This window comes from Abramis brama (genome assembly GCF_963993115.1).
Source record: "Abramis brama genome assembly, chromosome: 1".
Taxonomy (NCBI): domain Eukaryota; kingdom Metazoa; phylum Chordata; class Actinopteri; order Cypriniformes; family Leuciscidae; genus Abramis; species Abramis brama.
In genome coordinates, this window is record NC_139963.1 from 58,306,177 (window position 1) to 58,450,355 (window position 144,179).

General features: G+C 39.3%; 3 protein-coding genes across 9 annotated transcripts; all 3 read right to left on the bottom strand.

Annotated features, from left to right (window-relative positions):
- Nucleotides 1-665: 665 nt before the first annotated feature.
- LOC311077357 (uncharacterized protein) lies at nt 666-78,602 on the bottom strand. Of its 2 annotated transcripts, XM_084105755.1 has the most exons (3): nt 11,228-11,322; nt 5,966-6,236; nt 666-5,591 (listed from the first exon to the last, which is right to left on the bottom strand). In XM_084105755.1, the coding sequence occupies exons 2-3, from the start codon at nt 6,021-6,023 to the stop codon at nt 3,937-3,939; spliced, it is 1,713 nt and encodes a 570-aa protein (XP_083961881.1). In that variant the 5' UTR covers nt 6,024-6,236; nt 11,228-11,322; the 3' UTR covers nt 666-3,936. The 2 variants fall into 2 exon arrangements, with proteins under 2 accessions (XP_083961881.1, XP_083961882.1); XM_084105756.1 differs by lacking the exons at nt 5,966-6,236; nt 11,228-11,322 and adding an exon at nt 78,494-78,602 and having other exon boundaries at nt 667-5,591.
- Nucleotides 78,603-92,261: 13,659 nt separating this feature from the next.
- On the bottom strand, nt 92,262-102,068 carry LOC311077552 (uncharacterized protein). 3 transcript variants are annotated; one of them, XM_084106086.1, is made up of 5 exons: nt 101,970-102,068; nt 97,908-98,173; nt 95,562-97,524; nt 92,910-93,003; nt 92,262-92,633 (listed from the first exon to the last, which is right to left on the bottom strand). In XM_084106086.1, the coding sequence occupies exons 2-4, from the start codon at nt 97,963-97,965 to the stop codon at nt 92,937-92,939; spliced, it is 2,088 nt and encodes a 695-aa protein (XP_083962212.1). In that variant the 5' UTR covers nt 97,966-98,173; nt 101,970-102,068; the 3' UTR covers nt 92,262-92,633; nt 92,910-92,936. The 3 variants fall into 3 exon arrangements, with proteins under 3 accessions (XP_083962212.1, XP_083962210.1, XP_083962211.1); XM_084106084.1 differs by having other exon boundaries at nt 92,910-93,006; XM_084106085.1 differs by having other exon boundaries at nt 92,906-93,006.
- Nucleotides 102,069-115,895: 13,827 nt separating this feature from the next.
- Nucleotides 115,896-131,177, bottom strand: LOC311095836 (uncharacterized protein). 4 transcript variants are annotated; one of them, XM_084134667.1, is made up of 4 exons: nt 131,054-131,177; nt 122,232-123,744; nt 116,564-116,657; nt 115,896-116,278 (listed from the first exon to the last, which is right to left on the bottom strand). In XM_084134667.1, the coding sequence occupies exons 2-3, from the start codon at nt 123,737-123,739 to the stop codon at nt 116,591-116,593; spliced, it is 1,575 nt and encodes a 524-aa protein (XP_083990793.1). In that variant the 5' UTR covers nt 123,740-123,744; nt 131,054-131,177; the 3' UTR covers nt 115,896-116,278; nt 116,564-116,590. The 4 variants fall into 4 exon arrangements, with proteins under 4 accessions (XP_083990793.1, XP_083990794.1, XP_083990791.1 ...); XM_084134668.1 differs by having other exon boundaries at nt 116,560-116,657; XM_084134665.1 differs by having other exon boundaries at nt 116,564-116,660.
- Nucleotides 131,178-144,179: the final 13,002 nt, after the last annotated feature.

Consider the following 144,179-nt stretch of genomic DNA (forward strand, 5'->3'; position numbering starts at 1 on the left):
CATTAGCTGTAACTCGCTCATCATTCGGTCTATGGCGGTGACCATACGTTGCTCCTCGGCAACCGCAGACGGTGGAGGGTATTCAAACGAAGGCCATGGTGGAGGTGGCAGTCCCTCATCATACTCCTCTTCCACTAACGCTAATGAGTCACCTGGTAATGGATGAGGTGGCACTGGCCATTGCTCTGAGGACGGATCTGGCTGCGCTGCTCCTACCACTCTGGCTGAGGCTGTTAATTCACACGTATCCCTTCTATCTTCATGAGGTGAGGCTAAACTGTACTGCCTGCTCTCTCGATGTAGCATGCTCTGCCCTGCTCCCTCTTCACTGTAGGGTGGATGGGTATGTTGCCATCCTAAGCTGGTGTCATGAAAGCTCTCCTCAGAGCTGGAGGTGAAATCATCCTGTACATCAGGTTGCATACTCCACTTCACATGAGGCTGTGAACTCCACTCATCCTCTCTAGGCGTGTGTGGTACAGGGCTGACATGTGGTGGGCCGCGTATCTTCGGTCGCACTGCACTGACATCATAATCCTTCAAATATGATGGCGGTCTTATTTGACGTTTGGGCCGAGTGACCCATGGTGCTTCATCACTCTGCTGCATACTCCCAGCACAGCTGCAATCCGGCTCGAAGGACCACAAATGTAACGAAGGCTACTCTTAAAGATGATAAGGGCTGATATTGATTGCAGTGAACCAGGTGTGTCGGTCAGAACACCTCAGAGAGAAGCATCACTTTGAACTGATTTTATTTTCACTGGTATGAAATATTAACAGGAGAGGGAGTCAGCCTTTACATGAGCATTAACAAGAAGGAGTTTGAGCTAAACAGTGCAGTGGACTGTGGAGGGCTTCCTTGACGGCCTGCAGAGAGAATGGATCCTAGCTTTGCTTGACCCTGAAGATGATGGCCGATAACATGTAAGGATTGAAAGGGACAATGACCCAATGCGTGAGCAGGTTGAGCACATTTAATGGAGACTTAGATTTAGTAGGTGCACAGTCAGTGAGTCCTGCTTTAATTGACGTAGAACTGGCTCATAAGCGGGCTGAATACTCATTAACAGACGCAGACGTGTTTGGCATGCTCGTAGTTGAGATGTAGATGTACAGTATTATGAGTGTGTGGTTTCTCTGCAACACACAAAGAGCAATACTCAAATAACAGCAACATCAGTACAAATAATCATCATTCACATACTGACTATAGGCTGCTCCCTTCAGACAATGACAATGATCCATAAACACCTGATATAACATTTCCATCACATTTACTTTCACTATTTATCTACATTATTTACTAAAACATTATTAACATTATAATTCTGAACTTGGAAGATCCACACATAAGTTATAATAGCTGGCACGGATTAGTTAACATTGCCATGTAACATTATACAGCCGATCACTGCCTCATTACAGATAACGAGCATCAATCAACATTGAAGAAGTAAAGTACTCACTCGTTATAGGACGCACACAAACACAAGAAACATCTAATCAGAGTGACGCACGTCTTCAGCCGTTCCTGAATGCGGCAAACAGATTTCGGACAGCTGCTGAGGTAATCTGCTGTTCGCGCCATACTGAATGAACAGTGTCTCTTCCGGTTGCTCGCGCCACAGACTTTCATAATAAGAGTCTCAATAGAGTAGCGCAATAGTGCTCTGACATTATCATAAGTGGCCTTTTGCACAATATATATATATCACAGCCACGTACCGCACTAGACATTATTATTGTAACAAATACGACTCTGGGTAAATGTGAATTAGCTCAAGGATATAGGGAATTTTGGAAATATTAATAATCATAACTCATGGTCATAATTCATAAGTCGCATGTATATTTATTTTATCAATTATCGAGATTACCTTGTTCTGTAACTGGTCTGGTCATCAGTCATTCGTCCAGCGAATAAATGTAAGATCCACAAAAAAATACAAACTCCAAGAAAGTTTTATCTTCTGGCCACGAACATCAAACTTTCTGAGTTTATGAATTAAGAACTACTCTATGTAGTCTATATATCGAGCTCTGTAGCTTATAGTTGGATCTTTTTAGTTTCATTGACTTATAAGGTGGGTTTTCAAACACAGAGACAGTGAAAAGTATTAATGAATTTTAATAAATGTAAGACTAGAGATTATATGGGCTACAAATATAAACATACGTAAAAATGCAAACAATAAACACAAACAAACATTTAACCAAACAATAACATACGTGATCGGAATAAAATGAAATGAAAGAAAGAAAGAAATAGAGAGAAGGGAAAAGCTAGTAATTATTACATACAGAAACCTCAGTTACGAGACACCTGGAACAGCTTTTATCAGATAATATACTTGCGAGTTTCTGTGCTCTTTCGGGTGAGGCTGAGGCTGAGGCAGGACAGCGCGGACGGTATCCTGTTTCTGCTGCGTCATCCGGTGCCGCGGGAAGTTTAAAAAGGCTCACTGAATGTGACGTTACCGAGAAAGTTCAGATTCATCTCCCGGGATGGGAGAGGCTGCAAATCTTCGTTGCAAAGGAAGCCTTTCTGCCTTTTAACAGACCTCTGTTTACGCCCTCCTGTTGGGACAACAGCCAATCAGATCGTCTTTTCTGAAGCGGGAAAGAGTTTATTTGTGTAAAGAAAACCCGCCTCCGTTGACCGTCTTATGAGGGAAAGAATTCATATTTCCTCTTAAGCTTGTACACACAGAACAATACATTTTACTGTAATCTATGTGTGACTGGTTGAATTAAAACCGGACGGTCAGACAGGTACCAATTATGACAGATAAAGGTCGAGGAAACATAATGTTACATTTATATGCATAATTACACACAACTTACGTTGGATTAAACACACAATAAAATTGTCAGTGTTTCCATTATGGCCAGTGACAACACTTGCGAAACACAGGAATACGTATCAAACATTTGAAGAGTTTTCTCTGAAATGTTCCATGAAAAGTTCCATGTGTGTTAAGGTGTTGGAATGTTGGCTTGCAGAGGAACTGGATGAGCTGCAGCTTTGGGGTCATTAAGTTTATGACCATGTCGAGGTCGGTTTACAAGACACTATTGAGGAACCTTCTTTCAGTGAACATTTAGAATTCAAAACTATACTCTAGCAAATACAAGCACATACATATCGGAAGGTATACATTCAAGAGCCATATTTCTATATGAAGTTGCACTTAAAGGATGTTTTGTGTGTGTGTGTGTGTGTGTGTGTGTGCTCTGGAATGTCTTTGAGGCTTGTCACGCGACTATAAAGTCACTAGGGGTCCATGCTGAGCTGGGGGGTTTTAGAGGGGATTCTCAAAAACAGGGTTTCCTTTGTGACTCAAATGTCCCTCTGGGGAGCAACAAGGTTGCACTTTTGACAGTCCGAGCAGATTTAAAGGCGCCATGGACAGACCCGTTGTCTAAGGAGACAACGAAGGATGTGTTTGGAGACCAGGATTCACTAATTTGAACAGCATGTGACCGTACGTCATAGTCATTGTCGTTACATTATTAATGGAAGGAAACAGGCGTGTTATCCAAGCATTAATGTCAAGGAAAGTTATACTGTGTCTGTGAGCAGCACATATGAGGTGTTTCTGGGTTTTTCTCACTCATTTCTGCTCCGAGGTCTCTATTGTGGCATTTCTTTGAGGTTTAGAATCCAGTATTTCTGGATCAAGAAGTCCATCTCGTATTCTGTCCAAACACACCACGCCTTCCAAGTCAGGTGACCTGTAAATGCGCAAAAACTGTTTCCATTGCAGTTTTGCAAAATATTTCTTTTTCGAATTGCCTGAAAAACCACCTCAAGCGAGCGTAAAAACTTTTTTGCGATAATTGGGAGTTTTTGCGAAATTGACGTGTTTCCATTGGGCGTATTTACAATTCGCAATTTCAATTTGCGCAATTTGAAGGGTAATGGAAACGCGGCTACTGTGAACACTTGTAAGGTTTTTCTCCAGTGTGAATTCTCTGGTGCAGTTTTAAACTGTTCACTGTAGTAAAAGTCTTCTCACACTCAAAGCACACATACTCTCTCACACCAGTGTGAGCTTTCTCATGTCTACGTAAATTACACTGCAGTGAAAAACTCTTCCCACACACAGAACATGAGTGTGGCTTCTCTTTCGTATGAACTCTCAGGTGTGACTTCAGCTCTGATGCACAGATAAATGTTTTGCCGCATTGATCACACGAGAACGGCTTCTGTCCGGTGTGGATCATCATGTGTCGCTTCAGAGCACTTATAAAAGCAAAACTCTGTCCACACTGATCACACCTGTGCGGCTTCTCTCCAGTGTGGATCAAGATTTCATGTGATTTCAGATGTGATGCTCGACTGAATCTCTTATCACAGTGTGAACACTTGTAAGGTTTTTCTCCAGTGTGAATTCTCTGGTGCAGTTTTAAACTGTCCGCTGTAGTAAAAGTCTTCTCACACTCAAAGCACATGTACTCTCTCACACCAGTGTGGATTTTCTCATGTGTATGTAAATTACTCAGCCGTGAAAAACTCTTTCCACACACAGAACATGAATGCGGCTTCTCCTTCGTATGAACTCTCAGGTGTGACTTCAGCTTTGATGCCCAGATAAATGTTTTGCCGCATTGATCACATGTAAACAGCTTCTCTCCGGTGTGGATCATCATGTGTCGCTTCAGGGCACTTATAAAAGCAAAACTCTGTCCACACTGATCACACCTGTGCGGCTTCTCTCCAGTGTGGATCAAGATTTCATGTGATCTCAGAGATGATGATTGATTGAATCTCTTGTCACAGTGTGAACACTTGTAAGGTTTTTCTCCAGTGTGAATTCTCTGGTGCAGTTTTAAATTGTCCACTCTAGTAAAAGTCTTCTCACACTCAAAGCACATGTACTCTCTCACACCAGTGTGGATTTTCTCATGTGCATGTAAAGTTTGCAGCCGTGAAAAACTCTTTCCACACACAGAACATGAATGTGGCTTCTCCTTCGTATGAACTGTCAGGTGTTTCTTCAGGTTTGATGCCCAGAAAAATGTTTTGCCGCATTGATCACATGTAAACGGCTTAACTCCGGTGTGGATCCTCATGTGTTCTTTAAGGTTTGAAGATTGACTGAAATCTTTCCCACATTTATCACACTTAAAAGGCTTCTCTCCGGTGTGGATCCTCATGTGAACATCAAGGATTGATGATTGCGTGAAACTCTTCCCGCATTGATCACATGTGAACGGCTTCTCTCCAGTGTGAATTCTCATGTGAAGCTCAAGACCATCTTTGCGTGTGAAACTCTTTCCACACTGAGTGCAGGTGAAAGATTTCTTGGCTCTTGTTTTCTTTAAAAATGTATTTTTAGTCTTTGAGCAACTCAAAGGTTTTTCTCCAGGTTTGACATGATGTTCCTCCTCCACTTTACTCAGTTCTTCACTCTCCTCCTTCACTTCCATCAGTTCTTCACTCTCCTCCTTCACTTCACTCAGTTCTTCACTCTCCTCCTTCACTTCACTCAGTTCTTCACTCTCCTCCTTCACTTCACTCAGTTCTTCACTCTCCTCCTTCACTTCACTCAGTTCTTCACTCTCCTCCTTCACTTCCATCAGGTCTGACATGAAAGAAAAATTTATTAAATAAAATTTTCAGTACATCAAAATAATTCATTGAAAGAAATATAAATTGAAAGTGAGCCCTAAAGTAATAGTAGAAAGTAGACAACTGTTATAAAATATTATGATAATTTGATGCCTTTTTATAAATTGATTATTTATCAGTAAAAAAATAGTATTAACTTGATCTGATGTTGATAATCAATATAAAAATGTCTCAAACCTCGCTTTACTGACCATTTGTTGAAGAAAAACCCAGAACATTCTGTACCATTTCATAGTTGAACTGTTTATCTAAAAGTGATGAAGTGCTTGAATGTTTCTAACATGAATGTTCTTCAGCATCATGAATGAATGAAGAATAAACACCAACCTCTTTGTTCTTCAGGATCTTCAGTGTGTTTCATTCTGCAGGGTTCTGGATCACTCATGTTCTCACTGTCCTCTTTAATAAACTCAGTCTTTGCAGATTTCAGCTCTTCCTGATGCTCTGATGCTCGTCTTCACTTGTAGCTGATGGGAATTTACAGCATTTAATGGAGAATTGATGTGGGAGGAGCTTCACTGACCATGTGACTGGTGTGGGAGGAGCTTCGTTGATGACGCAATTGGTGTGGGAGGAGCTTCACTGATCTGCCCAAAATCTAAAATATATCAGTTACTGAGTTTGTTTTTATACTAAATAAACACTTCTATGCAACAAATAAATGGCACTTCTAAAATATTATGATCATTTGCAGAATGCATTTTTATAAATTGATTAGGCTATATGTCCTTGAAACTTTCCTTGAATGAGGTAAATTTATCTTCCAATTATTATTTTTAAAACATTATCGAATCTGAATCCAGGGACAAATCCCATTGTTGCCATATTTTGACACCAACTTTGAGATTGATATTTATTTTACTAAAAACGTTTTGAATTATTAATGGCTGTTCACACTAGACTTTTCCTTCCACTGACTTCCATTCATACCTGCTGCAGCCAAAGACTGTCACTTATAATACTCGATCCTCAATTCATCTTCAATTAAGCGTTCCCAAAACCAACTCTGCCTTTGGTCTAGCATCTTTTCAATCTGCTGCCGCTCGCGATTGGAACACGCTCCAAAATATTATCAAACTGGAGACATTCATTTCAATTGCATCATTCAAAACTATTATATCATCCTTGTTCACGGATATATGCAGCTGCTTCTCTACATAGTTATTTTTTTTTTTATCATCCATTATCACTTCTATGTACCTATACACTTAGCTGGTTATAAGTGTCTGTTGTCTACTGTGTTGTGTTTTAAACTGTATCTTGTATGTATTTAATGTATTTATTTTAGCCCTCCTTCCCTTTCCCTAAGTGGTTATTCCACTTGTCAGGCCGCCATTGTAAATAAGAACTTGTTCTTGCCTGTAAAAATAAAGGTTTAATAATAATAATAAAAGCATGTGAAAGTGGGACACCAGAAACACAAGCTCAAGTAAATAACCCTGTGAGAAATAACAACTAATTCATTATTTGTATTGCTTATTCTAACATTATTCTGCTTCTTCATTAAAATACAGGTATCTAGAAATAAAAAAAAGAATATAACTAGGCTAATTTAAATTCTTCCTAATATGAATAATGGTAAGAAAAACAGTTAAAGGTCCTGCTCTTCATTATTCCATGTTTCAAACTTTAGTTAGTGTGTAATGTTGCTGTTAGAGTATAAATAATACCTGTAAAATTATAAAGCTCAAAGTTCAATGCCAAGCGAGATATTTTATTTAACAGAAGTCTCCTTTCAAAGACTACAGCGAACGGTCAGTTTGGACTACATCCCTCTACTTCCTGCTTTAATGATGTCACTAAAACAGTTTTTTTGACTAACCTCTGCCCACAGGAATACACAAAAAAAGGGGGCGTGGTCTTGTTGCGCTCCCACGGAGAATAGGAAGAGTTAAAGCCCTGCATTTCAGCCCGAGCCCGACGGGCCCCGACTTTTTTACGCCTCTAGGGCCGGGCCTCGGGCCAATTTTCACATCATAGTTCACATGCGGGCCGGGCCTTGGGCCTTTTTTGAGTTATCTTTCTTTTTATATTTTTAGACATTAATTTAAAAAAATATGAGAAGTTGACGTCAACGATAGAAAAACAAACATAGAAAGACATTTAATAACCTCATAACTTTCATAATCTTATAATTACACTGACTGACATGACAGTCGCACGCACGCACACACACAGGTGGTTTCCCGTCAGCGGAACCAACGATTCACCTCGTGCAAATAATGGAGAATATTAAGAGAAAAATCGTGAGTGATAGAAGAGAGGACTGGGTTAAAATCTTCCACTGTGGATGCTATTCTTTTTCTCCACGATGCTCTGTAAGAGACTGTTCTAACTTTTTGTTTGATTGGACTTTATTTTCGTTTAACTGTTGGAAACTAGCCTACTGGAAAAAAGAATGGCCATGTTCTGTGGTGCATTTGAGGTAAGATAACCTGCAAGTTTGTTTTTGATTTATTTAATTTAATTTGTATAGATTGACTATTGCTCATTTCCTTTGCAAGCGCTGTTGCGAGCAGCCTGAGCCTGCCTCAGTATTTCAAAAAAAATGTACTCACTGTGGTTTAATAAATAAACATTAAACTGGCTGTGTGATATGCTTGAAGTGTTTTATATCTATGGATTTTATTGTAGCTAAGTAAAGTATTAGCGTTGATCTGAGAGGCTAAATTGATCAAACATGTTTTACTCGCTGTTGGCTCGGCTTGCTTGCTCGTCTTTTTTTTTTTTTTACGCTCCAAACATTTGTCTAACTATACTTTCCACATTTTTTTGTATTATGATCTTTTTATTTTTCTGAGAAATGCTTGGTTTTCACCGAACCCGTAGTCATATCGTATTGTATCGATATCGAGATATCTGGCATGAAAATCGAGATATGAAATTTTGTCCATATCGTTCAGCCCTAGCTTCTGGTCATACCTAGGATATCCAGATCCACCAAAGGAGGGAGGGCGTTTTCATATTTAGCGCCACAACTCTGGAATAGTCTTCCTGATACTGTTCGTTGCACGGACTCGCTCTCCCAGTTTAAAACTAGATTAAAGACGCATCTCTTCAGCCAGGCATTCATTTAGGCCTAATACTTTTAATCTTACAGTTAAATCCGACCTCTAGTTCATAAACGCCATGAGGAGAACTGGCCCCCGACTGAGCCTGGGTTCTCCCAAGGTTTTTTTTTTTTCTCCATTGGGTCACCTGATGGAGTTTTAGGACACCATTAGGTCACTTGATGGAGTTTTAGGACACCATTAGGTCACTTGATGGAGTTTTCGGTTCCTTGCCACTGTTGCCTTTGGCTTGCTCAGTTGGGGATATCTTGGGAATATTAATTTATTTTTAACAATCAATAAACTCCACTAGAAAAAAAACTTTTTGTATTATTTTAATTTAATACTGTGAAGCTGCTTTGATACAATTTGTATTGTGAAAAGCGCTATACAAATATACTTGACTTGACTTAAAAGTGTAAATATGGGAACAACCCTCAAAGTGTTGCCTCTCGCAACACCGACACAGAGTTACAACAAGAGAGTAAAATATGAACACCAATTCTGCATTACCTACTTCAAAGAACTGTAAAATACACTGACAAATCATGTAATCTGAAAAAAAATAATTCACTTTGAAATAAACACATCACTCTCTATTACTCTTTCAAAACAATCCAGAAATTTAAATTGTAACCTTAGTCTGGGATCATAAAAGTGGTTTTCTCAAAGCAGTCATTAAAATAATTATGGATGCAACGATAACATTTTTTTCAGAATCGATCCGATCCGATACCAAAAATTCTCAGATAAAGATCACCACAAAGCACTATTTTTCCAAGAGTAAAACACTTCATATTTATTAGTATTGATCCAACGTCTCACGTGGCTAATTATAGGCTCAATGTAAAGCATTTAGCAGTATATTTTCCTTTAATAAAATGCATTGCTATGCATTTAATATTAGTTTAAAATTCTATATCTATAACATTTTGATTATTTTAAATCATTTTAATCAAACACTGGTGAAACAACCACTTATGTCTGTAATGGTGACTTGATAGCTAGGACTGTAGCTGTAGCTAGTTGAGAATAGGTGACCACTGTGGTGCATCGGTAAGAATGTAATCGAATGCTCTAATGCTCTTCAATGGATTTATTGACAGTCAGCAGATGATTATAGCTGTCTTCCTGAGTGTACAGTATGTGTGGTTCTACTAGGGCTGCTCGATTATGGAAAAAATCATAATCACGATTATTTTGTTCAGTATTGAAATCACGATTATGTAACACGATTATTTCACATGACTTTGGGAATGTGTTGCATTTATTAAAAAGACACGGTAACACTTTACAATAATGTTAATTAGTTAACGTTAGTTAATGTGTTAACTAACATGAACTAACAATGGGCAATACATTTGTTACAGTATTTATTAATCTTTGTTAATGTTAGTTAATAGAAATCCAGCTGTTCATTGTTTGTTCATGTTAGTTCACAGTGCATTAATTAATGTTAACAAATACAACCTTTCATTTTAATAACGTATTAGTAAATGGTGAAATGAATATTAACTAAGATTAATAAATGCTGTAGAAGTATTGTTCATTATTAGTTAATGTTAACTAAGGTAGTTAACTAATGCTAATTAATGAACCTTATTGTAAAGTGCTAAAAAAAAAATCGAAATTTGAACATTTATTGTAGCCTACTTTTTGAACTATTAAAATAAATAATATAACAGATAATACTTAAATGAGTATTTTAATAATTCCCGCAGGTCTACCACTTATAATGCGGGAAATTCCCCCGCAAAGTAACATTGACTCACTTTAGCATGTAGATTGTATGAGTAGCCTAAATTAATCCACACAGATTATAATCAATCATTTTAAAACTTTCTCCAAGACGCAATTTCACAAACCGCGCGAGTGTTCAGCGCTGCTGCGTCTTCTCTCTCTCTCTCTCTCTCTCTGAATGTGTTGGATAAGGCAAGCGTCGAAACTACACTCTCGCGTTCAGGAGTCGGGACATGACGGAATTGTCAGTTGCACAATCGGGCCAGCATTGCATCGTAACTAAAGTTTATCATTTTCACTTCTTTTAAGTCTTATCAGTTTAAACATTCGAGCTGAGAGAGTTTATGGCATCGGGAGGGGCGGATGTGCGCGTGCGCGCGTCATTCAGAACATAAGATAAAATTAGAGCGTTCTTTCAAAACAGAATATGGCAAAATAATCGTTTTACTCGATTGTACTATTTTGGTAATCGTTGGGAGCCAAAATCGAAATCGAAATCGAAATTCAATTAATTGCACAGCCCTAGGTTCTACAATAAGTAACTTTAGCTGCTTTATCAAATAACCAAATAATATACCAGATAACACACATTAGCTCCTTATTAAATTAAAGAACAGCCTTTTACTGCTGGGTCTCAGTTCAGCAACCCAAAAAACTGTTCTCTATTACACAACCATTGTAAAAACTCTGATAATAACTATACAATGTCAGGTGAGTACACACATAAACACAATAGTGTAATACTAGGCATTAGCATAATTCTAGCGAACTTTGTAAACATTTACACCAGGGTACTCACATGTCTCTGAACGCACAGATAACGACACAGACGACAACTATGCACTTCAGAAATATCTACAATGTGCTGCCCGTGGTCTTCTTCTTCTTCTCTTTCCGGCAGTGTAGACGCTACTGGGCGTATTACTGCCCTCCACAGGTCAACTTATAAACTAAATTCTTAAATACAGTCCTGTCTCATGCAAGAACTGGGGCTCGTTCTTCGTACGTCGCTAACTCAGTTAGCTGGATTTGATTGTTGACGATTTGGCATGATCTTGGATTGTTTGGTTCTTCGAAGCTCATCCTGGACTTGCTGTCATAGCAACAGGTGCGCAAACTTAAACCTGCTCGCGAGCAGGCTTATTTCATGTAAACAGGATTAGATCGCGGCTTCACAAGCGGAGCTGATACGGGAAGTCCAGCGCAGTGCGATAGTGCACTTTCTGAGATATATATTTTTTCTCGTGCCTCGTGAGATTGTCGTTTACATTATTAATTTGTTGGAAACGCACATTTATTTTCGACTTGTCAGAGTCGGGCTTTAACCAGGCACGGCGCCAGGATTCCAGTTTTGGATGGGCCAGACCAATTGTGGGTGGGCCTTAAATTAAAAACGTTAAATAAAAAAAAAAAAAAAAAAAAAACGTTATCCAATCAATGCTTAAAGGGACACTTCACCCATTTGCATTAAGCTTTGCATTGTTAGAAACCCAGTCATACTATTGAATGGTCATGCAACATTTTTTCATTTTCCCCCGAGACGAGAGAAATCTGTATTTACCTCTTTACACTTCCTCCTACAATGACGCAAAAATCGTCATTTTGCGTCATTGTAGGAGGAAGTGTAAGAGGGGGGGATTTCTGTTAAGACTACAAGCACTAGATCCACCCTTTCAAACCCGCCCATAGGGGGTTGGACCTAATGCGCTAACAGACCTATCACAGATCAGTGCGAGTGCGTTTGATTTCAACGGCAGAAACCTGCAGAAAACATGGACGAAGAAAGCTGAGTAGTAGGGGTTACTCTATTTCCCGGACATGTCCGGCCGTCGAGATCGACAAAAATGTCCGGGATTCAGCTTTTGCTTTCTGCGGTCGCCATCCATTGTTTACATGCTCACCTTTTGTTTCAATCTAACTGAATTCACCCCGATTGGTGAATCTGAATGTAATGTTTACATGAATGCTAAACAAGTGATCGGTTGATTTGCGTTTTAACATTGCTAAGAAAATACCCGCACCTCCGTGAGAGATAGCCCATGAGACCGGTGCATCTCACAGGCGCGCTCATCAGTAATCACAGTAATACAGGGAGCAGGACGAGGCTAGCGCCGCGGGAGAAAGACGCGAGGCCGGTGGCGTGATCAGTTGAAAGACGCGAGGCCGGTGGCGTGATCGGTTGATGTGTGTTTTACCATTGCTAAGAAAATACCTGCTCCTCCGTGCGAGATACGAGAACAGTGCCTCACAGGTGTCGGTCGTCAGTAATCACGCCACCGGCCTCGCGCCGTTCTCCCGCGCCCCTCAGCCTCGTCCTGCTCGCCACAGTAAACATGATGAATGGCGACTGTAGAACGCAAAAGCCGAATCCCGGACATTTTGGGCAAACTCGTCACGGAGACTCACTCGTAGCCTAGCCTTGCCTTGATGTTTTTGTTTTCAACTGCGCTGTCTTACCGGTAGGCGTGGCTTGGGAGTGGCCTTGTAGGGCAGCGAAGCAAGTGCATTCTGGGAGTTGTTGTCTTTCATCCACATAAGCCAAAAATACATTTTCTGGCTTTTCTCAGTCTAGAAAGCTCCAAATTCAAAAATAATTTCACATTTCTTCTACATAAATGACCCACTTTCAATACACATTCATGTCTCCACGGGTGAAATGACCCTTTAACCTAATAAAAAATATTGACTAATATAGCCTACTGTTAGGCTATATTATCTGTGCGTATACATAATATAGATTTTAATAGCTTGATGCTCTTTAAATATTTTGTTGCATGGTTAAAAGTTTCGGTGCATAGGACAGACCTATCCGCGATCGCTCTCCATGGTTCTGACCAAAGAAGGAATTGGAATCTCCGTTACGCATCATACGCATCATACCTGGGCTGCATTTTCCGATAACATTGTCTCTTAGCGCGCTACGAAGACTCTTAAGGTATAACTTAACTAAAGGTATACTACCATTAAAGGTATATCATTGCTAGGCGTCTTCAGGGCTATCATCCACTCGCGAGGCAGAGCCGCTGAAGGCAGAGGCGCTGGTGCCCTCCTAGCAACGGCGCTGTTTTTGGTAAAACATGATTTTGACGACTTCATTAAGTTTTGTTTTATAGAAAACTCTTTTTCAAAGATTTTCGTTTTGTATAAATTGTATCTTAATTTTGATCAATGTTTTATCAATCAATTGCCCGTATTTAATAAATAAGACAATGTAATAAGGCGCCGACACGATCACTTGCATTGCATGTGAACTGGAAGGCGCCGAAACTCAGCTTGTGCCTCACAGATTTGAGAAATATAGGCTATATATTACAGAAAGCTTGGAATGTCTACTTTTAAACGAAAATATTAAAACCAAAATAAATAGGCTATAGGCTACTCTCTGATTATATAATCCATATGAAATGTGCATTTCTCTCTGGCGTTCATGGCGAGTCCCAAGGCCGCCTTAATGCACGGGCTTACCTTTTTTTTTGTGTTCAAGGCTCTAAAGCTATTATCTGAATGTCTATATAGTTGCTTACAATGTTAGTCAGTCAGACTGACAGCTCCCCCGTGACAGGTGAAGTGACAGCCCACCACCAGGGGTGGTCTGGTCTCCCTTTCCTGCGCTACTGGGTGTGTCCGTGTCATTAATTTAGTCGGAAGTTTGAGAGCGGTGATCAGAAAAGAAAAAATGAGTCGGAAGTTTGAGAGCGGCGCCCAGAAAAGAAAAAAACTTATTAAGAAGGAGTTGCGCGAAAAATGTCTGCTAAAGAGCATCCCAAAGCTCACCGGATTTTTTAAACCAGCTTCTAGTGCTACTGAAGATGCATCCAGATCCAGCACTGGAGAAACATCGCTTCACACACCGGAGGGAGCGGAGGAGGTGCAGGCCGCGCCCGCGACCGCCGCGCAGGTGGACGAGGAACAGCAGGGGACTGCCAGCAGCATCAATAGAGGGGAGGAGGAGCGGGGTGCGGGTGAGTCTCAGAGAGAGGACCAGGCCGCAAACCAGTCAGATGATGACCCATATAACAGTGACCCGGGCCGCTGGGGAAATAATATTGACCCACAAGTGCGGGCTTATTGGGCGAAAATGGGACCGAAGGTCTGTCAAAATAAAAATGCGGACGTGTCAGCATCGGAACGCAAATATAAACAGCAGAGAAGATTTTTCTCAAAAATGCATTTCAAACGCAAACTCAGTAATGGAGAGTTTGTGCCCAGAGAATGGCTCTGTTATTCACCATCAGCAGGTAGTGTGTTTTGTTTTGCATGCAAACTATTTGGCCAGAACATGGAGAAATCAGCATTTGTGAGTGGGGGTTATTTTGACTGGAAACATGCAAATGATCGCATAGCAGAACATGAAAGCTGCGACATTCACAGAAAAGCCATGATCACTTACATCAGTCAAGCAGCTGACAGGGGAACAGTGGATTCAGAACTAAAAAAACAGTTCAATGAGGAGTGTGAGTACTGGACACAGGTTCTACAGAGAGTTGTTGCTGTTGTGAAGTTTTTGTCTGAACGGGGACTTGCTTTCAGGGGTGACAGCCACAGGTTTGGAGACTCAGATAACGGCAATTATTTGGGGTGCATGGAGCTGATTAGCCAGTTTGATCCTTTTTTAAAGGCTCATATTGAAAAATATGGAAACGCTGGCAGAGGAACCCCATCCTACCTCTCCCTGAATGTGTGTGAGGAATTCATACAGCTGATGGGACAGAAAGTGCTCGAGGAAGTAATTAGCAGAGTGAAGCTCGCAAAGTATTTTGCTATCAGTGTGGACTCCACGCCAGATATCACCCACATTGACCAGCTGACTTTCATCTTGCGTTACGTATCACCAGAGGGCTGTATAGAGGAGCGATTTGTAAAATTCCTCCCTATTGAAAACCACACCGGAGAAGCACTGTTCAACTCTGTTATTAGTGTTTTAGAGGAGATGGGCATTGACATTATTAACTGTAGAGGACAATGTTATGACAATGCTAATAATATGTCAGGAGCCTACAAAGGCGTGCAGGCCCGCATCAAGCAGATCAGCTCATTGGCACAGTGGGTACCCTGTGCAGCACATACCCTAAACCTGGTGGGGGTCAACAGTGTGAACTGCTGTGAGGAGACTGAACAGTTTTTCAGTTTTGTACAAACTTTGTTCAACTTTTCATCAAAGACCACTTCACGCTGGCAGATGATCAGGGCAGGGTTGCAGCCCAATGATAATAAAAGAATAGAGACTTTGAAATCGCTTTCTTACACAAGATGGTCAGCGCACGCTGTTGCAACCAAAGCCCTATGTCAGAACTACGCAGGGATCCAGCAGTCATTACTCAACATTGCTGATGATGATGAGCACCAGAATTTGAGCACAAGAGAAGAGGCTAGGGCACTGCACAAAAAGATGAACAAACTGGAAATTGCAATAATGTGCAACATGTGGAATGCAATTCTGCAACGTTTTCATGGTGTAAGTACTGCACTACAAGCAGTGGAATTGGATCTGTGCAATGCTGTGGATCTGGTTTGATCATTGCGTGAATATGTAGCAAGCCTCCGGGATCAGTTTGATAGCTTTGAGACAGCTGCACGGAACATGTCCCCCAATGTGTCTCATGAGTACAAAGCAGACACTCAGCGGAAAAAAAAAAGAAAGAGACAGGCTGATGAGTCATCTGAGCCTGAGTGCGAGCTATCAGGCCGCAAACGCTTCTGTACATCTGTTTATATCTATATCATTGACCGTTTAGTATCAGAACTGGACAAAAGGTACCAGTCATACAAAGATGTGTGTGAAAACTTCGGGTTTTTAAATGGGTTGCACTTGATTTCCCCCCAAGACCTCCGCTCAGCAGCATTGAACCTGCAGAGGAAATACAACAGTGACTTAGAAGAGGACTTTGTGGAGGAGGTGGTACAGTTCAGAGACTTTGTACAGGATGAAAATGTGAGCAGCAGGTCTGCAGTGGAGTTACTGAAATGTTTAAGAAAAAGAAAACTCCATACAGTGTTTCCAAACACAGACATAGCTCTACGGCTATTCCTGACTATGCCAGTGACCAACGCGAGCGGAGAACGGTCCTTCTCCAAACTGGGCTTGGTGAAAAATAGACTGCGATCAAGCATGCAGCAAGACCGACTCAGTCATCTCACACTGATGTCTATTGAGCATGACATCCTTCGTGATTTGGATTTTAAGGACATAATTAGGGCCTTTTCTTCAAAGAAGACCAGACGAAAGCACTTCTAAAAAGGTAAGAAAGTACTGTATTTATAGCTTGTGCTGTTGTGCAGGTTTTAAATGGTTGTGGTTGTGCATTGTTTTAAGAGAAATTAACATTTATACTGCAAACCTTCTATAAATGTTGCTCAGTTTCATCTTTTTGGTACATGGCCAAAAGTGGTTTGGCCGTGTTAGTGTTGCTATCCATGGTGCTGAAATGAGTGTGTTTGTGTCTGTGCAGGTGCATGTCATGTGATTGGTTCAAAAGGCCCGCTGAGGTCAGAGAAGAGGCTCCTACATTTATCTGTTGCTGTTCTTGCTGTTATCAGTTATTAATGTTTGTGCAGACACTTCTAAAAGTACGAAAACACTTCTTTTAGAAGTACGAAAGCACTTCTAAAAAGGTAAGAAAGTACTGTATTTATAGCTTGTGCTGTTGTGCAGGTTTTAAATTGTTGTGGTTGTGCATTGTTTTAAGAGAAATTAACATTTATACTGCAAACCTTCTATAAATGTTGCTCAGTTTTTATCTTTTTGATACCTGGCCAAAAGTGGTTTGGCCGTGTTGGTGTTGCTATCCACGGTGCTGAAATGAGTGTGTTTGTGTCTGTGCAGGTGCATGTCATGTGATTGGTTCAAAAGGCCCGCTGAGGTCAGAGAAGAGGCTCCTACATTTATCTGTTGCTGTTCTTGCTGTTATCAGTTATATCAGTTCAGACAGGTTGAGTATGTTTGTGCAGACAGGTGATGGTTGGTGATGATGTTTTTCATAATAGTGTTTAAAATCACACATTTTGGTTTTCGTCAACGTAAGTTGCTTTGTTGATAAATAAAGTGTCTTGTGTTTATGCTCAAGAGGGCTCAGTGATATTTTAATAACAATATTATGGTGTTTTCTGGCTCAAAGAAGGAAAACTCACTGTTGTTGCCAGGTCTTGAAAGAAACTAATGCATTTTATGATGTAGATTACACCATTTTAAAACGAGACTAAATTGAGTGGATGGCGGGGGGATTTGGGGGGCCTACAAAACCTCTCAGCCCCGGGGCCTCCCATTAGGTTAAGGCGGCTTTGGCGAGTCCGCATCGTCAACTTCATCTTTGCAGCGACACAGAAAACACCAGTTTATTAATAAACAATTAAATGTCTCCTTGCTAATTTAGACACATTCATAATCATTACTTTAACCGGTTCTTTGTGGCAAGCTTTATGCGTGCGGTCATAACGCTTATTATCCTGTAGGCTATAGCCTATTTAAGTAATTAAATTAATATAAAGCGGCGATTAGTCCACGAATGGCTTAAATGAACAACTACTAGTCGACTAGAAAAAAAAATTAGTCGGAGGCAGCCCTTATTCCACATATTTTCGAACCAGCAGGCCATTCTGGGTTGAGCGAGCGACCCTGCGGAATGAGTGAGCGGAGCGGAATATTCAGAAATGCGCTCTCTGCTCACGAGCTCTGATCGGAACAAACCCGAACCACTGTCTGCTGAACTTGCGCAGAAACATCAAAATAGACATAGACAGCTTTTTAAAATTGTTTTTAAAACTAAACATTTAGACTATTTTAGTACAAATTATGAGCTTATTGACGATTTTTTTTTATAATTCTTGACAAAATTAGAATATATTAATTATTATTTTTTCGTTATTTTTTGGGTGGGCCTGTTGAAAAGTGACGCCGTGCCTGGCTTTAACTACAGCACACACTGTGCCCTAAGATTATTTGCGAGTGGCTCTTTCCTTTACACTATTGGAGATGGGAGAACTTGATGGAAAGTGCTGTCTGTCGTTTTTAGGTTTTATGTTTTTTTGTGGCATTTCCAAGCCACTTAAGACCCAATGTTGTAAAGCAGTTTTTTTAAGCAGTTTTTTTTTTTTTTTTTTTTTTTTTTATTAGGCTATCATATTTTTTTATGAAGATCATGCAATCATGACCATGCTGATTACAGTATATGTCACTCAGGTTTATAGACCATAGACTGCCATCAATGCCTCAATGAAGGGGATTATGTGAACAGAAAGGGGGTTCACAATGTAAATGTGCAGCCCAGTTACTATTGTGATTCTTAATCTTAATATTCCAGATTAATAATATTATATCAAATAAAAAAGGCAGTTGACAAATCTTCCATATCACAAATGTGAAAGTAAAATGCCCAGGATCTGTGCATGACTTAAGAATTTTCAGAAATTCACATTTATGCACATTATTTAAAAGTGGTAAGGAAAGTTCCACAATTAAATATCAAGCTCACTGTATTACATACACTTATGCTGATCCTAACAGAACTGCATTTTTTCATAGGTGATTATGACATGTTCCTGCCTGCAGACAGGTGTTTTATGCCCCCATTCCCTGACCCAAACCAGTTACAATGCAGCTCTAGCCAGGACAAGGGCACACAATGAAATGAACTTTGGCTAACTAAAGGGAAGATTTCAGTGTCTGAAAAGTCTGAGGGTTGCACACCTGACAGGGCCTGTGACATTGTTGCATGTGCCATATTACACAACACTGCCAAAAAAAAACACTTTTCATTAAATGTTTAATAAAAGACAAATAGCCTATGCTTAGTTCCTTGAGTTTTATTTCAATTGTTCTTTGTAAAGAAAAGCCAGTGGTCAAGTGCCTGCAACAAGAGATATTAGACACATGCCTCATGCAACAAATAAAAAGGAAAAGTTGTCTATACACTGCCCACCTGTAGGCCTATGTCTCCTCTGTCTGTGCAGACTCTTCTGTAGGCCTTTCTGTAGATGTGGAATCCTGCAACTTATATTGCAGCCATAAAGCATTCAAGTATAAATTAAGTAAAGTTATTTATGCACTTGCATAGGCTAGTTCCTCCATATGACAGTTATCTGAGAGGGTTTATTCACTGTCCAGTGCAATCGAAACAAATGGACATTACAAAGTCTTATACTTTCTTTCCTTTGGAAAGTTAGAAAATGTCCACTTACTGCACATATTTCAGCCACCACTTTCTTGGGAACAGATACAATTGTTGGTGTATTATGTAAAAGTGCACAAAAGAGGAAAACACAATGTCATTACAATGAACTACACTGGGGAAAAATGTGATCAATAACTCATATTTTTACATTAACATAAGTTTATCAGTTTTCACTTTCACAAGTCAAAGCAATTCATACTCAAGATTTAACAGTTGAAATGACTATATGGCCTTAATTTAATGCAGCAAAAATTATTTTACAGTGTAGGCTACTAAGATCTTTTTTCTCAGCCTTTTTCTTGGTTGCTTTTATAAACAGACAACCATTTATTTAACAGTGCCTTTTATAAAAGAGACTATAACTAAAAATTACCATTATGTAGAATATTTTTGTACTTCACTTTTATTTGCTCCCATGTTCTAGTGTGGTGACTCTGACATTACAATGAACAAAGTAATTATGCAATTATGATATTAAGTAGCCTAATAAAAACATCTAACATGGCCACTTCTAACGGATTTAAATTGTCTACTACTTTTTGCCAGCCCTCTTTCCTGGCCTTTGCAGACTTTGAGGTGTTCCCTGGCGTTTTGATTAAACATTAAAATTCCGAATAAACTTTTAGTTCTTGCTCGGCTGAGGAGAAAAACTGTGCGCGCTCTTTGGCCACGCTGATCAGCCAATAGCAGCGTTGCTGATCAATGTTTCTACTATCGATACATATCCCCTTTTAAGCCAGCGCATGAACGCGCAATTATCTCAGATAACTCAATCCAGCGATACTAATCATAAACAACAGGTGAGTTCGAAGAACCCAATTAGCCGGATCATGGTTAGCACGATGAAATCATCTTGGATGTGTCATTTGATCTCGGATGTAATAAGCAACGTACGAAGAACGAGCCCCTGGATGACTGCTTCAGAGATCTGTTTATGCTTGTCACTGTGTCCAAATAAAGAAGTAACAGAAAAGACTTTAAGTCCAAGTTCTGCCAATTTACAAAAAAGAGTTCTCCTTTCTACATTATACTTCCTGCATTCTAAAAAAACATGTCCTATTGTTTCCACATTCCCACATTCACATAGACCAGAAATGTGCTTTCCTATAATATGCAAAAAATAATTTAACCCACAATGCCCCAACCTCAATCTGCACAATTTAACTGAGTCCCGTAGGGGACGGAAAGGTACAAAAACATTTTTTACTAACTTTTGGTTGAATAGAAAAATAGTGTCTACCCTTGATTTCCTTTTCCCATCCATTCTGCCATTCTTTAATTAAGCATTCTTTAACCCTTTCCCTCAGTTCCACCCTCCCCAAGGGTATATAAATATCTATTTATCTTTCTAGGCTCTCTTTTTGCTGCCCGTGGTCACTCTCTCACTACTAACTCAAAACGAAACATATCAGTCAGCGCAAACAAGTGTCCTCTCGGTGCCCTTGTGAAAAAGAAGTGTACTTAATTGTATTGAAAGCATACTTTTTGTGTGCTTAAAATAATAAAAGTATACTTTTTAAAAAGTGCACTTGCAGATAATATAATATAATTAAAATTAAGTGTACTTAAATGGATTACACTTTAATGACAATACTTCTTAACACACTTAAGTGCACTTTTTACAAATGCACTTTGTAATAATATCGAATTAAGCTTAACTTAAAGTAAGTACACTTTCATGACAATATTTATAAACACACTTAAATGTACTTTTTAAAAATGCACTTTGCAATAATGTCTAATTAAGTTTTACTTGAAGAAAGTACACTTTCTTCACAATATTTCTAAACACACTTAAGTGTACTTTTTAAAAATGCACTTTGTAATAATGTCTAATTAAGTTTTACTTGAAGAAAGTACACTTTCCTCACAATATTTCTAAACACACTTAAGTGTACTTTTTAAAAATGCACTTTGTAATAATATCTAATCAAGTTTTACTTAAGGAAAGTACACTTTCTTCACAATATTTCTAAACACACGTAAGTGTACTTTTTAAAAATGCACTTTGTAATAATGTCTAATTAAGTTTTACTTGAAGAAAGTACACTTTCCTCACAAGATTTCTAAACACACTTAAGTGTACTTTTTAAAAATGCACTTTGTAATAATATCTGATTAAGTTTTACTTACGGAAAGTACACTTTCATCACAATATTTCTAAACACACTTAAGTGTACTTTTTAAAAATGCACATTATAATAATGTCTAATTAATTTTATTTAAAGAAAGTATACTTTCATGATAATATTTCTAAACACACTTAAGTGCATGTTTTAAAAAATGCACTTTTTAATAATGTCTACTTAAGTTATACTTAAACAAACATTTTAAATAATTATGATTTCATAGTGTTTTAAAGTTATATAAGTTATTAAAGAGAATTTATTTTGATGTATTGACTAATATACTCCCTTCCTTGAACTGCCACCTTAACGTGGTGGAGGGGTTTGAGTACCCGAATGACCCTAGGAGCTATGTTGTCCGGGGCTATATGCCCCTGGTAGGGTCTCCCAAGGCAAACAGGTCCTAGGTGACGGGTCAGACTAAGAGCGGTTCAAAAACCCTTTATGAGAAAAATTATACCGAGGACCGTGACGTCGCCCGGTATGGCGCAGCCGGGGCCCCACCCTGGAGCCAGGCCTGGGGTTGGGGCTGGTATGCGTGCGCCTGGTGGCCGGGCCCCCCCCCACGGGGTCCGGCCGGGCTCAGCCCGAAGGAGCGACGTGGGGCCGCCTTCCTGTGGGCTCACCACCTGCAGGAGGGACCGTAAGGGGCCGGTGCGGAGAGGATCGGGCGGCAGTCGAAGGCAGGGACCTCGACAACCTGATCCCTGGACACGGAAGCTAGCTCTAGGGACGTGGAACGTCACCTCGCTGGCGGGGAAGGAGCCTGAGATTGTGCGTGAGGTTGAGAGGTTCCGACTAGAGATAGTTGGGATCACCTCTACGCACGGCTTGGGCTCTGGAACCACACTCCTCGAGAGAGGATGGACTCTTCACTACTCTGGAGTTGCCCATGGTGAGAGGCGGCGGGCTGGTGTGGGTTTGCTTATAGCCCCCCAGCTCAGCCGCCATGTGTTGGAGTTCACCCCGGTGAACGAGAGGGTCGTTTCCCTGCGCCTACGGGTCGGGGATAGGTCTCTCACTGTCGTGTGTGCCTACGGGCCAAACGGCAGTGCAGAGTACCCGGCCTTCTTGGGGTCTCTGGAAGGGGTGCTGGAAAGTGCTCCAACTGGGGACTCCGTCGTTCTACTGGGGGACTTCAATGCCCACGTGGGCAACGACAGTGACACCTGGAGGGGCGTGATTGGGAGGAACGTCCCCCCTGATCTGAACCTGAGTGGTGTTCAGTTATTGGACTTCTGTGCTAGTTACAGTCTGTCCATAACGAACACCATGTTCAAGCATAAGGGTGTCCATCAGTGCACATGGCACCAGGACACCCTAGGCCGTAGGTCGATGATCGACTTTGTGGTCGTTTCATCTGACCTGCGGCCGTATGTCTTGGACACTCGGGTGAAGAGAGGGGCGGAGCTGTCAACTGATCACCACCTGGTGGTGAGTTGGATCCGATGGCGGGGGAGGAAGCTGGACAGACTCGGCAGACCCAAGCGTACTGTGAGGGTCTGCTGGGAACGTTTGGCCGAGTCTCAAAGAGATCTTCAACTCCCACCTCCGGCGGAGCTTCGACCAGATCCCGAGGGAGGCTGGAGATATTGAGTCTGAGTGGACCATGTTCTCCACCTCCATTGTCGAAGCGGCCGCTCGGAGCTGTGGCCGTAAGGTCTCTGGTGCCTGTCGAGGCGGCAATCCCCGAACCCGGTGGTGGACACCGGAAGTAAGGGATGCCGTCAAGCTGAAGAAGGAGTCCTATCGGGCCTGGTTGGCTTGTGGGACTCCTGAGGCAGCTGACGGGTACCGGCAGGCCAAGCGAACTGCAGCCCGGGTGGTTGTGGAGGCAAAAACTCGGGCCTGGGAGGAGTTCGGTGAGGCCATGGAGAAGGACTATCGGCTGGCCTCGAAGAGATTCTGGCAAACCGTCCGGCGCCTCAGGAGAGGGAAGCAGTGTCCTACCAATGCTGTTTACAGTAGAGGTGGGGAGCTGTTGACCTCAACTGAGGATGTCGTTGGACGGTGGAAGGAATACTTCGAGGATCTCCTCAATCCCGCCGTCACGTCTTCCATTGAGGAAGCAGAGGCTGAGGGCTCGGAGGTGGATTCGTCCATCACCCAAGCTGAAGTCACCGAGGTAGTCAAGAAACTCCTCGGTGGCAAGGCACCGGGGGTGGATGAGATCCGCCCTGAGTACCTCAAGTCTCTGGATGTTGTGGGGCTGTCTTGGCTGACACGCCTCTGCAGCATCGCGTGGCAGTCGGGGACAGTGCCTCTGGGATGGCAGACCGGGGTGGTGGTCCCTCTTTTTAAGAAGGGGGACCGGAGGGTGTGTTCCAACTACAGGGGGATCACACTTCTCAGCCTCCCCGGGAAAGTCTATGCCAGGGTACTGGAGGGGAGAATACGGCCGATAGTAGAACCTCGGATTCAGGAGGAACAGTGTGGTTTTCGTCCGGGCCGTGGAACACTGGACCAGCTCTATACCCTCTACAGGGTGCTGGAGGGTTCATGGGAGTTTGCCCAACCAGTCCACATGTGCTTTGTGGATTTGGAGAAGGCATTCGACTGTGTCCCTCGCGGCGCCCTGTGGAGGGTGCTTCGGGAGTATGGGGTCCAGGGTCCTTTGCTAAGGGCTGTCCGGTCCCTGTACGACCGAAGCAGGAGCTTGGTTCGCATTGCCGGCAGTAAGTCAGACTTCTTCCTGGTGCATGTTGGACTCCGGCAGGGCTGCCCTTTGTCGCCGGTTCTGTTCATAATTTTTATGGACAGAATTTCTAGGCGCAGCCTGGGGCCGGAGGGTGTCAGGTTTGGTGACAACACGATTTCATCTCTGCTCTTTGCAGATGATGTTGTTGTGTTGGCCTCATCAAATCAGGACCTTCAGCATGCACTGGGACGGTTTGCAGCCGAGTGTGAAGCAGCTGGGATGAGAATCAGCACCTCCAAATCCGAGGCCATGGTCCTCAGTCGGAAAAGGGTGGCTTGCTCACTTCAGGTTGGTGGAGAGTTCCTGCCTCAAGTGGAGGAGTTTAAGTATCTTGGGGTTTTGTTCACGAGTGAGGGAAGGATGGAACGGGAGATTGACAGACGGATCGGTGCAGCTTCTGCAGTAATGCGGTCGATGTACCGGTCTGTCGTGGTGAAGAAAGAGCTGAGCCGCAAGGCAAAGCTCTCGATTTACCGGTCAATCTACGTTCCTACTCTCACCTATGGTCATGAGCTCTGGGTCATGACCGAAAGGACAAGATCCCGGATACAGGCGGCCGAAATGAGCTTCCTCCGCAGGGTGGCTGGGCGATCCCTTAGAGATAGGGTGAGAAGCTCGGTCACTCGGGAGGAGCTCAGAGTAGAGCCGCTGCTCCTCCACATCGAGAGGGGTCAGCTGAGGTGGCTCGGGCATCTGTTTCGGATGCCTCCTGGACGCCTTCCCGGGAAGGTGTTCCGGGCGCGTCCCACTGGGAGGAGACCCCGGGGAAGACCTAGGTCACGCTGGAGAGACTATGTCTCCCGGCTGGCCTGGGAACGCCTCTGTGTCCCCCCGGAAGAGCTGGAAGAAGTGTCTGGGGAGAGGGAAGTCTGGGCATCTCTGCTTAGACTGCTGCCCCCGCGACCCGGCCCCGGATAAGCGGAGGAAGATGGATGGATGGATGGACTAATATACTGAATAAAATAAGAACTTTAATGTAAAACATGGAAAATAATTCATTTTAATTAAAACTCAGGTGTGTTGTCCAAAAATAATTTGTAAATGTATTTTAAATATGTTTAGTCTATATACTTGTGCATTAATGCGCTTGAAATGTATTTTTCCAATACATTTGCTTGTACATTATAATCAAGTACAACATATTGTTTACATTTTTGTCTGTTTTATACATAATATTTGACAATAAAATGTAATTTATGAGAGGAGTCTTAACATAATAGTAATGTGTTGTACTTTACAACTGTGAACAGAATACTTTCAATATCATTATGTTGTTCTTAGTCAATTAAACACACATTTAATTGTAATCAGACTACACTGAACAAAAATATTGATTTTTAGTTAGGTGAAAGAGTCAAGTTTTGTGAATTTAGGCTACAGAGTCTAACAACGAATTAGCGCCATCTATTGTGGGCTTTGGATCAGAGACTCATAATAACATATTTATTATACAACTTTGTGTACAAACAAAATATACAAAATGTATTAACAATGTGTTCAATGTCATCAGAATACAAATGAGAGTTAAAAGTGATTAGCTGAAAACTAAGAAAGAAAAAAAAGATAGAAAGTAGGCCTACACAAGAGTAAAATTCTTACAAATACTTTCATATTTACTGAAGATGTTGGCCTAATTGTAGCCTAGTAGGCTAATATGTATTTTAAATTATTTAAAAAAACACAGAAAAAAATGGTTTGTTAATGGCAAACTTGCATTTATGTATATAACATTTTTCAAGAAGTCACATTAAATTTATAACAAAGCAAGTAAAATTTTTCTGAGCTATAAAGTCACAAGATCATCCAAAACAACAAATATGAAATGTAAATATTAAATCTTTGGTATGTCTGAAATAAAAGGCAAAAGAAAAGATGAGGGAGGGAAGATACTACAGGTTTTCTAATGATACAAAACGTAATGCTAATCGGTGAAGTATCCCTTTAAGTCTACCCTTTTCATAAGAATTTATAACTACAGATTTTCTTATATAGTGTTTCTAATTTTTCCAAAAGAAATTAAATAAACATTGGTGAACTATCATGGAAGTCTGAGCATCAACATAAAGAGATGTAACAGAGTTAGACGTGAAAGACCATCTGCTTTGGAAAGTAAAGTTCTACCGTTGAGAGACAGATCTCTGTGTAACCCGAGATTTTGTGTCTTCCTGTTTTTTTTTCCAGAATCAAGAGAAAAGTAATCAACACATCTGTTCTTCATATCCTTAGAAACGACTCTAACAAATAAGTAGCTTTCACTGGGATGCCTTCAATGTTCGTTAAACAACAATGTTTGATTGATTAGAGTTCACATTTATGTATATTTAAAAGTAAGCCTGATGTCCTGGAAAATAACCTAATGATATGAATAGCTAAATAAACCTGAGGAGAGTTGTGTAAAACAGAGTATATCATCTGCAAGTTGACTCGATATGATCTCTCCATCTGCAATATTAATGCCCTGTATAGCACTTGTCCTACGATGAACAGAAAGTAATTGACCAGCTTAAAAAAATAAATATGGTTAAATTGAACAGCCTTGTCTAATTCCACATAGTAAATTAAATCTGGTAGATTAGCCATTTTCAATTTGATTGTAAAGAAACTGAGGAAAGCAGGCGAAGATGTGGATCTAAACCCCTGGTGATTTAATGTTGTGTGATTTAATAAAAGGGTGTTGATAACATTAACAATTTGAGAACAAAGTTTAACTATAATAATCTTAATTCGATGTGATCTGAACTAACTTTGTGATCGTAAGATTTAATCACCAGTTGATCAGAACAAAAGTGGCTGACATGTTACTTGTTCAGATGACATTTTCCTTCTTATTTTGGAAATAACTCCTGGAGGTCGTAAACTGGGGGAGGGCCACTCCTCAAGATTACACTGTGGCGGAGGAGCTGGCGCTGAGTAACAATAAGGGGCGGCCGATTATGGATGGGATTACAGGTGCTGTACAATCTGACCCTGCTGGCTCCTCTAAGCAAGTAACACTGGGTATGTGTGTGCAATGCACTAATAATGTTTTAAAAAAAATTAAATATGGCTGACTGTGTTCTGCAGTAGAGGGAAATACAGTGTCCCTGTTGAAGCCAGCACACATACACACAGTTTCCCACACAGAGGTCAGTATGCAGGAGACAGAACACAATGAACATAACCTGCTTTACAACAGTTATGCTTTACATTAGCCTTTTATTTATTAGGGTGAACCAAATGATGAAGACACTCTTTCTGTGTGTTCTCATACAGCTGCTGAGATGAATGCACTGGGCTTTTTATTATGGCACACATTTGAATGTCATAATTAAGTGACTGGCCCTTACACGTCTCTTTTATTGAAGGATTTTTCACAACCTGCCCCAGAAACTGAAGCCTCTACCTCAATGGGCTTCAGAAGAAATGTGAACAAGGTAAGGATTTAAAACCCTTGACCAACCTCCAGAATGATTGTTTGTGGTGGAATTGTTTTTAAGGTGAAAACAGACTCATTCAGGGCCCTTTACAAAAGGAGTCTCGAACTAGACTGTTCACTGAAGGAGCTGGACTGTGAGCTGAGGAGGCTCCAAATTAAAAAAATTAAATTGGAGATCAAACAGCTGGAAAAACAGCTCTCAGTATGTGAACTTTTTTTAACCAAGTAACCCTTTAATATGAACACTATGAATGTTTATTAAAGGGGTCATATAATGCCATTTTTGTACAAGCTAATATGATTCTTTAGGGTTCTTAAAAGGTTGTAATATACGTAAGGAATAATTGACAACAGCATTCGCTTCACGTCGTGACCGCATTACCACCTCGGGTGTGCATTATTTTTCTAATAATTCAACGGCCTGAAGTCAATTATTCCGCTTATACTACAGTTACCACACCTCGAAACATTGTTCAGATTATGTATTTCAAGATGTTTGTCAAGTTTTTGTCATTAAAACGCTCTTGTATGTAGGACTAATTTCTTACGCATAATCTAAGCCTCCGTTGCTAATTCCAAAACATCATTTTAGAGTTAGTAACGGAGGTTTGAGCCACTGATAGCAGACTAATGCTGGACACACGTCTAGCTTACACATTCGCTGACTGTTTCCATCGACTGAAGCAGATTTTAAACACCGACTTTGAACACAGACTGAACGCGCTGAACACGCGTTTGGTCACGATCAGTCATAAGAATCAAATTACATTCATAACCGGCCTTAAAGTGTGTCCCTGGCTTTATGCAGTTAATGCAGTTATTAGAGAGAGATGTTGCAAAAATGAGACAGAAAAGCATGTGCGTCAATATTATTATTTATTTATTAATTCAATTCGTTGGAACTACTTTAGCTGTGTGTTTCCATGAAAATAATGCACACCTTAGAACGTTCGTCAACCAATCAGATTCAAGCATTCAACGGCCCTGTAGTATAATTATAAATATAAGTATATATAATATACATATATAAAAATTCTCATTAGTATTGTAAGAAAACACTCATTTTACCTGGTCAAAAACAGCTCTGTTTTCAGTGCGCCGTTTCAGTGCATGGGTCTTTAAATGATAATGAGCTTTGCTCACCCCGTCCCTCTGTTCTGTGCATACACCGTTTCTAACACAATAACCATAACGCGTTGTTCATTATAAACGTGGGATTATGAATTATATCCAGAAAGTAGTAAATAGAAAACATGCCGTAATGTTCCCTGAGTGTAAAAATAGCCGCATTCATTGTGAAGTGTGCAAGCAATTTGCAAAAATGTATATAAAGATTAATATAAAGGTTAATAAAACGTTACTCACTTCAGTTCTTCTGGAGGTGCAGCAGGAACACGAATAGTTGGTACGTATCCTTTTTTCAGGAGCAGCTTCTTAGCAAAAAACAGCTTTATACTGACCCTCCTTTATAAAGCAGTCTGGTGTGTGAAATAATTTGCGCATATAAAAGCATTGACGTTGATCGTGGGGAATATTCCATTTGAAAACAAACTCAGCCACTGCGTCTTCAGCTGATTTGTGGCCCTGTCTGAGGGTCAGGATAGGGGGTTAGCAAAAACCTCTGGCATGCATAACCTCTATCTCCTACCAACAGGCCATCAAAAAGCCCTGTCATAGAACAGAAAAGGGGAAAATTGTGTAGTTTTGCTATTAAAATTAAAACTTTAAAGTGTACTGTACCAAGTTTAACTTGCCTTCTTCAAAGCGCTTACACAAAATAGACTCACGGAAAATCCGTGAGTCATGCACTGAGCCAGGCCATTTGGCATCCAATCTTGTGATCATGCATTCATGAAATGATGAAATGTACAGTAAATAATTGTCCTATCTGTTAGTTACTATTTATTTAAAGATTGATCTCAATGCAAATAAAAATAATTTCACATAGGCTATATAGTAGCCCTACCTGAACATTAAGGCTGTGAAAGGACTTTCTGTTCACATAATCTCCCTCATGTTCTCCGAGAGCAGTGGAGATTGCAACATGTGTGCCGTCTATTGCTCCTATGACTCTAGGGAATCTTATCATAGGAATTAAAAATGTATATGTAAAATCATTATTAACAGGTAGCTACTGCAGACTATTGTATAATAGTTTTCTAAGTGTGAAATATGCTTTTTTGAAGAAGAAGGAAAAAAAAATGAGTGTGAAAGGTTAAATTTGTTCATGTGATGTCACCCTATCAAGATATCTTACCGACAATTTTATAAAAGCCCTCTTTTATGGACATGGTCGATAAATGTCCAGGGAACACGATGAAGCTATTTATGTACCACTGCAGAGCGAGGACCACCTTGCGAAAGGTTCGACAGACCGTGTTTTCCCCTAGATTCTCTGCATCACCGACCGCATACAAGTATGTACCACTTTTGCACAAAAAAACGCAACGCAATATATACCATTTGCGGTACAGTAAGGGCATGGCTTCGACATGGCTTCGAGAAGTTCACAAAGATGATCTGTATCTTTCATACAAGTATCAGGAAAGTCAAATGGATTTTGTCTGTCCCTAAAAACTCTTTCTCTACGAAGTGCTCGTCTAACAATTTGCGTGGAGATGTCCAGAGGATTTGGGAGAAAATGGTGAAGCCATTCATACTTTGCAAGTACTGGCTGGCGGGCAAGAACGTCGTTCTCCAGCAACGAAACCCAGTAAACTAATAAAGGATCTTGCCAGGACGTCGCCAGTTTTACTATACAAAAGTTGGTGTTTTGAGGTGTAAACGACATGCCAGATAGTTACTAACCGCAGATGAGATAAACAACCTTCACAGTAACTTATACGTTACACGTTTGTGCAGTGATAATTCCATCAAAGGTAATTCCAACATTTGTTTGAATACAATGGGTGTATGATCACGTAATTAATCGTGTCTTTAAGTTACCCTGTAGTTTCGTCAATCAACACCACCAGGTGCTTCGGCGAGTCAGCTGTTTGTGTTATGAGTCTAAGCTAGGCTAACTGTACGTTCACACCGCCGGCGAGAGCTCAATTATTACTGCTCGATTATCTTAAAAAAACATGTCTGCTTTACACAATTTAGCTACCTTGGAATTAATCCTAGTCCATAGTTATGCAGCTAGCTCGCTAACAGACTTGATAGCTACTAGAAAGACCTGGAACTACTGGACTCTGCGTTGAAAATACCCGTTTGTTGCCCACCAGGTATCTATGGTAGTCACGTGACTGCAAAGTATGAATTGCAACAGAAAACAGACGCTGGGAATTAGTTACGTCACCTAAATGTTTCTTTGCTCTCAGCTGATTGGCCAAACTTCAGTCTGAGATCTTGAATCCAGAACATAACCTGCCCCGGAGCAGGTTAGCCGTGCAGCGTAAGATACCATGGCGACAAACACCGATTAAAGCCGAGCTACTTTCATAGTACCTAAAACCCAGGGTTGGCGGAAACTAAACTGGAACAACAGAATTTATGATTTCTGTGCTTTTCACATTCACAATATAATGAATTTTGATTTATCTAATAGCTACATTTGATTAAATACTGCATAAACTAGTTTCAGAGCTCTGTACAGGTCATTATATAAAAACATCTGCAGCGTTTTAATTGGAAAGTTAGTTTACATATTTATATAAACAATAACCATTGGGAAATGTTCTATATTTAGTAACTATTTCTATGTTAATACAAAAAAATTCTATGTTGTTAAAAATAACTATCCTGCAATGTTTTGGGAACATTATTTTATTGTTGCAAAAAAATAAAAAGAGCATTCCTAGAACATTATTATTTAGTTCCCAAAACAATAACCAAACATGAACCAAATACCAACGTTAGGGGAACGTTCTGTGTTTGCTGGGAAGCCCCAGAAGCAAACGTAATACTTTCAAAAGTGAAAATGATGGAATTATTCCTGAAGCAAGAAGAATCAGCAGAAAATAAAATTGGACAATAACAACAAGATGTTGATACAATTATAATGAGTTTAATCAATCATAACTTGAAGTACAAAAAATAATAAAAATTAAAACTAATTTATTTATTTATTTTATTTATTTATTTATTTGATAGGGACAATGCACATTAATTAACATCTGCATTGAAACAACAAAAACAGACGTAAACATGCCAGATTATAGCCACAGGGCTAATTTACATCGGTAGTCCCTAGACAAATTACAGAAATAGAAAGATTATAACATACAAGAAAAAAAAAGAAAAGAAGAAAAAAAAATGAATACATACAAGCAAAATAAAAGAAGACTGGTTTGCTTTAAGCCACACTTTGAGTTTGGTTTTAAATGTAGGAAATGTGGGACATTCCCTGACAGTGATGGGGATACTGTTCCATAACTTACAGGCCTTCACAGACAGAGCATTTTGTCCAAAGGCTGTTCTTCTGAAAGGCACCTCACAGTCACCTCTAGCGGAGGCCCGTGTCCTGGTACCACTGTGAGTCTTTGGTTTAAAGAAGTCTGACATGGGAGGTGGGGCTTATCCATTTAACACTTTATAAACAAAACAAGCATATTTAAAATGTTTAAAATTCTCTAGGCTTAATAGATTATGATTTTGTAAAATATTACAAATATGGAAGGACATTGGCTTTTTATCAAAGACTTTTAAGGCATTTTTATAGAGTGATTCTATTGATTTGAGTGTGTTCATACCAGTCAATGTCCAACTTGTACAACAATATTCAATATGTGATAAAATCATAGAATGTAAAAACACTTTAGCAGCCCCAAATGGTATAAATTGACGAATTTGTTTAAAATTTCGTAAATTAAATTTTACTGTACACGATATTCTTTTTACATGTTTTTTAAAACTTAATGTGGAATCAAGGGTCACACTAGGTATTTAAATTCCGAGACGATTTCTAATTATTCTCCTCTTAAAAATACACCAGATTGTTTTATGTCGTGGGACTGTTTAGTGAACATCATACAAACTGTTTTTTTAGTATTGAGTAGCAGACAGGATTATGAGACAGATCTCTGAAAAACAATGAATGAGCTACAATTAATATCAGATTCATGTCTCTGTTGAAAGTATTACGGCCTCTTCTTCAGCTCCTGAACATGAAAGTGTTTTTCCGGTGTAATTTTTCTGGTGCTCTTCTTCTGAATGAGAAGGCAGAAGTGATTTCAGAACGAAGGCCCGAGTGAAACTCTTCCCGCATTGATCACATGTAAAGTTCCTCTCCGCTGTGGATCCTCATGTGAATCTTCAGAATTGATTTAGAATTGATTTAGAATCTTCAGAATTGAAGTTTTGCTAGACAAAATGGATCGCGCCATCTACCAACAAAGGATCAATATTGCACAAGTTTTAATAGTGCAGAGTCCAGCACGGGTCCATTTTTGGAGACCCGCCCCCGCCCATAGCCGCAAAGTTCAGCACCAGATCTGACCCGTGCCCGCGATAAATCGCACACAAGCTAAAATCATTCCATTTAAAGTGCTTTATTTTTTATCTTGCACCTCTCTCAGCATCACAATAGCCTCATGAATGGGCTAATGAGCGCTAAAGTGCGCTTTGTTTTGGGCCATTCAAGTAGCCTAAGCTACCTCCAGTTCACGCGCGGGCGCCTCTCCGTGTCCTGATTATATTGCCTGCTATATTTAGCTCTTATTTATTAAATCCAGGAAAATGGTTGATTAAACATTGATTAAAATTAAGATACAATTAATACAAAACGAAATTCACTTTGAAGAAAGTCTTTCTACAAAAACAAACTTAATAAAGTGGTCAAAATCATGTCTGCCCACTCCATTTGTCTCCCGATATTCGGGATCATCTTATCTTATTCATGCTTTTTTCACTTTTCATATAATCAACATGAAATTAAAATATAAATATATATATTATTTTATTTAAACATGAATATGAAACTAAATTGTTTTTTAATGACTGGGCTACAACACATAGGCTTATTAGCCTGCCCTACAATCATTGAATATTATTTTGCTTGATTGACAGGTTTTTATTTAAAAGGGGGGGTGAAATGCTGTTTCATGCATACTGAGTTTTTTACACTGTTAAAGAGTTGGATTACCATGCTAAACATGGACAAAGTTTCAAAAATTAAATTGTACGTTTGAAGGAGTATTTCTGTGCCAAAAATTGTCCTTCCGGTTTGTCACAAGTTTCGGAAAGTTTTTTTCGAGTATGGGTCTGTCTCACGTAAGATAGGGCGGAATTTCCTTATATGGGTCCTAAGGGCACTTCTCCGCGGGCGCGCGCACTCGTAGACCAGAAAGAGAGAGAAGATAGTGAAAGCAGTAGCTACCTCATCAAAGCGCTCCTCTGCTCGGCCTTGGAAGTCAATGTCACCAAAGAAGTGTGTTTTTGGTTGCCAGGGCAAGAAAACCCTGCACATATTCCCAAACAACCCAGCGTTAAGGGACCAGGCGTTTTTTTTCTGAGCATCATCAACAAAGCTGTGTAAGACTTTGTTCCCTGGATTGTTTTATAAACAAAGCCCAGATCGATGGATTTGCAGATCGTCTAATGCTTAAGGATCGAGCAGTCGCAATAATAAAGGTGAGTAAAACTGATAAAACTGCTTCAAATGTCTCTGTGTTGTTAGTGTAGCGCGTTAGCACATAGCTTTAGCTTCGCCCACACACGGCCATAGACAGTATAGCACACGGCCCGCCTCCAGACGTCCGTTTTTTTCCGGAAAAACTCGGTACAGCCTATCTGTCTTTTATAAATATAATAAAACTAAATACTTTTTGGAGGTATGAAGGATGCAATACTACTCTATCGGTACTCAAGATTAACAGGAGATTGAGTGCAATGAGTATTTAAAATGTAATGGCAATTTAGACATACAAATATTGCACATATTTTTCATCCGATACCCGCCCGCAAGGAGTTCATTATCCGCCCACATCCCCGCCTGTGAATTTTAGGAATGTCACAATCCACCCGTTTTAGCCACTTTTATGCGGGTACCCAACCCATTGCAGGACTCTAGGTGCTTATGTGACAGCTGATAGCGATATTATTTGACTATTATGGCATTTCTTAGATTTTTGCTATAATAGCCGTTTTATTTTTCTGTTAAATTAAATTCAAAAAGTATCTCATCTCCTCGTTTGTCCACTTTGTTGACACCGGCCATGTGTGCAAACCAGACAGTATATAATGGGTGCAAACTGGGCGGAAATTAACTAAAACTTCTTTTGTGGCGGGTTGTACCCATAAAATGACCTAAAACTTAATCGCAATCCATTATTTATTCGGCCACCTACTGTCAGAGAGAGCATCGATCTGAACTGACAAATTACATATTCCCGTTGGTTGAACACGAATTAATAGATATCAATAAATCAACAAAATGTCCTGTGCTCACCACACACCGGCTATAGGTGGAGAGGAGAGATTTGGCTATAGAGTGATGTGTGTCTAACTTACACAGAAGAGACTTTGTTGCTCAGCACATGAAAATAAACTACTTACTGTGATCTCAGACTGTGGTGATGTGGTTTCTCCAATGCATGGATCTTCATGTGTCGCTTCAGTGGAGTTTTAAAAGAGAAACTCTTTCCACACTGATCACACGTGTGCGGCTTCTCTCTGCTGTGGATCTTCTCATGTATTTTCAAAGATGATAACCGACTGAATCTCTTGTCACAGTGTGAACACTTGTATGGTTTCTCTCCAGTGTGGATCATCTCATGTGATTTCAGATATCTTGATTGACTAAATATTTTTTCACAGTGTGAACACTTGTAAGGTTTTTCTCCACTGTGGATCCTCTCATGTCTTTTCAGAGATGATGAATTACTGAATCTCTTGTCACAGTGTGAACACTTGTAAGGTTTTTCTCCAGTGTGAATTGTCTGGTGCAGTTTTAAACTGTCCGCTGTAATAAAAGTCTTCTCACACTCAAAACACATGTACTCTCTCACACCAGTGTGAATTTTCTCATGTGTATGTAAATTACTCAGCTGTGAAAAACTCTTTCCACACACAGAACATGAATATGGCTTCTCCTTTGTATGAACTGTCAGGTGTTTCTTCAGGTTTGATGCCAAAATAAATGTTTTGCCGCACTGATCACACTTAAACTGTTTCAATCCAGTGTGAACTCTCATGTGTTCTTTAAGGTTTGAAGATCGACTGAAACTTTTTCCACATTGATCACATTTAAACGGCTTCTCTCCGGTGTGAACTCTCATGTGAATTTCAAGAGAATATTTGTTTGTGAAATTGTTTCCACATTGACTGCATACATGCGGCTTCTCTCCAGTGTGGATCATCTCATGTTTTTTCAGAGGTGTTGAGTGACTGAATCTCTTGTCACAGTGTGAACACTTGTAAGGTTTTTCTCCAGTGTGAATTCTCTGGTGCAGTTTTCAACTGCTCGCTGTAGTAAAAGTCTTCTCACACTCAAAGCACATGTACTCTCTCACACCAGTGTGTATTTTCTGATGTGCATGTAAATTTCGCCGCAGTGAAAACCTCTTTCCACACACAGAACATGAATGCGGCTTCTCCTTCATATGAACTGTCAGGTGTGTCTTCAGGTGTGATGCCCTAATAAATGTTTGTTTGCCGCATTGATCACATGCGTAAGGCTTTTCTCCAGTGTGAATCCTAATGTGATCATTACGATTTTGTTTGCTTGAGAATCTCTTCCCACACTGTTCACATATGAACGGCTTCTCTCCAGTGTGAACTCTCATGTGTCGCTCAAGATGTTTTTTGCGTGTAAAACTCTTTCCACACTGAGTGCAGGTTGTAGATTTCTTGGCTCTTCTTTTCTTTAAAAATGTATTTTTAGTCTCTGAGCGAATCAAAGGTTTTCCTCCAGGTTTGACATGATGTTCCTCCTCCACTTCACTCAGTTCATCACTCTCCTCCTCCACTTCACTCAGTTCTTCTCTCTCCTCCTCCACTTCACTCAGTTCTTCACTCTCCTCGCTCTCTTCCATCAGGTCTGACATGAAAGAAATAATTATTAAATTAAATTTCCTGTTCATTAAAATTATTCAAAGAGAGAAATATAAAGTGAAAGGACATGAAAGTTAGTGATGAGTCGTTCATGAACGATCCGCTCATTCCGTCTGTCACGTGACAAATGAACGAAATACTAGGAAGTTAAAGTAATTATTTATGTTCCCTTTAAATTATTTTTGACTGCATTATAATGATTTGTTATTCAAAATTCAAAATACGATCAAGATTGATCATACATCCATTGCGTAGGTGGATGTGTTCGGGGAATTTGTCTGTTAAAAGTATAACATTTAAAGCCCCTTAAATGAAAGAAATGACTCAAAAAAAGATTAGTTCATTTTGATGAACGAGATCGAACAAGAGAGTCGGTAAAATGATCCAAACTTCCCATCACTAATGAAAGTGAGCCCTGATATAATAGTAGAAATTAGAAAACTGTTATAAAATATTATGATAATTTGATGTCTTTTTATAAATTGATTATATGTCCTTGAAACTTTCCATGAATGAGGTGAATTTATCTTCTAGTTATTATTTTTAAAACATCCCGAATCCCATGTTTCTTTAGCAAAAACTATTAAATACCTTTGATAAATGACTCAATTATCTAACAAAAATATATTTATATAAAATTTTATAAAAAAATATACAATACTGTATAATACAATAAAAAAATACAATACTGTATAATACAATAATAATATACAGTATACAATACTGCCATATTTCGACACCAACTTTGAGATTGATATTATTTTACTAAAACGTTTTGAATTATGAATGGCCGTTCACACTAGACTTTTCCTAGCACTGACTTCCGTTCATACGCATGTGAAAGTAAGACACCAGAAACACAAGCTCAAGTGAATAACCCTGTGAGAAATGTTATATGTTAAATATATGTTTGTAAAAAACCTGCCGCAGAGTTTGACGTAATTTCACGACCGTTGCAGTGTGTGTAGAAACTTAAAGGTATAGCGGAGGATCTTTCCGATTTTTAGATAAGACCCACCCTCTCCACTTTTTGAATAAGTTTGATTGATTCACCAGAATGATTGACAATTAGGAGGACCAATAGTATACACTATCCACCCGGAAGTAAAAAAATCCTCCGCTATACCTTTAACATGATAAAAGAGTGGCCGCAGCTTTAACTAGTTTTAAATTAACCATTTTTATTAGCATTATCTGTGTCCTACATGTTTCACTCAAAAACAGAGCATTTCTTAAATTTTCTACACAAACTGTACGGTGCTGATTCATCAGCCCTGTTCTCAATGTTACTGTAAGAAGAATCTTTATAACTATGAATAACTTATATGATATTTGACAAATACAACTTTATCAGTAACATGGTATTTACTGATTATTCCTACAAAAAAAATATTTTGTAAACTATGTTGAAAATGACTAAAATTCTGGTAATGTTGTTGCAAAATTGCAAATTGGTAACCAGATTTAAATGTAAAATAAACCCGTTAAAATAGTATTTAGCTTGATCTGATGTTGAAAATCAATATAAAAATGTCTCAAACCTCCCTTTACTGACCATTTGTTGAAGAAAAAACCCAGAACATGCTGTACCGTTTCATAGTTTAACTGTTTATCTAAATGTGATGAAGTGCTTGAATGTTTCTAACATGAATGTTCTTCAGCATCATGAATGAATGAAGAATAAACACCAACCTCTTTGTTCTTCAGGATCTTCAGTGTGTTTCATTCTGCAGGGTTCTGGATCACTCATGTTCTCACTGTCCTCTTTAATAAACTCAGTCTTTGCAGATTTCAGCTCTTCCTGATGCTCGTCTTCACTTGTAGCTGATGGGAATTTACAGCATTTATTGGGGAATTGCTGAGGGAGGAGCTTCACTGATGATGTGACTGATGTGGGAGGAGCTTCACTGATGATGTAATTGGTGTGGGAGGAGCTTCACTGATCTGCCCAAAATCTAAAATATATCAGTTACTGAGATTGTTTTATAGTAAATGACACTTCTATGCAACATATAGGCCTAAATGGCACTTCTAAAATATTATATCATTTGCAGAATGCCTTTTTATAAATTGATTATATGTCCTTGAAACTTTGAGATTGATATTTATTTTACTAAAACTTTTTGAATTATTAAAGGGATAGTTCACTTTGAAATTAAATGTTGGTATGTTTTAGCTTACCTGAAGGGCATCCAAGATGTAGGTGTCTTTTTTTCCGCAGTAGTTTCAATTTTGATATTTTTAGGTCTTGTCTGTCAGTCATATAATGCAGGTCTATGGTCACTGTCTCAAAACACAAGCACAGAGTCCAAATTAAAACAATTTCCCATCGTCCAAATTAAACAATTCCTCATCGTAAGTACACATTGATGGCCTAAGACACGAAACGAGCGGTTTGTGTGAGAGAACGAACAGTATTTACTAACGTTAGCAGGTAGTGGATAGATGCGAGAAAAAATGCGAGAATGCGAGAAAAAAGATGTCAAACTGTCTTTTATTTTCGAATCTTGGATGCCCTTGAGGTAAGCTAAAACATACCAAAATGTAATTTCAAAGTGAACTATCCCTTTAATGGCCGTTCACACTAGACTTTTCCTTGCACTGACTTCCATTCATACGCGTCTGAAAGTGTGACACCAGAAACACAAGCTCAAGTGAATAACCCTGTGAGAAATAATTCATTCATTATTTGTATTGCTAATCCTAACATTATTCTGCTTCTTCATTAAAATACAGGTATCTAGAAATAAAGAAAAGAATATAACTAATTTAAATTCTTCCAAATATGAATAATGGTAAGAAAAACAGTTAAATCATAAACACATTAAATAAATGTACATATAGTAACCAACAAATCCCCTCAGTCTGCTGACACCAATGAAATGAGCTTTAAGTGTCAATTTACAGGAGATCTGAAGACATCAGCATAATAAATGAGGTGAAAACAGGAACTATTGTCATGAAATAAAGAGTGTTTTCAGCAGATCTGTTAATATTGATGAGCCTCAGACTATCAACACTCATTCAACAAGCCATTCAGGATCATCAGCAGATCATCTCACTTTATTCTGAGTGTTTGCTGTTAGAAACACATTATTTGAGTCAGGATAGGTGATAAAAGCCTGTAAAACTGCTCTATTGAAAGACACAATACTGTTATTTCTCACACATGGATAAAACATCAATAACACAAATCATTCACATGATCTTCCTCAACCACTACAGATAAATAATTGCAGCAGCATAATGTCCAAATTAATCAAAATATAGCTAGATCTTATGATAACTACATTAATCACTATAGTTAGATCATTAAAATAATAACGCACAGAATTTATATACATTTATATGCACAGAAATTGAAAATGATCATAAAACTTTCCAAATAGTTATGGGAACTAAGGGAATAGTTATGCTCCAAAGAGTTGCACTATTGTTCCTAGGGTAAAACGCTATTAATATTTATTAGTATCAATTTAATGTCTCACGGCTCATTATAGGCTCAGTGTAAAGCATTTAGCAGTCTCTGTTCCAGTATGACACTTGATTTTTGATTTATTTGATTTTCACTTTATTTATTTGAAATTGATTCCCATATCAATTCCCCTCACTGATCTCAAACTGACTTGACGAAACAATCACACAAACGAACACAGAACCGCTCAGGTCTGAATATAGTGAAAACAAAAATAGTGAACAAAGTTAGGGATATGAAAAAGACTACAAAATATAAAAAAGGAGATAAATTTCAGTTGAAAAGAATAACTAAAAAATTCTAAAGTAGAAGGTAAAGGAACTACATATGAATCCTAGCAGTGAAAAGAGCGCTGATAAGAAACTGGGAAAAGGAGATAGTTCCTGACAGAGACTAGACTTATGGGCAAGTGAAAACAGCCGATCGCCTCCTGCTTTAAAAATAGCTCAAGAAAAGAGGGACGGTTAAAGTCAGGAAAACAAAATAATATGAAACAATCGTATTTTAAGTAAGTTATGAATTTACGAGAAGAACAGAGAGAGAAATAAATAATAAAACTATTAAACATCAGAAATAAAGAGACTAAAGAGAATGCTGGAAACAATAAAAAAAGTCAGCGAGCAATAAAGCTCTTAAACTCAGAGATATCTGAGAACTAGGAGAGTGTAGAAGCAAAGCAGAGGAAGGATGATATAAGGAGACCTTTGACTTCTGTTAGGAGAGGAATCCAGTCAGACAGCTGCAGTTCAGAAACGTAATCGGTTACTAACGTAACCTCGGTTCTCTCTAGAAGAGGGAACGAGTATTGCGTAAGTATAGTTTACGCTACGGGTAAAATCATCTTTTCTTGAGATATGAAGCCAAAAAATTATCCTTAATTTTTATTCATTGTCAACGCAGTGCAGCAGCTAGCAGACCTAGAGCAGGCTATCTAGCGCGCTCATTGGCTGCTCCGCGGCAACTGCATAAGCCTACCAGTGAGCCTGGCGTGACATCACGCCCAATGAAGGCGTGCGTGCCCTCAACCGTCACAGCCCGCCAGGATGGGGGGTGGCTAGCGTATAAAAGGAAGGCTCGGAGGCTGATTCTCTGGTTTTCGTCGACTGAAGCGACATGAGCTCGTGGCGCGAGCACGGCGGGTTACGCAATACTCGTTCCCTCTTCTAGAGAGAACCGAGGTTACGTTAGTAACCGATTACGTTCTCTTACGAAAGGTTCTCTCGTATTGCGTAAGTATAGCTTACGCTACGGGAACCCCTTGTCAACGCCGTGCGCGCCCAGCATCCACAACATGAGTCCCAGGGGAAACCCGGGGAACACTGATAAGTGGGAAACAGGTGGCCAACAGAGTGGGCCAACACATTGTTCATAAGCACACGTTAGGGGGTGTTGAGCGGCTCGGCCGGTCGATACATATACTGACACAAGCCTTTCCGGTGCAGCTCAACCAGGAGAGCTAAATCGAGTAAATAGCCCGCGCACAATAGTCTGGGCAGGGCACACTCACGACTTAGACTGATAGAAGTTTAGCCTGCAGGGCGGGAACTTCCAGGTTATATAACCTAACAAATGTAGAGGGGGAGGACCAGCCTGCCGCTGTACAAATGTCATGAATGGAAATCCCACTGGACCAAGCCCACGATGAGGCCATGCCTCTGGTGGAATGAGCCCGGATGCCCAAAGGGCACTGCAGGTTTCTGGACGCATAAGCTGCCGCAATAGCGTCCACTATCCATCTGGACAGACTGTGTTTCGAGGTGGTCAGACCCCAGGTGGGTCATGGGAGGTGGGTGCGCCCTCCAAACGAAACGAAAAGCTGCTCCGAGCGCCTGAAAGCGGCGGAGCGCGTGACGTAATTCCTCAAAGCCCTGACAGGGCAGAGGAGGTTACTATCAGCCTCGCTGCCGAATGCCGGTAGGGCTGAGAGGGAAATGACCTGCGCTCTGAAGGGAGTGCCCATCACCTTGGGGACGTAACCATGTCTCGGTTTCAGAATGACTATAGAGTCATTAGGTCCGAACTCAAGACACGCCGCGTTAACTGATAACGCGTGCAAGTCACCCACACTATTAACTGAAGACAATCAGAAAAACGGTTTTGAACGTGAGGTATTTCAGATCCACAGTGTCCAAAGGTTCGAAGGGATAAGCTTTCAGGGCCTCCAGGACCAAAGACAAATCCCAAATCGGAACCGAGGGGGGCCGTGGGGGATTCATCCTCCTGGCTCCTCTGAGGAAGCGGATGATGAATTCATTCCTTCCTAATGCACGGCCGCGCGCCGAGTCGGCGAGCGCAGCAATAGCCGCGACATAAAGAGCGTGGAGGGGGACCTGCCCGCGTCCAGCAGCTCCTGAAGGAAGCACAAAACCCACGAAACCCCACATGTATGTGGGTTTAGATTTTTCCCTGTGCACCACTTGTTAAACACAGACCATTTTGACGCATAGAGCCATCTCGTAGAGGTTACCTCAGGTGTCTCGATCACCTGAGGTAACAGCGAGATCGGGGGAAAAGTGTACAGCGGGACGCTGGGCCAGGCTTGGACCAGTGCATCCTCGCTCTTCGAGAAGAATATCGGGCAGTGGGCGTTGTCGTTTGACGCAAAGAGGTCGACTTTCGCTCTGCCGAAAAGGCGCCATAGAAGCTGGACTGTCTGGTGGTGTAGAGACCATTCCCCAGGGGGAACGTTGTCTCTGGACAGTCTGTCTGGGCCGTCGTTCAGGTGACCGGGCACATGCGCGGCTCTCAGCCAGCGCAGTGAGCCCTGAGCCCAGACGAGGAGGCGTTCCGCCAGTGCGCAGAGGATTTTGGATCTGATCCCGCCCTGACGGTTCACGTAGGACACCACTGACATGTTGTCTGTGCGGACTAGTACATGGTGTCCTCGCAGGTATGGGATAAAATGTTTCAGTGCATTCTCGACCGCTAACATCTCCAGACAGTTTATGTGAAAGCATTTCTTCCGGTCTGACCAGAGGCCATAGACCGGTCTGCCCTCGAGAAGCGCCCCCCACCCTAGGTTGGAGGCGTCTGTCGAGATCGTTTTCCAGTGCGAGATAACTCCTATTGTAACTCCCCGTTGGTACCATTCGGCCGCCAGCCAGGGTTGCAGGGCTGAAACGCAGCCCTGATTCACACTGACTCGCGCGCCACCGGCAATCCACGCTCTGCGGTGTGCCCTCGCTCTCAGCCAGCACTGCTGCAGCCGAAGCCATGTGGCCCAACATCATCTGAAATGTTTTCAGGGGGAAACACCTGCCTTTCTGAAAAGACGCGGCGAGATGTCGAATACGGCGCGCACGCTGTGTCGACAGTCTGGCCGTCATGGCAACCGAGTCCAGTTCTATTCCCAAAAAAGAGATTGACTGACTGGGTATTAATGAGCTCTTGGTCCAGTTGACCGAGAGACCCAAGCTTTTCAGATGGCTGAGAAGCGCTAGTCTGTGGGATATGAGTTCTTCCTCTGACTGCGCTAGAATCAACCAGTCGTCCAAATAGTTCAGAATTCGCATGCCCTGTGTTCTCAGGGGAGCGAGGGCCGAGTCCATGCACTTCGTGAATGTACGGGGTGCTAAAGACAGGCCGAACGGCAGGACGGTGTATTGATATACCTGACCGTCGAAGGCGAATCTCAAGAATGGCCTGTGACGGGGTATAATCTGAATCTGAAAGTATGCGTCTTTCAGTTCGAGAGAAATAAACCAGTCCTTCGGGCGGATTTGCGCGAGGATTTGTCTGGTTGTGAGCATTTTGAACGGCCGTCTCATGAGAGCTTTGTTCAAATATCTCAGATCTAATATGGGTCTGAGAGCTCCGTCCTTCTTTGGAACGAGGAAATAACGGCTGTAAAAGCCCGTCTCGGTCAGGGAAGGATGCACTCGTTCTATCGCCCCCTTGCATAGTAGTTTCATTATTTCTGTATGAAGCAGATGGGCTGCTTCTGTGTTCACTCTCGTCTCGGAACTGCGAACTGCAGCGAATAGCCCCTTTTCACAATGTTCAGCACCCATGCTGACACGCCCGGGAGAGCTTCCCACGCTTTTGCATGCATGGCTAGGGGTCGAATGGCCTCTGGGTCCCGGCCGCTGCACTGCGCGGGATAGGGGACTCGTAACAGAGGAATTCGCGCGGTGCGCGCGCTGTTGATGCTGGGGAACGGAAGCTCGCAGATAGCGATAACTGGCCTGACAGCACTCAATGACTCGGTCACTTGGGACGGAGAACATTTTGCAGTGAGAAACCCGTGACGAGAGAGCGGCGTGGGCGTTAATGTGTTTACAAGTAAGTGTGAGCGCTCGCAGGCGGGCACAGGGCTTACATTCATAACACGGCCAGTGGCGGGGGGCCTTATGTGATCTAACCCCCGAGGCGGTTGTGAGACAGAGTGGGCAATGTGTAGGTGTGAGCACTGGATCGTGGGCACATTTCCTACATCTGACACTCGAGCGGCGTGTGCCCGCTTTATGAGAGTGCGCTCTGTGGGGTACACAGGGGAGATCGTGCTTGTGTGTAGGGGTGAACACTGGGGTGTGGGCACATTTACTACACTCATAACACCGTCGGCGTGAGCCGGATAACCAGACTTTATACTCTTTTTGAGATTTCACTGGGTCGCCGTGAGAACGGCGTTTGTGTGCAGACGAGCGAGTTGTGTAACTGACTCGTTGGCTGCGGTTAACACTACTGCAGTAGCCTTTTCTAAGGGGACTGGCAGAGGTAAATATGTGCGTTTTGACGGCGGTCCAGCCGCAGCGGGACCCCACCGTCTTTTCCTCCCTGCGCGTGCTAGGAGGACTTCGCAGGCTCGGGCTTCAGCGAGATCTTAGGCCGGGGGCCCTGCGGGGGAGGCGGCCTGCGCTGGCTGGATGAGCGCGACCTAGGGCGGCCGCCCTGTCGCTGCTGTGAAGACGGAGGTCGAAACGAGCGCTGTGTAGAGCTGTGTAGAGGCTGTGTCTGAGAGCGGCCTGCAGCGGAACTCGAGCGGCGCGGCAGGAAGAGGTTCATGGCTTGCGGCGCTTTCTGTAAAACGATCCACGATGCCGCTTACAGCAGGGCCGAAGAGGCCGGTGGGGGAGAGCGGGGCGTTGAGGAAGACGGACCGCTTAGACTCACCCATGTCTGCGAGCGTTAGCCACAGATGGTGCTCGGTGACTGTAAGTGAGGCCATTTATCTCCCGATGGCTTGGGCCGCGGTCTTGGTAGCGCGGAGAGAGAGGTCCGTTGCACTGCACAAGTCCGTCAAGGCGGTGTGACTCGGGCCTTTCTCGTCCAGTTGGCGGAGGAGATCAGCCTGGAGTATTTGGAGAACCGCCATTTTGTGCAGGGCGGAAGCAGCCTGTCCAGCGGCGGAGAAGGCGCGGCTGACGAGTGCTGACGTCGTCCTGCAGGCTTTTGACGGGAGGGCAGACTTTGAGCGCCATCTCGCGGAAGGGGGGCAAAGGTGTGCTGCAACCGCCTGTTCCACCGGGGGAATCTGAACATACCCCTTTTCCGTGGCTCCGTCCACGTGAGAGAGAGTCGAGGAGACTAGTGAGCGGAGTCTCGTGGAGAAAGGAGCGTTCCAGGATTTGGAAAGCTCAGCGTGGAGCTCAGGCAGGGAGGGTGCTGGCCTAGAGGCAGGCGCTTGGCGGCGGCTAGGCAGAAAGCACCTGTCAAGCCTGTTAGGCGCGGGGGCCTTCGGTGGTGACCATTCGAGGCCTAAGTGCTCGACAGCCTGAGTGAGGAGGTGGAGAAGCTCGTTGTCCACACTGGCGCGTGCCCGGCCCGATTCCTGGGTCGAAGAGGAAGTGGAGCGGTGAGATCCGGACCACCCTTCGCTGTCCAAAGCCAGGATAGAGCAGCTGTCAATGATGGCGTCCTCATCCGCTTCATCTCCTGAGTCGACGGCAGTGCGGGCATGAGCCGGCATCTGCGCGTCGGGAAGCGGGGGCGGAGAGGGAGAGAGCGAGGCTCGCGGGAGAGGCTCCGGCGAAAACCTGGCTGGCCCATCGAACTCCGGTGGTCTCTGTGAGCGGCGTTTCTTCTTACGCAATCCAGAGACAGGCGGAGTGGCAGCATCAGCGTCGAACAAGGCGAGTCGAGCCCGCAGGGTCGACATCGGCAGTTCGCCGCAAAGCTCGCAGCTGCCCGAAGACAAGGCGGTGGCTGCATGGTTGCAGGTGGCTGCGCCCTCATTGGGCGTGACGTCACGCCAGGCTCACTGGTAGGCTTATGCAGTTGCCGCGGAGCAGCCAATGAGTGCGCTAGATAGCCTGCTCTAGGTCTGCTAGCTGCTGCACTGCGTTGACAATGAATAAAAATTAAGGATAATTTTTTGGCTTCATATCTCGAGAAAAGATGACTTTACCCGTAGCGTAAGCTATACTTACGCAATATGAGAGAACCTCTCGTAAGAGAACCATGTGTTGCAGAAACCCAAAGAAAAATGATTGGAGCCGTATTTAACAGATGCGTCCAGAAAACAGAGAGGATCAAAATGGTTAAGGGAAAACCACAGCGCTTATACAGATCGTATAATTAAAACATCTGAAAATGTGAATTTAAGTTGAGAAGCTATAACATTGATTAAGTTGGTATAGCTATAACAAAAGCTGAAAGGTATTGACAATGTGAGAAGTTTAACAGGGACAAAGGAGAAATATTCACAATGAAAGGAGATGTTAGTTAATGCATCTAAAGACCAAATTCCACTATTAAAGGTGCATTGCGCAAGTCTCTGAGTTTTTGCAGACCTATGCCCCCTCTGGCGACAAGCGAAACTGCAACACTACAACTGAACGCGCATGACGTCACGCCCAGTCTCAAATTCCGACCCGAATCCCTCTTATTTATTTTACTGTACAGGATTATATAGGCAATCGCAGTGATCAGAGAAGGGCTCATTCAGCCCATCAGGCAATTGTTTAAGCATGTATGGCTTAGAAAAACGGGTATTTTTAACATGTCGCGCAATGCAGTGTATGGTTATCAGTAGAGGATGAAATACCCATAACAGATAGAGTAAGGTAACTAAGATTTTAAGTTAATTGGCTTGCCGAGGCTGGATTAAAAATGTATATATGTGAGTGAATATACAATATATAAAAGTGAAGTATTTAAATTTAGGATCTTAGGTATCTGTAGGAAAACAAAAGAATAAAGCAATCCATGAAAGAGCTATAACAGATCTAAAACTAAAAAAGTAAAGGGGCTTATGAATGATATGAGAGATATAATTCCTGAATTTAGTCAGAAAGATAGACTAATGCAAGCTACAATAAAAGGCAATAAACATCAAAAGTGTGAAGAAATAAGAGACGGGCTCAGTCCAGGGTACAACTCAATATGTAGAAGTTATAGCTGTATTAAAAGCACTAGAAAGACTAAAAGAAATAAATGCTGCACAAATTATTATTATAACGAATAGCAAAATGGCTGAGACTAGTTAAAATGAAAACTTAGACATTTGGAGATAGAACAGGTTCGTTAAGTTTAACATAAAACCTGTTGAACACCGTGACTTATGGAAGAAGATTAATGATCCAGTGAGGAATTTGGACCTAGCAGTGATTTATCAGCATGAACATTCAACGTGAAACACAGAGATAGCTTTAAGAAACAAAGAAGTAGATAAATTAGCAAGAATAAGAAGAAGAATCATAATTAAAGAAAATGAGACAGTTGTATTAAGAAAATACACAATTATAGGAAATATTCTGTAAACCTAAAAATGATAATATAGATAATTATATTAATAGGGAAAACAAAAAGGATAAGAAGTGCTTATGTTAGAATCACACCAGAAAGAGTCGACCAATGGTGTTGATTGTAAATAGCTGGACCTTAAATCCTAGGTCAAAGTAGGGAAATAAATATATATTAGTAGCAGTAGATAGTCTTTTGGTAAATATAAAGACACTATTGTAAATCCCTTTATAAAAGCAATAGAGGAGTTACTGACAGAATGCTTTAGACTTGGGAATATTAGGATTGATAATATAACCTACTTTGTTAGAGGAAAGTTAGAGGTTATCTGGAAAACAAACTGTTTTGCACAAAGATTTTTGGTATATGCACCAGAAAGTAATGTAACTGGAAAATGTGCAGTAGGAACTTTAAAAAGTTTTTTTAGAGCAAATCATAAGGACATAAGATGGGATGAAAAGATTAAGGAGTCATTATATTATAATAATTTAACTAATGTAAATCAAAAAAGAGAAAGAGAAAAATAAACAATATAAGACAAACATCAGGTTGTGTAAGTAAAATTAAATAATAAGGAGTTAATTACTAAATAGTGTTACTAATAGTATTACTAATATAACTGTAAATAGTGTTGTTTTTGTTTCTGTTATTGTTTTGTAATTGTTTCTGTTTGTATTTTAATTGTAATATAATATGCAACTGCAATCGCTCATTTCTTAGACTGGGCGAATGTATATTGTCCATCTAAGTATGAACTGATTGTTTGTTCTTTACTGTTACTGTGAAGCGTCCTTGAGCTTGGGAGAGGCGCAATGTAAATTAAACATATTATTATCAATTAAACCTTTTAAGGATTTAATTACTAAGAAAGATAAAGTTTTTTATTTTTTATTTTTTTTTTTAAGTTGATAAACATACAGTATGGTTTGAGAAGATGAGCTTTGGAGTCAGAAGAAAAATACATTGTATCTTACCAACAATGTAAAATAACTAATTAAAGACCAAGAAAAAAAGAAAGAAAGAGTATAAATTATTTCTAACATGCTCTTTTATTTAAAAAGAGTGAAACGATATAAAGAAATGGGTTTCTTACCTACATTTGTGATAACTGCGTTAAAGATCCTAGAATGGAGCTGAACAAACTCATTCTAGTGTGTGTGTGTGTGTGTGTGTGTGTGTGTGTGTGTGTGTGTGTGTGTGTGTGACAGCAAGAATGCAGATTTATGGGGTAATAAAACTACTGATAGTGTGTCTCTGGATGGAGCGAGGTTAAAGAGAATAAAATAAGCAAAGTTGAATGTGAGAAAAAGTGTTCAATAACGTGTCATATATGATACAAAGCTAAATATGTAACGAGACTGGACATGGCAGAGCAAGCAAATGAGGCTGTAAACAAATAATGCAAATTTGTTGGCAATGGCTTGGATATCTAACACCGTAAGTATACGAATTAAGAAAACCCTTAACAGAAGGGGAATATGTGTTAGTGGAGTTTTAGAAGGGGAATAAAGCCCAATTTAAAGAGAAAAAACTTCTAACACAAGAAAGAGAAAAATGTCCAGGGTGCTCAAGGAAAAAAACGTTTTTGAAGGTGCTCTTTGGGGTCGGGAATTCAGTGAAATGTAGTTGAAGGAAATCAAGGCACTCTTCTTTAGAAATTTATAAAAAGCCTTTATTTAAATGGCTATTTCATAATAGAACATTTTTTTTTTATTTTTTTTTATTTTTTATTTTATTTTATTAAACAAACACAAAACAAAGTAACAAATCGCCCGACATACAACAAATATAAACACAAAAGTATATATAACATAACAACAAGGCATTCTACAGTGAACAGAAATATGCAACAGGACCAGAAGAGTAATAGATCATCTGAAGGCACTATATCATACCAAACCTCAGAATATCAGAAGTAGAGGCATTTATGCTGTCCAAATAAGGTGTCCAAGTGCGAGTAAAAGTATCAGTCGTAGAGTGAATAAAGGATGTTAGGAGTTCCAGAGGAATAGTCTCTCTAATAACTGAATGCCATCCCTTTATAGAGGGGGGTTTATCGCTGATCCACGACAAAAGTAAATTCTTCCTGGCAGCAAAAGTTAACAGGTCAAAAAGACGTCTTTTATGCTTATTAGAAATAAGCTTACATGGGAAACCCAGGAGAAGAGACAAAAGGTCAGGATCCAAGGCCAAACCTAAGATATTATTCAATTGAGCTATGATTCTGGACCAGTAGGTCTGGATAACATGACAATCCCATACACAGTGAATATAATCTCCTATGTTAGATTTACATTTGGGGCAGAGTGGTGAGTGAGCGGAGTTGAACTTGTGTCTTAGAAGAGGCGTAATGTGTATTCTGTGGAGAATCCTAAGCTGAATGGCTCTTACTCTATTGCAAACTGAAAGCCTATTGGCTAGAGACCAAACCATCTCCCATTCATTCTCCGAGATAACCACCCCAAGATCTTTTTCCCATGTTAATCTGAGGTGCGAGGTATTAACTGTAGAATAGGAGCACAGGGCTTTATAGAAGAAGGAAATCAACTTTTTTGTAGGAGGGTTTAAAAGCATCCTCTCAATTACTGAAAGTGAATATTTGGAAGTGAGTGTAGTATTTTTGAATATGTAATCTCTAATTTGCAAGAATCTAAAAAAATGTTGCCTAGGTAAATTATATTTTGAGGCTAAAATATCAAAAGACAATAGTGATCCCTCCTCAAATAAATCACCAATCCTACGTATACCATTAGCCAGCCAAAGGTTAAAACCAAGGTCCATAGTACTTGGCAGAAACTCTGGATTGTTCAGGACTGGCAACAGAGGAGAGGTTGTGTCGATCCTGTCTTCTAATCTTTGAATAGCACGCCATGCCTTAAGAGTATTACATACTAAAGGGTTATCACACATAGCTCTCCTCAGCTTAGAATCACGGATAAATAATAAGTTTTGCAAAGGGCATTTAGACTGTGAAGATTCAAGATCAAGCCAAACTGATTTAGGATCTTCATTAAGCCACTCAACAATGAATCGAAGCTGGCAAGCCAACTGATACAGTTTAAAATTTGGGAGATCCAAACCACCCTTTGCACCAGGGAGCTGAAGCTTTAATAATTTCAACCTGGGTTTTCTTTTGCTCCAGATAAATGAACTTAACCACCCATTCAGCTCTTTTATAACCTTATTAGACAGTAAAATAGGAATCATCTGCATAGGGTATAGTAACCGAGGTAGGACATTCATCTTTATCATGGCAACCCGTCCCAGCCAAGACAGAGGGAGAGTCATCCACCTGGTCAAATCATCTCTGATTTTTTCGAGCACTGGTGTAAAATTAGCTTTGTATAATTTCCTAAAAGTAGGGGTTATATTAATACCTAAATAAATAAAACCTTCCTCGGAATATTTAAAAGGAAAAGAGGGAGGTTGATTTTGGGACTTCTTATTCCCTATAAATAGGGCAACTGATTTAGAAAAATTTATCTTGTACCCGGAAAATTGTCCAAATTCCTGAATGAGGTCAACAACCGCTGGTACAGAGGTCTTGGGGTCCGAAAGAAAGAGTAACACGTCATCTGCATATAAGGAGATTTTGTGCCGCCTACCCCCCAGAGACACCCCCGATACAGCTGCACTCTCTCTTATCCTCTGAGCAAATGGCTCCATTGCTATCGCAAAGAGCAATGGAGAGAGGGGACAGCCCTGTCTTGTACCCCGAGATAAGGAAAAATTAACAGATCTATGACCATTGGTAATAACCGCGGAAAGGGGATCTTTATAGAGTATTCTCACCCACTTAATGAAATATTCACCAATGCCAAATTTTTCCAGTGTGTAAAACAGATACGGCCACTCCACAGAATCGAAAGCTTTTTCCGCATCTAGGGATAAAATACAAGAGCTAGTACTGAGGTTTTGGGAAAGCTCAATAATGTTTAAAGCCTCCTGACATTATGGGTGGAGCTTCTGCCTTTAATAAACCCTGTCTGGTCTTCATGAATGATATATGGCAGAACCTTTTCCAATCTTAACGCTAAAATTTTAGATAACAATTTTAAATCTGAATTAAGTAAAGCAATTGGCCTATAGGAGCCACAATTTTCTGGGTCCTTGCCTTTTTTTAAAATGAGAGAAATATTTGCTTCGCGGAGCGAGGGGGGTAACCTGTCAGTCAAGAATGAATGATTGAGCATAGCTAAAAGAGGGTCTAGAAGCACATACTCAAATTCTTTATAGAATTTGCATGCAATGCCGTCAGGCCCAGGAGATTTACCAGACTTCAAGCTATGGAGTGCGTCTATAGCTTCCTCCCTTGAAATAGGTGCATTGAGAAGTTCCCTCTGTTCTTCTGAAACGACAGGGAGGGTTAGGCAATCAAAGAAAGATACCATGTAGTCATGTTTTTGGGAAGAATGATGAGACGGATAAAGAACAGAGTAGAACTGTTTAAAAATATTGTTAATAATAATAGGATCAAAATAACGCACTCCCATGGGGTCTACTATAGAAGTAATAAATTGTGAGTCAGAATTGGACTTTGTTAAATATGCTAGATATTTACTAGGTTTATTACCCCATTCATATAATTTTTGCTTTGAATAACATATATTTGAATGAGACTGATAAGTTAGCAATGAATTTAAAGAGGTTCGCACAGCACTTATTTTTTCTAACAAAGCTGGGGAGGGATCGTTCAAGTAGCTACTAGTGGCAGTATTTAATTCTGACTCCAGGTGTTTCTCTTTCTCTAACTGCTTTCTTTTTTTGGTTGCAAAGTATGAAATGGCAAGGCCTCTGATGTATGCTTTAGTCGTCTCCCAGAGAAGTGAGGGATTGTTTGTAGATTCTGAGTTAATAGATAAAAATATCTTAAACTCTGAATTAAAGTATGAGAGAAATGTATCATCTTTGAGTAATAAATTATTAAATCTCCAACTTCTAACAGGTCTAAGAAACCCCCTCACACAAATATCTAGCACCACTATAGCGTGATCTGATATAACAATATCTCCTATATTGCAGCGTGTAATTGCATGCATTATAGTCTTAGGAGCAAAAAAGTAGTCGATCCGAGAGTGACACTTATGTGGGTGAGAAAAAAAAGTGAATTTATTTTGATGTGGGTTCAGAGTGCGCCAAACATCCAAATATTCTAAGTCATCACATAGTGCGGCAAGAGCTTTGGACTGTTTGGTGTAGAGAGAGTCCCTGGGGGGAAAGCGGTCTAATAATGAATTCAATAAACAATTAAAGTCTCCTCCAATAATACACAATCCAGATGCGCGTTCTTTAAATTCAAGAAAAGCTTTTGTAAGAAATTCTGAGGAGTAATTTGGGGGACAATATATGTTTAAAAGTGAAATTTCCTCTGCGTTCAAAGTCCCCTTAATAATGATGTATCTTCCATGTTTGTCCTTAATACTCTCTGTGACATTAAAAGGTATACTTTTACTAATTAAAATTGCTACTCCTCTACTACTTTTCGTAAAGGATGAGAAGTGAATTTGACCAACCCATTTATAATGTGTTAGATTCAAATGTTCGCTATCACTCAAATGGGTTTCTTGTAATAAAGCTACATCTATATTTTCCTTATGAAGTCGTGTGAGCACTTTACGAATTTTAATTCGCCCGTGTAAACCCCTTACGTTCCATGTACAAAGTCTTAAGTTACCAGCCATTTCTTAAAGAATAGAACAGATGGTGCTCTCCCCCTTTCAAACATTTCCATATTGTCATTAGGTCCAGTAAACAGATATGCGGGTGTCAGGGCATTACAGTAAACAATAACATAAATCAGAACAAGCCAAACTGGCAACATGAAAGGAAAAAAGCAAAGCAAAAAAAAAAAAAGCACGGTACGGAAATAAAAAAATAGGAAAAAAGGGGCCGTTTCCCCACGTCAAGGGGAACATTCTTCATCCCAAAAACAGTCAGTTACTTCTCCAGTAGCAACGATACAAAGAAGTACACTCAAAATACAAAAGAAAGTTATCGAGATAGCCCCCGTCACTCAAAAAAAGAGAGAAATAGAAAATAAAGTACGCAAACTAAAACTCACGTCGCTATTAGAACTCAAGAAGCTAGATCCGCCAGGCACTCGTCTGGTCGAAAACCCAACACGGATCAGGTGCTCGTGCTGGAATTTGTATCACTCTTATCCAGGTACTGCGAGACAGCAGCCGCCGTCTCGAATACTTTAAGGGTACTTCCTATGTTGACTCGTAGCTTGGCTGGATACAGCATCGCATAGCGAGCACCCATATCTCGGAGTCGCTGCTTGACCGCGTTGAAATCCTTTCGCTTCCGTATCACTGAAGCCGAAAAATCCTGGTAGCATGATATTTTGCTGTCCTCATACTGCAAATCCCCATCCGCTGAACGTTTCCTGCAAGCATCGAGAACCCTCTGCTTGTCACCATAGTTGTGGAACCGGACAATCAGTGGCCGTGGCCTATCCTTAGCACCCGGTTTTGGAGCCAGCGTACGATGCGCCCTTTCAATCTTGATGCGACCACTCTTAGTATGCAGGCCAAGAAATTCGGGGATCCACGATTCAAGAAAGGTAACTGCATTGGTACCCTCTACCTCTTCGCGAAGGCCCAGGATTCGGATATTTTTGCGCCGGCCTCTATTTTCCAGGTCATCGATATGTTCGGTAAGCATGGCAACTTGTTTTTCAAGAGTGAAAACGCGAGATTGCGCGTCCTCCGAAAATGCCTCAACCGCCATGATTCTCCGCTCCGCCTCATCCAATCGACCATTAACACTTTCCAGCTGCTGGGTATGATTATGCACTGTTTCTGCCAACGGGCCAAGTTTTTCATCTATTGCATTAGAGATCTTCTCAGTCATAATTTGAAGTGCTTTTGCAAGCGCCGGGCTAAGGTCAGCCTCGCTGCCAGCATCTGCCTGACTCTGTTCGGGCTCGTCGGCCGATCCCTCAACCGCCGAGTCTTTTTTCGCCGTTTTCTTAGCAGGTCTTGGCATTTTCGGCAAAGATTGCGGCCAGAAAGTCTTTAGCGACATACTACAGAAGATTTATAATTGAAATCCAGAGTTTGCGTACCTTATTAATAGAAAATAAATAAGCGTGACAGGAGCAACCTTAAACTGCTGCTACTTCCAAGCCGCCATCTTGCGCCCCCTTATAATAGAACATTTAAAAGACATGGGGGAAAAAACAACCCACGCGTAGCATCACAAACAGCCTTCTTCAGGGTGAACTGCAAGAAAAAGCTAATTGAAGAAAAAAAAAACACGTTACCACTGAGTGGTAAATAATATTCAAATGAAATTAAATATACTCACAATAGTGTTTTGATTATTCTTGAGTTGTCTGGTTTAGGAAAGATGTTCAGAATAATTTTTCTTTTTTGGAACATGTAAATTATTAAAGAAATATAAAAGGGGTGTGAATAAATCCTATGACATTGACTTGCGTTCAGTAAGACCTTCATCTAATAGAGTAGATGTTGTGAGACTGTACAAAGCAACATGTGTCTGATAACATAGACGCAGAGAACTAGAGACTGGAGATACCAGCACATCTCAACATGATATACAGCAGACTGACCCTTACATGACCTTTCAGAGGCCCAGAGGAACATGGCATGTACAACATACTGGTAGATATACATTTATTATATCTAGAAAAATATAACTTTATTCATTAATAACAATTGAACATTGTAAATGATAATAAGTAGAAGTATATGAAGTTATGAAATGGGACAATATACTTTGGACTATAATGTATTTATAGGACTTTAGAAAAACTGCAAGAAGACGACTGTTGTTAAGACATCAGAAGTGCTGGATTGCAAGTAGAGATGATGGATGCACGAGTTGTCTTTAAAATGTTATTTGTACAGTAAGCTGATTTTGAGATGGCAGATCTATGTAAAGAATGGTTTTGATATAGTGAAGAATATATGTGGTACAATGACAGTGATGGATTGATGGAATATTGTGTGAAAGCATTCGAGTTGATAATGTATTTTAGCACCGATGTGTCTGAGAGATATAGAAACGTTGAAAATGCTTCACCCAGAGGTCAAAGAATTTTACAATGATTTAGGTGCACATTTAGACTGGATTAAAGACGACCAGCTGTTTATACATGAGTTTTATGGTAAATATACCATGGATGTAATAAGAGTGATCAAATTTGATGAAGTATTTTATCTTATAGACAAAAACATTGATGGAGTCCCGCAAGAGACAAGATCAAACGCTCCAGACACAATTGTCTCATCTGAGCATTGAGAAGAAACAAGCGGCCCAAGGGAAGGTAGTAATACCGCAATCCTTAATTCCAATGATCAGTTTTTGCAAGATTTGTCTGATTAAAGGAAAAGGCCGTACCTTTCTGTGTGAAGACTCTAAGGGACAATTGATTGGAGCATGTTATCATGAGATTACTAATGGTAGACTGATGTGAAGTAAATTTGGATGTTATTTGACCATAATAAAACAAAGTACAAACACCTGACCTTCTGGAGATTTAGAACAGGGAAAAATAATTGAAAGTAAAGTAATGAAGCCGAAAAATGAACGACCCTGGGTGGAACGTTACATGAATGTTTTTCAGATGAATGTCCTAACAGAGTCAGGACAAATATATACTAAACTAAGAAAGTATGATAAAAACAGACAATGTTACATGCAGTACCTGAGTTTGAGAATAAAAGAATAATTGTGGAATAGAAAAATTGCATGAAGGGGCTGTTATGTAATATGCACTTATTCTATTATGATTATGTCTTTTGGTATATGAAGTGCTGACGTGTTGGCAGTGAACCACAGTTGTAACCTTATTGAAAAGTGGTTTTATAAAAGAAGTTACCAGGAGTTGTTAAAAGAAAGTGCTATATAATGAAAGACACTTGTATTAATTATTGTAACCATGTTTTATAAAGAAAAACACTGCAATTGTTGTTGTAAAATCATTTATTGAGAAAATGGTTTATAAAGAAAAACATACCACACTGAATGTTGTAAGCATTTATGAAGCATACGGCAGAGTAGAGAGAAATTGAAAATGTATTAGAAAGAGCGTTGCCAAAGAAAGAAGAAAAATGCAATTATTACCGTCTATGTGTTGAGGACGAAATACAGAAGATACAGCGATGAAGAAAAGGTCCAGAAGAAGGAGGATGGAGAGGCAAAGGCTTTAATGACCAAGTCCTTTCAAGGAGGGGATTACCAATGAACAAGTTTTAGGGAGTATCCAGGAGGGTTTTCTGAAGATGTCAAAAAGTTGATGGACTTTAAAAAGAGCTGGAATGAAATGTCCAGTCAGACGCTGATTCACCAAGGACGGCTTCTCCAGTGTTAGATGCCTTGCCATTGTGCCTCATGAAGATGAAGGCTTGTAAATTATTTGGTTTTGATTTACTTTTATTTTTATTTTATATATTAGTACCTTTTATGTAAACTAGTTTACCTGTATTTAATAAAATATATATATAATTTAAATTAAGAAACTTGCCTGCCATAAGTCTCTGTTTTACAAAAGATTGAGCTGAACTGACCACCAAGTCTTCTGTGATCTAAATATTGTAAGTATGGAAATTCAAAATGCTTATTATTTAGGACAGATTTGACTTACTTTACCTAACCTGAGAATAATTAAAATAAGGTTAAAGGTGTTTAAAATTACGCACCATAAAACAATATATATATTTGGGTAGTTGACAAATGGCCAAGAAAAAGTACTTTTTTTGGAAAACATAACTTTTTAAGAAAAAATACATAAATTTATGGAGTATGAAAACTGCAGTTTCAGATAATAGTAGTGGTCACTCATTTTGTCAATGACTTCACATATTTTTTTCACGTTTTCACTTAACAGTACTGTAAATGTGTCCTATGGTGTGACATTTAAAAAGTACTAAGAAATTCTATTAAATAACATAAAAAAATACTTTAGACAGAATTGTTCACATTATTAAAACATTATTTTCTTAAAGTGATATTTATTTTACATGAAAGTACTAATTAGAATCATTTTCAACATAGATAGATGAACCTGATAAACTTTTCCCTATGAATGTCAATAAAACTTTTTCGCCAACCTTACAAAACTGTTTGAAATTGTACCTATTTACATAGATACATAGATATTATTGTAACTCCCCTAATGCCAAACTTGACTCTTTTTTTTAAAAGATATTTTAAAATAAGTATATTTTTCTGTTGTTTTGTGTTTGTCACACCATAGGACAAAACGTCACACTAAAGGACAAATATAGTCATTGCTTAAAAAGAGTCAGAATATATAGTGTTTATTGTAACAATAATAAAGGAGGACATTTGTTTTTTTGTTGAAACTTTATATATTTGTTTTAAAAGCTTCTTAAGGAGGTCTTGTCCTATGGTGTGACATATGTGTCCTATGGTGTGACAGGCCAAAGTGTCACACCAAAGGACATTTCCTGTGACATTTTCTGTCACACCAAAGGACATTTGAGCTTTTGTGGCAGTTAATAACCATGCTAATACTAGCTGAACAGTTATTAGCAATTGCGATGATACATTTGCATAATATTACATAGTCCTGCTGTTAAAAATACAAATTTTTATTAAAACATTACATTTAGGAGTGTCACACTAAAGGACAAAAAAACTTAACAACTTCAGTGGTCTGAAAACATAGTTAAATATTTGAACGATTCTGAGAGAAATACTTGCCATGTGCACTGCTCATGGGCTTCATAGGGGTCTTCAGTCACATGACCTTGAATGGGGTCTTTCAACTAAATTTAGTTGTACATGATATTGCCCAACTTAATATCAGGTTATTGCATAACACCAAAGGACATTTATTTCTGTGACAAACTTTATTAAATTCCTACACTTTTAGAAATGTATGTATAGGAAAAGTGATGGCCACTTAGTGAAATAGACACTTGCACAATTATGCCAGGAGTGTTCATTAAGATGTTTAAACATTATTTTCTTTATTTATAAAAGTTAATATTTAGGAAATAATGTTGTCTACCGTCACACCATAGGACGATTTTGAGATTTGGCTCAAAGTTGTAAAAAAATTAAAAATAACTCAGGTATTCAAACAACAAATTCATGTAAAACAAGAAAATGTTTAACCATTTATAGTATTCTAAATGATGAAAATGTGAAATAAATTATTTTTTATCTTCTGTGACGGTGAAAAAGCCACGTCACGTCAACTACCCTTATGTGTTTACTGTATCCACTTATGATTGTATTATTATGGGAACACGTTCATGAATAATATAAGTTATTACTTACTTTGTAAACGCTCAAAATAGTAATTACTGACAGAATTTTCATTTTTGGGTGAACTAACCCTTTAATATTCACTCATTGTGCTGTAATATTCCTGAAAATTATGATCCTAACCTTTATCTCTATACCGAAATCTCTGATGGTTAGTTATTCAGCTATTGTGAATCGTACGATGTTGAAGTCTGGAATGCCGTGAGACTGGAGACTGTAATGTACACTACGGCTTTTGAAAAGCTTAAATGTGTGACTTGAATCAACAGTGCTCATAAATGGTTGTTGATATTCTCACTAGAAACAAGATCGAGGAAGTAGAAGTAGATCCTTATGTTATAACAAGCAGAAAACGTTTTCCATTATAACAGAGTGAAGGTGCAGTAAAATGACCTGTTGTTCTGTTATGTTCACTGGTGAATTCCAGTCATTTCAATAAGAAATGATGTTTTATTAACAAGGTTCGGGATGAGCAGGTGCAGATAATGAACCTATTAGCACAAGTGGAGATCAATCAGTAATCAACTCAGGACAATATAAATAACAGCAGAACCCACCTCTGTTCATTGACAGTTTATCAGCATTTAGCCCGGTAGTACCGTCCTAACAGGTACGAATCGAGCAATTCCCATCCGATGAATAATCTCTCGTCTTTGAGGAACCTCTGCCGCAAACCTCTGGTGTAATCTCGCGGGCGTCAGGCTTAACAAACGGGATCATAACTGCGGGCGAAACATCCGCGATCTCCTTTCGCATATTTCTCTACACCGGTCCATACTAACCATTTCTCTATGGCGGGAATTATTGTAAGGAAATGCCGCCCTCTTTCACGCGAGGGAAAGGGTCTTCCTTCTTCGTCAGGCCCTAAAGTAAGCTGCGCCGCAGATTCAGTCCCGGCCAGTCCATACTCAACGTCTGCCGGGTCAACTCAGTGAGTGCTCAGCTCGGCCCTTCTCATGTCTGTCCTTGGTTGAGCTTGGCATTGCTTCAGTTGTTTGAGTCACGAGCCAGTTATGCCATCTGTATACAAGTTTTTGATCGGGGGTATGCACGTTTTAAATTGTTTCTGTACAAATGATTTACCGTCATACATAAACAGTAGGTCACACGTTACGTGCAGATTGCTCACAGAATCATTAAGAACCTTATCGTTAACACTGTCCTGCAATTTATCTTCAAAATCGCGTAGAACCTATATTTAAAAAAATAAAAATAAAAATTATACTTCACTAAATGAACTTCAGACAATCAAAATTGTTCTAAACGCAAACTGTTATCTTTGCTCGGTCACTTAAACTTCAATGTGCATAATCCTGCAAGGATTTCATCTCGCCTCCTTTTCTTCGCGTCTTTGATTTAAAGCACAAGAAGACGAGCATCGGCCCACTAAGCCCCACTCTCCTCCTCCCTTTGTTCAGCCACACACCGCAGGAGCTCAGTTTCTCCAGGTAAGTTTATCCACTGCCACAGCAGTGATGTCTCCTCTGGTCCTGGAGGAGCTCAATTTCTCTGGCTAATTTTTCTCTAATATTGCAACAGTAATGTCTCCTCTGCTCCCACTAGAGCTCTGTTTCTCTGGCTAATCTTCTCCACTGCCGCAGCAGTGATGTCTCCTCTGCTCCCACAGGAGCTCTTTTACTCTGGCTAATTTCTCTACTGTCACAGCAGTGATGTCTCCTCTGCTCCCACTGGAGCTCTTTTACTCTGGCTAATCTTCTCCACTGTCACAGCAGTGATGTCTCCTATGCTCCAGCAGGAGCTCTGTTTTCTCTGGCTAATTTCTCCACTGTCACAGCAGTGATGTCTCCTATGCTCCAGCAGGAGCTCTGTTTTCTCTGGCTAATCTTCTCCACTGCCACACCAGTGAGGTCTCCTCTGCTCCCACAGGAGCTCTGTTTCTCCAGCTAATTTTTTCTCCTGCCGCAGCAGTGATGTCTCTTCTGTAGTACTTCACTATTCATAATTAAAGAGCACTCAATCTCCTCTTTCCTGTCTCCTCTTTCTGTCCAGCGAGCATTTGTCTCACAGCGGACGGAGTGAGAACTTTCCCAGTAGAGCACTTACTTTTTCTCTTTCATCCAGCGGGCATTTGGTCTCACAGCGGATGCAGTGTGAGAAAATCTCCTGGGCAAGCACTCATTTTCCTGTTTCCTCTTTCTGTCCAGCGAGCATTGGTCTCCCAGCGGACGTACTATGTACTTATCTCTACTCTCTCCCATCCAGCGAGCACTAGTCTCCCAGCAGACGTACTATGTACCTATCTCTAATCTCTCCTGTCCAGCGAGCATTGGTCTCCCAGTGGACACAGCATGTATCTATTTTTCTATTACCTCTGTCCAGCGAGCATTGGTCTCTCAGCAGACAGCATGTATCTACCTTTTTCATATTTCTGTCCAGCGAGCATTGGTCTCTCAGAAGACTCGACACATATCTATCTTTTCTGTCCAGCCAGCATTTTCAAATTCATTCCACCTCGCAGGCGACCAGTAGAGCCCAATATCATGACGCTGTTGAGTCACTCACGTCAGAAGCTACATGGGCCCTCCCGGTCAGCCGTTTTTTCGAATCCCGCCGCTCCCCATCCTTCGGTCGGCAGGACTCACCTGTCAAAGCCATGGAGATATTCCGGTCAAGCGATCAACTTATTGAAACGCCAGCCCGCCAAATTCGCTGCGTCTTTGGGGGGTCTGTAGTCTGGTGGCTGTCCTTTTGCTCTTTTGCTTTTTAGGGGGAGTACTCTGGGTTCGGGCAGAAATTCCGAGCTCGGAGCCCTCCACCCGGACATCACGCCAACTACGCATAACCTTTACCGTAATAATTATATGTAGATGTGAACTCGTGAAAGGAAGTTTTATTAACAAGGATCGGGAGGAGCAGGTGCAGATAATTAACCCATTAGCATAAGTGGAGATCAATCAGTAATCAACTCAGGACAATATAAATAACAGCAGAACCCCCCTCTGTTCATTGACAGTTTATCAGCATCCCACCTCCACCCCATCTCGTCACTTCTAGTTCCATCTACTCTTACCAACGGGGGGAGTACTCTGGGTTCGGGCATAAATTCCCAGCTCGGAGCCCTCCACCCGGACAGCACGCCAAATACGCATAACCTTTACCGTAATAATTATATGTAGATGTGAACTCTTGAATCCACACGATCTGCAATTTCGTGTGTGGTCAAAAATGTCACTATGGGACCAAGTTGGTCACTGAAATTCGCTGGATTTGACCAACAGAAAGCTGTGTGAAAGTGACTCCTGTGTGAGCTGTGCTTCATACATTACATCACTACACTGCTGACAATGGTCAATGGACCTTTTTGCCTGTGTAATTTCACAAATGCACAAATGTGACGCACCTTTACTCGCTGCAACATAAAATGCAATCAATAATAGAATCTTCACAAGGCACATGTGAGGTACTTAACGAGTTAGAAAAGTGAAAAGATGCATCAGCTTCATTTTCCGTTTGTTTTTCCTCTTTTCTGGTGGAAGGTCCCGCACTTCAGTGATTTTCAGGTCTACAGGAGGATTTTTATTCTTGTTCAAACTTATTACAGAGGTCCCTGTAAAGAACAAAATTTACTGTTAGTAATGTTATTAAAGTGATAGTTGTGAACTTAAAATAATTTCCTCAGCCTTGTGACATTCCAGACCTGTTTGACTTTCTGTCTGTGGAACCCAAAGCAGATCTCAGGCATAATGCAACCGCAGTCACCGTTCGCTTTCTCTGCATGAAACAAGCAGAAAAAAATGTGTAAATCATTCATGAAACCATTCTTATGTACACTCGTCTAGTTCAATTCAATGCAACAATTTATGTAAAAATGGATAAATATTCTGTTAAGCTCCAAAAATGTCACAGAAAAGATCCTAAAGATAATCAAATGAGTCCACAACTCTTGTGTTATTGGGTTGTGCATTTCTGGAAGCCGGCTTAAATAAGCAAGCACTGTTACTGCATCCAGATATCAAATACTGACATTAAAGAGTACATGAAAAGAACATTTCAGTAATCACACTGGTAACTTCTATAACAAAGTAAAATCTCCAGAGAAGTCATTCAACTCATTCGATATTTAGAAGAAAAAAAAAAAAAAATGAATACCTTGATTACAATCACTCATTACATATACATTGAAGCAGCAGTGGATTCCAATCCACCCCCTTCACAGGTAACTTACTGTAATTCAATGTTGCCTCTGAAATGTTCTGTGGGGCAGAACTGGGCCCTCATTAAATTATGAAATAATAAAAAAATATATAAAAAAAATAAATAAAATAGGCCTATTTGTGGAAAAAATATGTAATATTTTGAGTTACATAAAAGCTTTTTATTTGTTTTCTTCCCAATTGTCATTAAACCCCCCACCCCCAACACAAAAATGGTTTGGCCACTGATCAAAATTTGATGTCATTTGATTTGAAGTTCAGTATGCTCAATGTCCGGTCAGCACAAGTCCGGTGCTCAGAAAAGGAAAGAAAAGAAAAGAAGAGAAGAAGAAAATAGAGGCCTTAGAGATTTTCTACACAAATTTTTTTTTAAAAGGTGGTGACGATGAAGCTGGAACTAGTAAAGTCAATGTAGAGCAAGGTAAGAAACAGCGCAGCCAACGTTTGCGAGCCTTGTAACGTAACCTAACAGGCCAGCTCTAATGTTAACGTCCATTACAGGGTTTTTCCTGCATTGAAAATTTTTGATCGGTAAGCGATGTAGAATAGATTGACTGCATGCGGCGCCCAGAAGGTTTCGACCTCCTGCTTGGTGGACGGCTTCCACATCTTGACTACCTCCTCTGCTTTGGGGCAATTGGTCGTCCACCCCTCCTGACCAATCACCCTTGCCACTTTTGCAGGTATAGGCCTCCGCAGACTGAAGTAACCTGAAAGACAGAATGACAAGACTTTACTCATGCAAGTCATTTGTCACAGTGAATCAATGTAGAATTAATGGGTGCCAATGCTGTATTGATAGATTTGGAGACTTACTTTTGAGTATATTGTGAAAGCTGCCACTTATCATAGAACGCTCTGTCTCCAGAAAAGCCAGATTCACTGCGCTGCCTCTTAAGGTGATGATACACAGGGCAACTTTTTGAGCAATGTTGCTGGGCAATGTTGCCGTCAATGGGCAACCAGATGAGACACAAGGCCCACGATCGATCTAAATTATCCAGATATAAATGTATTGCCCATTTTCAATGGGAAAGTGCCCAAGCAACAATCGCTCGGCAAGATTGCCCAGCAACATTGCTCAAAAAGTTGCCCTGTGTATCATCACCTTTAGATGGAGGCTGGCCCTGCAGTGAGACAGGAAACGCCTCCAAAAACTGGCAGAAAGACCGCCGGGTGCTGGTTTCAGCAACTGCTGCTGTCCCCTCGTCCGAACAAGTCCTGTATAAGTGAGAAATACAACATTTATAGTAATATAATGTACAAATAGTTTGTGTTATGTCCTTGATGAATGAAGAGACATACCCAGCCATAGAGGATAAGAGCTTGGCTGCCTCCACCAAGTCCTCATCAAGGACCGCACCGGCGCTACGAGTCAAATATAAATTTATTAAGTCCTGTTGGTGTGCTGATAAAAGTTTGGCGTCCACCCCAACCGCCCTACTCACATCCTGGCTGGTTGACATGCCCAGTCTACACCTGTTTAGCATAGCCTTCTCTGTAGGCAATGTAGGATTTATATGTGATAAATGCAAGGAGTCAGTTAGGCTGACAGAGAAGATTTCAGAACTAGAGACACGCATCCAAACTTTAATTGAGGATAGTAAGAGTGCTAGAGCTTTAGATACTATTTTGGATGCGCCTAGCATAGTGAACTCTTTACATGGTGCGGTTCCAGCTGAAGTAGTGCCTGAGCAGCTAGGCAAATGGGTGACGGTGAGGGATCGCTCTAGTCGCGGTTTTAAAAAAACACTCTTCCGTTCCGATTACCATAACAAATCGATTTGCCCCACTCAGTGAAACACCCACTGAGAATTCTGTTGATTGTGCCCTAGTTATTGGTGATTCGATCACACGGAACGTGAAAATAGAGACACCAGCGACCATAGTCACATGTTTGCCGGGAGCCAGAGCGCCTGACATCAAAGCAAATTTAAAAGTGCTGGCTAATGCTAATCGTAAATTCTCTAAGATCATTATCCACGTTGGCACAAATGATGTTCGACTCCGCCAGTCGGAGATCACCAAAATTAATATTAAAGAGGTGTCTGAACTCGCAAGTACGATGTCAAGCACTGTAATTTGCTCTGGCCCCCTTCCTGTTCGCAGGAGTGATGAGATAGTTAGTAGATTGTGTTCACTGAATTGCTGGCTGTCTAAGTGGTGTCCGCGTAATCATATAGAATTCATAGACAATTGGAAAAGTTTTTGGGGCAAACCTGACCTGTTGAAAAGAGATGGTATTCATCCCTCCTGGGATGGTGCTGCTCTTCTCTCTAGTAATATGGCTCATAGTCTTAGAGCTCAAACATGACAATCTGGGGCTCAGGTCAGGAAGCAGACAGACTGGCTTAACCGACCGTCTGCTAGCGGCCTCGCGTCACCCAGGTCAGATAAATCCTATCACATAGAGCCTCTTTCACCTAGCTATCATCATATATAGACTGTGTCTGTTCCCCCGAATTTGGAAATCCAAAAAAAAAAACGTTTAAACCCATCTAAGGTTAAAAATGTAATTGATGTTCAACAAATAAAAAACAGCTATAATACAGATGAGCACATGATAAAGCTTTGTTTGCTGAATATTCGATCGCTTACTTCAAAAGCACTCATTGTTAATGATATGATTTCAGATAATAACCTAGAGCCCTACAGCGGCAGCCTGCCCTATTTGCAGCTGTTACAATAGGTCCGTTTTGTTAGTTATGTTTATTTTCTTTTCATTTCTTTATTAAGTTAATTAAGACAAATGTTTTGAGCATTTTTTTAAAAATGACGACTAAGCAGCCGAGCTGACAGCGAGTAAAACATGTTTGATCAATTTAGCCTCTCAAATCAACGCTAATACTTTACTTGGCTACAATAAAATCCATAAATATAAAACACTTCAAGCATATCACACAGACAGTTAAGTTTAATGTTTATTTATTAAACCACAGTGAGTAAAACAACATTTTTTTGAAATACTGGCTGCTCGCAACAGCGTTCGCAAACGAAATGAGCAATAGCCTACAATCTAAACAAATTAAATTAAATAAATCAAAAACAAACTCGCAGGTTATCTTACCTAAAAAATGCACCACAGAACATGGCCATTCTTTTTTTCCAGTAGTTTCCAACAGTTAAACGAAAATAAAGTCCAATAAAACGAAAAGTTAGAACAGTCTCTTACAGAGCATCGTGGAGTAAAAGAATAGCATCCACAGTGGAAGGTTTTAACCCAGTCCTCCTCTCTTCTATCACTCTTCCCGCTGCGCTGAAGACACGTTCGCTGCTGCGATTTTTCTTTTAATATTCTCCATTATTTGCACATGAGGTGAATCGTGGGTTGCGCTGACGGGAAACCTTCTGTGTGTGTGCGTGCGTGCGTGCGTGAAACTGTCATGTCAATCATATGTCAGTGTAATTATAAGATTATGAAAGTTATGAGGTTATGAAATGTCTATGTTTGTTTTTCTATCATCGACGTCAACTTCTCATATTTTTTTAATTAATGTCTAAAAATATAAAAAGAAGGATAACCCAAAAAAGGCCCGAGGCCCGGCCCGCATGTGAACTATGACGTGAAAATTGGCCCGAAGCCCGGCCCTAGGGGCGTGAAAAAGTCGGGGCCCGTCGGGCTCGGGCTGAAATGCAGGGCTCTATAATAACCTAGATGTGCTATGTTTGACAGAAACCTGGCTAAAACCAAACGATTACATTACTTACATTACTGTAATTTATAGTAATATTTTCAAAACCACTAAGAAATCAAGTTTTGAATATAATTCTTTTGAAGTGTTGGTGCTTAATGTAAAAATATATAGCGACAGCAAAATGTATTTTGCAGCCAGGGTAGTCTAGCAACTCTCCATTGACTTTCGAGCTGCAAAACCTAAATTGGGTCAGGCCAATCACATCGTGTATAGAGTAGGCGGGGCGGGCTTAACATATGACGACAGAGTTGTGACGGATCCCTGCTACTTGAAAACAAAGAAGAGCTGCTGCTGGAGAACAGTCTTTCGAATCGGCTTTGGCCGCGACTCTGGAGGACTTGGAGTTAAGTTTTTCCTTGAGAAAAGAGCAAAGAACGGCACTTAAGTCATTCTTAAAAAAAAGGAAGATGTGTTCAGAGTTTTGCCGGCCAGATATGGTTGATATAGTTGAATTATCAACTAGCTCCGCTGTTGGGAAAACGCTCTGGTTGGTTGAAGCGCTGTCCTATTGCGTGCCAAGGGAATTTGAAAGACAGCCGTTTATCCCGCCTCTCGGACGAGCCGTGTCTATGGTGAGTTGCCAGACCTAACATCTTGATGTAGGTCTGGCTTGCCAGGCTAACATTTTCCTTCTTATTTTGGAAATAATTCCTGGAGTTCATATCTGTATTTCTGAAGTACAGTGAATATCCACACTGGTGCATTGACTGACAGCCCACACATACACCTCAAGACATTATTCATCCGTGCTGAGGAGCCGTGCTGATGCACAACGCATGTAAAGATAATTCTGCAAATAACTGCAATTGCAGATTTCAAACAGAGACGTCAACAAAGAGCAAAACTTCCTGCAAAACTTACAGACTGTGGTTTATGAAGCGACTATAATATTTTGTGTGCGCAAAAACTAAACAAAACAAAATAAACTACTTTATTCATCAAATTCTTCTCTTCCCTGTCATTCTCCAACGCTGTTTAAGAACGCAGACTCAGCATTCGTTGTGCTGCTCACATGACCAGGGTCAGCCAATGTGTGTGATCCTGACGCAGAACTGGCCAATAACGAGGCAGAGTTCTGACGTAGATCCCGGAAACACTGCACTGTGTACAACAACAGGTGTTGGAGAAGCGTGTGCAGAGCAGAGGAGCAGTAAATGAAGATATAAACAAACCCAAGAATTTATGATTTCTGTGCTTTTCACATTCACAGTGCGCTTGGATTTAACTAATTGCTAAATTTTATTAAATGCTGTATAAACTAGTTTCAGAGCTCTGTACAGGTCATTATACAAAAACATCTGCATCGTTTTAAATTGTAAAGTTAGTTTACATATTTATATAAACAATAACCATTGGGGAACATTCTATATTTGGTAACTGTTTCTATGTTAATATTAAAAATATCTATGTTGTTAAAAATAACTATCCTGTAACCTTCTGGGAACATCATATTATTGTTGCAAAAAAAATAAAAAGAGCATTCCTATAATAATATTATTTAGTTCCCAAAACAATAAAAAGACAGGAACCAAAAACTAACGTTAGGGGAACGTCCTGTGTTTGCTGGGAAGCCCCAGAAGCAAACGTAATATTTGGCTTTAAGAACTGAAAATTATGGAATTATTCCTGAAACAAGAAGAATCAGCAGAAAATAAAATTGGACAAAAACAACAAGCTGTTGATAAAATTATAATGAGTTTAATCAATCATAACTTGAAGTACAAAAAAATGTAAAAAATTAAAACTAATGAGACAGATCTCTGAAAAACAATGAATGAGTTCAAATTATTATCAGATTCATGTCTCTGTTCAAAGTGTTACGGCCTTCAGCTCTCCTTCTTCAAGCAAGTCTGAAGATTCACATGAGGATCCACAGCGGAGAGAAACTTTACACGTGATCAATGCGGGATGAGTTTCACTCGGGCCTTTGTTCTGAAATAACTTCTGCCTTCTCATTCAGAAGAAGAGCACCAGAAAAATTACACCGGAAAAAATCTTTCATGTTCAGGGAGCTATACACACATTTTTCCTTTCTCGTTCATGTCCATCAGGTCTAAAAAAAACATTAAATCAAGTGAGATTTCAAATGAGAGACAAACGTGAAATGAAAAGTGAAGCTCAAAGTCAAGATCACTGATGAGTTCAATAGTCATTTTAATCTCATCAAATCTGGTCAACAACTGCTGTCACGATTATGATCTATTTTAATGTCATGAAGATGATTTGTGTTATAAATCACTAGTTTGGTCATGAAACAATGTAAATCTGGTGAGCATCAGCATGTTCTTCATCATGAAGAATGAATGAGGAATCAAGAATAAACACCAACCTCTTTGTTCTTCAGTATCTTGATGTTTCATTCTGCAGGTTCTGGATCACTGGCGTTCTCTCCGTCCTCTCCTTCCAGATGCTTTCTGGCAGTTCTGCTGAGTTTCATTTCTTACAATCATGATGAGAGAGGAATAATCAATATTTCAGACCAAGTACTAAAGCTAATCACATGTTGAAAATATAGTGACCTTGATCATGTAATTTAAGATTATCAGGTTTTGTCGAAGCCACAACAACACAACAAACAAAACTAACATAAATCACCTAGTGCTGAAACAAGCCAAGTTTTCCTAAACATGAAAATGCTTCATATTCAGCGCTTCAAATAAACTCATAAACATACAGTTTAACACGTCGTTCAGATGCATGTGTTGTTTACTCTGATGTGGTGTTCCCTTTGTGTAACTTATAGGCCCCATTTACACTGCATGGTTCAAGTGACCCAATTCTGATTTTTTCCTCTCATGTGGCACAGATCGGATATGACTGGTGAATGTGTAAGCAGGAAAAAAACGCATGGATTCCGATTTTCTCAGATCGGATTCAGGCCTCATTCATATGTGGTAATAAATCGGATATGAATCGGATACGTGCATTTGCGTCTGCCATGTAAGCAGACAAATCGGATATTCCCCAGTAAATGCGAGTAAGTATCCGTACCTGATGGTCAAATTATGTATTCGTATGTGTTACGGGTGAGGATAAATGGATGATCATCACCTTCAACAGCGGACTTGAGGCGACGGTTGTGCGCGTTAATGAGCGCTGCTTTTAAATGAACATTTCTTTAAAACGAAATTTTCTTAATGGCATAATCAGGCTTTACTCCCTTGAAACTTAAAAAGGAATGGAACATACTCATATTTTAGAGAATGTAGTTAATATTTTCGTTAATAATGATTTATCATATCCACCCGCGACCCACCCGAAATTAATCAGAATGTTATTTTTATTAGCCTACTTAACCCGCCCGATCCGCGGATTATCCACAGAGCCCCCGCGGATATGACCGCGCATCACTATAATAATTGTTTCTGCTTCTGCATCCATTGCACATTGAGCTGTTTTACTTAATTTTCCGGGTCAGAACGTCTACATTTGGTTGTTTTGGCAGTGTAGTCCTATAGTGTAAATGCAAATATCGGATACGGGTCACTTTTAAAAGATGATGTAAGCGGGTCGTCAAAAAAATCGGATATAGTCAGCAAATCGGAATTGGGCATCAAGACTTGCAGTGTAAATGCAGCCTTATTAAACTTTATTTAACCAGGAATATCACTGGAGAACAAGCTCTTATTTTCACCAACAGCTTGACAGAAATTAAATCATACATTACAAAACACACACATACACATTAATTTAAAACATTTACAAGCGGTGATAAAAACACTCACTAGTAGTTTTATTAAATGCAGAGATTGAAATAAATGATTGTAATTTCAATGACTTTTGAGGCACATTCTTATATTTAATGGTTATATCCTTATCAGCAAATGTTAGAAAATCATGTGTGTATTTCCATTTTCCTTAAATGCTTGTCCCGAGAGCGAGTGAGTCTCTGTTCAACTTTACAGAACGAGCTCCAGCACCTCAAGTTGATGAAGAGCAATAATTCTGACTAAAATATACATTTGTTTATTCTACATTAATCTACATTGTTCATAGAAGATTAACATGAAGGATTTAAAACCTACATTTAACGGCTATGAAAACAGAAACTGTAACTAATGTGTCATATAAACAGAGATGGGTTCTGAAACATTATCAGTAATTCTAATAACATGCCATAAGAGATGGACTTGGTAATTGCGATGATGTATTCGTTGTTTTGTTTACTTCTCTGACAATGCATATATATATATATATATATATAGCATTACTACATTAAAGGGCACCTTTTATGCAAAATTCACTTTTACATGGTGTTTGAACATAAATGTGTGCTGGCAGTGTGTGTACACAACCACCCTATAATGATAAAAATCCAACCAGTTTTTTTTTTTAAATCCCCAAAAATCATGTACTGTCTCAGAACAAGCTGTTCTCAAAAACTATGCAATGTGACGTAGAATTGAACAAGCCCCGCCCACGACTTTTGATTGACACTGAAGTTTGAGCATAGCCCCGCCTTGAGTGAGCTAAACACAGTCCGGTGAGTCCACCATTGTTTCAACGCTGGAGCAGCTGTAGAACGTTTCCAAAACGATTGAGACACACTAAAACAGTGCGTTTTTCTCAGCCCCCAAAAAATGACAATTTAAACATGCTGTAAAAAATTATCTGTGGGGTATTTTGATCGAAAACTTCACATACACACTCTGGGGACATCAGAGACTTATTTTACATCTTGTGAAAAGGGGCATAATAGGTGCCCTTTAAATCCACAGGGAATATTGGTGATTTGTGGACTTAAAAGCCATATTACTTAAAACTTCATGAACTTGTTTGTTCAAGGCACAATGTTTCTCCAGGTTTCCAAGTCAGTGCCCATTATTTACTCAATCTCAACTCATCGTAGGTGTGTATGACATTCTTCTTTTAGACAAATTTACTATCGGAGTTATATTAAAAAATGTCCTGGATCTTCCAAGCTTTATAATGGATTATAATGAATTTCCATTTACTTGCAGTCTAGAGCCCTGTATAGTGCTTTATTTCTGCTTTTACATGAGCGCCACCTACTGTCAGAGACCGCAAGTTAATAGATATCAACCAATCAACAAAGTGTCCTGTGCTCACCACACACCGGCTATAGGTGGAGAGGAGAGATTTGGCTATAGAGTGATGTGTGTCTAACTTACACAGAAGAGACTTTGTTGCTCAGCACATGAAAATAAATTACTTACTGTGATCTCAGACTGTGTTGATGTGGTTTCTCCACTGCATGGATCTTCATGTGTCGCTTCAGGTGAGTTTTAATAGAGAAACTCTTTCCACACTGATCACATGTGTGCGGCTTCTCTCTGCTGTGGATCCTCTCATGTGTATGATCGACTGAATCTCTTGTCACAGTGTGAACACTTGTAAGGTTTTTCTCCAGTGTGAATTCTCTGGTGCAGTTTTAAATCGCTCGCTGTAATAAAAGTCTTCTCACACTCAAAGCACATGTACTCTCTCACACCAGTGTGGATTTTCTGATGTGCAAGTAAATATTGCAGCAGTGAAAAACTCTTTCCACACACAGAACATGAATGCAGCTTCTCCTTCGTATGAACTATCAGGTGTGTCTTCAGGTGTGATGCCCAGACAAATGTTTTGCCGCATTGATCACATGTGAATGGCTTATCTCCGGTGTGGATCCTCATGTGTCCTTTAAGGTGTGAAGATTGACTGAAATCTTTCCCACATTTATCACACTTAAATGGTTTCTCTCCAGTGTGGATCCTCATGTGTATCTTCAGGTGACTTTTAATAGAGAAACTCTTTCCACATTTATCACACGTGTTCGGCTTCTCTCCAGTGTGGATCTTCTCATGTGTTTTCAGATGTGATGATCGACTGAATCTCTTGTCACAGTGTGAACACTTGTAAGGTTTTTCTCCAGTGTGAATTCTCTGGTGCAGTTTTAAACTGTTCGCTGCAGTAAAAGTCTTCTCACACTCAAAGCACATGTACTCTCTCACACCAGTGTGTATTTTCTGATGTGCATGTAAATTACCCAGCTGTGAAAAACTCTTTCCACACACAGAACATGAATGCGGCTTCTCCTTCGTATGAACTCTCAGGTGTCTCTTCAGGTCTGATGCCCTAAGAAATGTTTTGCTGCACTGATCACATGTGAACGGCTTCTCTCCGGTGTGGATCTTCATGTGACCCTCAAGACTTTGTTTGTATGGGAAACTCTTTCCACGGTGAGTGCAGGTGAAAGATTTCTTGGCTCTTCTTTTCTTTAAAAATGTCTTTTTAGTCTTTGAGCGACTCAAAGGTTTTTCCTCCAGGTTTGACATGATGTTCCTCCTTCACTTCACTCAGTTCTTCACTCTTCTCCTTCACTTCCATCAGGTCTGACATGAAAGAAAAATGTATTAAATAAAATTTTCAGTACATCAAAATAATTGATTGAAAGAAATATAAATTGAAAGGACATGAAAGTGAGCCCTAAAGTAATAGTAGAAAGTAGACAACTGTTATAAAATATTATGATAATTTGATGCCTTTTTATAAATTGATTATTTATCAGTTAAAATAGTATTAGCTTGATCTGATGTTGATAATCAATATAAAAATTTCTCAAACCTCCCTTTACTGACCATTTGTTGAAGAAAAACCCAGAACATTCTGTACCATTTCATAGTATGAACTTTTTATCTAAATGTGATGAAGTGCTTGAATGTTTCTAACATGAATGTTCTTCAGCATCATGAATGAATGAAGAATAAACACCAACCTCTTTGTTCTTCAGGATCTTCAGTGTGTTTCATTCTGCAGGGTTCTGGATCACTCATGTTCTCACTGTCCTCTTTAATAAACTCAGTCTTTTCAGATTTCAGCTCTTCCTGATGCTCTGATGCTCGTCTTCACTTGTAGCTGATGGGAATTTACAGCATTTATTGGAGAATTACAGTGGGAGGAGCTTCACTGACCATGCGACTGATGTGGGAGGAGCTTTGTTGATGATGCAATTGGTGTGGGAGGAGCTGATCTGCCCAAAATCTAAATATATCAGTTACTGAGTTTGTTTTTATACTAAATGACACTTCTATGCAACAAATAAATGGCACTTCTAAAATAATATGATCATTTGCAGAATGCATTTTTATAAATTGATTATATGTCCTTGAAACTTTCCTTGAATGAGGTAAATTTATCTTCCAATTATTATTTTTAAAACATTATCGAATCTGAGGCCCCGTTTACACAATGGGAAAACGCAGATATTTCCCTGCGTTTTGGCCTGTCATTTACACGAAAACGCCGTTTTTATCCCAGAAAACGATTATTTCTAAAAACTCCGGCCAAAGTGGAGATTTCTGAAAACGCCGGTTATGTGTTGCCGTGTCAACTGGGAGAAACGGGGTTTTAGGTTCTCAAACGTCACATTATGCGCCAGAAAACGCTTACGTCATGTGAGCGCCCTATGTTTAGAGTTTGTTTGGCTACTGTTTGATCATGGATGCTGTTAAGGTGGTACTCATTTTTACTTTTGTGCAAACGCTTTTGGCCTGTTTGCATTTGCTTCGCTGTCTGTCCACACAAACGAACCTCGCTCTGTTGTTTTGAAAGGAACAGGAAGTCGCTTGTGCTATTCGTTGTTGTCGATTTTGAGGATTCTGCATGGCTTTATCCTTCTCCCTACACTGCCGCCCATAGGTTTGTCATAGTTATGATGTCGCTCTACGGCGTATTTATGCGGGTTGATGTAAACGACAACTTTTTTGAAAACGATGTTGTGTGCACAATGTTATTTTTGAAACGGAGGGGGGGGAATATTCGTTTCTCTAAATACCGTAGGCTTGGCGCGATAGTCGGTGTTACCGGTGTTACACGGTGTTCAGTCGCAACACCGGTTTCATCACTTGCCCACCGCAGCACCGCAAAAATTTTTTTTAAAGCAATTACGCAGTATCCATATTTTCTGTCACCAGTTGACTAGCGTTGTATGATCATGCTCAACCATTCAAGCGTGACAGAACAAGAGACCGCGCTGTAAGTCCTGCCTATTACACACGCACACATACACACACACGAAAAAGACGCGCGTCAGTATCGAGTTCTCTTTTCGGCCTTGAACAAGGATTGGTATACCGGTAGCCTAATAATCATGAATGCACTCTCTTGTGTGCGTGAATGAATCTTTTAACACATTTCCGGCAAACTTTTCACGCAAAAGAAAAACGCTTCATAAAGCGCAGTGAAATTCATGTGGCGTATCCTGTTGGAACGAGGTTGTTCGTTAAATTCACACGAGCTCTAAACGAATGCGAGACTGCTGCGATTAGTCAAAATTTATTAATGAAACAAAATCAGAGGGAATAGTTTCTTTAATGTATTTTTTTACCGGTTGGCCGGTCACACGGCTTTCATAGTTTACAGTTAGGCTAGTGCGGAGACCAGGGCCGGGTTTCCCGATAACGATGTATCTAAGCTCTTAAGAGCGTTCTCTATGTGCAAGGTTACGCTCGTCACACGCCGCAATTCCACGCGCGTTTCCCAAAAATGCACTTAATGCGCGAGAACGCGTTCCTGCTACTTAAGAGTCGCTGTCCATTCGCGAAGTGCTGAAATGTAACCTTACATGGTGTATTCTTTAATAAACGTTTTATGTTTAATATAAGCGTTTGCGTTTTTCAAGAATAATAACGAACCCACCATTCAAACACTGGTTGAATACGAAATCGCGCCCTATACCCTTAAATAGAGTGTTATTGTTCTCAACATGATCTCAAGCAGTGAAAAATAGAGGACACTGACAACGCACTGAAAGACAGGACCAAGCAGGTAATATTTAATCTGAAACAAAGTCTCAACTTTCAAATTTGGTCAGTCAAACAAACATAAAATAGGCCTACCGTTTTTTGGCTCTTTAATGTGTCGTGACAGATTGCCTCAGTTAAAGCCAAGTTCAAATCCACCGAAGTTAATCAATAACTCTTCTGACTGCTTTGTCGCACAAAAATGGTGGAATTTGATTGGTCAGATCGCATGTCAATCAAACTCAATACGAATGATGAATTGACGCCATGTAAAAAAAAAAAAATTACATCACTCTAACACCCCCCACCCCCACGATGAAACCGGTAATACCGGTGTTGTCACAAGTCGATTAACCGGTGGGAGAATATTATCACCGTCACATCTACCGGCTATGTGTAAATGTGGCCTGAATCTCACGAATCCCATTGTTGCCATATTTTGACACCAACTTTGAGATTGATATTTATTTTACTAAAAACGTTTTGAATTATTAATGGCCGTTCGCACTAGACTTTTCCTTCCACTGACTTCCATTCAATGAAATGAGCTTTAAGTGTCAATTCACAGGAGATCTGAAGACATCAGCATAATAAATGAGGTGAAAACAGGAACTATTGTCATGAAATAAAGAGTGTTTTCAGCTGATCTGTTAATATTGATGAGCCTCAGACTATCAACACTCATTCAACAAGCCATTCAGGATCATCAGCAGATCATCTCACTTTATTCTGAGTGTTTGCTGTTAGAAACACATTATTCGAGTCAGGATACATGATAAAAGCACAAACTGATCTATTGAAAGACAATACTGTTATTTCTCACACTATGACATGCATAAAACATCAATAACACAAAACAATGACACTCATCTTCATCAACCACTACAGATAAATAATTACAGCAGCATAATGTCCAAATTAATCTAAATATATAGTTTGATCTTATAATAACAATATTAACCCATTTAATCCCAATTAATTAATTTTTCCCAGACACAAAAATATCCAAATCATGTGTCATTAGTATCCCTTTGAAACAATCAATCATAATTTTTTGAAATTTTCATGGAAAAGTGTGTGAAAAAGTGTGTTTTATGGTCGGTCACAATTGTGACCGGTGGGATACTGTGTTGTATCAACCATTGTATTGATTTAATATAGGTCTATTTGACCTGTGCAGTGTGTTTGTGTGTGTTTTTGTGTGTGTGTGTGTGTATGTTTTTTTTGTGTGTGTGTTTTTGTGTGTCTGTGTGTGTGGGGGTGGGTGTGTGTGTGGAGATCAGACATCAGAGGAGACGTGACCATGAGTGAGTGTTACAGCAGCATAATGTCCAAATGAATCTAAATATATAGTTTGATCTTATAATAACAACATTAATCACTACACAGTAAAATCCGGAAATCAACACCAATATACTTAATTTCAACACTTTAAAAGTGTAAATATGGGAACAACCCTCAAAGTGTTAGTTCGACACTTTCAAGAGTGTTGCCTCTCACAACACCGACACAGAGTTACAACATGAACACTAAGAGAGTAAAATATGAACACCAATTCTGCATTTCCTACTTTAAAGAACTGTAAAATACACTGACAAATCATGTAATCTGAAAAAAATTAATTCACTTTGAAATAAACACTTCACTTTATATTACTCTTTCAAAACAATCCAGAAATTTAAATTGTAACCTTAGTCTGGGATCATAAAAGTGGTTTTCTAAAAAGTAGTCATTAAAATAATAACATTTTATGAAAATGATCAGATAAAGATCACCACAAAGCACTATTGTTCCCAGAGTAAAACACTATTCATATTTATTAGTATTGATTTAATGTCTCACCCGGGTCATTATAGGCTCATTGTAAAACATTTAGCAGTATCTTTTCCTTTAAAAACATTGCTATGCATTTAAAATTAGTTTAATATTCTATATTAAATTGCAGCTTAATAACATTTCGATTTTTAAATAATTTTAATCAAACACTGGTGAAACAACCACTTATGTCTGTAATGGTGACTTGATAGCTAGGACTGTAACTGTAGCTAGTTGAGAATAGGTGACCACTGTGGTGCATCGGTAAGAATGCAATCGAATGCTCTAATGCTCTTTAATGGATTTATTGACAGACAGCAGATGATTATAGCTGTCTTCCTGAGTGTACGGTTCTACAATAAACAATACAAAGAAAAATATCAGCAACAAGTAAACGACAGTGCTGACATGATGCAACAAGTAAAGCTAATAAATGCTAATTAGAACAACTTTCCCTTCAAGTAACTTTAGCTGCTTATATCAAATAACCAAATAATATAACACACATTAGCTCCTTATTAAATTAAAGAACAGCCTTTTACTGCTGGGTCTCAGTTCAGCAACCCAAAAACATAGTTCTCTATTACACAACCATTGTAAACACTCCGATAATAACTATACAATGTCAGGTGAGTACACACACAAACACACTAGTAGTGTAACACTAGTAATACTAGGTATTAGCATAATGCTAGCAAACTTTATGCTAACATACTGCATTGCAACTGAGTATCCCAGAATAGACAATAACACTCATAAAAAACCTAAGGCACCAAAATACACATATGTAAACATTTACACCAGGGTACCCACATGTCTCTGAACGCACACATGCACAGATAACGACACAGACGACAACTATGCACTTCAGAAATATACGATGTGCTGCCCGTGGTCACTCTCACTACTAACTCAAAACGATCTTCTTCTTCTTCTTTTGGAGTTTTATGGCTGTTGGCAAACCAGCTGAAACTTTTTTTTTTTAATTATATATTAAACTATATTCTGTTAACCAATCCTGTTTCCCTTATATACCTCATTAAAGCACTATAAACCCTTGACTCTTTCTGTGCGTTTTGTATGAAGGTATTTTTGGTGCAAAACAACCGAACGCCTGTGACAGTGAAATTTGTAGTTGTAGAGAATAGCCACACATGTGTATCAGTAAATTTGAAGTCACAGAGAGAAATGTTTTAAGAGTTGCAAACTTGTAGACTTTTTTTTCTTTTCCACAAACACAACACAACAGTTACACCTTCTCAAATTCTTCATCGCAGGTTCACAAATCCTATTCTACAAATCACTAATTAAGAAACTCGTACGCTCACATTTTTGCTACAGTTGCTGCAGTGAATATGGTACAAAACGCATTTACACACCCGCATCAAAAAATGTGAAGTCACGGAGAAGTTTTGCTCATCCGCAAATCAGTCTGTGAATTCATCCTATGAGAGTTGCACACTTGTAGAATATCTTCTCACAAATGTCTTGTATATTTTTCTAGCACAAACACAAGTACATAACTACAACTGCTTGAATCTGCTGCGACGAGTCTCAAACACTGTTTTTCGCTAACAAGTGACAAGTTTCGCGCACTCTCCCTTTTGCACCATTCATCAATATAAAATGTGGAGCAAAAGTGAGCTGTGCATCTGTAGAGGCAGAGGGCGGAGCCTGCATGAATATTCATGAGTTTCCCGGGCATGCGCGCGGATCTGATCATTTAGTTCACGCTCCTCGTTTCTCAGCAGGTTTAATGGATTATTTCAAAAAAGGTAAATATAGATTTAGCACGAACTTAAACTACAATTGTGTATCGTTTCGTAGGGTTTATAATGTTTTTATTAATTTGCAAGTTTTGTGCATTCATCAATGAGTGAATGATTGCAGGCATTCACTTCGTGTAGGCCTAGGCTATATAAAGCACAGCAAACTTCAACTCGTTAATTTCGTTGTGCTTTTCCTTTGTACATTGCAATGCTTTAAAACTGTCTTTTGTTATCATTTGTTAATTGTCACTGCAATAAAATGAAAGTTTAATGCGTTTTAGGAAGGACTGTTCCAGTGCACCTATACAACCAGTCTACTGGTGGGGGGGGGGAAGCGAAAGAAACCTAAAATTCTCGGGACAGCAGCATTTGTCCAAAATTGAATCTTAAAGCTATAGTAGGTAATGTTGGAGAGCTAGCAAGAATTGAAAGCAGCACCTCTTCTAAGCTCCACCCCCTCCCGTCAGTACTCCGTCCAAAGCTACGCCCCCACAAACATGAACGTGCATCCACAGTCGGAGTCAGCTGCAGGTCACAGGAAAGCCGAGTATTTCAGCACATTATGGGCATCAACCAAACTACTTCATGTCTCATTCACCTGTAAGTACACTATATTATTATTAAAATGAATGCAAAAAAAAAAAAAAAAAGCATGGCTATTGTTAGTAATGTTACTCGCAGCTTTCAGGCTAACGTTACACGTTTGGTGTTGTATGAACTCTGAAATGTAGCTACGTCTCTTTGGATAAAAGCGTCTGCTAAATTAAATGTAACAATGTAACGTTTTGTTTTGTTACTATCACTGGCAAACGTGAATTTTCTGTTTTTATATATCTTCGTTATTTTGGTTGTTATGCTTCCACGACGAGAGCATTGGATCTGATCCTACGTACGTTTATAAGCAATATATTAACGTAATTTTATCACAATTATAATGCAGACACTTGCGACTATGGCTGTGCAATATGTTCAAAATGTCCAATATGTTCGCGCAGTGGGGCGCGGGCACGAGACATGAAGGCATCTGATTGGTTCTTTACACTCGGACCGAGTGGCAGTGATTGGTCAGAGTTTTTACTGTCCTGCAGCTGCTACAGAGGTCTGATTGTTTTCATTCCTTTTTCTGAACACATAATGTATTGACTACTCTTAGGATGGAAGGACCATTTCACCCAGTATAAAAAAAGTGTTTCTGAACAGGATTACCTACCATAGCTTTAACCGTTCTATTTCATCAGAAACGATCTGTAAACAGGGCTTTAAGTGTAAAATACCGAACTTGTCCTTTAAGTTTATGAAGTGACTGTGCTGTTCCTGACTGGTGCAGAGGCAGTGAATGACACAACACAAACTGCATTATTGAATGATTAAGGTATAAGAAAAAATGCATAGCATTATTGGCGCCAATTTGCCAAACCTTTGATATTATTTTACATGTAAAAATAATATGAATGAGATTTGAGAGCATGAGGGAAGATTTTCAGAGAATAACTGATTAAAAAACACAAGTACACAGTCAAACAATACAATTTCACACAGAAAAGTTCATAGTAATAAAGTACTTGCATGTGGTGCAGGTGTTAGGGGTTAACCGTTTAGGAGCCCAGGACCAGATGTTTGAAAGAAGAAACAGAGTCAGAATTATAAAAAAAATAAGAAAAGTTTTACTGAAGATAGTTTGCAGTTTCATCAGCAGAAGTTCAGCTTCAAGACTCACAGAGGAGTTCGTAGGCCGTCACGCTTACAGTTACAAAGACCACAGCAGTTATACCATTTGCAAGGGCACGGATGACATCAGTACACACATGTTGGCTACTTCTGATTGGCTAAGAAAGAGATAAACATAGTAATTTTCCACACATATATTTAATTTCATTTTCATTTCATTTATTTTTTCACAAAATACCAAAAGTATAATAATGCAGTCATTGGAACAAAATCAAATAGGTATAGTGAATGGGTCCCCCAAAGAAGCTAGAGAAGCTTATGGGTGAGGGCCCGTAATTTTACAAGAGAAAAGTGGTACGGTAAAGGTACATGGTCACCACCTGGTACCAGACGATGATAACAGAGCACACAAGAAAAACGCACAAGGACATACATACAGTACATACACATACATTCATGCTCATACATCCCAGTAGTCCATGAGAAAGCAGTTATATATTAAATATAAGTTGATAAATAATAAGTTTTTAGTTGCAAGTTGGAGATAGAGGGCAACACCTTAATGTCATCATTGATCCCGTTCCAAATCTGGGGCCCCCTACATGCAACACTCATACTAGTGCGCAAATATCGGCGATATTTACCATATATTAGTGATTTAGTTCTCGTTTGGTATGTGTGCTGGGGGCTGTAGATAGGAATAAGACTATTTAATCTAGAGTTCAGATTATTTACAGTTTGAAAGATAAGGCAAGCATTATGATATTTATTTAGCTCAACTACTCTTAATAACTCAAATCGATAAAATAGATGGTATGAAGAAGAATTTATCTCTGACCAGGAAAGAGCCCGTATGGCTTTCTTTTGTAATGATATAAGTTTTTTAAGATGACTTGTGTAGGTGTTGCACCATATCACATTACAATAATACAATATACAGATAGACGGAAGCATATCTCCATAGATTATGCCGCTGACACTCAGACCCTGAAGTCAGGCACGTCGTGACCCTCCAGGTTGCAGATTTGGGTTGCTAGGCGCCAACATGTCCCGAACAACAACTCAGTCAATCTCCAACAATGCCAGTGGTTCCTTAACCTGTAAGCAAGAAGACTAACACACACACCGACACACAGCTTTTCCAAGGTTAGATTTGGCCAGGCTCTAACTATAAACAGGAGTCTTGTCTCAAAACATCAAGATAACAAGTTCTTTCTCTCAAGGATAGGACACTTTAGTCTAACTGTAAGGTTTCGTAAACTGTAAAGTAAAGTTTTTCCTATTTAGCACCAAAACTCTGGAACAGTCCGGGAAGCAGACACACTCTGTCAGTTCAAAGCCAGATTAAAGACACATCTCTTTGACCTAGCATTCACATAATACATTATAGACTTCTATAATTCAATGTTAGGCTGCATAGATTAGGTCAGCCGGAACCGGGAACACTTCCCATAAATCCTGATGTACTCGTTACATCATAAGAAGAATGGCATCTATGCTAATTTTAGTGTCTGTGTTTATCCCGAGGTTTTCCCGCAGCCTGCCGGATCCAGGCCGTATCCAGATCTGACGAAGGACCTTCGCCTGGACCCGATGACAACGCAGTGCTGAAGTGCCAACTAGTCTCTCCCTATGGAGGATCCCACTACCACTATACAGATAAGGCGTTGTCGGGAAAATTCGTTTCGCGTTCCTACCCCAAAGCAACAAAATAAAATAAAATTCTTTATCAAAATTTATAAGGAAAGACAAGTACTTTTTTCAGGCTTGGCTTGTAGGGAATTCCAAACCTGCGTATATTCAAACACACATAACTATAGAACCCATTCTTAAAGCGCATGTGAACGCCATCAGCGTTTCTCACAGGTTCGCGTTTAAAGTCTGTGTAGAGGGAATGGTGTCGTCTTAGCGGCCCCTAATTTAATAACAAATGATCGTTGCGACGGAAGCAAATCAATCAAAACTAACTTTAGATGGAAAATAACTTTATTAAAGAACCGCTATAAAGCCAAAACAATCTCTGTTACCTTAAATTATACGCTTATCTCTGTAAAGCTGCTTTGAAACAATCTACATTGTTAAAAGCGCTATATAAATGAAGATGACTTGACTTGACTTGACTTAAGGCTTTAACAAAGAAATTATCCCTTTAATTATTGGCTTCAATTACCCCTATATGTTTTAACACGTTGAAGACCTTTTTAAAACCCAAACCAAGTCCTTATTTCATTTCTGGGAGCTTGCCTAAATAAGCAAGCACTGTTACTGCATCCAGATATCAAATACTCACATTAAAGAGTACATGAAAAGAACATTTCAGTGATCACACTGGTAACCTCTATAACAAAGTAAAATCTCCAGAGAAGTCATTCAGAGGAACAGGAGAGGAGAGGAAGAGGAGAGCAGAGGAACAGGAGAGGAAGAGGAGAAGAGAGACTGTTTTCCCTCTGTGTCAGAGAGAAAACTTGGCAAAAGTTGGCAAAGTCTTATCAAGGCCTCATTGTAATGAAAAGGTGACTCCAGAACCTCTGAACTGAATACAAAGTGCTTAAAGGATCCCATGAATTCCAGCAAGAACTGCAAAGATTATCAATGCTCCACCAGTAACCCTATAGGAGAAAGAGCTTTGAGGCACTTAAATTATATTTTTAAGTTCATTGAGTATCCGATAGGATATTTGAGGCACCTTTAGTTTTTACTGAAGACAGGATTGCCAGGCGCAAACTTGCATTTACTTGAACCCAAGTACAAGATGCCATTGGAGGCTTGTCAACCTGCAATACAATTTGGGGGGTGTAAAATGTGTAAAATGTTTCAATCTAATCAGGGAAAATTATTCTGCTGCAATAAATGTGACATAATTGTTGAAAACTAAAAGATTTAAGTAATTAAGGAACTTACAACAGCAATGAGAAAAGGTGACTCCTCTTGCTCTTTGAAGTGTGCCAACATCACAAGCTTCACTGCTAGGCCATCAGTTCCTTCACGGTCCTTCTTTAGGGCTTCCTTCAGAACAGCTCTTACTTCCTTCCTCCACCTTGTAATCTGACTACTGAAGAAATTCAGGAGTCTTTTACCTTTTTTGTCCAAATCTTCATTCAGTCTTGAGTATAGTTCAATATTGGTGAGAGTGGTGAAGTGTGACAATAAAAACTTATGTGAAAAGAGAAATGGCCACTCTTTACCAACATCCAGAATGCTTGGGGAAGGCTTTACGTTGATGTATTCCCGCTGTTTGGCATAAGTGATTGCCATTAGGTCTTCTACATGACCTCTCTCAGTGCCCTTGAGTCCCTCTCGGCTGAATATATCCAACATCTCAAGCCTCTTTTCCCTTTAATGACGCTGATGTTTCCCCATAGTCCTCTGGCTGCCAACGAACACACCCATGACTGTCGATTCTTGAAAATGTAGCTACTGCTGGCTGGTCATCACCACCATCCTCATCATCTCTCTGGGTGCGTTTGTGCTTCCTCAGACAGGAAAGAGTGTTGTCTCGATTCAATTATTCTACTCTGGTTTCGAGCTGATTTATAATGCTGAAATATAGATTGATATAACGCTCAGCTGGGGATTGGCAGGACCTGCATTACTCACGTATGAGTGAAAGCACAGAATAGTCAGGTGAAAATAAGGTTTGACCCTAAAAAAATTCTAACAAAAGGTTTCACAGTGGCTTACAGTATAATCAGATGTACTTAAAAAAAAACAAAGTTTTTCAAAATGAAAAACCAGAGTCCCAGTTCACCAGCCACTTACTTTTATGTATTTCGGGAAAAGTGGATGCATTCACGTGTTGTAAATCCAACAGATCCGATTCTCTGAACTGCGTCTGCGGCACAAACTAAGATGGCGGCGCCCATCGAGCATACAGCTCAACTAACGCGATCGTTATAAAGGTGTTTAAACAACAAAACACTTCCACTTGCATATATTTGACAATCGGAATATCAGATATTTCATGCCATATCCAACAAATTTGTGAATATTTTGAATAAAAAAGGAAAAATGACATAAAAGCAGATCATCATTCATTCAGCTCTGTTCACTGCAAAAAATGCTTTTCTTACTTAGTATTTTTGTCTTGTTTCCAGTCCAAATATCTAAAAATTCTTAAATCAAGAAGCATTTACTAGAGAAGTAAAATGACATAAGAAATTCTGTTTTGTTTTATGATAAAAAGTAATTTAAGTAATTTTTGCTTAAAACAAGCAAAATTATCTGCCAATGGGGTAAGCAAAAAATCTGAATAAGAGTGGAAAACAAGAAAAAAAATCTTAATTCAAATGGAAAACAAGATTTTTTGCTTACCCCATTGGCAGATAATTTTGCTTGTTTTAAGCAAAAATTACTTAAATTACTTTCTTTTTATCTTAAAACAAAATAGAATTTCTTATGTCATTTTACCAATGGGGTAAGCAAAAAATCTGAATAAGAATGGAAAACAAGAAAAAAAATCTTAATTCAAATGGAAAACAAGATTTTTTGCTTACCCCATTGGCAGATAATTTTGCTTGTTTTAAGCAAAAATTACTTAAATTACTTTCTTTTTATCTTAAAACAAAATAGAATTTCTTATGTCATTTTACTTCTCTAGTAAATGCTTCTTGATTTACGAATTTTTATATATTTGGACTGGAAACAAGACAAAAATACTAAGTAAGAAAAGCATTTTTTGCAGTGTTGTTGCACGCAATGACGCGTCACCATGGAAACCATAAAGTGACACATTCTAAATAACGGTCGTCTTGAAAAACTCACGCTGGGGGGTCAGCCAGAATATTTTAAACTTACGTGTGAAAGGGTTAAAGTTTTTCAACGTTGTAAAAAATGTGTATAGTAAATATTTAATTTCAACATTTCTGTCAACGAACATTTAATCATGCTCATTGTAGCCTATTTATCATTTTGATACTAGGGGGCTAATAAAGCTAATATAGACACTTACAGTGTTGCCTTCATTATAAGGCTTATATAAGGCTTTTAAATTTTTGCGGCTCCAGACAGATTTTTTGTTTTTGTTTTTTTTGGTCCAATATGGCTCTTTCAACATTTTGGTTTGCCGACCCCTGAACTAGACTGATGACCCGCCAATCTAGCCTGTGACAGCTTCATAATGAACAAATAAATATTTAAACTTAACATTAAAACATTAATCCTACCCAGATTGTTTAAAACTAGTTTCACAACGTGCACTTTTATCACATCGTGATCTGGTGTTTCCCGCGAGTGGGGCGGAGTGGTGCATGTTTGAAGTCAAAATCCCCGCCCGCCTCACTGGATCCCTCGAGATTTTTCTATGGCGTTTTAGAATGGGGTTTTTCCATTTAGGAGTAAAATTACATAAATTACACACACCCATATCAAAAATGTGAAGAATCGAAAGCATCAGGAATGCTGAAAACAGGGCTATCTTGTGACATGTCCAATTTATACTAATTCCCATGTAAGCTGCATTAAATAATGCTATTTCATATTCTACTTCTGTTTTTCCTCAGCATTGCAAAGATTAATTTAGACACTGATTTCATCAAATCTGTATTGTGTCGTTTTACAGCAAACGTTTTTGTGTGGGGTCATTCTTTTGTATCGCACAGTCAAGAAACGTTTATGAATTAGCTGAGCTTTTTACGCATTTAAAAATCAAGACATTGTTATTTTAGCATGAAAAACAAAAGGATTATAAATTAATATCTTACTTGCATCGTATATGCACTTTCCCACGACATAATTCCAAGTCTGACTGACTGAGGTGAGCAGCACATGGTGTTGAACGCAGCAAAAACTGCCGCGGGAGTAAGTAACCCTCAGGGGGTTATTTAAAATCTGATTGGTTATTTCTTGATGAGCTCAACAGAAACTTGTGTAATTGGTGGTAATGCTCAACGCTAAAAAGTAATCTTGCATGCCACGTGAGCATCTTTAACTGTAATGCCGCAACACTTTTCCTTTATTTTCACATTTTCACTTCAATAGTAACAGTCGTAATAGATTAATTTTGATTATGTAGGGGAATAATTAAAAAAAATAGATTTGATAATGTGTGGTTAACCAACTCCTGCTCCTTCATTTAAAAAATACAGAAATTGTTGTGGGTTTTTTACCAGAGACACATCTTTTGCACCAGTCTCGGAGTGCATAAAATATGGAAGCTTGTGTTTGAATGCAACCACATAGCAACACCCTAGCAACCACCCAGAGTACCCTAGCAACAGCATAGGAACCACATTAAACCATTTCAGCTACTTTAAACTTCAAACTACTTTAAACTTCAAACTACTTTAAACGTCAAACTACTTTAAACTTTAAACTACTTTAAACTTCAAAATTACTTAAACTTCAAACTTCTTCAAACTGTCTGGTCCAGCTTTGTCTCGACGAACTTTTTAATCTAACAAAAGTTTGACTCCAAGAAAATAGTAGCCGTCAGATCCTTTTAGGTGGGTCAATATAGGGTTAAACCTCAACAAAATTGACAGTTGGACATACTAAATAACATACTAAAAATCTATTAAAATCTGACCTTGGGAAAAGGGTCATTTTCATGGTCAGAACAAACAAGAAAATTATTTTACATGTTAACATTGAAGTATTTTTGATGATCTGCCTTTTTTAGCCGCATTGCAGGTGTATATTAAAATCAATGCGTTTTAATAAAGAGCAAATGCAATGCATGACTATGTGATCTGCATGGATGGGGGAATATGGGAAATATTTTAAATGGTGTTATATTTCATCTAGAGGTCATATGCTTTAAAACCACTTCATCTTCAGGCCATTTTCTCAAAATTGCAATGCGCCCACTGTCCTTCTATTCTGTATGGCACTGTTCTCACATACTTGGGCCTGTAATCAAGTGCTTGGGCTCTTTGGAAAGTTGAGGGTCTGTAGTTTTGTGTGGAAGAATAACTATATCTAGTACAGAGACAGCATAGCAGAGGCATAAATATAGTTTTTCTTTTTCCTGGATATACCATCATTTAAAAAAAACCACATTTGGCACTATATGCTGCCATTAGCAAACAGCAAACTGCACAGCCAGAAGGGGCATTTATTGCCGCAGGGGATTTCAATAATTCCAACCTCAAGTCTGTACTCCTCAAGTTCTATTAACATGTCGCCTGCCCGACCAAAGGGGATAGAATCTTGGAAAAGGTATACACTAACATTTCCATCTAATAAGCTGAAATCAGATAATTTTACAAAATTATAATTGAATGATTGCTGATTTATTTAGTTATTAATTGTTGCAGCTCAACTAATATGTTAATTAAAACAACTGTAATCTCAATGAAGAATCTTTCTGCACTGAATGGGTGTGCAGATGTTTGATGTCATCTTCTTGAATGAACTGCAGATCATCTGGTCCTTCAACACCTACTTTCACCAACTCATTGATCAAAGTTTCAAGTTTCGCTTCATCTAGCTGTGGTAGTACGGCCTGTATTGTCTTCTCAATGGAGTCCATTACTCATTCTTCTGAAACACAGAATGATGCAGAACAACAAGATTAAGACCAAATTGATTATAAGAGGCACCAGTTTTGAGCAGCATGCCCTCCCAGCTTCTCCCCATTAGTTTTGACCTCACATGGCTTGTTATTTGCATCACTGCCTAGGTATGTGAACTGTGATATAGTCCGATTCAGTTGACCATAGAAGTGAAGTGTTTGCCCACTGTCACTAAGTGTTTAATGTCCATAGCAAGATCAACTGAAACAACCCCTTCAAAGAGGTCATGACCCAGGCATGGAGGGAGTCCTGGCTGGAAAACATGAAAATATTTAAACTGATTGAAAACTGAGTCAAACTTTATTCCACTGTTCATTACCTGGTCTACTTGTGCCACACAGTTTTTGTAACTCTCTGTGGTTCTTTTAGGACCAGATTTGGTGGGATCTGTTTGAAAAGACACTCTGTCTATGACACAGTACCGGCAAAAATGTTTGCTTTTACTAATGTTTTCAGTAAACCTGCTAATACTGTGTAATCCCAGATTATATCCAGTAATGGCAATCACAGAGCTTTTTACCTTCTCCTCATCACATGTTCAATTCCATTTTCCTCCATTTCTTTTAAGTCACTGACTAAAATGGAGAAATCCTTCTCTCTGCACAACATAAGTTGCATTGGATCAATGGAAGACCTGTTGTGTGGTGCAGTCTCTGCAAGTGTCATGTACATAGCCAGTATTTTGTGTGTTTTTTTTTCTGCCTGAGCCCAGTGGGTTCACAACTTCGAAAGAATCCTGATGACAGACAATGAAGATGATGAATCTCGTAAAAGTGTATTCTCTTTGAAGTTTCTACCATCTCTCACATCTTCCAGAACATCAGGAATTTCTTGTTGGAGAACAACAGATTCCTTGTTACATGTGAAATTGGTTGTTTGTCATGTTTTTTAACGCACTATACATTCTAAAGGCATAACATAAGTATTATATTATAACTGGTTACAATTAATCATGAAAAATCAATTAATCAATTAATCACAATTAGTCATGAGACCATACAATACATTATAAGGTGCATTACAAGGCATAATTAATGCATTAAAAAACTTTTATAATGCATTATAAAGGCTTTAAGTAATGTATTATCCAACATTTACATTACATATAATCAAACATCTGAATCTGTTTTCTCCGCAGGGATCTGATGATCCTGATTCACTAAATCAATACTCTATAGTATGTGAACGAGCGGCACCTTGTTTCTTCACAATGAGGATTAAAGCTGATTTCCAGACCCTTTACTCCCTTTGTTCCTCTGTGGTGAAACGACCTGCTAAACTCCATCTGATCTACTGAGATCATCACAACCTTAATCAAGCAGCTGAAGACTCTTCGCAATCACTTCACCACTACACAAGCTTACAAAACAAGGTACTTTCCAAGAATAATATGTTATTTTCTACATTTCACTTCGGCTCTGCTTATTTCTTGGGATGGGCATTTTTCAAAAGATATTGATTCAAATATTTGTTTATTGAAATGAAGTTTAATGAGAAAGACGTTATTTTTAGTCATTGCACTTTTGTCACCATTTCTGAACAAGCTAATGATCAGAAAATACAGACTACACAAGCTTACTTATATCTTGAAATTTATTTTTAGTTGAAAACAATACAAAATGTGTATAAACAAAAAAAAAACTTAAGCTGAAGCAGAACAAACGGAATAATCACTTCAAGTTATGACGTGCCTCTTTAAAGTATTGTGCACCAATCAGGACATAGCATCAATCAGCCTGCTGGAACCAATCAGATGACTTTCCTAGGCAGACACACACAGACACACAAAACAACAGAGAAATAACAAAACAATGGCTTCTGCCAGCAGACAGACGGACACTGAGGAAAAAGCATTTGTGACCGAGGGTACAGGGTTCGCCTAAAACTCAGAAATAAGAAAACAATAAACGATAGCCGTTTGAACTCTTCTCCACTTTATTATATGCAACACATGAGATCACTAACTCCAAAAACCCTGCAACACTCCAGTACCAAAAGTGCACATGACCCATGCCTATCTACGGCATGCCCCGAGGGGAACAATACATTGCATACACACATATACAACGACTGCCAGTACATCCAGAATGAATGCATCATAACATAATCCAACAAAGTCTGTTACACATTATAAATGTATTTTTATTTGTCGGTCTAACATAAAAAAAAAAAAAAAAAAAACATGAAAAGTGCCTCTCTCCATTTATTGGAGAGAACTGTCTCCATTTGTTTATTATGCAACAAAGATCGCTAAAGTCAACAGATTTTACTAACAGACTTACCGATCTCTCTGTAAAAATAAATAATGACGCTGCCATCTTTCTGAAGTCATTTTGTCCCCCTTGTAATTTGGCTCCCAGATAGCAACATAGTGTCGGCCCACATCTGGTAGCACTAGGTTGCTGTCTGGGTTTGAATCTCAGGTGAAAATTGTCTTTTAGACCCACCTCTACAACATTTTCATCTCCTTACCATAGCCTGATTCACAGCGGTGAGCTTTTAATGGGTTCTAATTTGAGTGGTACTGGTGGGTTTCCACGGGAAATACGAGCTTGCTGCGGTTCGTCTCTGCGTCATTACGTCACGTCTGTATACATAAAGAAGGAGTCCCGGCTAGTAGGCTATTCTGCGTGTGAGGTTGCTGCAGGTGGCGGATCATTTATAGCCTTAAATACACATAGTCATATAGTGTTGATAACATTAACAATTTGAGAACAAAGTATAACAATAATAATTTACACGGTTTGACGTGATCTGAGCTAACTTTGTGATCGTAAGATTTAATCATCAGTTGATCAGAACAAAAGTGGCTGATATGTTACTTACTTGTTCAGATGACATTTTCCTTCTTATTTAGGAAATAATTCCTGGAGGTCGTATCTGTATTTCTGAAGTACAGTGAATATCCACACTGGTGCATTGACTGACAGCCCACACATACACCTCAAGACATGATTCATCCGTGTTGATGCACGTAAAGATAATTCCACAAATAAATGCAATTGCAGATTTCAAACAGAGATGGCGACAGAGGCAAAACTTACAGACTGAGAATATGAAGCAACTATAATATTTTTTTGTGCACAAAAACTAAACAAAACAAAAATAACAACTTTATTTATCAATTTCTTCTCTTTCTTCCTACGCTGTTTAAGTTGTTCTACGTCAGAATATAAATATGCATGTGATCCTGACGCAGAACTGGCCAATAACGAGGCAGCGTTCTGACGTAGATCCCGGAAACACTGCACTGTGTACAACAACACGTGTTGGAGAAGCGTGTGCAGAGCAGAGGTGCAGTAAATAACATATAAACAAACCCAAGAATTTATGATTTCTGTGCTTTTCACATTCACAATGTAATGCGCTTGGATTAAACTAATTGCTAAATTTTATTAAATGCAGCATAAACTAGTTTCAGAGCTCTGTACAGTTCACTATACAAAAACATCTGCGTGTTTTATGTTCGGGGAACGTTTTTACGTTAGGGGAACGTTCTGTGTTTGCTGGGAAGCCCCAGAAGCAAACGTAATACTTGGCTTTCAGAACTGAAAATTATAGAATTATTCCTGAAGCAAGAAGAATCAGCAGACAATAAAATTGGACAATAACAACCATAAGCTGTTGATAAAATTATAATGAGTTTAATCAATCATAACTTGAAGTACAAAAATTCATAAAAATTAAAACTAATGAGACAGATCTCAAACAATGAACGAGTTACAATTAATATCAGATTCATGTCTCTGTTGAAAGTGTTACGGCCTCTTCTTCAGCTCCTGAACATGAAAGGCTTTTTCCGGTGTAGTTTTTCTGGTGCTGTTCTTCTGAATGAGAAGGCAGAAGTGATTTCAGAACGAAGGCCCGAGTGAAACTCTTCCCGCATTGATCACATGTGTAAAGTTTCTCTCTGTTGCGGATCCTCATGTGAATCTTCAGACTTCATTTACATGAGAAGAGTTTTTTTAGGCTTCTGTTTTCCTTTCTCGTTCACGTCCATCAGGTCTAAAAGAAACATTAAATCATGTGAGATTTTAAATGAGAGACAAACGTGAAATGAAAAGTGAAGCTCAAAGTCAAGATCACTGATGAGTTCAACAGTCATTTTAATCTCATCAAATCTGGTGGACAACTGCTGTCACGATTATGATCTATTTTAATGTCATGAAGATGATTTGTGTTATTAATCACTAGTTTGGTCATGAAACAATGTAAATCTGGTGAGCATCAGCATGTTCTTCATCATGAAGAATGAATGAGGAATCAAGAATAAACACCAGCCTCTTTGTTCTTCAGTATCATGATGTTTCATTCTGCAGGTTCTGGATCACTGGCGTTCTCTCCGTCCTCTCCTTCCAGATGCTTTCTGGCAGTTCTGCTAAAAACAAACAAGTTTCATTTCTTACAATCATGATGAGAGAGGAATAATCAATATTTCAGACTAAGTACTAAAGCTAATCACATGTTGAAAATATAGTGACCTTGATCATGTAATTTAAAGGGGGGGTGAAATGCTATTTCATGCATACTGAGTTTTTTACACTGTTAAAGAGTTGGATTACCATGCTAAACATGGACAAAGTTTCAAAAATTAAATTGTACGTTTGAAGGAGTATTTCTGTGCCAAAAATTGTCCTTCCGGTTTGTCACAAGTTTCGGAAAGTTTTTTTCGAGTATGGGCATGTGTGACGTCAGATGTAACGGAATTTCCTTATACGGGTCCTAAGGGCACTTCTCCGGTGAGATCGCGGGCGCACGCGCACTCGTAGACCAGAGCAAGAGAGCGAAAGCAGTTCGCCATCAAAGCGCTATGCTCGGCTTTAGGGAAGTCAATGTCACCAAAGAAGTGGGCTTTTGGTTGCCAGGGCAAGACATCCCTGCACAGATTCCCAAAGAACCCAGCGTTAAGGGAGCAATGGATGGAGTTTGTTTTTTCAGAGCATCAACGGAGGTTGTGCAAGACGTTTGTTCCCTGCATTTCGACGATGATTGTTTTATAAACAAAGCCCAGATCGATGGATTTGCAGATCGTCTAATGCTTAAGGATCGAGCAGTCACAATGATAAAGGTTCGCGGTCGTGCATTGGAACCGGGCGGTGAGTAAAACTGCTTCAAATGTCTCTGTGTGTTGTTAGCTCGGCGGGTAAGCACAGCTTTAGCTTCGCCCACACGGCACGCCTCCAGCCGCTCGTTTTTTTCCGGAAAGACTCGGTACAGCCTATCTTTCTTTTATAAATATAATAAAACTAAAGACTTTTTGGAGATATTAAGGATGCAATACTACTCTATAGGTACTTTAAGATTATCAGGTTTTGTCGAAGCCACAACAAACACAACAAACAAAACTAACATAAATCACCTAGTGCTGAAACAAGCCAAGTTTTCCTAAACATGAAAATGCTTCATATTCAGCGCTTCAAATAAACTCTTAAGCATACAGTTTAACACGTCGTTCAGATGCATGTGATGTTTACTCTGATGTGGTATTCCCTTTGTGTAACTTATTAACCTTTATTTAACCAGGAAAATCACTGAAGAACAAGCTCTTATTTTCACCAACAGCTTGACAGAAATAAAATCATACATTACAAAACACACACAAACACATTCATTTAAAACATTTACAAGCTGTGATAAAAACACTCACTGGTAGTTTATTAAATGCAGAGATTGAAATAAATTATTGTAATTTCAATGACTTTTGAGGCACATTCTTATATTTAATGGTTATATCCTTATCAGCAAATGTTAGAAAATCATGTGTGTATTTCCATTTTCCTTTAATGCTTGTCCCGAGAGCGAGTGAGTCTCTGTTCAACTTTACAGAACGAGCTCCAGGACCTCAAGTTGATGAAGAGCAATAATTCTGACTAAAATATACATTTGTTTATTCCACATTAATCTACATTGTTTATAGAAGATTAACATGAAGGATTTAAAACCTACATTTAACGTCTATGAAAACAAAAACTATAACTAATGTGTCATATAAACAGAGATGAGTTCTGAAACATTATCAATAATTCTAATAACATGCCATAAGAGATGGACTTGGTAATTGCGATGATGTATTCATTGTTTTGTTTACTTTTCTGACAATGTATATCCCAGCGAATATTCCATTCTCTTTACTCTTAAGTATAACACATAAACTGTAACTGTAGTTTTAAATCTTCGGTCTACTGTTTTTTCCTACACTTTGAAACATTTAATTTTACAAATGGTTTAACAATCAATGTTTAGTATAACAATCTTTTAAGCATGAACAAATCATGGTTTTGGTCATCACATTAAAAATAACATTAAAACGGGATAATATTTAAAAAATTGAAGAGCTGTAAAACGTGTGATGGACTTGAAAGTTCTTGATTAGTGCTTGATGTATAAACCCTGAAATGAATAATGTAAAAACATTTGTCTATTTCTGCCACAATACCATGGTTACAGTTAGCATTACTACATTAAATCCATAGTGAATATTGGTGATTTGTGGACTTAAAAGCCATATTACTTAAAACTTCATGAACTTGTTCATTCAAGGCACAATGTTTCTCCAGGTTTCCAAGTCAGTGCCCATGATTTACTCACTCTCAACTCATCCTAGGTGTGTATGACATTCTTCTTTTAGACAAATTTACTATCGGAGTTATATTAAAAAAATGTCCTGGCTCTTCCAAGCTTTATAATGGATTATAATGAATTTACATTTACTCGCCGTCTAGAGCCCTGTATAGTGCTTTATTTCTGCTTTTACATGAGCGCCACCAACTGTCAGAGAGCGCAAGTTAATAGATATCAACCAATCAAAAAAGTGTCCTGTGCTCACCACACACCGGCTATAGGTGGAGAGGAGAGATTTGGCTATAGAGTGATGTGTGTCTAACTTACACAGAAGAGACTTTGTTACTCAGCACATGAACATAAACTACTTACTGTGATCTCAGACTGTGGTGATGTGGTTTCTCCACTGCATGGATCTTCATGTGTCGCTTCAGGTGAGTTTTAAAAGAGAAACTCTCTCCACATTGATCACACGTGTGCGGCTTCTCTCTGCTGTGGATCCTCTCATGTGTTTTCAGATTTGATGAGTGACTGAATCTCTTGTCACAGTGTGAACACTTGTAAGGTTTTTCTCCAGTGTGGATCCTCTCATGTGTTTTCAGAGGTAATGAGTGACTGAAACTCTTGTCACAGTGTGAACACTTGTAAGGTTTTTCTCCAGTGTGGATCCTCTCATGTGTTTTCAGAGGTGATGAGTGACTGAAGCTCTTGTCACAGTGCGAACACTTGTAAGGTTTTTCTCCAGTGTGGATCCTCTCATGTGTTTTCAGAGGTGATGAGTGACTGAATCTCTTGTCACAGTGTGAACACTTGTAAGGTTTTTCTCCACTGTGAATTCTCTGGTGCTTTTTTAAATCGCTCGCTGTAATAAAAGTCTTCTCACACTCAAAGCACATGTACTCTCTCACACCAGTGTGAGTTTTCTCATGTCTATGTAAATATAGCAGCACTGAAAAACTCTTTCCACACACAGAACATGAATGCGGCTTCTCCTTCATATGAACTATCAGGTGTGACTTCAGGTGTGATGCATAGACAAATGTTTTGCCGCATTGATCACATGAGAACGGCTTCTCTCCGGTGTGGATCATCATGTGTTCTTTAAGGTTTGAAGATCGACCAAAATCTTTCCCACATTTATCACACTTAAACGGCTTCTCTCCAGTGTGGATCATCATGTGTCGCTTCAGGTTACTTTCAAAAGCAAAACCCTCTCCACATTGATCACACGTGTGCGGCTTCTCTCCAGTGTGGATCATCTCATGTGTTTTCAGATTTGCTGACTGACTGAATCTCTTGTCGCAGTGTGAACACTTGTAAGGTTTCTCTCCAGTGTGGATCCTCATGTGTTCTTTAAGGTGTGAAGATCGACCGAAATCTTTCCCACATTTATCACACTTAAACGGCTTCTCTCCAGTGTGGATCCTCATGTGTCGCTTCAGGTGACTTTTAAAAGCAAAACTCTCTCCACATTGATCACACGTGTGCGGCTTCTCTCCAGTGTGGATCATCTCATGTTTTTTCAGAGATGATGATTGACTGAATCTCTTGTCACAGTGTGAACACTTGTAAGGTTTTTCTCCAGTGTGAATTCTCTGGTGCTGTTTTAAATTGTTCACTGTAATAAAAGTCTTTTCACACTCAAAGCACATGTACTCTCTCACACCAGTGTGGATTTTCTGATGTTCATGTAAAGTTTGCCACAGTGAAAATCTCTTTCCACACACAGAACATGAATGCGGCTTCTCCTTCGTATGAACTGTCAGGTGTTTCTTCAGGTTTGATGCACAGATAAATGTTTTGCCGCATTGATCACATGTGTACGGCTTCTCTCCGGTGTGGATCCTCATGTGTTCTTTAAGGTTTGCAGATTGACTGAAATCTTTCCCACATTTATCACACTTAAATGGCTTCTCTCCAGTATGAACTCTCATGTGGCGCTCAAGACCATCTTTGCTTGATAAACTCTTTCCACACTGAGTGCAGGTGAAAGATTTCTTGGCTCTTCTTATCTTTAAAAATGTATTTTTAGTCTTTGAGCGACTCAAAGGTTTTTCTCCAGGTTTGATATGATGTTCCTCCTTCACTTCACTCAGTTCTTCACTCTCCTCCTTCACTTCACTCAGTTCTTCACTCTCCTCCTTCACTTCACTCAGTTCTTCACTCTCCTCCTCCACTTCACTCAGTTCTTCACTCTCCTCCTTCACTTCACTCAGTTCTTCACTCTCCTCCTTCACTTCACTCAGTTCTTCACTCTCCTTCACTTCACTCAGTTCTTCACTCTCCTCCTCCACTTCACTCAGTTCTTCACTCTCCTCGCTCTCTTCCATCAGGTCTGAAATCAAAGAAAAAATGGATAAAAAAAAAAATTTCAGTACATCAAAATAATTCATTAAAAGAAATATAAATTGAAAGGACATGAAAGTGAGCCCTAAAGTAATAGTAGAAAGTAGACAACTGTTATAAAATATTATGAAAATTTGATGCCTTTTTATAAATTGATTATTTATAAGTAAAAATAGTATTAGCTTGATCTGATGTTGATAATCAATATAAAAATTTCTCAAACCTGCCTTTACTGACCATTTGTTGAAGAAAACCCAGAACCTTCTGTACCATTTCATAGTTGAACTGTTTATCTAAACGTGATGAAGTGCTTGAATGTTTCTAACATGAATGTTCTTCAGCATCATGAATGAATGAAGAATAAACACCAACCTCTTTGTTCTTCAGGATCTTCAGTGTGTTTCATTCTGCAGGGTTCTGGATCACTCATGTTCTCACTGTCCTCTTTAATAAACTCAGTCAGATTTCAGCTCTTCCTGATGCTCTGATGCTCGTCTTCACTTGTAGCTGATGGGAATTTACAGCATTTATTGGAGAATTACAGTGGGAGGAGCTTCACTGACCATGTGACTGATGTGGGAGGAGCTTCATTGATGATGCAATTGGTGTAGGAGGAGCTTCACTGATCTGCCCAAAATCTAAAATATATCAGTTACTGAGTTTGTTTTTATACTAAATTACACTTCTATGCAACAAATAAATAGCACTTCTAAAATATTATGATCATTTGCAGAATGCATTTTTATAAATTGATTATATGTCCTTGAAACTTTCCATGAATGAGGTAAATTTATCTTCCAATTATTATTTTTAAAACATTATCAAATCTGAATCCAGGGACAAATCCCATTGTTGCCATTTTGACACCAACTTTGAGATTGATATTTATTTTACTAAAAACGTTTTGAATTATTAATGTCCGTTCACACTAGACTTTTCCTTGCACTGACTTCCATTCATACGCATGTGAAAGTGGGACACCAGAAACACAAGCTCAAGTGAATAACTCTGTGAGAAATAACAACTCATTTATGAAGGACTAAAAATGACAGAACGAAAAATAAATAAATAAATAAATAAAAGTAGAAATAAATAAATAAATGCAGAAATAATAGTGAAAATAAATACATTTTGGTATTATAAATGGCTATTTCTGTATTTTTACATGTATTTATTTATTTATTTATGCATTTTTATATGTATTTATTTATGTATTTATACATTTATTTATATATTTATGTATTTATATATTTATTTATTTATATATTTATATATGTATTTATTTATACATTTATTTATTCCTACATTTATTTATTTCTGTATTTCCACATTTCTACATTTATTTTTCCCTGCGCATGTATGCTAATTGACCAATGGCTAACCACGCCCCCTCCACTCACTCGGACAAACAGTCAACATTCGGTAACAGGCGCTTTGGCAGCTGTTACAGTAGGAGACATTTCACAGGAGTCAATTGATGATTTTTTGGAGACAGAAAGATTATATATCATCTCGATGTCACCAAAAGGGCCTTAAATATGCATTGGAGGGTTATATTAATAATTTTATAGTTGAGAAGGTCGATAAGCTTCAGCTCCAGAACAAAGATTTACAGTTCACAGTGTAAACGTTATAGTTTGGTGCTATTTCGCTTCAAACGCTCGCTTTATACGCGTGTCCTATTCGCTTTGGATTCAAAATGTTCAAGCGTCGAACTAGACGCGGATACGCGCGAATTTGACGCTCTATTCGCGTTTGGTGTGAGCGCAGAATAATGAACAGGCTGCGATGTCAAGATTGCATTGCTGGAATGTGTGTGTGTGTTTGTGTGTGTCTGTGTGTGTGTCAGAGAGCGGGCGCGATCGAACAGTGGAAACATAAAAACATACTCCATTTTGTTCATACAGGACATAATTAAAACTGCAAAGTGTTTAGCCTACTTATATTTGTGTAAAACACAACATTGTGCTTTTGTCAAACTGTAAACTCTTGTCAAACTGTAACCTACAACTGTCACCCAACCAAAATCACACACACACACGCTGTTTAAAGCCAAAATGACAAGAAAAAACATAAAAACGAATGAAAACCGATAACCGCAATGCATTGCAATGGACGAGGAAGCAAGCAGAGAATGTCCGTGTATTGGGTTAGCTATGCGTACTGTGATTGGCTCATCGCGTTTGGGGGCGTGGCTTAGCATTGGTCAATTAGCATACATGCGCAGGGAAAAATAAATGTAGAAATGTGGAAATACAGAAATAAATAAATGTAGAAATGTGGAAATACAGAAATAAATAAATGTAGGAATAAATAAATGTATAAATAAATACATATATAAATATATAAATAAATAAATATATAAATACATAAATATATAAATAAATGTATAAATACATAAATAAATACATATAGAAATGCATAAATAAATAAATAAATACATGTAAAAATACAGAAATAGCCATTTATATTACCAAAATGTATTTATTTTCACTATTATTTCTGCATTTATTTATTTATTTCTACTTTTATTTATTTATTTATTTATTTTTCGTTCTGTCATTTTTAGTCCTTCATACTCATTCATTATTGCAAATCCTAACGTTATTCTGATTCTTCATTAAAATGCAGGTATCTAGAAATAAATAAAATAATTTAACTAATTTAAATTCTTCCAAATATTAATAATGGTAAGAAAAACAGTTAAAATCATCAACAGAAATAAATGTACATATATTAGTAACCAACAATTATACCCTCAGTCTGCTGACACCAATGAAATGAGCTTTAAGTGTCAATTTACAGGAGATCTGAAGACATCAGCATAATAAATGAGGTGAAAACAGGAACTATTGTCATGAAATAAAGAGTGTTTTCAGCAGATCTGTTAATATTGATGAGCCTCAGACTATCAACACTCATTCAACAAGCCATTCAGGGTCACCAGCAGATCATCTCACTTTATTCTGAGTATTTAACTGTTAGAAACACATTATTTGAGTCAGGATACATGATAAAAGCATAAACTGATCTATTGAAAGACAATACTGTTATTTCTCAAACTATGACATGGATAAAATATCAATAACACAAAACAATGACACTCATCTTCCTCAACCACTACAGATTACAGCAGCATAATGTCCAAATTAATCTAAATATATAGTTTGATCTTATAATAACAACATTAATCACTACACAGTAAATTTGAAATCCGGAAATCAACACCAATATACTTAATTTCAACACTTTAAAAGTGTAAATATAATATGGAACAACCCTCAAAGTGTTAGTTCGACACTTTCAAGAGTGTTGCCTCTCGCAACACCGACACAGAGTTACACCATGAACACTAAGAGAGTGAAATATGAACACCTATTCTGCATTACCTACTTTAAAGAACTGTAAAATACACTGACAAATCATGTAATCTGAAAAAAATAAAATTCACTTTGAAATAAACACTTCACTCTCTATTACTCTTTCAAAACAATCCAGAAATTTAAATTGTAACCTTAGTCTGGGATCATAAAAGTGGTTTTCTAAAAAGTAGTCATTAAAATAATAACATTTTATGAAAATGATCATATAAAGATCACCACAAAGCACTATTGTTCCCAGAGTAAAACACTATTCATATTTATTAGTATTGATTTAATGTCTCACGTGGCTCATTATAGGCTCAATGTAAAACATTTAGCAGTATCTTTTCCTTTAAAAACATTGCTATGCATTTAAAATTAGTTTAATATTCTATATTAAAACTGCAGCTTAATAACATTTTGATTTTTAAATAATTTTAATCAAACACTGGTGAAACAACCACTTATGTCTGTAATGGTGACTTGATAGCTAGGACTGTAACTGTAGCTAGTTGAGAATAGGTGACCACTGTGGTGCATCGGTAAGAATGCAATCGAATGCTCTTCAATGGATTTATTGACAGACAGCAGATGATTATCTGTCTTCCTGAGTGTACGGTTCTACAATAAACAATACAAAGAAAAATATCAGCATACAAGTAAACGACAGTGCTGACATGATGAAATAAGTAAAGCTAATAAATGGTAATTAGAACAACTTTCCCTTCAAGTAACTTTAGCTGCTTATATCAAATAACCAAATAATATAACACACATTAGCTCCTTATTAAATTAAAGAACAGCCTTTTACTGCTGGGTCCCAGTTCAGCAACCCAAAAACATAGTTCTCTATTACACAACCATTGTAAACACTCCGATAATAACTGTACAATGTCAGGTGAGTACACACTTAAACACACATTAGTGTAATACTAGGTATTAGCATAATGCTAGCGAACTTTATGCTAACATACTGCATTTCAACTGAGTATCCCAGAATAGACAATAACACTCATAAAAAACCTAAGGCACCAAAATACACATATGTAAACATTTACACCAGGGTACCCACATGTCTCTGAACGCACACATGCACAGATAACGACACAGACGACAACTATGCACTTCAGAAATATACGATGTGCTGCCCGTGGTCACTCTCACTACTAACTCAAAACGATCTTCTTCTTCTTCTTTTGGAGTTTTATGGCGGTTGGCAAACCAGCTGAAAGGCACATTTACCGCCACCAACTGGACAGGAGTGTGAAGCGTTAACCGAGTGAAGCAAATAAACTAATAATAATATATATATATTTTTTTATTATATATTAAACTATATTCTGTTAACCAATCCTGTTTCCCTTATATACCTCATTAAAGCACTATAAACCCTTGCCTCTTTCTGTGCGTTTTGTATGAAGGTATTTTTGGTGCAGATCACAAATATTACAAATTAACAAATATTACAGATTAACAAATTTACAAATCACAAATTAAAAAAACTCGTACGCTCACATTTTTGCTACAGTTGCTGCAGTGAATATGGTGCAAAACGCATTTACACACCCGCATCAAAAAATGTGAAGTCACAGAGAAGTTTTGCTCATCCGCAAATCATGTGAATTCATCCGATGAGAGTTGCACACTTGTAGAATATCTTCACACAAATGTCTTGTATATTTTTCTAACACAAACACAAGTACATAACTACAACTGCTTGAATCTGCTGCGACGAGTCTCAAACGAGTCTTGTAAGTTTTTCGCTTACAAGTGACAAGTTTCGCGCGCTCTCCCTTTTGCACCATTCATCAATGTAAAATGTGGAGCAAAAGTGAGCTGTGCATCTGTAGAGGCAGTGGGCGGAGCCTGCATGAATATTCATGAGTTTCCCGGGCATGCGCGCGGTTCTGATCATTTAGTTCACGCTCCTCGTTTCTCAGCAGGTTTAATGGATTATTTCAAAAAAGGTAAATATAGTTTTAGCGCGAACTTAAACTACAATTGTGTATCGTTTCGTAGGGTTTATAATGTTTTTATTAATTTGCAAGTTTTGTGCATTCATCAATGAGTGAATGATTGCAGGCATTCACTTCGTGTAGGCCTAGGCTATATAAAGCACAGCAAACTTCAACTCGTTAATTTCGTTGTGCTTTTCCTTTGTACATTGCAATGCTTTAAAACTGTCTTTTGTTATCATTTGTTAATTGTCACTGCAATAAAATGAAAGTTTAATGCGTTTTAGGAAGGACTGTTCCAGTGCACCTATACAACCAGTCTACTGGTGGGGGGGGGGAGCGAAAGAAACCTAAAATTCTCGGGACAGCAGCATTTGTCCAAAATTTAATCTTAACCGTTGTCCTTTAAGTTTTTGAAGTGACTGTGCTGTTCCTGACTGGTGCAGAGGCAGTGAATGACACGACACAAACTGCATTCACTAGTGTTTTCCAGACTAGACTTTATTTGCTTGTGCCCTATACATTCAAAGGATTCGTTAACAATGAATGTAAAACTTACCGAGCATGATGATCCTTGGAGTGATGGGGAGAGACAGCTGGGCCTCTGCATCTGCAGGACTAGTAATCACCTATGAATGCCAGCAAAGATAAGTGTTACTTGAAACAAGCTAGACGGTATATTATCTCCAGGGTAGAAAAAGCTTTTTGAAATTTGTTGATAAGGAAGCAACGGGACATACAGTACTGTGCAAAAGTCTTAGGCATGTTAATACACCCCCCCCCCCCAAAAAAAGCTTTTAAGTCAGTTATTTATATCTTTTGCTGTAGTGTGTCAGTAGGAAATATCAGTTTACATTTCCAAACATTCTTTTTGCCATTAATTGTACTAATCCAGTGAGATTTGTGTATGCACAAGGAGTCTGACAACAGCCGGTATGATCTGATCTCACCATCATCGAGTCCGTCTGTGATTACATGAAGAAACAAAAAAAACTGAGACAGACTAAACTGCGGGAACGTCTCCGAGACGCTTGAAGAAACTTTCCTTTATTACAATTAATGGCAAAAAGAACGTTTGGAAATGTAAACTGATATTTCCTACTGACACGCTACAGGAAAATATATAAATAAACTTAAACCATTTTTTTTGGATTAACATGCCTAAGACTTTTGCACAGTAGGCTACTGTATTTTTTGTTGCTCCGAAGTACCACACTAACTTTATGCCAGGCTACATCAATTTTCTCTGAATTAAAATATTGTGCACACAGTGGACAACAGTAACTTTACCCAGCATGCTCTACAAAAGAATTGAGATAGAAGCTTGCACCATGTGGGTTATAGTGTGAGGTCTATCAATGAAAAAGTGCTCAACCACCAATAACATAAAGGTGCCCTCAAACAATATACCTGGCCTGAAACCCATTGCGTCAAACTATTAAAGGAGAACTCCGGTCAATTTTAACATTGAGCTCATTTTTTTGTACATTTGGAGTGCTGTCAATACAGAGAACAACGACAAAAATCGGTGTTGCCTACACCGAGTTATTCTATTTTTAAAATTTGCACCCTGTTGACTTCAATGGGGCAAGTACTAAACCTGCTTTTAGCCTCTTAACATCCTTGATGTGTCATTAGAAGTGCACAGAAAATGTGAGTGATTCCTTCAGAGTGAACACGAGTGAATCTGACTGCAGTAGATGTGAAAGATATGAATAAAAATTATGTTATTTAAGCCAGCGCAAATACCTGTGTTTACATCCTGTTTTCGGTTGAAGTCCAAAGTAGTCAGGGGGCCAATTCTGAAAAGGGCTTCCGTTAAGACTTTAGCGGACATGTTTTGGTACAAGCTGTCACCCTATTTTTTTAGTTAGAAGACACCCATAGGTAAGATATTAGGGTGGTTGTCAAGCTGAATTTTTTTTTTTGTGACTTGTACAAGCAATTTCAGGCCAATTTTTTGGTTTCCTGCTCAACACGACATGCCAACAGTAAATGTTGAATATCTCCACAACCACAAGGACCATATTCATAAAAATGGTATCAAATGAAAGCCAACACTCATGGGATGTCTGCTGAAGTGTCAGAACGAACATTGATTGTACAGTGTAAGAGACAACAGAACTAGAACATGAAAAAAACTATCTCCGCCTAAAGAGAACCAGTTTTCAAAGTGAATATCAGCTTGGAAACATAACCTAGTATCCCAAAACCTCTATCAATCAGTACCCATATCTATGGGAATGAGTCAAGCCAAGTTTAAAGCTTGTAGGGAGAGACAGTGCAATGCTGCACAAGTTATAATACTTTAATGTTAAGGCGGAAATTTAGAACTGTAGATGATGGTCTATGGTGCTATTTGACTTAATTAGTGTACCAGGTTGTAACACAAATTATATTACATTCACATATCACTATAGTTATTAATTCCATCCTAACAAAACTGCTCTCTCACTTCTTTAGGGTTGGGGGTTAGTAACTAGTTAGTAGTAATAACTATGTAATAGTCCTATGGCAAAGGTATGTTTTTCCCCATCAAAGCAGTGGCTCTCAGGTTGGCAGAGGTTGGCTCTCAGGTTGTCAGTCTCATCCCTTTGAGACTGAATGGATTGAATAAGCAAGGTCAAGCTAAGCGCAATGCAAATAATGGTGTGTGTCTATTATATTGCAAAAATATTGCACAATATTATACTACAATAATCTCCAGAAAGAGCACAAAGACACCACTTCCTGAAAAATCACTTCAATCAAAGGGCTTTATCTTGGCTGTATTTTCCATATTTGTCTTGACAAATGAAACATTGTTCCCAATCAATATCTCTTCCTATTTGTTTTTCTTTGGACGCTAGGCTTACAGCTTCCTCTGGATCCATGTTATCTCATCTGAAGGCAAATACATTTTTCACTACACTAGTCTGATTGGTTTCTGAGTGGATCACTACAATGTCCTCTGACATAAGCTGAGGGCTTTGCTATCTAACAAACTTATTAACGATTTTAGCTATAGCAGACTGTAAAATAGGCTGCTGTGCAGCAAATAAATTAAAAACAATATTTCCATTACACATCTGCACAAAACTTAATTTACCTATTAGTAAGTAAGCTAGTAATTATGAAAGTAAATTAGCCTAGCTATACACTCACCTAAAGGATTATTAGGAACACCTATTCAATTTCTCATTAATGCAATTATCTAATCAACCAATCACATGGCAGTTGCTTCAATGCATTTAGGGGTGTGGTCCTGGTCAAGACAATCTCCTGAACTCCAAACTGAATGTCAGAATGGGAAAGAAAGGTGATAAGCAATTTTGAGCGTGGCATGGTTGTTGGTGCCAGACGGGCCGGTCTGAGTATTTCACAATCTGCTCAGTTACTGGGATTTTCATGCACAACCATTTCTAGGGTTTAAAAAGAATGGTGTGAAAAGGGAAAAACATCCAGTATGCGGCAGTCCTGTGGGCGAAAATGCCTTGTTGATGCTAGAGGTCAGAGGAGGATGGGCCGACTGATTCAAGCTGATAGAAGAGCAACTTTGACTGAAATAACCACTCGTTACAACCGAGGTATGCAGCAAAGCATTTGTGAAGCCACAACACGCACAACCTTGAGGCGGATGGGCTACAACAGCAGAAGACCCCACCGGGTACCACTCATCTCCACTACAAATAGGAAAAAGAGGCTACAATTTGCACGAGCTCACCAAAATTGGACAGTTGAAGACTGGAAAAATGTTGCCTGGTCTGATGAGTCTCGATTTCTGTTGAGACATTCAGATGGTAGAGTCAGAATTTGGCGTAAACAGAATGAGAACATGGATCCATCATGCCTTGTTACCACTGTGCAGGGTGATGGTGGTGGTGTAATGGTGTGGGGGATGTTTTCTTGGCACACTTTAGGCCCCTTAGTGCCAATTGGGCATCGTTTAAATGCCATGGCCTACCTGAGCATTGTTTCTGACCATGTCCATCCCTTTATGACCACCATGTACCCATCCTCTGATGGCTACTTCCAGCAGGATAATGCACCATGTCACAAAGTTCGAATCATTTCAAATTGGTTTCTTGAACATGACAATGAGTTCACTGTACTAAAATGGCCCCCACAGTCACCAGATCTCAACCCAATAGAGCATCTTTGGGATGTGGTGGAACGGGAGCTTCGTGCCCCGGATGTGCATCCCACAAATCTCCATCAACTGCAAGATGCTATCCTATCAATATGGGCCAACATTTCTAAAGAATAAGGGTGTCACGATTTCGATTTTAAATCGAAATCGATCGAAATTAATGCTCAATCTCGATTATCGAATCAAAAAATGGAATCGTCGATGCTGCCACGCCCCCATGTCACGGCAGCCTGGCTTGCCTGTAATAGGTAAAACTCCTTTTCTAGAGAATATTGAAGCCTTTATTTTAAAACACATTGCAGCGAGAGCATCATATCTCGTCTGAGCGAGCTGATTGTCTGTGCTGCGGCAACTGCACGAACCTATGGCGAGTTAGCAGTGCCGTACGGTCCAATGGGAGCGCATGGCGCCCTGCCAACCTCGAGCGCGCCAATTTGGACGTGGCTGGAGAGTATAATTCACAAAAAACTCGCCAAAGGATTTTAGGTTTAAATCGACTGAAGCGAAGTACCTGATATGAGCGAAATAGCACGGCAAGGCAAAGCAGTACTCGTTCCCTTATCTCTAAGGGAACCGAGGTTACGCAAGTAACCAAGTAGCCTACGTTCCCTTACGAGAACGTTCTCTCGTACTGCGTTGCAAACGCTGTGGGAACCCAATTTAAAACGCCGTGCTATTCGCCTGTGACTGCTCTGAGGAGTCCAGGGAGCCAGGTAATAGGTTATATTGTTTAAGTTTCCAATTGACTGAAGATATAAGTTATTGTTACATTATGTTGTTAATAAACGTTTTAAATTTGACAATGTAGTGTGTGGTATTGCGAACAAAGGTCAGATATTATTATATTGCATAAAAGTCTTAAAATGGCATAGCTTGTGCTTTCAATTTATTTTTTTAAAATCGAGAATCGAATCGAACCGTGACTTTAGAATCGAAAATGTAATCGAATCGAGGATTTGGAGAATCGTGACACTCTTACTAAAGAATGCTTTCAGCACCTTGTTGAATCAATGCCACGTAGAATTAAGGCAGTTCTGAAGGCGAAAGGGGGTCAAACACAGTATTAGTATGGTGTTCCTAATAATCCTTTAGGTGAGTGTATGTCTGGTAAGTATATAGCTAGTTGGAAAACAGTTTAGCTTACCTGTTTCTGGCAACATTTGATGGTAGAATGGTAGAATCTTGAGGTAAATGTTTGTGTAGACAAATAGATCAAGTTAATCTGTTGTGTGATTGTGTGATTCACTCCTTTATAAAGTTTTGTTCAGACTGTACTGTTGACACCTGCTGTGATCATCTTCTCTGGATCTGCTGCGTCAATCTGCTGCCAAATCACAGCTGCGCTGACACAACAGTGCCCCTTGTGGTGTGATACTCTTGTGGTATTTATTGATTATTATTTTTTAATGATCATGCTTGCACATAAGTTGGATTATATTGCACATTTGCCCAAAATTACAATAGGTAACATGGAAGAAAATGGAAGCACTTTGGGGGAAAAAATCCGCTTTTACCACTTTTAAGAATATAGTGTTAAAATGGACAAAAAAACATTTTCTAAGCTGACAACCTGGCTAGAACACATGTTGAGGGGATACATATTAATACTGGATAGGTTGTATACTTGTACCAAAAAGTGTCCGACAAAGTTTTAATATCAGTTTTGGCCCCCTGACTAAAGTAGTCGATTGCCGAGTTCACGCGCATAGGTTTAGTTACCTTTGATCACGCGCGTGAACTCGGCAATCGTCTACTTTGGAGACTTAACGAGAAGATAGTCTTTCCTTTGAGTATATTGTGAAAGCTGCCACTTATCATAGAACGCTCTGTCTCCAGAAAGGCCGGATTCACTGCGCTGCCTCTTAGATGGAGGCTGGCCCTGCAATGAGACAGGAAACACCTCCAAAAAAACTGGCAGAAAGACCGAACAAGTCCTGTATAAGTGAGGAATACAACATTTATAGTAATATAATGCACAAATAGTTTGTGTTATGTCCTTGATAAATGAAGAGACATACCCAGCCATAGAGGACAAGAGCTCGGCTGCCTCCACCAAGTCCTCATCAAGGACCGCACCGGCGCTACGGGCCAAGTTTAAATTATATTAAGTCCTGTTGGTGTGCTGATAAAAGTTTGGCGTCCACCCCAACCGCCCTACTCACATTCTGGCTGGTTGACATGCCCAGTTTATACCTGCTGAAATAAAATTTAAAAGGAAATGTTAATCATGAAATGACTGTGACTGACAAGATGTAACTGAGTGTATACCCTTAGATATGTGCACATGTATCTGTGTAGGTATGCACATCGAATGGAGGTGGTTCATGTCCTGGGAGACACTGTGGACCGCATCACCAGAACAAGAAAGAAAAAAACGGTTGCAGCCTTTCTCGTCCTAAACACTGTGGGGCCTGATTGTCTGGTAGTTCTGGTGCAATATGTATGAAAAAAAAGTCCAACAAGTTACAGTATTTCACAATTGCTAAAACACTAAACCCCATTCTCTGAACCCAATGGTCAGTGTCCTAAACCCATTTGTCGAATCAGTCACTCTGTAGGCAAAACTTTAAACAAGTTCAGGTAGTTAAGACACTGTTTGCAAATCTCATCCACTCTTTTTGCAAAACTCTAAACAGATTCTCACTCACTAAAACACATTTTGCACTGTGTTGCAAAATGGTAAATACATGTGGCAAAAGTTAAACACAACTACAACACTGCTGTCATCGTTTACACACAACAACTCAAAATTGTTCACACTTGTTTCTAATGATGTGATCAAATCAGTTATCTAGAAAATAAGTCAGTTCAGAGTACACAGGGGGCCCAGGTACGTTGAATGTTGATTCCAACAATGGATGGAAACAATGTGAGAGGCAGAGGAGGAAGAGTTTGTGTAAGAGGTGGTGGAATAGGAGGAAGAGTACAAGGACAACGAAGAGCAAGACCAAGTATAGTAATTTCAGATCAAATTCGGGCAACTGTGATAGACCATGTTCTTGTTCATGGAATGACAATGAGGGAAGCATGACAAATAGTACAACCCAATTTGAGCAGATTCTCTGTCGCCACCATAATCAGGACATTCAGAGAAGAGAAATCTAATTTGTGCGACTGAAAGTTTACTGTATACATTTGATACAGTACATCAGTTTGTCAGGGGACTGGGGAAAAAAGAAAAAAAGATTTACAATACATTTTACATGTGATGTCCATTACTATTGTTACTGTATGTATACATTTGTAAGAGTTTCCCTTTTGTAGAATTGCAAGACTACCAAATGAGGGTGGAAGGACTCCTTTGTTCTCCCAACAGCATGAGTCTCTCATTGACTCATTGATTTTGCAATTGCACAATATTTTGTGTAATACACTTTTCATTTAGAGTTGTCTTTGTTCATTGGGCTTACTTTATTTCTATACTACAAATACAGACATTCAATACTGTATTGCTTGCAGTACTTACAGTATGCAATATATTTGCTGTACTGAGTTGTGAATTATTTACTTTTATTTATGGCAAAATTATTTTCTATATGCAATGAATATTTTTTTCTCTGTAACTACATGCCCTGGACGCTGTGTTCTCAATTTTTTGATGTAGTGTCTAATGAATGCTGATGAGTGTTTATATATTGACTGGTTGTGTTTATGTTTTGAAAGCATTGTTTGATTTTGAGAACAGATCAAATGGTTTTGAGGCACGTGTTTGATTTTGCCAGAAGAGTCAGGGGTTTTGTGAATGTAGTTTAAAGACTGGGTTTTGTGTTTAAAGTTTTGAGAATATGGGTGAAGGTTTCAAGAAATGTGTCTTAGCAATTGTGAAATACTGTATTACATTTAAAACATTGGTGGTAAGCAAACTACTCTTTGTGTCGCAATGAAACTTACAGCTTCCTCAGCCTGGCTCAAGGCAACCCTCATACCAACCGAGGTTCTTCTCTGTGTTCGCAGTATCACCCTACTGACACGGCCCACCCACTCCGCATCCTTGAAAACATTGAAAAGCTGTCATTAAAAATTAGTGAGTGAGTGAGTGAGTGAGTGTGAGTGAGTGAGTGAGTGAGTGAGTGAGTGAGTGAGTGAGTGAGTGTGTGTGTGTGTAAGTGAGTGAGTGAGTGAGTGTGTGTGAGTGTGTAAGTGAGTGATTGAGTGAGTGAGTGAGTGAGTGAGTGAGTGATTGAGTGAGTGAGTGAGTGTGAGTGAGTGAGTGAGTGAGTGAGTGAGTGAGTGTGTGTGAGTGAGTGAGTGATTGAGTGAGTAATTGAGTGATCCGGCCTGTCATAGAGAATAGATATTTACATATGTTGATTGACAACCTAGCCTGGTAATAGGATAGGTTGAGAGTAAGAGGGGGCAGGACTAGAATCCAGTAGCTAGAGACATATTGAGACGGTGTCTGTTAAGACTGTGTCTGTTGCAAGCTGTTAAATAAATAAGTTCTTAGCAACAAAGTCGTTGTAAGAGACTTATTTGACATGGCCCACATCTGGTAGCACTAGGTTGCTGTCTGGGTCTGAATCTCAGGTGAAAATTGTCTTTTAAACCCACCTCTACAACATTTTCATCTCCTTACCGTAGCCTGATTCACAGCGGTAAGCTTTTCATGTGTTCTAATTTGAGTGGTACTGGTGGGTTTCCACAGAAAATATGAGTTTGCTGCGGTTCGTCTCTGCGTCATTACGTCACGTCTGTATAAAGGAGTCCCAGCTAGTAGGCTTTTTTGCGTGTGAGGATGCTGCAGGTGGCCGATCATTTATAGCCTTAAATACATAAGTCACGTAGTGTTGATAACATTAACAATTTGAGAACAAAGTATAACAATAATAATTTACACGGTTTGACGTGATCTGGGGCCTATACCATGAAGCCGGATTAGGTGGCTAGCCAGCTATGTTTCAGCTTAGTTTCCGTCAACCCTGGGTTTTAGGTACTATGAAAGTAGCTCGGCTTTAATCTGTGTTCGTGGCCATGGTATCTTACGCTGCACGGCTAACCTGCTCCGGGGCAGGTTATGTTCTGGATTCAAGATCTCAGACTGAAGTTTGACCAATCAGCTGAGAGCAAAGAAACATATAGTTGACGTAACTCATTCCAAGTGTCTGTTGCAATGACTTCACCTTTCTTCCAAATCCGGTGGACATCTCAGCGCAAATTGTTTGACGAGCACTTCGTAGAGAAAGAGACAAAATCCCCTTGCCTTTCCTGATAGTTACTTGTATGAAAGATACAGATTTTCCGCGGAAGGAATTTCTTATCTTTGCGAAATTCTTGAGCCGCACATAAAGAATTTAACACGTCGAATTTATGCACTTACTGTACCGCAAATGGTATTGCGTTGCGTTGCGTTTTTTTTTTTTTTTTTGCAAGTGGTACATACTTGCACGGTGGGTGACGCACAGAAGCTATAGGGAAAAACATGTTTGTCGAAACATTCGCAAGGTGGTCCTCGCTCTGCAGGAGTACATGAATAGTTTCATTAATAGTGTTCCCCGGACATTTATTGACCATGTCCATAAAAGAGGGCTTTTATAAAAGTGCCAGTAAGATATATTGATAGGGTGACATCACATGAACAATTTTTTTTTTTTTTTTTTTCAAAAAGCAAATTTCACAAATGTACTATACAATATAATACATGTTAAGAATTATTTTAAATCTTTATTATTATTCTGTTAATCTTATGATAGGATTCCCTAGAGTCATTGCAACATGTATGCAGTCTATTGCTCCAATCTCCACTGCTCTAGGGAACATGAGGAAGATTGTTAATAGGAAGTCCTATCACAGCCATAATGTTCAGGCAGAGATGATGTGAATATGTGAGATGATTATTTTCTGTGAGATGAATCTTTAAATTAATAGTAACTTTAACATATATAACAATGATCTACTAAACATTTCATCTGCAGACGACTTGTGGTCATGAACATATGATCAAGTTTGGATGCCAAATGGCCTGGCTCCAGTGCTTGTCTCACAAATTTTCCATGAGTCTGTGTTGTGTCAGCACTTTGAGGAAAGCAAGTTAAATTTGGTACAGTACAAAACACTGTTAATTTGAACTGAGATAGAAAAACCTACACAATAACCCCCTATCATGACCCTCAGACAGGGCCACAGCACCGCTTCAGTGTGGCCCTCAGTAAAACCAGAGTGAAGATGACCTTTGGCATCCTAAAGGCACATTTCAACTGTGTTCGGCCCTTAAGAGTCACCAGAGCGGGCATCACAGATAGTGGCTGCATGTGCCATTCTGCACAATATAGCCACCAGTAGAACGGAGCGAGAAACACCACAAAACCAGCTTCTCCCCGATGAAACTGACCCCATCACACTTGACCACCCAGCTGGTGCAGATGTAGATGCAATCACCATACAATATTACACTTAATAAAAGCACATTGAAACTGCAGACAGGCCTCAAACTGTTTTATTGGTTTTGTGGGATGGGAGGGAGAAAGAGAGCAAGAGAAAGTTGCATTAATAAATATTCATACTAAAGTGTTACTTGGTTAAATAAGTTATACTATATATACTATATAACTATATACATACTGAGATCAGTTTTATCCAGCTGTTTGATTTTGTTTGGAGCCTCCTCAGCTCACAGTCCAGCTCCTTTAGTGTGCAGTCTAGTTCAAGACTCCTTTAGTGTGCAGTCTAGTTCAAGACTCCTTTAGTGTGCAGTCTAGTTAGAGTCTCCTTTTGTACAGGGCCCTGACTGAGTCTGTTTCCACCTGAAACATAATTCCACCACAAACATGATCATTACAAGTTTTCTGGAGGCTCATCAAAATCACAAAAAGTTCCTTGACTTCCTACAAACACAGGACTGACTGTAATTGATGTCAAGGGTTTTAAATCCTTACACAATTCTTCTGAAGGCCATTGAGGTAGAGGCTTCAGTTTCTGGGGCAGGTTGTGAAAAATCCTACAATAAAAGAGATGTGTAAGGGCCAGTCCCTTTTTTATGCCACACATTAAAATGTTTGCCATAATAAAAAGCCCAGTGCATTCACATCAGCAACTGTCTCAGAACACACAGACAGAGTGTCTTCATTTCCTTCACCCTAATAAATAAAAATAGGCCAATGTAAAGCATAACTGTTGTAAAGCAGGTTATGTTTGGTGTTCTGTCTGCTGCATACTGACCTCTGTGTGGGAGACTGTGTGTATGTGTTTCCCTCTACTGCAGAACAGTCAGCCATATTTAAAACTTAAAAAAGTAGTAATGTATTGCACACATACCCAGTGTTACTTGTTTAGAGGAGCCAGCACCAGGGTCAGATTGTACAGCACCTGTAATCCCATCCATAATCGGCCGTCCCTTATTGCCTACTCAGAGCCAACTCCTCCGCCAGTGTTTTCTGGTTTTCTGAATTTAACTCTTTATTTCTGTTTGCTGCAAACATGTGTTTGTGATAAAATGTTCACAAAAGTAATAAAAGGTTGTGGTAAATACTCACCACTTTGAATTATATTTTTATATTTTGTCTTTATCTGCTGCCAAGAACATTTGGAGTTGGGGTTGCATCTAAAAATCAATGAATATTAATCTTTCTTAGTACATACATGCACATTTTTTATATATTATAAAAATAGGCTATAGGCTATATTACACATAGGCTACACATATATACATAATTTTACATAAATATAGAACGTATTTGTTTAACTTACACATTAACAATCAGCAATCTTTCTCCAACAGTCTTCTCTTGCTTTGGCCGCAGAGACCGTATTGTTTCGAGCTTGAAATACATATTTAAATTCATCGTAATTCTGAATGATTATCTCTTGCTCCTCCGTGGAAAAATATATCGCTCTCGCTCTACCCGCGATTGGTTGTTCAGTATCGACGTCACTCTTTTATGTGCACGCGCGCGTGGAGTAATCATAGCTTGAGGATCAAAGCCTGAGTTGACAGAGAAAGTTGATGAGCTGCATCATGGTACCAATAAAGCCTGATAGCATCGGTTTGGTTTTGTCAACTCAAAACTAATCCTGTAACCCCGAGTTTGTTCAGCTACCTTCATGGTACAGGCCCCTGAGCTAACTTTGTGATCGGAAGATTTAATCATCAGTTGATCAGAACAAAAGTGGCTGACATGTTACTTGTTCAGATGACATTTTCCTTCTTATTTTGGAAATAATTCCTGGAGGTCGTATCTGTATTTCTGAAGTACAGTGAATATCCACAATGGTGCATTGACTGACAGCCCACACATACACCTCAAGACATGATTCATCCGTGTTGATGCACGTAAAGATAATTCCACAAATAAATGCAATAGCAGATTTCAAACGGAGATGGCGACAAAGAGGCAAAACTTACAGACTGCGGTTTATGAAGCAACTATAATATTTTTGTGTGCGCAAAAACTAAACAAAACAAAAATAACTTTATTTATCAATTTCTTCTCTTTCTTCCTACGCTGTTCAAGTTGTTCTACGTCAGAATATAAATATGCTTGTGATCCTGACGCAGAACTGGCCAATAACGAGGCAGAGTTCTGACGTAGATCACGGAAACACTGCACTGTGTACAACAACACGTGTTGGAGAAGCGTGTGCAGAGCAGAGGAGCAGTAAATGAAGATATAAACAAACCCAAGAATTTATGATTTCTGTGCTTTTCACATTCACAATGTAATACACTTGGATTTAACTAATTGCTAAATTTTATTAAATGCAGCATAAACTAGTTTCAGAGCTCTGTACAGGTCATTATACAAAAACATATGCGTGTTTTATGTTCGGGGAACGTTTTTACGTTAGGGGAACGTTCTGTGTTTGCTGGGAAGCCCCAGAAGCAAACGTAATACTTACTTCTTTCAGAACTGAAAATTATAGAATTATTCCTGAAGCAAGAAGAATCAGCAGACAATAAAATTGGACAATAACAACAAGCTGTTGATAAAATTATAATGAGTTTAATCAATCATAACTTGAAGTACAAAAATTCATAAAAATTAAAACTAATGAGACAGATCTCAAACAATGAACGAGTTACAATTAATATCAGATTCATGTCTCTGTTAAAAGTGTTACGGCCTCTTCTTCAGCTCCTGAACATGAAAGGCTTTTTCCAGTGTAATTTTTCTGGTGCTCTTCTTCTGAATGAGAAGGCAGAAGTGATTTTAGAACGAAGGCCCGAGTGAAACTCTTCCCGCATTGATCACATGTGTAAAGTTTCTCTCTGCTGTGGATCCTCATGAGATTCTTCAGACTTGATTTAAATGTGAAGAGTTTTTTAGGCTTCTGTTTTTCCTTTCCCGTTCGCGTCCATCAGGTCTACAAGAAACATTAAATCAAATGAGATTTCAAATGAGAGACAAACATGAAATGAAAATTGAAGCTCATCACTGATTGAATCAAGATCACTGGTGAGTTCAATAGTCATTTTAATCTTATCAAATCTGTGGACAACTGCTGTGCACGATTATGATCTATTTTATTATCATGAAGATGATTTGTGTTATAAATAACTAGTTTTGTCATGAAACAATGTAAATCTGGTGAGCATCAGCATGTTCTTCATCATGAAGAATGAACGAGGAATCAAGAATAAACACCAGCCTCTTTGTTCTTCAGTATCATGATGTTTCATTCTGCAGGTTCTGGATCACTGGCGTTCTCTCCGTCCTCTCCTTCCAGATGCTTTCTGGCAGTTCTGCTGAAAACAAACAAGTTTCATTTCTTACAATCATGATGAGAGAGGAATAATCAATATTTCAGACTCTGAACTAAGTACTAAGGCTAATCACATGTTGAAAAATATAGTGACCTTGATCATGTAACTTAAGATTATTAGGTTTTGTCGAAGCCACAACAAACAAAACTAACATAAATCACCTAGTGCTGAAACAACACAAGCCAAGTTCTCTTACGAGAGGTTCTCTCGTACTGTGTAAGTCTTACGCTAGGGGAAATCTCTTTTCTGCGAGATACTGAAGCCAAAAAATTATCCTTAATTTTTTAAATAATGTAAAACGCGTTGCGGCAGCATGCAGACCCAGGCGAGACGACTCGCGCGCCTATTGGCTGCCATGCGGCAACTGCAGCAGCCTATCGATAGGGCCCTATCGTGACGTCAGCTCCAATGGGGGCGCTTCGCGCCCACTACGTCACGTCCCGCCAAAACGGACGTGGCCTTGGGCTATAAATTTAGCTTCGAGGGGCTAGCTAGCTGATTTTTTATCTCTTCAGCTGAGCTGAGAGAAAGAAGCCGCGCCGTCAGAAAAAGCCTTTTCAGCGGGACGAGCCACTGCATCTGAAGCCACTGGCCGCGCCGCCTTCAGTCGCCGTTCCTGCTGCGCTATCCGGCGTTATATCCTTTTCTCCTCTGTTGTGTGTGTGTGTGTGTGTGTGTGTGTGTGTGCCGCCGCGACACACGCTCTCATTGCACTAAAAGAGCCGGGCGTCTTTTTCAAGATGCCCTTTCCTGTGGCTCGTGCCGAGCCCCACTCAGCGACGGGGACCGCCATGTCATCGCTGTTCCTGCCTGGGTGAGAAACATGCAGCTCTCGCGCTCGCCGACGGCGGCTGCCCACACTGTGAGCTGATGTCCGTGGCGACTGAGGATTCGCCTGGCTTCTTTCGTCGATACTGCACCTCCGCCCGCTGCGGTGCTACACCGTAAGCGCCGTACTCAGCGGGTCCCGGAACCTCCTCCTACGCCGCAAAAGCTCGCCGGTTCGCCCGCCAGCTTCGCCACCTGCTTCGCTCGAGTCTCTCATTAACGGACAGCGGCCGCCATCTGCCGCCGCTTCCATCATGGATGACAACAAAGAAGCCACGTTTATGGAGGATTACAGCTGCTGAATGGTCGCCCCTCTCCCTCTGTTCGAGCCGTGCAAACTGCGCCGCTCACATGGGATGTCAGAAGCGGACGGTCACGCGGCTAGCTCTCTTTACGTCATAGGAGAGTTTCCCCGCACTCAATTTGCGCGCGTCACTCACCGGTGAAAGGAGAAAAGAGTGTTTTAGTCCCAAAAAAGTTTTTTTTTTTTACTTTACAACAGTGGTCTCAAACCGGTTCCACGGAGGGCCTAGTGTATGCAGGTTTTCTGTTTTACCTTGAACCAAACTAATTGAGTAGGTCACTAATTGGTTAAGATCTCCCCTCACCTGGTAGTCTAGGTCTTAATTGGGCACTAATTGAAGGGAAAGACCAAAAACCTGCATACACTAGGCCCTCCGTGGAACCGGTTTGAGAACTCTGCTTTACAAGAAAGCTACCCCGCCCCCTCACGTGCGTCACTCACCGGCGGAGGGAGGAACAGAGTGTTTTTAGTCCCGCTGAGGCTGGACCAACCTCCATTTCTCACACATTTCTCATTCCCCTCTGAAGTTCAGGCGACTGGAAATGTCAATATTGCAGTAAACGAGCCTGTTGTAATACATGCACGCCTGCAAACAAACGCCGTCACAAGACATGTTGACGCTCTCTTATATGCTCGCGCAAACTGAAAACTTATGTGTTCCCCCCCTGTGGCTCAGTGGCGGAATCTTAGGCTTTTCGCACGAGAGACCCGTGTTCGAATCCCGGGTCTGCCGGCAGATGAAATTATGCCGTCGATGCTTTCGTTCTGTCAGTTCCCTTAAAAGGCGACTGCAGATGTGTATTTTGCAGCCAACGAGCACGTTGTACAACCTGCTCGCCTGCACCCAAACACTATTTCTATGGCAACTCAAATCTTCCTAGCCAGTCTAGGGAAACGAGGGTGTTCAAGTCCCGCTGCGGCCGAACTTCCACCAAAACGTCTCGCTCGTTCAGTTCCAGTAAATGCGACTGTTCCAGTGTATTCTGCAGTAAACAAGTCGGTAACACAGCCTGCTTGCCTGCCCACAAACGCTGTTTTTACGGCGACCCAGATGAATCCCATGAAGTAAAATCCCATGTAAAAAAGAAAATCCCATGTATTTTCTGCTACTCCGGCCACGGCCGATGGTGTTTTGAGTGTAGTAAAAATGCCCACTGCCCAGTGCTCATTCCTACACACAAGCACAGCCCGCCACACACGGCCTGCACAAATAAAATCGTCTCACGTCGATTGTGCATTAAATGTTCGGCCATGGCCGATGGTGTTATGAGTGTAGTAAAATGCCCACTGCCCATTCCTACACACAGACACAGCCCGCCCCACAGGGCTCGCGCACAAAAAAAAAATCGACTCATGTCGGTTGCGCTCTAAATGTAGTGAACGTGCCCACATCCCAGTGCCCACAAACACTACACACTGCATGTCTCTCAGTTTCTATAAAAATGAAACCAACACACATACAGTCAGCTCAGGCCGACGGTGTTTTCAGTGCAAATGTGCTCGCTGTCCCGCGCCCACATTCACTCACAGACATGACAAATCCCACGGGCCACAAGCGCTCGCCATCTCTCAGCTGCCCGCCGTGAGAGAGCTGAGCGCGGGCGAGCTGCCAGCTGTTATCAGCGCGCCCCCAGCCTCGAACGCTGCAAGTACAGTGTCTATGTTACAGCATACCGAAGCTCTCCGGCCGCCACTATGTTACGGCCAGAGCCCAGATCTTATTCAACCCCTAGCTATTCATGCAAATGCGTGGGCAAAGCTTCCTGGGGTATCAGAATGGGTGCTGAACATTATAGAAAGAGGCTATTCGCTACAGTTCGCTTGACGCCCCCGCCGCTGTGTGGCGCGAATCGAAACCACGGTAGAAAAGGAAGTAGCACGTCTACTTCGTGCCAAAATTGCAAAACTGTTGAGCAAAGGGGCCATAGAGCCTTTATCTCAAGCTCAGAGCGAAGGGGGGCTATACAGCAGATATTTTCTGGTACCGAAAAAAGACGGGGGTCTCAGACCCATTCTAGATCTAAGACAGCTGGACAAAGCGCTTTCAAAATGCCGGTTCAGAATGCTCACGACCAAGAAAATCCTCTCACAAATTCGACAAGGGGACTGGTTTGTCAATACATCTGAATGACGCGTATTTCCAAATACAAATAGTGTCACGTCACAGGCGATTTTTTGAGATTCGCCTTCGAGGGCCAGGCATATCAATACACAGGTCCTACCATTTGGCCTGTCCCTAGCACCCCGTACATTCACGATGTGCATGGACGCAGCCCTCGCTCCCCAGAAACTTCTGGGAATACAAATTTTGAACTACTTAGACGATTGGCTGGTTCTAGCTCAGTCACACTCAGAGCTCATAGAACACAGGCAGTGTTGGGTATAGTTACTTTGGAAAGTAGTTAATTAGGTTACAACGTTACCATCAATTAAAAGTAATCAGTTACGTTACAGCGTTATCTATAACGCGTTAGAGTACTCATGCGTTACCAAAAATTAAAAGCCGTTTGCAGCGGCTCACACATGACAGACACAGCCCCCGGCCCCTTTAAATGCACCTAGAAGTCGTGACTCCTGACAATGAATAACGTCAGTCATCTGACTAAATTAACACTGCAGGATAACAATAACAGGAAAGACAGTCAGCAATAGGCTATTCCACATGGCGTTTTATTTATTTATTATCACAGAACATATTAATCAAAATTAGCACCTACCCAGCCCGGGTAGCCTAGGCTACTGTATATGAGCACCAAGATAACACCTGATTTTTTCTTTAACTCTAATGCAGTTATCAAAGTGCATCAAGTGTGCTTACTTGTAAACACAACCTGAGGTAAACAGGCTTGCAGATTTAAATCCATTTAGAAATGAACAACCAGTCAACGATCTAACAGAAATTAACAGCTGCCTGTCAAACAAAAATGATTACAAACCAAATTAAATTTTTGCCGTTCGACAGAATCTTTTCACCAACGCAGAGTGTGCATTTTACCATTATGTTATTTTCCTTTTCGTTGACAAATTGAAAATAATGTGCGTACTTCCATAATCCAAACGCTGTCCTCTCTGCCATCTTGCCGGCAGTTCGAAAAAAAAAAACCCACACACACACACAGGGTCAGGCGCAGGGCACAGACGTATCAAAGCCATTGACTTTACGATCACAGCGCTTCGGCTCCGCTGATACATCCGCAGGTGGCACAGTAGACCTAGGCCTACTGTCTGACAAAAAGCAGGCTGCAGTCGGGATTTTCCTTTCCTTAAAATAACGGGTTACTTTTTTTTTAAAAATAACGAAGTTACTGATTACTTAACGCACGAAACTAACGCGTTAAGTTACACATTTCACGAAAAAGGTAATTAGAGTACTCTAACAACACTTACCCACAACACTGAACACAGGACCATTTTACTCGAGCATCTCGAGAATCTGGGTCCCGAAGTCAATTGGGCGAAAAGTTCACTGTCTCTCAGTCAGAGAATATCTTTTCTGGGCACAGAACTGGACTCGCTGTCTATGACAGCTCAACTATCGCCGCAGCGCAGACTGCTTATTCAACTCATGATGGAAACCTCCCGCCGCGGCGCTATAGTCCCGCTCAAAAAGTTTCAAAGGATGCTGGGTCTCATGGCCTCAGCATCAGCAGTTCTTCAGCTGGGTCTGCTTCGCATGTGCCCGCTGCAGTTCTAGCTAAAAGGCGTGGACTTCCGGTCTTTTTCGCCTCAAGGTCGATCAGAAATGCATGTCAGCACTGAAACCTTGGAGAGTGACCGACTGGTACCAGTCAGATGTAAGCCTGGGGATTTCCTCGAGTGTGAAGGTGGTCTCTACACCCGCAGACAGTCCAACTGCTGTGGGAGACATTCGGCAGTGCAGAAAATAGACCTGTTTGCGTCTCAAGAAAACGCTCACTGCCCGGAGTTTTTCTCCAAGAGCAGGAATGCGCTGGCCCACGTCTGACCCTGCTGCCCGCTCTATGCTTAAAAGCCATATTACTTAAAACTTAATGAACTTGTTTGTTCAAGGCACAATGTTTCTCCTTGTTTCCAAGTCAGTGCCCATGATTTACTCACTCTCAAGTCATCCTAGGTGTGTATGACATTCTTCTTTTAGACAAATACTATCGGAGTTATATTAAAAAAAATGTCCTGGCTCTTCCAAGCTTTATAATGGATTATAATGAATTTCCATTAACTCGCAGTCTAGAGCCCTGTATAGTGCTTTATTTCTGCTTTTACATGAGCGCCACCTACTGTCAGAGAGCGTAAGTTAATAGATATCAACCAATCAAAAAAATGTTGTGTGCTCACCACACACCGTCTATAGGTGGAGAGAAGAGATTTGGCTATAGAGTGATGTGTGTCTAACTTACACAGAAGAGACTTTGTTGCTCAGCACATGAACATAAACTACTTACTGTGATTTCAGACTGTAGTGATGTGGTTTCTCCACTGCATGGATCTTCATGTGTCGCTTCAGTTTAGTTTTAAAAGAGAAACTCTTTCCACACTGATCACACGTGTGTGGCTTCTCTCTGATGTGGATCCTCTCATGTGTTTTCAGAGATGATGAGTGACTGAATCTCTTGTCACAGTGTGAACACTTGTAAGGTTTTTCTCCAGTGTGGATCCTCTTATGTGTTTTCAGAGATGATGAGTGACTGAATCTCTTGTCACAGTGTGAACACTTGTAAGGTTTTTCTCCAGTGTGAATTCTCTGGTGCCGTTTTAAATGCTCCGCTGTAGTAAAAGTCTTCTCACACTCAAAGCACACATACTCTCTCACACCAGTATGAATTTTCTCATGTCTATGTAAATATGGCAGCCGTGAAAAACTCTTTCCACACACAGAACATGAATGCGGCTTCTCCTTCGTATGAACTATCAGGTGTGACTTCAGGTGTGATGCACAGATAAATGTTTTGCCGCATTGATCACATGTAAACGGCTTAACTCCGGTGTGGATCCTCATGTGTCCTTTAAGGTGTGAAGATAGACTGAAATCTTTCCCACATTTATCACACTTAAATGGTTTCTCTCCAGTGTGGATCCTCATGTGTAGCTTCAGGTGACTTTTAAAAGCAAAACTCTCTCCACATTGATCACACGTGTGCGGCTTCTCTCCAGTGTGGATCATCTCATGTGTTTTCAGATGTGATGATTGACTGAATCTCTTGTCACAGTGTGAACACTTGTAAGGTTTTTCTCCAGTGTGAATTCTCTTGTGCCGTTTTAAACACTCCGCTGTAGTAAAAGTCTTCTCACACTCAAAGCACTTGTACTCTCTCACACCAGTATGAATGTTCTCATGTCTATGTAAACTATCCAGCAGTGAAAAACTCTTTCCACACACAGAACATGAATGCGGCTTCTCCTTCGTATGAACTCTCAGGTGTGTCTTCAGGGCTGATACACTGAGAAATGTTTTGCCGCATTGATCACACGAGAACGACTTCTCTCCAGTGTGGATCCTCATGTGACGCGCAAGATTATATGTGTTTGAGAAACTCTTTCCACACTGATCACATGAGAATGGCTTCTCTCCAGTATGAACTCTCATGTGGCGCTCAAGACCATCTTTGCTTGATAAACTCTTTCCACACTGAGTGCAGGTGAAAGATTTCTTGGCTCTTCTTGTCTTTAAAAATGTCTTTTTAGTCTTTGAGCGACTCAAAGGTTTTTCTCCAGGTTTGACATGATGTTCCTCCTTCACTTCACTCAGTTCTTCACTCTCCTCCTTCACTTCACTCAGTTCTTCTCTCTCCTCCTTCACTTCACTCAGGTCTTCACTCTCCTCCTTCACTTCACTCAGTTCTTCACTCTCCTTCACTTCACTCAGTTCTTCACTCTCCTCCTTCACTTCTCTCAGTTCTTCTCTCTCCTCCTTCACTTCACTCAGTTCTTCGCTCTCCTCCTTCACTTCCATCAGGTCTGAAATGAAAGAAAAATGTATTAAATAAAATTTTCAGTACATCAAAATAATTCATTGAAAGAAATATAAATTGAAAGGACATGAAAGTGAGCCCTGATGTAATGGTAGAAAGTAGACAACCGTTATAAAATATTATGATAATTTAATGCCTTTTTATAAATTGATTATTTATCAGTTAAAATAGTATTTAGCTTGATCTAATGTTGATAATCAATATAAAAATTTCTCAAACCTCCCTTTACTGAACATTTGTTGAAAACAAACAAAAAACATGCTGTGCCATTTCATAGTTGAACTGTTTATCTAAAAGTGATGAAGTGCTTGAATGTTTCTAACATGAATGTTCTTCAGCATCATGAATGACAGTACAGTCAGCTTGGGACATAGATTACATACAAGGTACATAAAATGCCAAGGTGCAGACAAAGTATAAACACCCTCAAATGACATACATGAGTGCACTGAGCACGAGGTGAAGACAGTGCCAGCAAAGTCAGCAGGCTGACAAGAAAGCTCAACCAAAAAGATGTGTTTTTAACTTCGTTTTAAAAATGGATACACTTGTGCTTTGGCGCATCTCAAGCGGCAGGGCATTCCACATTTTAGGACCTGCCACACTAAAGGCCCTGTCACCCATGGAGCGAAGCCGAGATGAAGGAACTGTTAAGAGACATGCATCACTAGAGCGAAGGGTGCGGGATTGCAGGTATGGGGTGAGGAGATCTGATAGGTAGGATGGGGCCAAATTGTGTAGGGATTTATAAACAAGGAGAAGGATTTTGTAATGGATGCGGTAGTGGACAGGAAGCCAATGCAACTGCTGGAGGATAGGAGTAATATGATCCCAGGGCCTGGTGCGGGTGAGCATCCTTGCAGCAGAATTTTGGACATACTGCAGCCTATTTAAGATATTTTCCGGGATGCCAAGAAATAGAGCATTGCAGTAGTCAAGCCTTGATGTGATAAATGCATGTATAAGTGTTTCTGCTGCAGATGAGTCTAGGGAGGGGCGTAGTTTGGAGATGCTTTTGAGATGGAAGACAGATGTTCTGGTGATATTTTTGATATGTGACTCAAAAGAAAGAGTAGGATCAAAGATTACACCCAGATTTCTAACTTCAGCAGAAGTTGTAGTGAAATAGCCAGGGATAGATAGCTGCAGATGTTTAAGTTTTTTTTTAGAATGTTAGGGGTGGAAATAAGAATAGCTTCTGTCTAATCTTGATTAAGTTTGAGAAAATTTTTAATCATCCATTTGTTAATGGCATTTAAGCAGCTAACCAGATTGGATAATGATAATATGTGAGCGGGATTTGTGTGAATGTAAATCTGAGTGTCGTCTGCATAACAATGGTAATTGAGACCATAATGTTGTATTATCTGGCCAAGGGGAACGATGTAAATTATGAACAGCAGGGGACCTAGGACAGAACCCTGGGGGACACCATGTAAGAGGGGTGAATTTGGAGATCTGAAATTCCCAATTGAAACAAACTGTTGTATATCAGTGAGATATGATTTGAACCAGGACAGTGGAACACCAGTGATACCAAGCAAGGTCTCCAATCGAGAAAGTAAGTGGTTGTGGCAAACAGTGGCAAACAGTGTCAAAGGCAGCTGTGAGATCGAGGAGAATGAGAATACTGACTTGGCCTGAGTCAGCGGCCAACAGTAGGTCATTGACTACCTTAACCCTCTGAGGTCGGCAAACGCGCGGGCGCGTTTTGCCGGATTTTCTCCACATTGTAGCACTATAAACTTAAATTACTCCATCATTTATGGTCATACAGAAAAAAGAAATATAAAAAAAGAATCTGTGATATTTCTCCTTTTGTATGTGTCCACTTACAATCAAATCAAAACATTGTGCTTTTGTAAAATAAAGAAAATAAACAGGGTGTGCGTTCTGCCTCTCTGTCGCGGTGAACTTTTTTTTCTTGAGCACGTCTATAAACTGAAACAAAACTCAGCGAATACTTGTCACACATTTATGAGCCATATACCTTTATAAACATTTAAGTGTGTACTTTTAAATAATCGGATTCAAAACGAAAACAAATATTCTCTGTTTACGTAATTTGTATAAAACCAACAAGATGTCCAGCTTCTCAAACGCTTGCTCATTACAGTTAATTTGGCCACGCCTACTCGCGCAAAAGATATTCACATGCAAATCTCCACATGGAACGCGAACGCGCTCGTTACCTCAACAACAAAACACTTCACTTCACTTTTCGTCGAGTTTGAAAGACGTGCCTGAGCTTACATTGGATTTAGGCTACCTCAGAAGAAGAAGAACGCGATTTGAAGACAAGAAAGATAAGGTAAGAAATTCTTACATAGCCTAGTTTGTTATTGTTGCATAAATGTCACGTTGCAGTTGAACTGTTGCTAGATATATGGGGAATATTATAATATTTAGACCCGTGTTTACTGTGTTTGTGGATATCTGCTCAAACATAGATATGTTTATGGTAACCATAATGTTTTATATTTGAGCGTGATCGCGTTTGAATGTATCATATTTTGCAAGCGATCGCGTTTGAATGTATCATATTTTGGATGAAAGCAAAACGCACCAAACGGCTTCATGTTTTTATTATTATCTCATTTCATATCATCATAAAGGATGGAAACATTTGAAGTAACATGATAATCAATATATTTTTCTCTAGCTTAGTTGTTACTGAAATACTGAAAAAAGATTTATAGGCTGCTATAGGTTATTTATTGTTATTATTATTTTATCCGCACTGCGCATATACCTTATGCCTACAAGGCACAACAAACCTGGTGTTCATTTTATTATATATCGTTGGAAACGTGTGTGTGTGTGTGTGTGTGTATTCTGTGAATTTTAAAAAGGAATTTTAAAAAGCAATTTTAACCAGAAAAATCTAATATTTATTTCCAAAATCGTGCAGGCCTTTCTCTTGATATCAGTATGTTCACTTTTTTTTTCAGGTCCCAGATGCCACTGAGGACTTCAACATTCACATGATTCTCAGTACGTGAACATGGTAAAGTGAAAATCTTGGAAATGAAAGGTATGTACAGTGTTTTTAGGAATGGCACAAAGGTCTCTGTCTTTGAAGTGCTTTTTTGGCATTTGTTGTGTATCTTTGGATTATGTTGTGTTGTAAATAAATCCAAACAATTTAAAAGCCATTCTTTTTTAAATCTCCTCATTTACAGTATTGTGCAAGGTTGCTCAGAATGATAGGTGCCTGATAGCTCCTAATAGGGCCGTTAGGGGAGGTTCTTTGTCTTTCTCAGGTGAGAAAAGCTTACATATTAATGAGCTCTCGCATAAGGCTTTTTCACGCAAAACACGTCGTAAAAATTTTAAATCAATATATTGTCTTATCTGAATGAGCAGTCAGGGTGATTTTCACATAGTTTTGCAGCAAATATTCTAGGCTACGTCATACAATTTTCAAAAGTCTTGTGAAGAAATAATCAGTATGGGTTTCATGGCCTTATTTCAGTGAGAATTTTTTTTTGTATTTTCAAAAACCACGCATAAATGTCATTATCTCAAAACTACAAACTTTTACATACATGCTGTTGATATATTATTGTAGCAGAGTTTGTGCTGAATACAGTGTAATTAGACTTTAGCCATGAAAATGTCACAAGTAACAGATATAACCAGAAATGTCAGAGCATGTCAGAACACCTCCAGGGCCCAGAAAACAGCTCAGACCTCAGAGGGTTAACCAGGGCAGTCTCAGTACTGTGCATGGCCCTGAAACCAGACTGAAACTTTTCCCAAAAGCCATGACAATTTAGATACTCTTGGAGCTGTTTGGATACTGTACGTTCAAGTAGCTTTGCAATGAACGGGAGGTTAGAGATGGGCCGATAGTTCTTATAATCCTCTGTAGCTGCCCCAAGCTTTTTCAAAACAGGAGTGATAGCTGCTGTTTTAAGAGACAGAGGAACATAGCCCAGGGCGAGGGAAGAGTTTATTATATGGACCAAGAGGGGACAGAGGGCAGATAGGCAAACCTTAACCAGTGTGGTGGGCATAGGGTCAAGGAGGCAAGTGGTAGGCCTAGACTTACTGACAAGGTCGAAGACATCCTGTTCATCAACAGGTTAAAAGGCAGAAAAAGGGGGGGGGGCATCATCTTGAGTGGTTTGGTTTGTCTGAAGCGGTTTATAAATCAAGCTAATTTTGCAATGGAAGAATTCAAGGAATTCACAACAGAGTTTAGTGGATGGGGTAAGTGGGAGTTTGGGTTAACTTATTAATAGTGGAGAAGAGGGCTCTCGGATTGTTATAACCTCTGTCAATGATGGTGGTGTAATACATGGTCTTAGCCTGGTTGAGAGACTCTTTGTAAGTGGAGACATGATCACTGTATGCCAGGGCATTGACGGTTAGGCCAGTCTTCCGACTAAGTCGCTCTAGCTGACGTCCAGCCGCCTTCATTTTACGAAGCTCAGGTGTGAACCATGGGGCAGAGTGAGCGAAGGAGACTAGGCGTGTCCTCAGGGGTGCAAGAAGATTAAAAGAGTCAGCAAGATGTGTGTTATACAGCAGGACTAAGTCGTCAATACAAATATCCATTGGCTCCATGATGGATTTCGAATTTAGAGTGTCTAACAGAGCAGCTGTAGTAATATTCTTAGTGTTCCTATATGTGATGGAGCGAGAGTCACGTTGGCGATGGAGAGGCTCAGGAACAGCAAGATTGAACATAATGGCTCTATGGTCAGAACAGAAAGATCTTTAGGACACACCTTATTTGGCATGATGCCGGCGGTGCAGACAAGGTCTAATATATGGCTTTTTGAGTGGGTAGGGAAATCAACATGCTGAGTGAGTCTCAGACTCAAAACAGTCTAACAGATTCAGAAATTGTACAGCAAAATTATAGTTTCCATAATCTACATGTATATTGAAATCGCCAAGTACCAGGATGGATGAGTACATAGGACTAACAGATGCAAGTAGGGCCTAACCAACAAATCCCCTCAGTCTGCTGACACCAATGAAATGAGCTTTAAGTGTCAATTTACAGGAGATCTGAAGACATCAGCATAATAAATGAGGTGAAAACCGGAACTATTGTCATGAAATAAAGAGTGTTTTCAGCAGATCTGTTATTGATGAGCCTCAGACTATCAACACTCATTCAACAAGCCATTCAGGATCATCAGCAGATCATCTCACTTTATTCTGAGTATTTAACTGTTAGAAACACATTATTCGAGTCAGGATACATGATAAAAGCACAAACTGCTCTATTGAAAGACAATACTGTTATTTCTCACACTATGACATGGATAAAATATCAATAACACAAAACAATGACACTCATCTTCATAAACCACTACAGATTACAGCAGCATAATGTCCAGATCAATCTAAATATATAGTTTGATCTTATAATAACTACATTAATCACTACACAGTAGTGTTGCACAATGTACTGATACTTCAAAAGTATCGCGATACTCGGAAATTAAAAACGTCACGATACCTAAATTTATCAGTATCGCCTCCCTATGGACGTCTGTGTTTTTTTCCTGACACACGCAGCAAAGAAAATGCCACTGTTAGTGTCATGTGACAAAACACTACAGCGAGATGGCTGCATGTGCAAGCACAAGTGGTCCACGACTCGTAGAAAAAGATGACGCGAGGAGTGACATATGGAAGTACGTTGCCTACCTTGCTCTGCACAGTGCACCGATACTTCAAACGTCACGATTCCTTAATTTATTAGTATCGATACTTCTAAGAATGACCACGTTCCAGATTTGTAAGGCGGACACACTGGCTGCGTGTCCGTTTTTATTTCGGCTCCCATGTTAACTGCCTGCGTGACACACGCGTCTGGGCGCAGCTCGAGACGCGCGGAAAGCGCGTGCATGCCAGAAATAGAACCGACGCCTATTTTTCACGCGACACGCAAGCGTGTTGGAAGCGTTTCCAGGCAAAATTGAATAGGAAAAGATGTTTCTATGTCATTTTGACACAAATACATATTAATCAATGACATTTTGATGTTTGAAAGTTTTGACAAATACAATATAAAATACAATATGCTTTTCAAATATTGCACCTCTCAATACAGAACGAATTATTCTGTAGCCTATTTTGCTGTCAACACTGCCGACATTGTCTTTGCTGCTATATATTTAGCCTATGTTTAACATGAAGTATAGGCCTTCCACAACTCTCTCCCTACATGTCAAATATATCACCAATGAGGCTTATCATGTTACCAATATTAAACATTGTTTAATATAATCGCTGTTCATATTTTTATTCAAAGTTCAGAATCAAGATAAAGCTCTTATGTTTCTTATGATAAATGAGATAATGCTGCTAAATTTATATATTTTTTTACCTTGAATGTCATTGCTCTAATTTATTTTTTATTTTGATATTTCATATTTTGTTCAAATGTTTAATATATCTGCTGTTCATATGTTCATTTATTAGTGTGTTATATGATTAGAATGTGTTAGTTTGACACTTTCAAGAGTGTTGCCTCTCGCAACACCGACACAGAGTTACAACATGAACACTAAGAGAGTAAAATATGAACACCAATTCTGCATTACCTACTTTAAAGAACTGTAAAATACACTGACAAATCATGTAATCTGAAAAAAAAAAAAAAATTCACTTTGAAATAAACACTTCACTTTATATTACTCTTTAAAAACTTTATTTCAACACAATCCAGAAATGTAAATGGTAACCTTAGTCTGGGATCATAAAAGTGGTTTTCTCAAAGTAGTCATTAAAATAATAACATTTTATATGCGCAGAAACTGAAAATGATCAGATAAAGATCACCACAAAGCACTATTGTTCCCAGAGTAAAACACTATTCATATTTATTAGTATTGATTTAATGTCTCACGTGGCTCATTATAATGTAAAACATTTAGCAGTATCGTTTCCTTTAAAAACATTGCTATGCATTTAAATTGCAGATTAATAACATTTAGAATTTTAAATCATTTTAATCAAACACTGGTGAAACAACCACTTATGTCTGTAATGGTGACTTGATAACTAGGACTGTAACTGTAGCTGGTTGAGAATAGGTGTTCTCTATTACACAACCATTGTAAACACTCTGATAATAACTGTACAATGTTAGGTGAGTACACACATAAACACAATAGTAGTGTAACACTAGTAATAATATAAGCATAATGCTAGCGAACTTTATGCTAACATTCAGCTTTTCAACTGAGTATCCCAGAATAGACAATAACACTCATAAAAAACCTAAGGCACCAAAATACACATGTAAACATTTACACCAGGGTACTCACATGTCTCTGAACGCACACATGCACAGATAACGACACAGACGACAACTATGCACTTCAGAAATGTCTACGATGTGCTGCCCGTGGTCACTCTCACTACTAACTCAAAACGATCTTCTTCTTCTTCTTTTGGAGTTTTATGGCGGTTGCCAAACCAGCTGAAAGGTGCATTTACCACCACCAACTGGACAGGAGTGTGAAGCGTTAACCGAGTGAAGTAAATTAATAATAATTTAAAAAAAATGATATATTAAACTTTATTCAGTTAACCAATCCTGTTTCCCTTATACCTCATTAAAGCACCATAAACCCTTGTCTCTTTCTGTGCGTTTTGAAATATGCTATTTACTGACAATGTATTTTCTGTAAAACGAAACCTATCAGTCAGCGCAAACAAGTGTCCTCTCGGTGACCCCAAAACGAAAGCGCTGATTGGCTGATCCCTGTTACCCCGAACATAAATAGCAAGTCCTTCTTTACAATGTCTATGGTGTTAACAATATTTGAAGTCAAATTTTGGTTCGTTCTAAAATGATCAGAGATATATGCAACTTTAGGTAATAATTAATAAATAAATAAATTACTTTGAGGACTCAGTTTCATTGATCATTTAAATTTCATTTTTAAAAGAAATGTTTAATTGCTCAATATAAAACAATTAAAACTACTTTACAGTCTAAAAACATTCAATTATAAGATTTAAATGGCTCTGAAGCAAAGACATTTCAGATATGTGTTGAAGTAACACCACAGATGTAATATTGCAGAAGGTTTAAAGTCCGCGTGAACCGGAAGTTGCAAACGACTTTTCTCCAGTGTTGTGACGTATTTCCCAGTGAAAGGGAATATTGAACAGAGGGCAGGGTTTTACTCTAGCGCTCCTCCTCTCCATCTCTGCTCATAACAGACTAACGGTTTGAGGGGAGTGGTTAAGCGTTGCCCAAACCAATTCCTCAAACCTACGTCATCAGAGAAGGTCCTCCAATGCAGAGGGGAGGGGCATTTTCAGATTTTGATTAAAGATTACGAAGCCAAAAAAATTTTTTGTGTGGATTGACTTGCATGGATGAATTGTTCACCACAAAACGATCAATTTAGGCAAACAAAGTAAATATGGTCAATTTTGATTTCATGTGGACTTTAACAATTAAAAGTTTACAGATCAAAATAATGAAATTCATCACGAGTCGGATTGCAAGAAGTATCTACTCTGATAAAAGAACATTTAGAGAAAAACTGCATTAAAAAATATAATTAAAACAACCCGCAACCTGTTTCTCAGTCTCAACCCGACTTTGTACTGCAAAAACAAGCTCGTAGACAAAGGAGAGCAAACTGAACTGAACTAAAGCAACTGGCCTCTGGAAGAACTGACACTTTAAGAGCTGAACACGGTATTTCCAGTATTTCTCCCCCATCTCCTCTGGACATGAATCGCCATCACTTACAAATGGTTAAGTACAGAAATTGAATTATTTCCATACTAAATATGATTTTCAGTTCCAATCTCTTTTATTCGTCCTAAAACCTAAGCTGGATGTGCTGGGTATCTGAACTGAATGGTGTGTCTGGTGGAGTCAAGGTGCCCTGTTGTGACTCTCTGTGCTTTCTTGTCTTGTATTCTGCCTTATATATTCTCCAGTTCTTCCTTGCTGCTCTCTTTCCCCTCGCTGGGAGATCTCCTCTTCTTTTATTAACGGTCTGCTGTTTCTTTTGAAGGAACTCTGCTCTTCGAACTGGGTCTGCATCTCTGCGCTGTCTATAAAGACACTGCCTTTCAGCAGCAGTTAATCTTGCCATACCTGACGAGAGAGATGATTATGGCTGTCCTATGTGTTTTATTAAAAATACAACATTTCTGGTTGTATATTGTCTGTGGAGAGTCTGTGGTGTTACTGAGAAAGACAGTAACACCACAGACAAATGAGTTTATAAAAAATTTGATTAAAATATCTCAAATCTGCAAGTTATCAACATAACAAACAACAAAATTCTGAGATAATTAAGTCAATAATTCAGAAAAACAGAGCAAAAACTTTTATTTATGAAAAAATGATCTCGTAATTCTGAGACAATTAACTCGTTAATTCAGAAAAACAGAACAAAATATTTTTTTATGAAAAATTATCTCATAATTCTGAGATAAGTCATTAATTCAGAAAAACAGAGCGCAAACTTTTTTTTCATGAAAAATTATCTCGTAATTCTGAGATAATTAACTCGTTAATTCAGAAAAACAGAGTAGATTTTTTTTCTTCAAGTGAATGCAATACGCTTCCGTAAATGAGTGTTATCTTACCGGACATATACTTTTCCCTCCCACATTTAAAAATCCAGCACAAATCATATTGCTTGTGATGCTTGCGTTGATCCCTTTATAAGCATTATCACAGACACTGTTGCTCACAATTGGTATCATCAACTCCTGCAGTTCATCAGACCCCTGGGTGTCTGTGACACAGATCAGAGGACAGATTTTATGGCTTTTAAAAAACATTTCTACACTGTAATACATTGACCTGTAAATTAATGGTAAATACTGGCAATATAATTCACTGTTAATTGTGCAGTTCTTTACTGTAATCTACAGTATGTTGCTGTAAAAAAAAAAAAAAAAAAAAAAATCATGCTCTAAATTAAAACTCAAGTGAATTTATTTCATTTGCAGAACCCGACTGCCTTAATTTGGCCAACTGTTATTAAATGTTTAAAATAATATTTATAACATGCTAATAATGTGAGCATATTATTACTGTGAATTATTACCACCCGATGGACTGTCTGATCCGCCCTGGCCACCTGATAATTGGCCTGCTGCTCCCTGGATGCTTGTCTGGTCTGCACAACTGGGCCCTCATTATATTATGGAATAATAATAATAATAAAAAAAATAAAAAATTATAGGCCTATTTATGGAAAAAAATTATATATTTGAGTTACATAAAAGCTTTTTATTTGTTTTCTTCCTAATTGTCCTTGAAATAGTGGTCAAGACTATCCTGACTATCCTGACGCAGAACTGGCCAATAACGAGGCAGAGTTCTGACGTAGATCCCGGAAACACTGCACTGTGTACAACAACACGTGTTGGAGAAGCGTGTGCAGAGCAGAGGAGCAGTAAATAACATATAAACAAACCCAAGAATTTATGATTTCTGTGCTTTTCACATTCACAATGTAATACGCTTGGATTTAATTAATTGCTAAATTTTATTAAATGCTGCATAAACTAGTTTCAGAGCTCTGTACAGGTCATTATACAAAAACATCTGCATCGTTTTAATTGTAAAGTTAGTTTACATATTTATATAAACAATAACCATTGGGTAACGTTCTGTATTTGGTAACTATTTCTATGTTAATATTAAAAAATGTCTATGTTGTTTAAAATAACTATCCTGCAACCTTCTGGGAACATTATATTATTGTTGCAAAAAATAAAAAGAGCATTCCTAGAATAATATTATTTAGTTCCCAAAACAATAAAAAGACAGGAACCAAAAACTAACATTAGGGGAACGTCCTGTGTTTGCTGGGAAGCCCCAGAAGCAAACGTAATACTTGGCTTTCAGAACTGAAAATTATGGAATTATTCCTGAAGCAAGAAGAATCAGCAGACAATAAAATTGGACAATAACAACAAGCTGTTGATAAAATTATAATGAGTTTAATCAATCATAACTTGAAGTACAAAACATTATAAAAATTAAAACTAATGAGACAGATCTCTGAAAAACAATGAATGAGTTAAAATTAATATCAGATTCATGTCTCTGTTGAAAGTATTACGGCCTCTTCTTCAGCTCCTGAACATGAAAGTGTTTTTCCGGTGTAATTTTTCTGGTGCTCTTCTTCTGAATGAGAAGGCAGAAGTGATTTCAGAACGAAGGCCCGAGTGAAACTCTTCCCGCATTGATCACATGTGTAAAGTTTCTCTCTGCTGTGGATCCTCATGTGATTCTTGAGACTTGATTTACATTTACACACATTTTTCCTTTCTCGTTCGCATCCATCAGGTTTAAAAGAAACATTAAATCATGTGAGATTTCAAATGAGAGACAAACGTGAAATGAAAAGTGAAGCTCAAAGTCAAGATCACTGATGAGTTCAACAGTCATTTTAATCTCATCAAATCTGGTCAACAACTGCTGTGCACGATTATGATCTATTTTAATGTCATGAAGATGATTTGTGTTATAAATCACTAGTTTGGTCATGAAACAATGTAAATCTGGTGAGCATCAGCATGTTCTTCATCATGAAGAATGAACGAGGAATCAAGAATAAACACCAGCCTCTTTGTTCTTCAGTATCATGATGTTTCATTCTGCAGGTTCTGGATCACTGGCGTTCTCTCCGTCCTCTCCTTCCAGATGCTTTCTGGCAGTTCTGCTGAAAACAAACAAGTTTCATTTCTTACAGACATGATACGAGAGGAATAATCAATATTTTTTAGACACTGAACTAAGTACTAAGGCTAATCACATGTTGAAAAATCTAGTGACCTTGATCATGTAACTTAAGATTATCAGGTTTTGTCGAAGCCACAACAACACAACAAACAAAACTAACATAAATCACCATCATCATCATAAATCATCTAGTGCTGAAACATGCCAAGTTTTCCTAAACATGAAAATGCTTCATATTCAGCGCTTCAAATAAACTCATAAAACATACAGTTTAACACGTCGTACAGATGCATGTGATGTTTACTCTGATGCAGTGTTCCCTTTATGTAACTTATTAACCTTTATTTAACCAGGCAAATCACTGAAGAACAAGCTCTTATTTTCACCAACAGCTTGACAGAAATAAAATCATACATTACAAAACACATTCATTTAAAACATTTACAAGCTGTGATAAAAACACTCACTAGTACGTCTAAAGACGTATATTTTTGTGAGCTACATTGTACTGTAGTATGTTTTCTTTCTGTTGTTTTTGTTGTCTCTTGCTCTCCTTTGGCTCCTCCCACTCTTTCCTCTGGCAGGTAGCTGATTGCATCTCCACCTGCACCTGCTTACCATCCAGGAGGGAAGCAGTATAAAATCCGGAAGAACTCTCAATCGTGGAGAACTCTTCTCCAGAGCATGGTCTGTGTCCTGCCTGGTCCTGTTGTTTGGAGCTGGTGTGCCCTTGTTGTGGACAAGGGCGTAACTTTGGGTCTACCATTGGGGGGGTTAAACTCGCGGCATATTTATTAATTTATTTAGCTATTGAATAATTTTCTTGCGTAAAAGGTAACATGCTAACTTGCCGTTCCTGTATTAGAAATACATTGTGATACTTTTACTGATTTAGGCTACTTAACGTAAATGCAACTGTTCACGACTATTTATGCCATAATGACACACAGTAGTTAAATTAAGTGTTTAAGCACTAGCCAGCAGTTGCAGCTTCCATTTAATTGATTTTTTGTGTGTGTTCAATATCTTATGAAAAAAACAAAACAAAACAAGAACTTAAAGATTAATCAATTGCATCACTGTATTGGCATCTACATGCAGCAAATGTATTATGCACAATTCAACTCTCAATACATTACACAATACAGGGTGGCACACTGGAGTGCAGCTTGCACCTTTATTCTAAACAGATTTCACATATTGGTGGGCATCACCAAAACTCAGTGTTTCTCAAACTTCTTCTGCCATTCCCCACTTCGGAGGTAGGAAAGGGGTCTGAGCTAGCCTGGGTGCCAGCCCGAACCCCGCCCACAACATTTTTTGGTCTGACTAGAATATGAGTATGACGAAGTCAGGCTAGGTCCGAGACCCACCTGTCCCCAATCACCCCAACAAAATGTTAATAAACTAGGCTTTAAGTTGAACTGTTAAAATGTATTTTATTAACATCACATTTTAAAAACTTAACATCAAATAACAGCATTAAAAACTTTCAAATAGAGAAAATTAAAGTGCAATTATATTATCACTTTGCATGAAATAAGACTCAAAAGTAGATAAAAAAATGTGTGTTTGCATTTAGCCTCTGATAACATCAAATTCAGAAACTGAGAAAATACAAGTGTGGACTAACGTTAGTTTTGCTTTGATTCATTTTGTCACTTTGCAAACTCCATGCAAAAAGAACAATAAATAAATAAATAAATAAAAATAATAATAATAATAATAATAATATCAAATTGAGCCGGAGGTAGTAAATTCCTAATAATGTACGTATTTTTTTTAAAGTATTTTTAATAAGATAACGTTACCTAAAATACGTTGCACATACAGCTAAACTAACGCGATCGTTATAAAGGTGTTTGAACAACAAAACACATCCACTTGCACATATTTGACAATCGAAATATATAATATATCCTGCTATAGCTAACACATTTGTGAAATTTTGAATAAAGAAGGAAATAAAAGCAGATCATTGTGGCTGCAGTGTGACAAGCAATGAATGACGCGTCTCCATGGGAACCATAAAGTGATACTACGATCAATAACGGTCGCCTTGAACAACTTTTAAACTTACGTGTGAAAAGGTTAAGCAAGGCTTACATTAAAATGTGTCTTTGTTATGTTTTGAGTGTATGGTCAATAAATAAAGGAATTAAATGGGCACAAAACCTGTTTGTCGCGCCCCACTTGTCATGTCTCTATTCCCCACCAGTGGGTCGCGCCCGCGCCCTTTGAGAAATGCTGAGCTAACTTAACAGCTAACTTGGCAATAGGGGTACCTCCGTTTGGTCAGGATTTTTCCTCTTTTTGGCTGGTATCGACCAACAATGAAAAATCGTTGTCTGGCTGGCTTTCAGTGTTCTTTTTCATCTTTCCATCCGTTAGCATGCACCGTCAGCTTTCTACAACCATTCATCCCAGCGACTGCGCAAAATAGTGTGAAAAAACTTGGTAGAGAAAGCGGGTTGGGTAATACCAAGTAGTCGGTGCGGTAGGCGGGGGGGACATTACAGATTATTTAAAATATGATACTGTCTTTCTTGCTGGCAAATGAAATTAAAAAAGAAAACGAACAAAAGTATTAATTCGGAATATTTCATATTTATTTTAATCTGAATGATGTGATGATATTGGGGGGGTTATATTAGCTGGATCTGATTTTTGAGGGGGTCATGACCCCCGTAACCCCCGTGCAAATTACGCGCATGGTTGTGGATCTGTGCTGTAGCCTGCTCACTGTTGAATGTTGTTGCTGAAGGGCCTGCTTGATTGTGAAACGCCTCAATCTTAAAACCTCTAAAGTTGTAAAGCCACCTTTGATTTATGTTCCTTAAAAAGCTGTTATTCTTCTGATTGTTTGTTGTTATTTTCTTTTGTTTGTGATTTGGGAACTGTAGGGAGGTGGGCGCCATTTTGTTTTTGTAGCCCCTTTTTCTCCTGTTTTGTGGCTAGGCAGGGAGTGAGTTCAGACTTCTGTTATTTATTTGTATTTTCTTTGTAAGGCTTATTAAGAATATAAAAAACAGGTAGATCTGGCTTTTTGTTTCTTATTTTGGCATTGCCCCCTTCTGAAGCCTTTGTTTCTTCCCTAAGCTATGTTAAGAGCCTGTTGAATAAAAAAAGAGTTAAAAAGAATCTTGTTGTTGTGGTGCTGTGGCAGGGCCCAGACAAATGCTCTTTAAAATTGTAAAATGTTACGTTCTGTTAAAAGAACCCTAGACACTCATAGGACATAACAATATACATTTACATTTAGTCATTTAGCTGACTTACAAATTAAGACTAGATTAAGCAAGTCATCATGAAGAGGAAAAAACAACGCAAGAAGTGCTCAAGATACGAAGTTCAGGCATTATACAGAGTAGCATAGGCCCGATAAGTGAGGTTTTAGACAGAAAGGGGAGTTTTTTTTTTTTTCTATGCGGTTAAGTGCTCACGGAAGAGGTGGGTTTTCAGCTGTCTTTTGAATGTTGTCAGGGATTCTGCATTCTGGATGAGGGTGGGGAGAGTGTTCCACCAGCATGGAACTGTGAATGAGAATGTTCTGGAAAGTGATTTTGTGGCTTTCTGTGATGGAACCACGAGACGTCGCTCGTTCACCGATCGTAGGCGTCTGGTAGGGATGTAGGCTCGTAGTAGTGAGTGAAGGTAGGAGGGAGCTGAGCCTGTGATAGATCTGTAAGCAAGCGTCAATGCCTTGAATTTGATGCGAGCAGCGAGAGGTAGCCAGCACTAATACCGTATATACCCCAGTTGTGTAGTCTACGTGATACGCAGGTATAGGCCTACGCCGTGTACCCACTAGAAAAGGCCAAGGATTTGCGTATGCCCACTTAAAAAAAGCGTGAGGATACGTATCAACTTCGTTTTGTGTCAGAACTTTCACACTTTCATTCATAAATTCACCCCGTCTGTGTTTGCGAAGCGACGGATCGAATCGCGGAATCCAGTCACAAATGGAACTTGCTATATAAAGCAGAACGTCACGGAATTTGGCTATTTTTGAATGAATAAATCAAAAGTAGCTGTACAATGAATCAAATCTCGATATGGACTAGTGTCTATGCATTTTAAAGCTAAAAGAGACTGCAATTGTTCTACGCGTCTCTGGGAATGAGCGCTCAGTGTGTGCTCCACTACACACACACACACACACACACACACACACACACAGAAGCACGCGTGACTCACGCTCGTGGGGTTTTCAGCGTTTCACTGTATTTCATAAGCATTACATAAGCTACACATGTGCATTTCATCGCAGAGCTGCTATGAGAGTCACTTGATGAGAATTTCACCATTTCATTTGATAAAACTATCGTCATTCATTAGTTTCATATACACACAGAAACTGTTATGTCTTTACGACAACCTGTCAAAATAAAAGTTCTGTATAACCTGAAGAAATTATAACAGAAATATATTACTATTGCACAGAGTATACTTCAGGCCTAATAATAATAATAATAATAATAATAATAATAATAATAATAATAGTTTATTAAAACACACAGAAACTCAAATGTCTACAACCCACCAAAATAAAAGTTCGGTCTAACTCAAATTAATTAGAAAGAAATTGCACAGTAAAATGTATTTTAAACTAACATTTTTTTCAAAAACACCATTTCTAAAAGTAAATTTGTATTTGTGCCTATAATGCTTGATAAATTGCATTATAAAAAAAATTGTCAACTGATAAAACCTGTGCTTATTCATATAACATCTAAGGCTAAAGGTAGCTCTTAACTGACTGAGTTAGATGGTGATTAACACTAAACAGTAGAAAATCAGTCCAGTCTCCCCAGTTGTAAATGTCATTGGCTGTTAAAGTCTTGAGTTGCTTATAATAAATTGACATGTTGATAACACTTAGTATTTCATAATGCTCTCAATTACATGTCGATGCATACTGTATGCATTAGTGAGTGTGGTGGTGCTTATGGGGTGACGCTCTGGGATGGGTGAGTATGTGGCGGGGGGGTGGGGGGTGGTGGGGTGGGGTGTGTTATATTAGAGTATACTCACTACAAAAAACTAGACTACACCACTGATATACCCTAATATAAGACAAGGTTTTTGTCCTAAAAATAGGCTGAAAAATGGGGGTTCGTCTTATATTCGCGATATAGACAAAATCACGGGGGGAAAGGGAGAAAGAACAATAGAATAAATATGAAATAGTGACTGAAACGCGACCCATTAAGACAAATGATTTCGGCTATACTTGCATGTAAAATTAGAGAAGCAACATAAAATCTGTGTTTAACTGAAATAAAACGCTGCTCCTCTCTGCCGCGCGAGACGCAGGGAGAGAGAGAGAGAGAGAGAGAGAGAGAGAGAGAGAGAGAGAGAGAGAGAGAGAGAGAGAGAGAGAGAGAGAGAGAGAGAGAGGTTCGCGCGCTGGAAGAGAGAGAATGAATTATCACTGCAATTTTCAAATAAAATTATTTTATGTTGAAAACCAGATTTTTTCCACAAAAATCTCTTTTTGTCCCAAAAATAAGTCTGGGAAATGGGGGGGTCGTCTTATATTCAGTGTCGTCTTATAGTCGGGTATATACGGTATAAATATATATATATATATATATATATATATATATATATATATATATATATATATATATATATTTACATGGCTTGGCTGAATTCTAATGTAGAATGTATATATATTTGTAATGTATATTTTTTTCCTACTATGGAAGTCATTGGGACCCAAAAACTGTCTGGTTACTGATATTCTTCTAAATATCTTCCTTTCTGTTCAGCATAAGAAAGAAATTCATACAGCTTTGAAACAACATGAGGGTGAGTATATGATGACAGAATTTTCATTTTAAAAGTGAACTTCTCCTTTAAGTATATAACACATCCATATTTTAAAACTGTAGTTTTAAATCTTCAGTCTACTGGATATAGTGCGAATTTAAAAAGTTAAATAAAAACGTTGGTTTGCCAAGTATAAGTTTTCCTACACTTTGAAACATTTAGTTTTACAAATGGGGACAATCTTTGAAGCATGAACAAATCATGGTTTTGGTCATCACATTAAATTAAATAACATTGAAATGGAAAAAGTGTGAAGGACTTGAAAGTTCTTGATTAGTGCTTGAATTTTACTCTCAAAGGATGTACGAACCCTGAAATGAATAATGTAAAAACATTTGTCTATTTCTGCCACAATACCATGGTTACGGTTAGCAGTGTTGGGGAAGCTACTCTGAAACTGTAGTTTGACAAGCTACAAGCTACTCGTAAGTTAAAGTAGTTAAACTACAGTCAAGCTACCCTTTTGGAAAAGTAGTTAGCTACACTACAAGTTACTATCAAAAAGTAGCTAGCTACATTGAAACTACTTTAGATTTTTTTGAACAACGTATATTATAAATAACTGAATAAGTGTTTGAGGAATGTTTTAAGTAAAATATTTAGTGTTTAAAACAATGCAATACAATTATGATTTCAAAGAGTATTGTTTTATTACACACAACACTCAAATATCTCAGACTGTTTGTCAAAAGTGCAAAAAATACAACATTGCAAGAACAAAATATACATCCAACGTAAATTGCATGTAGAACATTTTCTCAAAAACACCGACTGTGAGATGGTTGCATTTTGGCAAGAAAATACATTGAACAACCGCTCACATGTGGCACTGGCAGGGAAAGAACTATCTGGTGTAGTTGCAGTAGACTGGTCTGAAACCTCATCCAAAACATTAACCTCCAAAGGGTCAAAATGTTATAATTTGTGATGTTACAAAAGCCTCAACTGAAGAGTAAGAACGCTTGGAAAATGTTAAGTATTTTAGTTGAACTGGCATAGTTAGTCACTGTTATTGTTATACCACTCAAGCAAAACAGGAATGGTTTCACACCATCAGTCTAGAATTGAGGTGCAGTGTCCTTCTAATAAGAGCAGGCAATAACAAAATTTATAGGCAACTCAATTTGTTCTCTTAACTAAACTGAAGCAGAAGTGCCTGACCTGTTAATTCGACACAAGAGAAGTTTCTCAAAATGACTGTCGGAAAGACGGTTGCGTTTTGGCAGGAAAATGTCCTTTTCAACACTAAACAACCGCTCACATGCGGCACTGGCAGGGACACCAGTATTGCACTTAATGAAGACTCTCTTCATTTTTGATAGATGCTGGAAAGCACTATCAGGTGTGTTTGCTGATCTCATCGCTTTAATTTTCTGGCTTCCTTGAAACAATTGTCTCTGCAACATGTGGACTGTGTGCTGCTGAAAGCTCCTGTTTTAGTCTTAAGATGATGTCATCTTTTTGTTAATTTGGTATGTAAGACATACGAAACATAGGATGTGAAGCCGTTGCCATGAGATACTTTTTACCGGAAAGGTAACTGAACCTTCTGTTCACACCACTGATGATGGTATTAACTAATGGCCCACAATATTGGAGGTTTTCTTGCTTGAGTGACTGCTCAACAAGAATGTTGATTGTGGGGACCAAGACTCCGAGGTATGCCATTTTGTCTGACTGGAGAACATCTAGGGCCTTGGACACTGGTGCCATCACCTGTGAAATTACACATAAAACATGGCTGTATGCATGAGTGCAAAAATACATGATGAAAATCACAGGATGCATAAGTCATGTTGATTATTATATTCTTAAGAGTTATTAATAGGTAATTAACTTTAAAATAATTTACTAAAGAATTAGGCTACTAAAGTCATTGGTTTTAATCAAATTTGTATTTAACGTACAGTATATACCAAAAATTATTTTATTTTACAAATATGGGATTCTATGAAACACTAAAAATATTTACATAAAATGATTGATTCAATACATCTTAGACAGTTCAAACTCACCATGACATATTCTTTGATGAATGTAATCTCTGATGGCTTCAGTCGTGGAATGTCCATTTTCTCACAAACATCATGGAGCTCCTGAGGTTTCTCTTCAATGCAAGTTTTCATACGATCCATTGCATTATATGTAGAGTTCCAACGTGTTACATTAGGCACAACCAGCATGCATCCAAGTCTGTCTTTAATGTTGTCAGAAGCTTGGGTGCTTCTACTCTGCTTATTCCAAAGGCTTTGACATTTGGCGAAAGCTGCCCTTGAAATCTTTTTAAATGAAGAATCTTCCACAGCTGCCTCAGCATCTTTGGTTGCAACCAAGTGGAGAGAATGGCAGGCACAGCGTTGATGGGCTGGCAAGTGGTAGTCATCCTTTTTGGTCTCTTGTAGAAATGCTGCAACATCAGTGAACTCAACATCTGCCTCTTCATCATTTTCTTCATCAGCTTCAGTCACTTTTTCTTCAGCTGCGAACACACTAAATACTTTTACAAAATTTGAACCGTTGTCTGTAGTGGTTAACACAACTTTGTTTTGAATGCTGAATTCCATGTGGACACTTTCAAGCATCTCTGCCAGAGTGTCATAAGTGTGCCTTCCCTTGATCCTTCTTCAAGCTAAAGCCCCGGAAGAGATGGTAAGTGTGTCTGAATCTATCCAATGGACAGTGACTCCCAGATAGCTCTTGTGATTTGTAGACCATGCATCTGTGGTTGTTGCTACAAATTCCTGCTCAGACAAAACTTTACACATATCTGCCTTCATGGAAATGTATCGATCCTCTAGCATTCTGACTAATGTCTTTCTGGGCATCACATGCTTTGAAGGCAGTACCTTTTTGAATAATTCTTTAAATTCTGCCCTTTCAAC

What these genes read in the sequence shown, in the direction of transcription:
- LOC311077357 (XM_084105755.1), bottom strand. Translation starts at nt 6,023, where the DNA reads ATGAGTGATCCAGAACCCTGCAGAATGAAACACACTGAAGATCCTGAA. An exon ending in AGATCCTGAAGAACAAAGAG is followed by an intron (nt 5,592 to 5,965) that starts GTTGGTGTTTAT and finishes CTTTCATGTCAG; the next exon opens with ACCTGATGGAAGTGAAGGAG.
- LOC311077552 (XM_084106084.1), bottom strand. Translation starts at nt 97,965, where the DNA reads ATGAGTGATCCAGAACCCTGCAGAATGAAACACACTGAAGATCCTGAA. An exon ending in AGATCCTGAAGAACAAAGAG is followed by an intron (nt 97,525 to 97,907) that starts GTTGGTGTTTAT and finishes CTTTGATTTCAG; the next exon opens with ACCTGATGGAAGAGAGCGAG. An exon ending in CACCACAGTCTGAGATCACA is followed by an intron (nt 93,007 to 95,561) that starts GTAAGTAGTTTA and finishes GTTTGTTTTTAG; the next exon opens with CAGAACTGCCAGAAAGCATC.
- LOC311095836 (XM_084134665.1), bottom strand. Translation starts at nt 123,739, where the DNA reads ATGGAAGTGAAGGAGGAGAGCGAAGAACTGAGTGAAGTGAAGGAGGAG. An exon ending in CACTACAGTCTGAAATCACA is followed by an intron (nt 116,661 to 122,231) that starts GTAAGTAGTTTA and finishes GTTTGTTTTCAG; the next exon opens with CAGAACTGCCAGAAAGCATC.